This window comes from Miniopterus natalensis, chromosome 13 (genome assembly GCF_054644295.1).
Source record: "Miniopterus natalensis isolate mMinNat1 chromosome 13, mMinNat1.hap1, whole genome shotgun sequence".
Lineage (NCBI taxonomy): Eukaryota > Metazoa > Chordata > Mammalia > Chiroptera > Miniopteridae > Miniopterus > Miniopterus natalensis.
Genome location: NC_142093.1, coordinates 61,201,617 through 61,344,814, shown reverse-complemented (window position 1 = coordinate 61,344,814; position 143,198 = coordinate 61,201,617). Strand labels below are relative to the sequence as shown.

General features: G+C 50.0%; 1 protein-coding gene and 1 pseudogene across 1 annotated transcript; one reads left to right on the top strand and one right to left on the bottom strand.

Annotated features, from left to right (window-relative positions):
- The first annotated feature begins 28,149 nt into the window (after positions 1-28,149).
- LOC148091730 (protein Daple-like) lies at positions 28,150-88,909 on the top strand. Its single transcript, XM_087823789.1, is given in 33 exon segments — positions 28,150-28,209; positions 28,972-29,072; positions 31,316-31,424; positions 34,420-34,489; positions 39,235-39,293; positions 40,101-40,184; positions 41,418-41,558; positions 42,004-42,056; positions 42,355-42,436; positions 42,753-42,911; positions 50,355-50,501; positions 51,148-51,292; positions 54,359-54,537; positions 59,045-59,182; positions 64,340-64,989; positions 67,792-67,935; positions 69,787-69,961; positions 70,139-70,288; positions 71,063-71,202; positions 73,257-73,346; positions 74,996-75,180; positions 84,564-84,635; positions 85,297-85,368; positions 85,371-85,424; positions 85,427-85,518; positions 85,521-85,586; positions 87,968-88,091; positions 88,094-88,205; positions 88,207-88,340; positions 88,343-88,599; positions 88,602-88,636; positions 88,638-88,703; positions 88,705-88,909. Coding segments are annotated over 33 exon segments (4,350 nt in total).
- Positions 88,910-142,680: 53,771 nt separating this feature from the next.
- Positions 142,681-143,198, bottom strand: part of LOC107545094 (phosphofurin acidic cluster sorting protein 2-like) — a 3,136-nt pseudogene continuing 2,618 nt past the window's right edge.

The window sequence follows — 143,198 nt, the reverse complement described above, 5'->3', positions numbered from 1 at the left end:
GAGATGACTGCCCCTCCAAGGCATTGCCTTTGAGAAGTTTGTCACTAAACAGCACAATAAGTTAAGCAGTGCTTTGTTTGCCAATTTCTGTGGTGTAAATACTTCCACCTGGGCCAACCTCCAGCTGCCAGTGCTGGTCCCTGACTGTGGAGCTGGGAAGAGGGGCACATGGGCCCCCATGCACACACCACAGATGGGAAGACCTAAGGGCACAGACTGTCATAAAATGTCCTAAAATTATTAGGAAGAGGGCTGAGTATGTATTACCTATTTTTCACACAATTTATTTCATTGTAATTTCTCATTTAAATTTTAATAGTGGATGTGAAAAGGAGGCTGTACATTTTGCAGATTTTTTCTATTAGGTCCTTTTAATTACTGACATAAGAGTTCTTAATGTGTTAAAATTACTCTTCTGATCTGTCTGTGGCAATTTCCCCCCAGTTTGTGGCTTGCTTATAAAAGCTCTCTCTGCTTCAAGATGTCAAACTATTTTTCCAAGTTCTCAGATTTTATAGTTTCATATTTCATGATAAAATTCCTCCCCCATCTGGAATTTATTTTGGTGTAAGTGGTGAATTAAAGATTCAGCTAAAAAAAAAAAAGTCTAACCCTAACTCGTGAGGCTCAGTGGGGTGGGCATTGTCCCCTCAACCAAAAGGTTGCCTGTTTGATTCCCAGTCAGGGCACATGCCTCGGCTGTGGGCTGTATCCCCATTCGGGGGCATGCAGGAGGCAGCCGATCAATGACTCTCATCACTGATGTTTCCATCTCTCCCTCTCCCTTCCTCTCTGAAATTAAATATATATATAATCAGTTTTAAAAGATCTCTTAAAAAAAAATCTCACCTGTTGTCACAACACCAATTCTTGGGTCACCCATCCTTTCCCTAGTGGTGCAGATGCAGCTCTCACCTCGTGCCCTCAGCTTGGTTCCGCTGACCAGTACATAATGACACCCATCCTGTCATCCTCATCGTAGACGTGGTCCTTCCTTAGTCTTCTCTTGCAAAAGCATCCTGCTCATGTGCTCACAGTTAGTTTTCCATAAACATCTGAGAATTCATTTGACCATTTCCAAATTAGCACTTTGATGAAAATCACAGTTCAGGTACAGGTTGAAGGAGTGAGCAAACCTAGCTGGGATTTTAACATTGTCTAACTTCTTATGTTTGTTCCCAGGTATTTTGTTTTATTTCACTGTTCCAAACAGCCTCTCATCTTGCAGGTGACTTACCTCCTGCTGCTGGCGCAAGTGAAGGTTTCATGCCTCTGGCTCAGCATCTCCTTGTTGGCCCTGCTGCTACCTGGTGGGACCTCTGAAACCACGGCTCCCTTGTCTCCAGGCCTCCAGGCAGGTCAGCCTCCTGTGCTGGCCTGGGCCCCCGTGTAAGTCACGGCCGGGAAGAGGAGGCCCCTCCCTGCTGCTCCCTCTCCCCAGTCTCCTGACTTTCTGGTCCCCAGGATGCCGCCTGAATGGGCAGTGCTGTCTGTGTCCTGGAAGCCCTTCCCCCCACACTACTGTCTCTGCCTGTGCATGTGACACTATCAATATGCCCGTTAATAACACTGTCCCCTGCCTCCGGAGTATGGCATGCCGCACCTCGACTCACCCTCTCACCTTTCACGTCCCCGCCATCCCTCCCAGAGAAGGGTACGCCCTCTTCATTCCACACCCCATACCCTCACTCATTCTGCTTCCAGCCTGCTGACTCTTCCTCCAAAACTCATCCTACCTGCAGTCACATCCCTGCTTCCCAACCTCCACCTCTGCCCATGCCTCCTTTCTGCTTTGGAAGCAGACTGTCTCTCCCCACCCACCCCCCACACCCCATGGAAAAACCATAGCCTGTCCACTCGTCTCCCAGGTCCTCTTCCCCACTGGCCCTGCACCTGCACCTGCAGGGCCAGTTCTGGCTGGAGGACCCCCACACTTGCTGTTTACTCTGCTTACCTGCTCAGAATGCTCTGCCCTAAAGCTGCACAACTCAGAGGGTTTCTGGTGTCAAAGTGGCCTCCCCCATGGTCTGTTTTCTTTTGTTCCAGAACTAGGAGCACCTGTCTCCATGTTTTCAAAAAATATATATAGCTCTTTATTGATTTTATTTTATTTATTTCTTTTTAATATATCTTTATTGATTTCAGAGAGAGGAAAGGAAAGGAGAGAGAGAGAGAACATCAATGATGAGAGTCATTGATCAGCTTCCTCCCCCAGGGCCCCGACTGAGGATTGAGCCATAACCTGGGCATGTGCCCTGACTGGGAATCGAACCCTGATCACCTGGATCCTAGGTCGACACTCAACCACTGAGCCAAGCCTGGCCGGGCTCTTTATTGATTTTAGAGAGAGAGAGGGAGAGAGAGAAAAACATCAATGATGAGAGAGAAACATTGATCTGCTGCCTCCTGCACAACCCCCACTGGGGATTGAGCCTGCAACCCGGGCATGTGCCCTGACCAGGAATCGAACCATGACCTCCTGGTTCATAGGCTGACTGTCAACCACTAAGTCATTTGGGCTGGGCTGTCTCCACATTTTTGCACCTCTTGCATTCTCTGTTAGTGCTACAACCTGGTCAATTTCTGCAGACTTATCTTCCACTTCACTGATTCTGTCTTTAGCTGCACCTAATGTGCTTTTTTAAAAACCCATCCACTGAACTTTCCAAACTTTGATTTTTGTGTGTGTGCGTTTTTTGGTGTGTTTTTTTTGTGTTAATCCTCACCAGAGGATATTTTTTTCATTGATCTTTTAGAGAGAGTGGAAGGGGAAAGAGAGAGAGAGAGACACGTTGATTGGTTGGCTCCTGCATGAGCCCTGACCAAGGCTGGGATTGAACCTGAAACCCAGGTATGTACCCTTGACTGGGACTTGGACCCATGACCCTTTGGTCTGTGGGCTGATGCACTAACCATAGTGCCACATGGGCCAGGACCGAACTTTGATTTCTCAACTCACAGAAGTCCTCCTTGATTTTGTTTTTGAAATCTTGGTTTCTATGTTATCTCATTCCTCCTCACGTTGATGTTGAACCTGCCTGTGTTTTCCTTTGTTGAAACAACTCCAGGGCCTGATGTCTTTCGTGGCTGATGACTTTACCTCAAGCCCATGCTGGCTTGTTTCCTTTGGTGTTGATGTCCCCTGCCTCTCTCGCTTACTCCATGTGCATAGCCTGCTGTGCTGGAGGCATATGAAAATACTGTCGTGGTCCCCACACCCTGCAGCATCCCAGGGCCCGGAGGGGGACCCCTTGCCAACAGGGGCCATCTCAGCCTGGTGACACAGCACTGCCCTCTCCCCCACGCCTGGCTGTATCATCATATCTGAGACCAAGGAGTTGTCAGAGCCCCTGCCTGCAGCAGAGGGACTCCCAGTGACCACGTGGGACTGCAGGGAAGGGTCTTGAGCTTGGACCTCATACCCAGAAGTCTGGGCTTCAGCACAGCGGGGGTGCTATTGCACCACTGGGAAATCAGGCTTTAATTAATTTAAAAAATGTGGTGGGCAGGGGACACATGGCCAGGTTCTCAGCGGAGGTTTTCAGGGTGCCCTCCTGGGACCCCAGGGCTCTGAATAACACTCTGGCTTCCAGGCCAGCCACACCCAGACATCCTATTTGGCCAGAGAGTTTCCCCTCTAAGTTCCTGCTTTAAAGAACAAGTCACCAGGAAGACTCCACACATTTGGGGGGATGTCACCCCATGCCAGGCTCATGGGGGGGGCATCCTCCCCACCGTCATGGCATCCTCCTGGGACCCACTGTTCACTGGAGGAAGACGAACACAGTCATGTTCAAATGCAGAGGGTGACCAGTGACAATGCAAATAAGAGGTTCTGGCCAAAATGAAGTAACTTTGTTCAACAGAGCAATACCTGTGCACTGTGGAAAATTTGGAAAATAGAGAAGTCCCCAAGCTCATTGGCACTAACATTTTGCTTCCACGTGGTTCCACCTGAAAAACCAAGAAACACACAGAGTGAAGGCACAGTATGAACAGTGTGTCTTTGTGTCTGCGTCTGTGCCTCAAACAATAATTGAATCATTTTCACCATAGTGGTGACTTGGGCTGCCAGGGGTGGGGGGACATCGACACTCTCTGGGCCAGACTATGTGGGCCCCCAACCTGACTCCTCTCCTTAGCAATTGCATGACCTCCTGAGCCTCAGTTTCCTCAACTGTCAAATGGGGATGGAACCAGGCTGTCGTGGCCAGGAAGGGCTCACTAGGGTGTCTGGTGCAGAGGAGGGGGCAGCTGGAGTCAAGCCCCCATGTGCATGGCTTAGTCACTCTGCCTTTCCTCACTTGACCCCCAGTTGTGCCCCATGCCTGAGTGAGATGCTATTGCACACAGACGCAGTGTCAGGCCGCTCACTCATCTGACCACCCTGCGCTGTCCCACAGTGCCACATGCCAACGGCTGAGGTCAACGGGTGTCTGTCTCCTGCTGTCACCAAAGGCAGCCTGTCCTCCCTGGGGACTGCTACCCGCTCTCCGAACACCCTCATCTCACAGGTGTAAGACCCAGAGGTGCTAGTGGCAGGAGCAGCAGTGGAAGACAACACCCAGTCAGCTGGCCAGGCAGAACAGGCCCTTGTGCTGTCAGTTGCACCACCCAAAGGGGCAGGAACACGTGGGAAACACAGATTCTCTTGTTCTCAAAGGGCACCCCGGCTTGAAGCAGCCGCAGATACCCAGTTACAGCTGGAGGCCGGGTGGGTGGGGTTCCTGGCAGGAGAAAGAGCTCCCAGGGGCTCTGGGATGCAAAGCAGAAGGACAGTGGAAGTCAGTGGCTTTGGCTTATTTCAGTAAAGCCACTTGTAGACCACAGGACACACACAGAACCTGAGGGAAAAGCAACTGTGTGATACGGGGACACGAAGAAACAGAGAGGTGCCAGGAAAGCCTTCCCTAGACCTCTGCGTCTGGTGACTGACCAGAACCACCGCCAAGAGGATGGGCGAGGGGACTCCTTGGCCCCCAAACCTAGATGTCCTTTCCTAAGACCTTTCCCGGGTTAAGCATCCTGTGGGCTCAGTGGGCAGCTCTGCCCATCGGCTCCTTCCCACTAGCCTGGGTCCCCAAGTTCACTGGGGGGGGCAGGAGCCCACCCTGCACCCAGGCATTTGTGCTCCATTGTCTTGTGTAAAAAACGCAGACAGGGCATTGCTGGACATTAAGGAGTGTCCGGCAGAAAGACACCCCAGGGGGGATTTACCGAGGCTCAATTCCACACCTTGAGTTCGGGGGGCGCCCCAGGGCCCGGGCAATTGGAAACCCCATGGGTGGCAGAGGTGGGCACAGGCTGCGCACCTCCCGACCCCGGTCCCTGTATTGTACCCCATCTCGGGGCGCCCTCGAGGCCCTGCAGGGAACAGGCGGGGTGCGAGGGGCCCAGGGGGATGGGGAGATGACACGGGATGACAGGGACAGGAGGGCGCCAGGGGACCCAGGGAGGGCGCGGGGGACGGGGAGAAGCCGCGGTGGTGCATGGGGACCAGTGCTCCTCGGGGCTGCGCAACAGGAGGGCAGGGAAGCGCCAGGATGGGCGCAGCGCACAGGCGGCCCTATGTACCCCCTGGAGTCCGCTCTCAGGAGAACAGACGCGGCACGCGGGACGGGGCCTGTGCGCACGCGCGGGCCTGCGCGCGCTCTCGGGGCCGCGGGCGGGGCTGCCTGGCCTCGCGCCTGCTGACCTCACCCGTCAGGCGCTCCGCGGGCCGTGATTGGGCCTCAGGTAGTGAGTGCGTGCCCGCCCAGCCAATCGGCTGCGACGGCGGCTGCGTGGTCTGAGCGTGGGGGAGCGCGGGAAGGGCCGGCCGCAGCTTCCTCGCGGCCCGTAGACCAATCCGCCGCTCCTCGGCCTTTCCAGCCTCGCATCCTCCCGCTGTCCGCGCCGCCGCCTTCCGCGTGCCTGGCCTGCCCGCCGCCCACCTGCCGCCTCCACCACGGCCTCCACCGCCTCCGCGTGTCCGTGGCCCAGCCGCAGCCCCAGGCCGCCGAGGACCGGGAGTCCGACCTGCGCTGCCTGGACCTGGCCGGCGCTAACGCCGCGCTCAAAACGCCGGTGCCCGTGAACCTGTTCGCTACCTGGGACGTGGACAGCTCCAGGCCCAGCTGCGTGCCCAGGTAGGTCGCGCCCCCTGGCTGCTTTCTGCCCGCGCACTGCTGGCCGCCCGGCCCCACCCGGGCCCTCGCGCGGGTACCCCCACCCTGGGCCGCCCACCCGGTGTCGCCATCTGGGAACTGTGCCCTGACCGGCGGCCCAGGGCTCTGCTGGGACCTCAGGCGCGGGGCCGCGGCGTCTGTGCCCCTCCTTGGGCAGGCACACGCGGCCCCTGAGAGTAACCCCTGGGCATGGAGGGTTCCCCAGGCCCACGTCTCCTGGGCTGTCCAGGGCGCTCACCCGGGTGTCTGCCAGCGGGTATCCTTGCACCTGTCTGGTGATGTGCAGGCGGAGTTGACCTGGGTGTCTCCTCCCTCCCCTGGGTACCCCGGATTTCCTTTTGCACCCCGCCATGCTGTGAGGTCTGAGCGGCCTGGGGGTGACCCTCAGGGCACACTGTCTGGAGGACTAACGGACCTGGGACCTCGTTTGTATTCCGTCACCCCCGGGCCTCCTTCATCCCTGTCCTGGGGTCTGGGCCTTCCCGCCTGCCCAGGTTGGTGCCGGGGCCCTTTCCCCATGAGCACTGTGCTTGGTAACTTAGAGACATCTGCTTGCATAGAACCACTAGTCTGAGTCCTGCTGTTAATTTTGTCATCGCAAAAGACACTGCCCCCCAACTTGGGGAAGCCCCTTCACCCGGTGGTTAAAGCTGGACCAAGCTTATCCGCAGGCCAGCACTGTGGCCAGCCTGTCCACTCAGACTCCCAACTTCCCCATTTCTCCCATCGGCTCCTGGCTCTTCTGGTTTCTTCCCCATTCTGTTGTTCCTGCTGATGAAGCTTCAGGCTGAGGGGGAGGGACATGCTCTTGCACCAGGGCCTGGTTCTGAAATAGACAGCAGGCTGCAGGGGTGGGCTGCAGGAAGGAGCTCTCCCTGGGGAGACCTACTGGCCTGAACCTCAGGAGTGACACCCTGGCACAGAAAGTGGCTGGTGTGCAGTGTGGCGGCCACACATTCTACCAGTCTCCTTCAACCAGTGTCTTGGAGTGAAGTGTTGGGGATGCAGAGGGTTTGCATTCCCGGAGTGCAGGGCCTAGAGCTCAGGGTTGTGGTGGTGCTGAGGAGTTTGTCCCCCAGCCTGCCCTCTCCTTTTCCTGTTTTGGCAGCTCCTGGACACTCTGCCCTCCCCCCTCCCCGCCAGGCTTCTGTCTGTCTCTGCATTGTCATCAGAACACCAAGGCTGTGTTCCATCAGCACTCACCTCATCTGTGCTTGCCCCCACCTGGCCATGTGCACGTAGGCATGTTGTAAAGTGTAGTCTACCTGTGCTATGCCTCTCCAGCGCCTTCCTGGGCTCCACAAAAGACTGTGAAGGTTTAACTGGGAGAGGGGAAATGCAGGCGAGGCCAGGGCTGTGTGGGGGCTGCCCCCCATAGAGCCGCAATGGGAAGACCATTTGGTGTGCATGTGGGGATGTGGGGCTGCTCAGCACCGGGTGTCGGGGAGCTGCTGTTGGAGTGGTCAGGAACAGAGTTGATGGTCAACTGCACTGAACGCCGGCTCTGCTGAGTCCCCCTCACTGCTGCCAGGGGTGGTCCCTCCAGGATGGTCTTAGTTGTGCCCTGTGGGGACTTGTATGCAAGGGTCATGTTTTCTCTGTTCTCTGTTGTACCTTATCTCTGTCTGAGTGGTGTCGGTGCTGATGTCTGTCGCTGCTGCCTGGTGCCCCATCAGAAGGCAGCCTGCTTCTGTTGGGACCTGTGGCATGTTTCCAGATTTGGGCCAGTGACGATCTTGTTGCCCTCGGCATTCGGTCCCTGTCCCTCACATACAACCTCCTGTGGGTGGGTGGGCAGGCCTTTCGTGAACACCTGTCAGCAGTGGGGTTTGGGGGTGTGTGTGCCCAGCATTACTACTGGGCAGCTCCCCAGGGTGCTGTGCCAGCTCCGGCCCCCTCAGGCATTCTTGCCGGCATGGCCTGACTTTTAATTTTTGCCCATCTAGTAGGTGTGATATGTTGTGGTTTTCATTTGAATCTCTCTGATTGCTAATGTAGGCCACTTAGTCCACTTGTCTGTCCTCATCAGTGAAATTTTTTCCTTTCTTTTGCTAGGTTTGTCTCCTTTCTCTGTTGGTCTCAGCAGCTTGTTTGGGAGGTGGAAACCCTGTTTTGCCTGGATGTGTTGGGGCCCCTCTTCCGATGAGGTGGCCTTGGCTGCACAGCCTGTGATGCTCCCAAGGTCTGAGCCTCTTGAGACTCGTTGTCAACATCTACTTCTTCCTGCTCTTCCCTCTCAGGTGGCGGGGCGGTTCGGTTTTGTGTATTTTCCTGTGGTGACACAGGGCTCCTCCCTGCTGGCCCCGAACCTCCTGCACCAGGGTCCACCCTCCCCCGCCTTGTGTCCCCTGTCCCTGGGCTCCAGCAGGGTCTGGGACACTTATATAGTCCCTTGCACTTACCGCCGCTGAGGGTCACAAGTTAGTTGTTAGTTTATGAAGTCGGACATATGTTTGCATCGTACTGTCCCTGTACACATTTTAAATATATATACATTGGTGTTTTGAGAGAGAGAGTGAGGGAGAAAGAAACATCGATTGGACAGAGAAACACTCATCAGTTGCCTCCTACACGCACTCCCACTGGGATTGAAACCCACAACCTGGGCATATGCCCTGACCAGGAGTCGAACTGTCAACCTTTCGGTGCAGAGGACGACACTCAACCCACTGAGCCCCCCGGCCACAGGGCTGGTGGGTGGCTGTCAGCGTCATAAGCTGCTGCCCCATTTTTCAAAGTGGTGGCATCACCATCCACTGCCTCCAGCTGTGTTACCTTCCTTATCATCATCATTTTATTTTTATTATTTTTTTTTAATCCTCACACGAGGATATTCTTTCCACTGCTTTTCAGAGACAGTGGAAGGGAGAGAGAGAAACATTGATGACTGAGAGAGACATTGATTGGTTGCTCCTGTAGTTGCCCTGAGTGGGGCCGGGGATTGAGCCTGCACCGAGGTACATGCCATAGGCCGTAATCTAACCCAGGACTCTTCAATCTGCCCACCTATGCTGTAACCATTGAGCCAAACCTGTCAGGGCTCATCATCTTTGTAATTCTAGCTCTTCTGATGGCTGTGTGATGGTTGCCCCTTAGGGTTTTGTTCTGTGCTTACTGTGAGTGGACACTGAATGCCATCAGGCACTTACCAAATTGACCTCGTGTGATGCTCCTTTAGTTGCTGATCTGGTAATTACATAAATGGGTTTTCTGGTATTAAACTGGCCTTCTGTTCTTGGAAGCATAACTGCATCTTGTGCATTCATTGGTGGGCCTTAGGGTATAGATGTCTGTTCAGGCGTCTGTGTCTGGAGTTTGTGATCCCTGTCATCTGCCCATGTCGGATTCTGGTGCCGGGACAACTTGTGGAATAGGTTGATGACTGTGTCATCTCTCACTGAGCCACAGTGTCATTTGTGTAAAATCGTAATTGTGTGTCCCAGGAGTGTTTGGGAGAAGTCACCTATAACATAGCCTGAGCCGGGAGTTGCTTTGTGGGAGGTTTGCCCCTGGATTCGGTTGCTTTGGTTGTAGAGCATGTTCTCGGTCCCTGTGGGTTACTTTCGAAAATTTGTCTGGGAATTTGACCACTTTGTCTAGATTTTCAGGTTTATTGGCATAAAGCTGTTTTTGAATCCTCAGCTGAGGGCATGTTTATTGAATCGAGAGAGAGGGTAAGGGAAGAAGAGAGAGAAACATGGATGTGGGAGGGAAACATCGGTCAGCTGACTCCCGTATGTGGCCAGGTCGGGGATCGAAACGACAGCCTTTTTGACATATGGCTGATGCTCCAACCAACTCAACCACCCATTCTGTTGTTTTATTTCTGAGGTATTTGTGGGCCAGGATGTCCTCTTTAATCCCTACGTTGACTCTTTCTGCAGGTAGACACCCCAATCGATCGGTCCCACCACGGGCTCATCAGCTTTGGAAATGAAATTAGTCCTTTATTGCCTTCCATTTTTTTTCTCCTTAGGTTGACTTTGCTGTTCCTGCTCTAATTTCTTAGGATACACACACAGCTTATTGTCTTTCCCCTTTTCCTTGTGCAAATGCTTGTATAGCTGCAAAGTAACGCTTTAGGGTGTCCAAAATAAATATACACACATTTTGAATAATTATAAAGGCTGTGTTTATGAAAACACATTTCATTTTCAAAATTGAGCTACCAGCTGTAAAAGTATGTAAACTTTTTTGGAACGCCCCATATATGTAGGAAAAAGATAGAAGGAAACCTGCTAGGATGGTAGCTGGTAGCATGGTGATAATTATTATGTTTCTCTCCATTTTGATATTCTCATGATTTTCCAATACCAAATATATATTACTTAAAAAGTAAAAGAGTGGGTTATTTTCTGAAATTCCTATTTAACTTTGCTAATTTTACATTTAAAAAAATTGCCAAGTGTTGTTTCCACTAAATAAAATATTTTTATTATCACTGGCAGAGAAGCGATTTACTGAATGCTCATATTTTATCCAGTTTGGACTCTCATTTAAAAAGTACCAACGATTTGATGGATAAATATTTCTTAAGTGACTCTATTGGAATTATAGTGGTGCAACAAAAAGAAAATACTCTTCTGGTGGAAATAAAAATAAAACGTGACGAGTCACGGGCTTATGGGGAACTTTGGCTGTATATTGAATATGGTTCTGTATCTGATTGTAGTTTAGTGTGATGTTGGGAGAATAACAGAAATTGTTATTAAAACAACAAGCTGCTAATGACGATTGTCACCCTGGAGAAGAATTGGCTCAGGAGCCCGAGCCCTTAATGCCCTGCTTCTGGGAATGGCCTTGGATAGTGTGAGCTCATTCCTCTCTGTCCCTACAGAGGATGCCTAAAGGAAAACACGGAACAGATTTCCAACTTGGTGTCCAGGGGACAAGAGCCCAGCTCATTCATGACCCTGACAAGATGCAGAATAGCAAGAGCAGAGAAGCTAGAGAACTTTCCTCTTTCTTACACACTTTGACTTCACATCATTTATAGAAAAGAACACAACAGGTATGTGGCTGCTTTGTGAGGACATTGGCAGTGTTCCATGTAGTGTTTGGAAAATACTAAGTCAAGGTGTAAGATGTAAGAATGAGGATGGCCCTGGCTGGTTTGGTTCAGTGGTTAGGGCGTTGGCCTTCGGACTGTAGGGTCCTGGGTTTGATTCTGGCCAAGGGTACGTACCTTGGTTGCAGGCCCCATTCCGAGCCCTGGTTGGGACACATGCAGGAAGCTACCAATCAATGTTTCTCTCTCACGTCGATGTTTCTCTCTCTCCTTTCCACTCTCTCTGCAAAGCAATGGGAAAAATATCCTCGGGTGTGAATTACAAAGAAAGAGTGAGGACAAGCAAAGGTGTGCTGAGTTCATACAGTGCATACTACTCAGAAATAAGAAGGAATAAGTTAATGATACACACAACAAACAGTATGGAAGTATCTCAGAAACACTGTGAAAGGATTCCACAAAAGAGTCCATACTTCCTGTGAGTGTTCTGGGGTAAAGCTACTTTTCTATACGTTGATGGGATTTGGTTACACAGGTGCATACAAATGTATATGTAAGATTTGTCCCTTTCATTGTATGTAAATTTTACAGCAAATGTTGAACTCTAGTTAGTGATACCATGGTGCATTATTTACGGGGAAATGCATTGACAATTGCAGTTTACTTTGAAATAACAAAATAGGGCTGATGAACGGATGGATCAAATGAGTATAGTATAGTCAAATGTTAATGTAGAACCTGGCTGGTGGGTATATGGGTGTTCACTGTAAAATTCTTTCCACGTTATTCTATGTGTTCATCCAAAAATATTGGGGAAACGATTACAATTTTATTTCCTAAGATTACATGGTATTTAAGAATATGATATTTAAAACAGTCTCTGTTTATTGTAGGTTGATAGTTTGCTCTCAGGGAATCAATTGAAAGGAACTCTAGAAGCCAGTAAAAGGCGAGATATTTACCAAAGGTAAAGCATACGCGTTGCAATGAGCTGTGTTTACAGCATTGAAACTGTTTGAGGCATTATTTCTTTCCTTTTTTTTTCTTTTTTATTAGTACAGTTAAAAACACTAATAATGAGAAAAATATTGAGGTAACAGTGAAATTTTCAAAATATATTTTAAAAGATTTCTTGCACTTTTCTATATCTATGTGGTCTAAATTTTGGAATGATAAGATTAGATTAAGGATTACAAATGTAAAAAAGAGGCAACTTAATTTATTTTGTATTCTGTATGTAGCAAGTAGTGTGCTCTGCACTCTAAAACCTTTTGTTTTAATTTTATTTTTGTTTAAAATATTACAGATGTGCCTTTCTCTCCCTAATGACCCATTTCACTCCATCCCTTCCCCCTCCCCAGTCCCTCTCCCCACCATTGCCCATGTCCTTGGGTTGTGCATATATGTGTATAAATTCTTTGGTTACTTTCTTCCACTCCAGCCACCAACCCTCCTCCATCCCTCTGACATTCATTAGTCTGATGTATGCCTCCATGTCATTGAGTCTATTCTGTTCATCAGTTTATTAAGTTGTTTAGATTCCACATATAAGTGAGATTATGTGATGTTTGTCTTTCTCTACCTGGCTTATTTCACTTAGCATAATTTTCTCCAGGTCGATCCATACTGTCCCAAAGGGTACGAGATCCCTCTTCTTTACTGCTGCATAGTATTCCATGGTGTATACATCCTACATCTTTTTTATCCACTCATCTACTGATGGGCACTTGGGCTGTTTCCAGATCTTAGCTATTGTAAACTGTGCTGCTGTTAACATAGGGATGCATATATTCTCTCTGATTAGTGTTTCAGGATTCTTAGGAAACATTCCTAGGAGTGTAATCACTGGGTCAAAATGCAGCTCCATTTTTAATTTTTTGAGGAACCTCCATACTGTTTTCCATAGTGGTTGCACCAGTCTGCACTCCCACCAGGGTTCCCCTTTCTCCACATCCTCAGCAGCATGAGTCACTTGTTGATTTGTTGATGGAGCCATCCTGACAGGTGCTAAGTGATACCTCATTGTGGTTTTAATTTGCATCTCTGTGATGATTAGCAATGTTGAGCATTTTCTCATGTGTCTCTTGGCCATCTGTGTGTTCTCTTTGGAGAAATCTCTATTCAGGTCTTTTGCCCATTTCTTAATTGCGTTGTCTGTCTTCCTCTTGCTGAGTAGTATGAGATCTTTGTACACTTTGGAAATTAGCCCCTTCAGATACATCCTTGGTGAATGTTTTCTCAGACCGTCGGGTTCCTTTGTATTTTGAGGCTGTTTTCTTTTGCTGTGCAGAAGCTTTTTAGTTTGATGTAGTGCTGTATGTTTATTTTTTCTTCTATTTCTCTTGCCCTAGGAGATGTATCAGTGAAAATTCCACTGTGTGGGATGTCTGTGGCTTACTGCCTATGTTTTCTTCCAGGACTTTTATGGTTTCATGACATACATTTAAGTCTTTTGTACATTTTGAGTTTATTTTTGCATATGGTGAAATTTGGTGGTCTAGTTTCATTTTTTTGCATGTATCTATTCAATTTTCCCAGCATCACTTATTGAAGAGACTGCCTTTACTCCACTGGATGCTCTTGCCTCCTTTGTCAAATATTTACTGACCATAGTGGCGTGGGTCTATTTCTGGGGTCTCTGTTCTGTTCCATTGACCTATATGCCTGTTGTACCAATACCAGGCCGTTTTGATTACAATGGCTTTGCAATACAGTTTGAAGTTCGGTAATGTGATCCCTCCCACTATGTTCTTTTTCCTCAAGATGGCTGCAGCTATTTGGGATCTTTTTTGTTTCCATATAAATTTTCAAAATGTTTGTTCTAGATCTGTGAATTATGCTGTTGGTATTTTAATACGAGTTGCATTGAATTTATGAATTGCTTTGGGTAGTATGGGCATTTTAATGATATTTATTCTTCCAGTCCATGAGCATGGTTTCTTCTTCTACTTGTTTAAATCTTCCTCTATTTCTTTTTTCAGTTTCACATAGTTTTCTGAGTACAGGTCTTTTACATCCTTGGTTAAGTTTATTCCTCGGTATCTTATTTTTTTAGTTGCAATGGTAAATGGTATTGTTTTTCTCTCTGAAAGTTCATTGTTGGTGTATAAGAATGCCATTGATTTCTGGATGTTTATTTTATATCCAGCTACCTTGCCAAATTCATTTATCAAATCTAATAGTATTTTCATGGAGTCTTTAGGGTTTTCTATGTACAGTATCATGTCATCAGCAAATAATGGCAGTTTTACTTCCTCCTTTCCAATTTGGATACCTTTTATGTTTTCTTCCTGTCTAATGGCTGTGGCTAGGACTTCTAGTACTATGTTGAATAAGTGTGGTGAAAGTGGACTTCCCTGTGTTGTTCCTGTTTTTAATAGAAATGGTTTTAGTTTTTGCCCATTGAGTATGATGTTGGCTGTAGGTTTGTCATGCATGGCCTTTATTATGTTGAGGTGTGATCCCTCTATTCCCACTTTGCTGAGAGTGTTTATCAGATGTGAGTGCTGGATTTTATCAAATGCTTTGTCTCCATCTATTGATATAATCATATGATTTTTGTCCTTCATTTTGCTTATGTGATGTATCACATTTTTTGATTTGTGGATGTTGTACCAACCATGCGTCCCTGGAATAAATCCCACTTCGTTGTGGTGTATGATCTTTTTAATGTATTGCTGGATCCAGTTTGCTAGTATTTTAGTCAGGATTGTAACATCTATGTTCACCAAGGATATGGGCCTGTAATTTTCTTTCTTTGTAGTGTCTTATCTGATTTTGGAATAGGATGATGCTTGCCTCATAAAAAGAGTTTGGGAATTTTCCCTCCTCTTGAATTTTCAGCTCAAAATAGGGGACACTCCTATGTATAGGAGATGCTTGATCTGCTCTAAAATACTATTGCATGTGATCCTCATCATGGTTGTTTTTTTGCAGCATTGAGGCACTTAATGAAAGAGAGGAAGGTGATTTTTCTGAAGAAGATGAAGAGGACGATGACAAAGAAAGTGAAGAAAGTGGGTAAGAGGATGAGGAAACAGAAGAGGAAGATGAAGGGAAAGAGGAACATGACTCTCAGCAACAGGAAGTAAGTAACGAGTGCACTGCTGTTGGAGACTTGACTGCAGCAGGCTGGGGACATTATGTTTAAGACACGTAACAACAGTGCTGGAGCCTAACCTTGGGATCAATTTGCACACCTAACAGGATGTGGAGACTACCCATATACCTGCGTTACATATTCCTGATGCCAACCTGTTTAAGTACATTAGTCATATTAATGATTTAAGAGGCCGTAGTCATGTGAAATTCTTGTCAAGGTCACATGGTAGTAAAATGGTAAAAGAGTAATACTCTTCTACTTTTTATTTTATATATTTGTTATTTTTTAAGCCTTTATGTTTTGAAATGTATTTTTCAATTACAGTTTACATTCAATATTACTTGGTATTAGTTTCAGATGTACCACATAGTGGTTAGACAATCATGTAATTTCAAAGTGGCCACCGCAAAATTTCAGGTACCCACCTGGCACTGTACATTATTATCATATTATTGACTATATTCCCTATGCTGTACCTTACATCCCTGTAACTGTTTGTAACTATCACTTTGACTTCTTAATCCTATTTCACATATTTCACCCATCCCCCAAAACTCCTCCCTCTGGAAAGAATCAGTCTGATCTCTGTGTCTATGAGTCTGTTTCAATTTTGTTTGTTTATTTATTTTATTCTTTATATTCCACATGTAAGTGAAATCATAGGGTATTTGTCTTCCTCTGACTTATTTTGATTAGCACAATACTTTCTAGGTCTATCTATGCTGTCCCAATTGGTAAGATTTTCTTTTTTATGGCAAAGAAATATTCTGTTGTATATATATATATTACAGCTTTTTTATCCACTCATCTGTTGATGGGCACTTGGGTTGCTGCCATACCTTGGCTATTGTAATAAACATAAGGTGCATATATTCTTTTAAATTAGTGTTTTGGGTTTCTTCGGATATATACCCAGAAATGGAATTGCTGGATTATAAGACAGTTCTATTTTTAATTTTTTGAGGACCCTCCATACTGTTTTCCACAGTGGTTGCACCAATCTGCATTCAGACAACCAGTGCCCTAGGGTTCCCTTTTCTCCACATGTTCACCAACACCTGTTGTTTCTTGATTTCTTGAGGGTAGACATTCAGACAGGTGTGAGCTGATATCTCATTGTGATTTTAATTTGCATTTCTCTGATGATTAGTGACTTTGAGCACCCTTTCATATGTCCATTGTCCATCTGTATGTTCTTTTAGAAGTGTCTATTCAGGGCCTTTGCTCATTTCTTAAGTGGATGGTGTTTTGGTGTTGTGTCATAAGATCTTTATAAATTTTGGATATTAACCAATCAGATGTATTGTGAATATATTCTTCCATTAGTGGGTTGTCTTTTTATTTTGTTAATAGTTTCCTTTTCTGTGCAAAACCCTTTTAGTTTGATGTAGTCCCATTTATTTAATTCTTATGTTTCCCTTGCCCACAGAGATATATCAGAAAAATTATCGCTATGAGAAATGTCTGAGATTTTACTACCTGTTTTCTTCTAGGATTTTTATGGTTTCAGCTCTAACATATAACTCTTGAATGTATTTTGAGTTTATTCTTGTGTATTGTGTAAGAAGGTGTTGTAGTTTCTTTGTGTTTCATGTATCTGTCCAGTATTCCCATCACCATTTATTGAATAGACTATCTTTTCCTTATTGTATGTTCTTACCTCCTTTGTCATATCTTAATTGACCATGTAGTCATAGGTATGTTTCTGGGCTTTCTACTCTGTTCCACTGATCTATGTGTCTGTTTTTATGCCAATACCATACTGTTTTGATTAATATAGCCTTGTAGGATATATTCTTTTTTTAAAAAATATATTTTAATGATTTCAGAGAGAGGAAGGGGGAGGGAGAGAGAGAGATCGAAACATCAGTGATGAGAGTGTCATTGATTGGCATCCTCCTGCATGCCCCCAACTGGGGATCGAGCCTGCAACCCAGGCATGAGCAGTGACCAGGAATAAAACTGCAATCTGGATCATAAGTCAATATTCAACAGCCGAACCACACCAGCCGGGCTTCATTTGGAATTTATTTTTGTGTATGGTATAAGAAGGTGGTCTAGTTCCCTTTTTTGCATATATATGTCCAATTTTACCAACATCATTTATAGAGTAGGCTATCTTTAACCCATTGTATGTTTTTGCCTCCTTTGTCTAATATTAATTGACTATAAAGATGTGGGTTTATTTCTGGGCTCTCTATTCTGTTTCATTGATCTATATGTCTGTTTTTCTGCCAGTACCAGGCTGTTTTTATTGCTATGGCTTGCAGTGTAGCTTGATATTAGGTAGCATAATTACTGCAACTTTGTTCTTTTTTTCTCAAGATTGCTGTTGGCTCTTCTGAGTCTTTTGTGATTCCATATACATTTTGGAATATGTGCTCTAGTTCTGTGAAGTGCACCATTGTTGTCTTGGTAGGAATTCCATGGACCCTATAGATGGCTTTGGGCAGATGGACATGTATATGGTGCCAAGTCCTCCTCTATCATGTAATGAGAACCTTTGCTCTTAAATGAGCACTAGTGTGGTTATTGTTCCCCCTCTTTTTGTATATTTCTACACACCTTGTGTTCTACCTATAGGGGATTCTCAAGTGTCTGATTGTTTTGTTACTCCTACCTAACGTCCCCAGTTGAAGCTGCCATAATAAGCATCTTTCATTTCCTCTGAGAGCATCAACTATTTTATTATCACTTTCTAAGAAAACCAAGCCCAGGAGTGCATGTACTCTCAGAATGCTCAAGTGTTTATGTGGGTAAGGCTGGGTGAGAATGCAGGGTGAAGAACATCTCATCCACACAGCCAGGAGTTTAATCCACTCCCGATATGATATAACATTAAAGGTTTGAGACTTAAGACACTCAGTGCAGTTTCTCTGGCATGGCAGCTCTACTCCATTTTAAAGAGGCTACATTTATTATTATTTTTTTACAGACCTTAATTTGAAAGGAATCCACACGTAGTGTGTTGAAGGTTTCTGAGCTGGAGTAATTAGGAGCAGAGAGATGGGATGTGGGAAAATGAGAATATTCGTTAGTAACAGCAGTGGCCCAGAATGACTGGAGCAAGTTGTGAGTCAGGGAACAAGAGATGAGACAAGCCCTGGTGAGTGCTCAGTTGATTGGAGCATCATTCTATATCCCCAAAACGTTGCAGGTTCACTTTCTGGTCAGGGCAAATGTCTGGCTTGAGAGTTTGATCCTAGTTTGGGGCACATGCATGGGCAAATGTCTATGTTTCTCTCTCACACAGATGTTCCCCTATCTCTCTTCCTCTTGCTCTAAAAATCAATAAAAACATATCCGTAGGTGAGGATTTAAAGAATTTTAAAGAGGAGAAAGCGATGAGCTGAGAAAAGAATGATGAAAGCCAGGATTCTGACTAATGAATTTGAAAAGGCCTGGCAAAGAAGCATCTTTCTGAATTTAAATTTTAAGGTTCAAGATAACCAGTTTTTAAAATTTTATATTATTTTCAATGCCCATCCATATTATGCGTTTGGGTTCATGGCTGTGGGACACAAATACTCCAAACAATAAGTGCCCAAAGGCCTAGTCAGCCTCCTAACAGAGTTCTGAACTGCACTAATATGTGCCAGAGGCACGAAAACAACAGTGTTGGAAACAGCATGCCATCCACAGGCCATCTGGAAAACACCGTTCATGCTTTTATCTTTTTAGTTTATCTAACAGCGTCATCCACAGTAAGTTCCTTGAGGTATAAGTGCATTGAAAATCTTCGCCGAGTCACAGACAGCTCCAAGCCTGCAGGTGGTGTAATCATTTTGTGACTAGTGGTGACACCAGGAAAGATGTCAAGTCAGAGCTGGCAGAGCACACACCACACCTGCGACTGGGACACACAGGCCTCCTACTCCTCCCAAGACACTGGGATTCCCCTCCTCTTGGTTGGTGAATTGGACAGACAGGTCAGTTCCGCCCCCCCGCCCCACACACACGGGTGCTTCTGCTAAAGACATACAGGAAGGAAAGGAGAAAGCTTCAGGGAACAGGAAGTCCTCGTGTCACCTGCATGGCCATACTCTCAAAATAAGGGACGATCTCTGAGCTTCTGGAAAGGAATGTGCGCAGAAGTGGTGCAAACTTGGTCCTGTTAAACTCCCTCCAGACTTGGAGGTAGAGGAAGATTCCTGACAGTGTCTTGGTCAACTGAGGCTGCTCTAAGAAATTCCACAAAGTATGTGGCTTAAACAGTAGACCTTCCTTCCTCACAGTGTTGGATGCTGGGGGTCCAAGACCAAGGTGCTGGCAGTTGGCGTGTCTGATGAGAACCTGCTTCCTTGCTTGCAGATGGCCATCTCCTGGTGTTCCTCTGTGGCTAAGACCAGAGGGAGGGCTCTAGTTTTTCCTCTTCTTAAAGGGCCCTAATTCAATCCAGCGGTCACTTCATGACGTCATATATACCTCACCACCTTCCATATACCCACCTCCAAGCGCCACCGCATGGGGATTAAGGATTCAGCAAGTGAATGTTGGGGACACAGGCGTGCCATGTACAGAACAGAGGGACAAGGTGCTCAAGAGGGAGTAGCGGGAAGTGATTCTGTTACCTCCCTTCAGTATCTGCTTGGCAGTTACAGATCCAGCCTGGGTAAGGACAGCCTCCATCTCTGAGAAGTCACATTTCATCACCCTCATGGATGGTGCTGGGCAGGAAGCAGAGGTGCACAGAAAGGGGGGCAGCCTTGAGCTCCTTCTCCCAGTCATAGCAGGAAAAAATATCATTTTTCCATTTTCCCATACTTAAGCTTTCAATCAGGAAACTGCTTTTTAAATACATGAACATGAAGCTGAAAATCATGAGAGTAGTAGTTAGTGAGTATTGGCATCTTAAACAATTTACCAAATTCATAATCATGCTCTTAGGCTCATGGTTGCCAGAGGAGAGGAGGGTTGGGGGCTGAGTGAAAGAGGAAGGGACTGAGAGTACAGATTAGTAATTACAGAATAGCCAGTGGCTGTAACCTACAGCACAGGAATGCAGTCAGTTATACTGTCATTATTATGTACAGTGCCAGGTGGGTGCTGGAAGTATCGGGGGGACCACTTTGTAAAGTATACGATTATGTAACCACTGTGCTTTACACCTGAAACTAATACAAAATAACAAATGTAAACTGTAATTGATATGTAAAATTAAAAAACATCAATAACGCTGCTTCTCTAATCTGTGCCCGGTGTTCAGTAGCTTTCAAATTGATCACAGCTTTTTGTGGGCATCAGACTTACAGAGTAAATCATCATTTGTACTTTGCTGTTACTGTTCCTACTAAGCAAGGCTCTGTCTTATATGTCAGATAAGTCATGGGGCAAATTCATTTAACACGTACATGGACCTATAACATAATCCAGACTCTTCCAGAAGTGCACAGGTGTCTGTCTGGGAGTCCTTTACAAGTGACAGCCTAGGAGTTGACTGCAATGTCTGGAGAAGACACACGCAGTACTGGCACCTACCTCGGGTACACGAGAGGGAAAGGTCCCAGGTAGCAGTGCTCTGTCACAGGAGGTAATATTCAGAACATCAGCCCTACCCCACTCCTTTCTTAGGGGATCTTACAGAACTGCTTAGAGCATTGCCAGTTGGGTTTCTCATGGTGTCACCAGCTACCGGGATAAAATCAAGCTGTTTAGATTGTGCCATCAGCCAGGGACACTGTCAAACCCCAGCTCTCCATGGCTCCCTGCACAAGGCCCCTGCTTCCCCATCTTCCTTTGGAGCAGGTGAATCTTTTTCTGCTGTGTGATGAACCCTGCCTTTCTCCCCCATCAAGTGGCAGCTGGGTGACCCTGGCCTTCCCTTCACCCCTCATAGAACTTTCTGATGCTGGCAGACCAAGGCAGGGCTCTGGACTGTGGTTGTCCTGAGTGGGGGGGGGGGCACCCCGCCCAAAGCTGGGCACTACTTTCTCCAACTCAAACAAAAGTCTCTGCAGCCACTGTGGGAACAGTGTGTAAACACTTTGGACTGCCTTATGCAGCCATTTCACTTCTGGGAATACATCGAAGGAACCCAAAACACTAACTTGAAGTAATATGTGACCCCTATGGTCACTGCAGCGTTATTTACAATGGCTGAGATTTGGAAGCAGTCCCAGTGCCCATCAGTAGACAAGTGGATACCAGACTCTCTCGGTCCATGTGTACAATGGAACATGACTTGGCCATAAAGAGTAATGAAACCTTACCATTGGTGACAGCATGAATGGACCCAGAGGGTATTGTGCTAAGTGAAGTAAGCCAGAAAGAGACAAACGCCATGTGGTGTCACTTATATATGGAATCTAATGAACAAAATAAAATTTGGGGTAAAAGGGTCTCTGGCTCTAAGTGCCCTCCTTCCTAACATTCTTTCTTAGACCCTGCCCAGTACTTTGTCTTCTGAACTGGACTCAGGAGCCCTGAATATCTAGCCTGAGAAACAAGAGCAGTGACCAAGGTGACCAAAGGTTATTTCTCCTTTTGCATCCCTGGTGCCTCTCTCCTTCCTGTTTCCTCTCCAGTTCTCACGTGCTGCCTCTATGCATGTCCAGGTGTGGGCTCAGTGAAAAGTGAATGAGTTTATCACAGAGTGGTCAGTAATTGCCTAAACATCTGGAACACAGGCAGACAAGTTTTGTGGCAGAAGAGGTTTGGGAGGACAGGTATCCCAGGGAAGGGCAGGAGTGTGCACTCTTCCTGCTCTCCCAGGACTGCACCAAGGAGCTCTGAGCTCCTCACCCAGTCCCCAACGGGACCCTGGCCAAACTCTCAAGGGGCCGAACATTAAAGGACTCAGAACTTCAATCTGTGCTCCAGGGAAACTTAGCTCTCCCCAGATCATTTCCTCCTGCAGCCTGATGTCTTCCTTTGTGTTCATGTATTTACATTTCTGATTTATAATTTCCATTCATGTGGAAATAAAATACTTACACCCTTTAAGATTTAATCAGTTATCATTATCAAATTCACCTCTTCTTTTCAGAGTAATAGTTTGATTTAGATATATATTCATATACAGGAGTGGGCAAAAGTAGGTTTACAGCTGAACTAAACAGTACAAGGCTAAATAAACAAGAATACACTGTGTTTTGTGTACTCAGAACTGTAAACCTACTCATGGGCCCTGCATATGAATTTGCTATGCTAACATCTTGGTTATTTTCCTTTCATTCTTGTCTAGTTTCTCTTCCTTCATTTCCTGAATTAATGTTGAGCCTTCTCTTAGTCATTTGTATTTCAGAGTTTAGATAGTGATTTTGAATGCATGAGGCAATATTTGAAAAGACAAATGAACTTGCATCTAATTTTCAGACAGTTAGTCTATAGTAGCATTGCCATGAAACCATTTTCTTTATGCATTTGTTTAAGGAAAAGATTAAATGTCATTTGAGGACACAAACTTGGGATTGTAAATGGTATTATGCACTTTTAAATAGCTCTTACTATTTCCAAAATCCTAACTTATTATCACATTATAATTTGATCCCCTGAGAAACAGAGGGGACAGTTGGCATATCATTTCTTTGTGGACAGTAAGGTCCGCATGGGAAGGGAACTGCCGATCCCTAAGTCATATGGTTATATGATGGCAGAGCTGTACTTTCCAAAAACCACTTTGCCTTTGCCTCCCAGGGTCAGGGTTGTTTCACCTGAACCCTCGGGAACTAAAACTCAAGCCTATATGCTCACGAAGAATTCTCTGCCAGTGATGTCTGCCACTTGTGAATTTGCTACTAGATTTCAAATATATGTAAGGTTATGATTGATAAAAATGTGTATTTAAAAATATCAAATTCAGAGAAGACTTTTTAAAATCCTCACCCAAGGGTATGTTATTACATATTTTAGAGAGAGCGGAAAGGAGAGGGGGAGAGAGAGAGAGAGAGAGAATCATCGATGTGAGAGAGAAACATTGATTGGTTGCCTCCCATACACACCCCGACTGGGGATTGAACACGAAACCTAGGTATGTACCCTGACCAGGAATCAAACCCACAACCTTTCAGTCTGTGGAATGATGCTCCAGTCAACTGAGCCACACCAACCAGGGCACAGAACCAATTCTTATGAAAGAAAACCTTACATTACTCTAGAATTTCTGCATACCTGGGTCCAAAAGACAGCTGAGTCATTGGGAGTTCATGGAACAGCTTGACAACTTTGAGGTGACTGGATGAGATATAATGTATGCAGCATGCTCACCACTGTGCCTGACTTGCACTCACTCCTCTGTGGTTTCTGTCTGCCTGGCCCTCTTTTCCACAGCATTGTTATGTATTTTGTCTAACATAGCTCTAGGCTCATCAGTTTTGCATCATTTTTCTGAAATGTTGGCCCTAAAATTTGGAAGCAGGGAGTTTAAAATTTTAGCATCCAGTTAATATCTCACTGGAATGAGTTCATATATTCAACTGTTATTGAAATTTTGATTTGTGTAAGTATAAAAGAAATAATTTTCAATATATCAAGATTCTTTAAATGACATGTGAAAGGTTAATTCGGTGGTGCGGGCAGGGGAAACAATTCATGAACACCCCAATATGTGGTTTACAAACATCTTGATAACTACTGCCAGTTGACTTCCAGAGGGAACTGTTGCTATACGCCTGTCCAGTGTCACTGACAGGATACCTGTTACTCCTGAGAATTTCCTGTTTGAGCTCGGCTCTGAATCTTTGTAAGTTCTTTCTAGAGCAGACTGGAAGTTTTAGAATATTTGTCAAATGTATATAATAATTATTATTATCATCATTAATTCCTATTTGGCAAAGCTTCCCAGGTAATTTTCAAGCATATTAAATAGGCCTAATTGGTTTAAAAACATAGGAGAGAGGATGAATCCTTGAGATATTTCAGGGCCCATTGTAATAACTCAAAGTCATTTGTCTGTTTAAGAAAGTCTTTTGAAATTTAAACTTTGGGAAGACTGTTAAATATACTTAACCAAAAGTTCATAAATCTTTTGTAAATCAAGGTAAAACACAGGTATATATATTATGGTAATAACTTTAAAAGATATAATTAAACTTAAATCGGTTTTGATATTAAACATTTTGTATAGACCATAGGATCCTATTTAATTTATATAAGTATTTAATCTCTGTAGGCCAATAAAACATTATATCCTAGTGGTGCCATCCAGAGGCAGAAAACACACTACATATCACATACAGACAAATACACGAAGACCATATGCATGATTTAAATTATTAATTTTTGTAGAGAAGACATAAGATCTTTCCCTTGCCTTTGATAACATTTAAGGCGGCTAGAAAAGGGGAGAGAAGTTCCTAAATACCAAACGGGAAGACCTGTTGAGACTTTCAATGTAAAAGTCAAGGACTGTGAATGAGCAGTGGAAATAAAGAAAGTCTAGGCTTCAATCGAAGGCCTTAAGCAACAGGAGAGAGCCCGGGCAGGGCTGCTTTGGAAACTTACAAGTCAGAGCCCTAGTGACCTAAGATGTGACATGACAAGAGTGGGGCTGTTAGAAATACGAGGAGAGAAGGGGTCCCTTCGATATCAGGGGTGATCAGGTCCTGGCTCACTGGGCCCCGTCACCCAGGTGTCAGTCATGTGGGCTGGTGACTCTGTGTCCAGAGGGCAGATTTCTTTCACTTCCACATTGATGACGTGTGTCTCCATAAAGGACTTACTCCATAGCTGGTCAGGTAAGTTTTCCCCACACTGACAAGTGGGAGAGAATGTGCAATGAAAGCAACTCTAGGTCCACCAGAGAGAAATAAGGTGGAGGAGGGGACTGGGGCCTGACTGGGGTCTTCCGTCAGACTTCAAAATTTCATACACTTTTACAATCTTCACAACCTTTTACAAACATTTTACCCATTCAGAAATAACCATCATTAGAATAACTTAACTTCAATCCTTGTCCTGAAAATATGTGTTTTTATATTTTGTGCCTTCTAGTATTAAATTCATATAATGTTTCCCATTTAATTTGAATTCTTAATTTTTAGAAACCTTAATTTCCCAATGATAACCAAAAAGTAAACAACCAGCATTTCTCAGATTGACATGTATGAATACACTTACACATACTCTTATTTTCAACCACACCTTTAAAAAAGCACAAGACATTACATCAACAGTTCCAAATCCATTGAGATTTTGTGTGATAAAAGCTAAAAGCAGGTGAATTTAACTTTTGTAGCAATCAATGTTTCAGTATTTCATGTTATTTTAAAATATCTAGATGTTTCATAACTTTTATTATTTAACCCAGCAATGCTCCAAAGCTTTTAAGTTACCAAAGACTTTGGAAAATTAAGAAAAGGCAGGAGGAGGAGCAGACAGGCCTGGCAGGCAGCTTGTCCCGAGAGCTGCAGCTCCCAGGCCTCCTGCACTTTGGATTTAAAGCTGACACTTCTCTCCTTTACCAGGGGAGGGCGGCACTCCTCCCTCTTTGCAGCTTCTGCAGCTTGTGTAACTCCGATCTTCTGGGAGAGTTTGGAGCATTTCAGAGACTTATTTTTATAAGATTTTCTTTAATTATATTATCTGGAGGCTTAGAAAGACATGACTAAAAGTGAGATTCTTGAGGCTGCAGTTGGGGGGTTGAGTAGCCTTGAGGATCCCCATCCCCCAGGGACCACACAGGTTTTGGAAGAAAGGGGTCCTGGCGAGTGGGTGAGAGCAGAGCAAGCAGTCTAATAAAAGTGTAATGGGTTTACCTGTCACATCAAGGGTCACCTATGGCTCTGTCCCTTCATAGATGATGTTCTTAGTGGGGGGCCAACTGGATCGTTGGGTCCCGTCAGTTCAAGGCCATGTGTGGTTAGGTTCTCGTCCTGGGGACCCCCAGACCCCAAGACAGTCCACCTTCCAGTGGCCGAACTTGTGACAGTGGGGGAATGGCCCTTGAGGTGACATATGGCTTAAAGCTGAGCTGCCTGTTGCTATAGGATGGCTTTCTTGCTCTTTCTCTGCCCTGTTTCAGTTGTTAAAAACTGGAAGTTATTTCTACCAGTTGGTCAGCGGGAGCCTGGGGTCCTAAGGCTAGTTTATATAATTTTCTTTTGATATCTGGGGCTGTCTGCTGGATAAAATGCATCCCCAAAGTGCTCAGCTCTCATAAAAGATGCAAAGGACTCCTCTAACAGGCTTTCTACTTACTACACCCTTAGGGAGAACATGCTAAGGTTCGGGTGGTAATGAGTCAGTTTCTGATAGTAGCAGGACTGCTAAGTAAGTGTCTCACTCCAGGTGCCTGTGGTTTTGAAGTAAAGAAAGGGATAAACCCAGGCGGCAGCTCTGTGGAGGGGGGGTGGTGAGCTCAGAAGAAGGCAGATCAGGGATTTCTGGAGGTTCTAGGGGCCTGGATGTGGAGGCACAGAGGATGTGGCAGGAGGAGCGGAGTTCAGAATAGTGGTGGAGCTCCAGAAAAGGGCTGAACATAGGGAACCTCAGGCCATTTCCCTAGGCGGCATTATTAGCTGTGTCCTCAGTTCACAGCTAATGATTTAACTACATTTATAAATTTGTTTCCCATTTGGATCATATTTTGATGCACATTATTTTAAATCTCATCATGCTTCCTGCAAATGAAGACTGTTAGATTTATGGGATAGGTTTTACAAAAGGAATTGATTTAGGTGGTTATGAAAAAAGAACAACTTAAAGTGGGATTTTTTTCATTTTTGTTCTTTGACTTTAAGTAATTTTATAGTATTTATTGGAGCTGGATAATTAATAAAAATGTTAATCAGTACTTTTTTCACCTCTCTCATAAGTCCAAAGATTTCATTTACTTAATAATTCAAATTTATTTTAAATTAAAATTTAATTAAGCAAAGTAAAACCATTACTGGTTTAGAAAACGATTAAAACACTTTTATCTCATTGATTAATGGCCTAAATGTTTAAATTCTGTTCTGGGGTACCAGCACATTTGTTCTCTAAATGTCTTTCTTGCATGTGCTAATTTAATACTCCTTAAATGGAAAGCTATGTACAAAATCTTTTTGTTAAAACATTTTCCAGCCCTAGCCAGTTAGAGTGGTTAGTGTCAGCTCTCAGACTGGGGTGTCCCAGGTTCAATTGTGGCCAGGGGCATGTGCCCTGGTTGCAGGCTCAATCCCCTGCCCAGGTCTGGGTGCCTTGTGGGAGGCGAGCAATTGATGTGTCTCTCTCACATCAATGTTTCCCTCTCTCTTTCTATCTCTGTGTGTGTGTGTGTGTGTCTCCCTTCCACTCTCTGAAAAGCAATGGAAAAAATACATATTCCAAATATACAGGTTTATTTTTTTCATTTTTCTTTCCTATAAATTACATATTAGTTACTATTCTATCACATTGTTCTGCAGACAGTTGACTGGTGGAGTTTAGCTGTCCTGACGGATGAACTGCTAACCGGAGCATCCCCTTTCCCTGCCGATGGGGAGAATTCCCAAGCTGAGATACTGGGCAAGACTTAGCAAAATAAAGTGAGTGTATTGTTGCCTCAAAGGAACTGATCGCATTTCTGTAATTCGGCTGATGGAAAAAAATAATTTAAAAAAATGGGAATAGACAAAATTAGGTTTCTGTGGTTAATTTCCATTAATAATCATGTAGAAAGTAGATATGTAACCTTTATATTTTATGTGTCCAAATAGGCCTTAAGTTTCATAGGGAGAGTGTCATGATTTTTGCATGTTTCAAAGCACTTGGCATTGGGCCCAAACCGCTGTACATTTGCAATGTGGGGTGAAGGGCAGTTTAGAATGCGGGGCGAAGAGCAGTTTAGAATGTGGGGTGAAAAGCCGTTTAGAATTTGGGGCACGGAGCTCTTCAGAGTTCGAGGCACAGAGCCGGTGGGCACAGAGGTGTGCACAGAGCCGGTGGGCGCAGCGACTGGACGCAGCCTCGGGATGGATGTGACCGTCTCAGAGCTCATGGAGCTCTTCCTGCAGAGCCCGCTGGTGACCTGGGTGAGTGCCCCTGGCTCCCAGCCCCAGTGTTGGTGCCCGGGCTCCTCTCCCACCCCCCTCGGGTCACTGCAGACCTGACCCACCGGGGTGGGGGCTGCGGGTGGCAGGCAGTCCGGGGACTCAGGGGTCTTAGCAGGTGTTCCCAGCTGGGGTCCGGACAGTGGCCTGGGGTCCGGAGGTGTTTCCAACTCTGGAGCCGGTGCTCCCTGTGCAGGACCCCTCAGTGCCTCAGCCCTGGCCCGTGGGTACACCTGTCCCTACCGGGGTGCTGGGCTGCCAGTCCAGGAGTGGACAGGGTCGATGTGGTTGCCGTGGCCCCTGTGGATTGACCACTCAGGAATAGGACTCTGTCTTCCCAAATATCCTCGTGTAGTTAGTTTTTGAACCCAAGACCAGCCCTTGAATGGCCGTGATGGGTGGGATTGGGGGTCTCAGAGTGGGAATGTGTACAGTCTGGGGTGGGCACAGTGACTTCCAATAGATCAGAGACATGAGACATTTGTTGAAAAGTTCCCTTTACTTTTGTTTTTTCCCCTTCTGGGTGCTGGAGAAAAGTGGGAGGAAGGTGTTCCTCCTGCTGCCTCCTGTCTGTTGCCTGGAGAAGGAAGTGAGGGGGCCCTGGGGAAAGGGGGCCTTGCGCCTACTGGAGCATGGGTGGGCGTTGGGGGACCCCTTCAGCCCCCAGGCCTGTGGTTGTCTGCAGAGCTTTAGGATGTGCTCGGGGTGACTTGTGCTGCCTTTCTCCCCAACCCCTCCTCGCAGGTTCAGACTTTGGACCCATTCCGAAGCGGCAACTGCGACAACTTGAGTTTCTACATGAAACTGGTGGATGGCATCTTTCTGAACCAGGTCATGCTACAAATGTAAGTTGTCTACGAAAGTGTTGCCTTAAGGGTGTAGAAATGGGACCTGCGGTTGCTATGGGAGGGTCTTTCCCCTGGCCCAGGGGCGTCTCAGTCCGAGTGCCTTTGCTGCCACTCCTTGGGGCGAGAAGAGCTCCCGGACAGCGGGCTGGCAGCTTGTTTGGTGACGGGAATTTGGAATTGAAGGACTGTCAAGCACTTGGTGTAGGTGGTGCAATTAACTTCCAACTCGGGTACTGAATGTGGTTTAAGCAATGAAATTAAAACAAAAACGTTTTGGGGATCCAGGAAGAGTAACAGACAGTGTCTGGTTACAGAGGAGTCGGTGGGTCAGGAGCATCTGTGAGTGACTAAGGTCTCGCTCTCAGAAGCCTGTGATTAGATTCTAAATGACATATCTATTAGCTTTGGCAGCACTGCTCCAAAACCATTGGCGAAAATGAGTTTTCCTGAGGTTGTCCCCTGGATAGTCCAGTTCTGGCTACCCCCCCCCCCCCATTCTGTTAGACCCTGAAAATTACTGGATTCCATTGGTGCAGTGATGAGTGAAACTTCAACCTGCCCTTACCCAAGCCCAGGACTGTTTAATTAAGAACATTAGCAGTGTCCCCAGACTTTCCATCCAGCTTTTACACCCAGGCAGAGGCAGAACAAAGGCCAGGCACTGTTTCTTTCTTCCCTGATCTTTTTTTTTAAAATATATCTTTTATTGATTTCAGAGAGAGGAAAGGAGAAGGAGAGAGATAGATAGAAACATCAATGATGAGAGAGTCATTGATCGAGCCCACAACCCGGGCATGTGCCCTGACTGGGAATCGAAACTCGATCGCCTGGATCCCAGGTCGAAGCTCAACCACTTAGCCATGCCCAGCCCGGCACTTCCCTGACCTTTGGAATTCCTGAAGCTTTTACCACTTGCCTGTAAATCAGGAAAGCCTGCTGGCCGTTCCTTTGAAAAATGCCAGTTCATTGCCAGTTCACATTTGGCCTGAGGCTAAATTCAGTGAAGGGCCTCTCCCACAGTAAACGTTGGGGTTCTTTTGCAGTGTTGTTGCAGTTAGCTGCTGCCTTCAGAACTGATGGGGGAAGCAGAGGTGGTCAGAGCCAGGCCCTACCCTGGGTGCGTGTAGTGTCTTTTAGGTGCAGCCAGCATCCCGGTGTGTGCTGAGGCCCTTTGGCTCCTGGCACAGTTGGGGTGGTCCCATCTGACCTAAAGGAAAGCTGAGGTGAGAGTAACAACGAAATAGAAAAGCCCTGCATGTTCTCTAAGTTCTGCTATGGTAAGAAGCACATGTGTCACCTTATGAAATTTCTCAGCACCGTTATCACAGGGCTGGGAACAGATGGAACCCTGAACACAGCCCTCATTTGAATTAGATATCCTTGCCTGTGTCTTGGGACAGTCACGTGGGGGGATGGCTTTGTCATGAAAAGCAGGAGATGTGGCAGCTAAATGGTCCTATTGAGACCCTTCTCTTCAGATAGGAAACCTTCTTTTTACACAGAATTTTGAGAAATATCCTGCACATATACAGATGAGTGGAATTATAAGTCACTTGATTCAGATTTCTAGTCTCATCACGACCAGACTAGACTTTTGCCTGGGAGCGGAAAGTAAAAGACACTTTTGGGGCTTCCCACATCAACTACTGTTAGCATTTCTCGTAGGCTGCTCTGGGCACCATAGAGTGCCCAGTTCTGATGATGCCAGCTCTTCCAAGTGACTTATGTCCCTGGGATGTAAAATCACAGGCAGGACCTGCCTGAGACCCATGCTGGTGACAGAGGAGAGGACTCATGTGAAGTGGAACATGAATGATTTTTACTGATGTAAATCAGAAAATGTTCCTTTTTTCCCCCTTTTCTCTCTTGATAGTTAATACATTTTGGTATGTTCAGTTTTTAATCCTTTTAATCTTGAAATATATCTTGGGGTAGGTTATTGATTTTGACACGGTGTAACTTTTGGGGTCTGCACTGGTGGTGGTTTGTGGGTGCTGTTAACAGTGGGAATGGCAGTGACTGTGATTAAAGGCCTGAGGAGGTTGAGGGCCTTGTTGTGGGGCGGGAGTGATGGGGCTCATCCAAGTCCACGGCGCAGCAGTGGCAGAATTAGGTTTACTGGAGCCACACTCGTTACAGCCTCACACCCACCTAGACTTGGAGAGGACTATCTGCCACCGGGCAGGGAGGTGTGGCAAAGCTGGGAGATGCCATTTCCATTCTCCTGTTTCTTCCCCCAGTAATCCCAGGCCTGGAAAGAAGCCCATCCACCAGAACGTCAACAACAATGCGAACCTTCGGATTGAGAACTTGAGCATGCTGGTCAGAAATATCAAGACCTTCTACAAGGTGAGGGCAGCTCTCAGCTCCCCAGGAGTTCTGTGCCCCTGGCAGTGCTGTCACTCACATGATTTCCCCACAGGAAGCCGGGAGGACATTGTGTTCAAGGGCAGACCCCTACGTGCTGACACTTGTTTTGTTTTTTTCACTTGCATGTTGTTTTTTTGCATTGTGAGAAGGGTCGGGTGTTAGGTTGCTTTACTTTGTCCAGGGAATTCTCTTCAAGCGATGTGCAGAGCATTAGTGTCTGGTGCTGACAGAGTCCCAAAGATGAGCCTCAGGTACCACTGTGACCCCAAGCACCAATTGCACTGGGAGTGGTTGCGATGGGCTCTGGGATGGGCACCCTGATGTGGTTCTGGTCCACAGCTCAGTGAGTCTTTGTACAGCAGCAATTCAAGGGGTTGAAGGAGATATGGGAGCACAGAAGGGTTATGTTGGGTTTGGGACTGTAATTGATGAGCCCTGAGCTTGCACACAGGAGCTCTAGAGTTCACCGTGTGGAGTGTCCACTTGTCCAGTGCTCACCATACCTCATTAGCAGGTAGTCAGTGGGTAGGAGGGCCTGATGGGGAAGGGCCTTGGGAAGGTTGGGTGAAATCTTTGATGTTTATGGTGTTTATATGGCCAGCACTGAAGCAATATGGACCTAAACTGTCCCCCAGGACCCTGGTTTCCTTGGCACTGAAACTTTTTCACCCATATGAAGTTTTTTAAGATCTGAGGTGAAGTTCAATGATTTTGATTGATGTGGGGGTTGGGGGACCCTAGTGCCTTCTGCTCAGCCCTGTCCTCTCCCTCCAGGGCATCCCTGTGGGTTCCTGAGACCCCAGGAAACATGGTTCAAGAACCACTGAGTGCTCAATAACATGTCCCAGGTTCACCCTGGGGTTCCACTGAGATCTTGGGCCAGACTGTGCCTGGGACCTGTTCTTAGCGCTCAGCTGTGTTCATTCCATGGCCTGTTGGCAGCACAGCACCGTGATTCCCTGGGCAACCTCTAGGAGGCGTACAACCGGCCTCATCCTTTTAGTTAGAAATGCCAGCTGCACTGAGGAGGCCCTGGGGGTCGAGGTGGGTCCTGGGAGAGCTGGGACTGTGGGGCTGAAGTGGCTTCATTTCTTTGGCCAAGGGGAGCCACACTCAGGGCCGGGCATGTTATAGGCTGCTGGGTTTCAGCTAGTGCTGCCCTTGTGCTGGCCACGGGCGGGGGCAGCTGGGTGAAGGGGGTGGTGTTGCCACTGAACTTGGGCCTGGGCATGGAAGGCGCCTGATTCCTGGCTGCAGGCACCATTCATGGTGAGTGAGTGCTTTTGATGCTCTGTGCTAAGGGCCAGGAGACGCGAACTGTGCTGACAGGGCCAGAGACAAGACTCCTAACTCCAGCTGCATGGGGGCAGTCGGGGAAAGCAGCCGAGACCAGACGGGGCTCTGGGTGGTCAAGCATCGGTAACACGTGGGCCTTCTGGAAGCTGCGCTGAGTGCTTGAGTTGTGTATGAAGGCAAGAGGGGGGCAGAGCCTCCAGGACTCAGGGCTCATGTGGCAGGAGTCCTTCCTTGTGCTGACTGAGCAGCTGGAAAGTGGATTTTGCTGATTTTGCTCGTGGTGCGTGTTTTGCCCTGCATGGGACTGTGGAATACTTTCATGAGCCATTCACTTGAGAGACAGTTTTCTCATGTTGAATTTTCCCAAGGCCTGAAGGAGGACTGAGGCTGTTACACAGCTCAGACTTCTGTCCAAGCCAGGTATTCACCACTGAGACATTTTTAGAAAAACACCAGCCTCTCCGATGTGGCGACATGTGACCCCAGACAATAAAGTTAAACTACCTCCAACACCAAATGGAGAGGGGCCCATTGTGTTGGGGTGAGGTGCACCTCGTGGTAGCATCCCTCCCCCCAAGTTCTGGTACAGACAGGAGCCACAGAAAGACAGTAAGAGGGGGGATAGAGTCCATGCACATGCTGTTTGGAGGCTCTGGCATCCCCCGATCTGCGTGTCCCAGGCCGCCATTCTCATCGGATGATCCAGAGAGAGTTCTGGGCTGCTCCACGGGGCCAGCTGTGTAATCAGCCCTTTCTTCACCAGTGCTCGCTGGCAGGATGCTGAATGCAGAGATGCAGTGAGCTACAAAATAGGGGAACTACTGAGGAAAGTGGGAAATCTTTTTAAATGGCTTAAGAAGAGCTTTTTTTCATCAAGAATTTCTATGGTGACCACTTTTGTAAGGCCAAGAATACTCTGGAACCTCCCCCCTTACTCGTCTCCTATAAAATTAGATTTTTATCTTCTGCTTTGTAAAAACCAAGGCCCATCTGGACAGCAAAGACAAACTGCCCTGGAGGCGCTCTGAGAACGCAGTGGTGGGTCTGGGTGCGAGCCCGCACACTCCAAGGAGGGCTTGTCAGAGACGCCCAGGCATGGGCATGGCTGACGGCTGGTGCCTGGCCCCGCTGTCAAAGGCCCTTGGTGTGAGGGCCAGAAGGCAGCTTGTTTCCCACACCACCCTTCTGATGGGTGCAGATTAGCTGTGACCTATCCCTGTCCCAGGGAAGTCGCTGCTGTACAGGATGGAAGTATCCGCATCTGTAGCGTGTACCAGAGACCTGCTGGGCGCCAGCATCCTGGGTCATCAGGCTATGGAGACCCAGCAGCATCTCTCTCATTTTCACTCTGTATTTTCAGTTGCACAAGCAAACCAAACCATAAAAATAAAGACATCTTTTAAACAGATGCTCACCCCTGCCCCTGCCACCCTGACGTGTAAAGTGTCTTCTCTCCCCAAGGTCTCTGTGCAGAAGCAGACATGAGGCTTACCTGGTTTAGATCGAGGCAGACGTGAATTAGCTTTGACGTTTCACATTTGTTTGTATCCTAAGTAGACCTTCCTCTTCTATAGTGTGTTAAAGTCGCCTTGTAGTGGCTGCACGCTCATCCGGTCATCTTAGTCCTTTATTTTTGTTTCCTGTTCTCATTGGTACCTTTTCCTCTTTGTTTCTGTAGGATGTTCTCAGGCAGGTGATCCTCATGAGATTGCCCGATGTCGTGGTGATCGGCAAGGACCCGCTGTCTGGTGAGTGAACGGTGCCTCCGGGGTGCTTGGCAGTGCCATTGGCTCTGGGCAGCTGTTGGACACGGAGCTCCAGCTGCCAGCTTGGAGCCAGCACAGTGAAAACACGGCATCATTTCGATGCGATTTTAAAGGGTGGGTTTGTTACTCTGAGGCATGAAGCCAAGAGCACACTTCTTCCTTAAGACCAAGTCCAAGTGCAGAGGCAGGCAAGGCCATTGCTGCGGTGGGCTCTCCAGGGTCTCTCCTCCTTAGTATATGTGGAATCAATGTCACCGTCACGGGATGGGTGCCCTTTGGTAAGAAAGTAAGACTCTGTTGAGGGCCCTGCCAGTGTGGCTCAGTGGTTGGAGTGTCAGTCCTCACACCGAAGGGTCACGAGTTCAATTCCCAAATAAGGGCACCTACCTCGGTTGTGGGTTTGTCTCCTACCCCCAGTTGAGGTGCATGTGGGAGGCAACCAGCCAATGTGACTCTCACATTGATGTTTCTCTCTCTGTCCCCCCTCCCTTCCTTCCACTCTCTCTGAAAAAGCAATGGGAGAAATATCCTCAGGTGAGGATTACCAAAAAAACACGAATCTGTTGAGGGAGCTCACATCTCCCTTCCACGGTCCCTGTGATGCTCTTTCAGTCTGTGGTAGGTCTCACCAGGAATCCTGTCATGTCTCCCACTACGCCCTGAGGCCTGATAGGGCAAGGGTTCCAAGTTCTAGCCTCGCACACTCACTGTGACCTTGAAAGACTGAATGAAATGTGCTCCTGGGCATCTTCTAGAAAGTCGGAGCTTAATTCGTACTTGTCAGGTAGCTCCCTGGTGAGTTAAACAGAGTGGCAGATCTCCTCCCTGTCGCATTGTGAGCATCTGCCTGCACCACGGCTCCTGGACAAACACCACCTTCTCTTACCTCTGGGCCTTTGCACATACTGTTTCCTGTGCCTGGGGTGCTCTCGCTCGCCTGCATCCTAGATCTCTCCTCATCCTTTGGGTCTCAGCTCAGAGGTCATTCCTTTAAGAAACCCTGCCTGATTCTTACTGCAGACTAGATGTCCTCCTTCCAGGTTCCCTTAGCATTTTTCACCTTTTTTTTTTTTTTTTTTTTTTAATATATCTTCATTGATTTCAGAGAGAGGAAGGGAGAAGGAGAGAGAGAAAAACATCAGGATGAGAGAATCATTAATCAGCTGCCTCCTGCACGCCCCTGGGCATGTGCCCTGACCGGGAATCGAACTGCAACCTGGATCATAGGTCGATGCTCCACCACTGAGCCACGACGGCTGGGTTTCAGCTTTTTTAATTGTTGATTTCCTTGGTCTGAGCTGAGAGGACTGTTTTGATTATGACAAAGCTCCCAGCACCCAGACGACATGGGTGCTTGGAAAGGGAGTTATCAGTAGGTTTGTTTCTGCTCTTTGCCTGCTTAACTGTGTCACTGAGCCAATATCGCTGGCAGGAACCCAGTAGACAGTCTTTTCTATGTTTTGAAACTATTCAAAACCCACAGTCTGGTAGATTTATGAAAATAGCAGTTTTTCTTACTCCTAGAATCCTGGAGAGAAATTGGGCATCGGCCTCCCATGAGAAATGAGGGAACTTCAGCTTTTCTCTCTCTTTTTATAAGTTTCATAGGAACCTGTAGGGATAAAAATCACAGGATGCGTTTGTGATAAGCGCATGTTTTTACTCACGCAGCCTGGTGAGAACAAGCACAGGGCTGCCCCACCTGGAGGAGGCAGAGCGGAATCTCCTAGTGCCCTGCTTATGGCCCAAAAGTTTGTTTTGAATAATTTTTGTCCATGAAGATTTTCCTAAAATTAATTCTCTACCTTTAAGCCATTTCCCCCTCTGCTAACAAAACTCAGCAAACAGGAATTCCGTGCTTTTCTAACAGTGCTCTGGGTGGGATTTAGCTTCTCTTGATGCCTAATGGGTGTGAGTGAACGAATGAACTGAATGAATGAATGAATGAATGAATGAATGAATGCGTGGCTCAGGGTTGTCACTGCATGTGACTCAGGTACTAAGGGAGCAGAACCCTTTCCTCTTTGATTGAGCAGCCTCAGACTGTAATTTTGAGCTTGTGTGTCTGTGTGTGTGTCTGTGTGTCTGTGTTCCTGTGTTTGTGTGTGTGTGTAACTGTGTGTATGCCTGTGTGTGTGCGTCTGTGTACCTGTGTGTGTGTCTGTATGTACAGGTTTTCTAGTCTCCTTGCTTACACTCTTGCTACTAGCAGTGGGCCTACCGAACACTTGTTTCCACTTCTAATACGGTTTTCATCAGTTGTGGCTGGGAAAATGGGTCGTCAGGGCTGTTTAAGTTATTCTAAAGTATGGTATAATAGGTCCTTTGTGGCCTCTGCTTTGGACAGAATACATAAAGATTTTCTGTGTGAACTCTGCCTTCTTTTTTGGCTGATCCAAGCCCTCCAAACACTTTCTCCCTTATATCAGCTCTGCTGGTTACAGCGCCAAGTTCCTGGCCTGGGAAAGGTGAATCACTGTGGGAGAGGAGCTGGTGATGGCTGGAGGGGACTGTACCTCTAATATCCACCAAGGGCTTAGGGGAGGGGACTGGTAGTGCAGGAGGGACCATCACATGGGCATATGGGCTGGGCACTAGCACTGTAGCTGGGAAAGATGTTGGTGAGGCTGATTGGAGGCTTTGAACACTCATGTGTGCATTTCCTTTTTATCAAAACTGAAATTGTGACTGATCATCAGCTCAGCACCAATAGAGAAGTGAGTCAGTGTGATGATTATATTTATTAAGGACTATGGATTGGAGCCTCCTAGGCCCAATGAAAGCCTCACGGGAAAAGAATTCATAGGAGCCCTTGAGGCTTTTCCATTCCTAACACTGAGGAGGTTCTACACTTAGCAAGGCGAGGGTTTGACTGGAGGGGATGGATCTGCAGCACCCACCTGTATCCAGCATATCCCTAATATGCTAGAGTGGAACCTGGATGGTCCATAGAGACCCTGTGGTCCAGTTCCTGCTCCTCCCGCCCTCCCCAGGCTGGGAGACAGCAAGGAGGGTGCAGTTTAGGTCAGTGAATACCCAGTCCTCAGTTCTGAGACTCAGCCATAGTGTCTCCATCTCAGGAAGGTTGTTCTTAGCAATGTCTCATTTGGGAGGTATTGGGATGAGGCCGCCTGTCACTCCATCCACACCATACACCCAGGGACCCGAAATGACCCACAGCACTAATCCTCGGGGCACGAGTTTGTGTTTTTCATCCCGGGGTCCGTGGTAATACTTTGGGCCATTTTAGCACAGTGTGAGTGGGTGTGGGTAAGTCTTTCAAAAAGACAATGCCATTTCTGGCACTTTCCTTCTCCCCCAAATAGAGCAGGATATGATTAGAAAGTTAGAAAACTATACTTTTTTTTTTTTTTTTTTTTACCCCCAACCCCCTCTGCACATCACCCAGGCCAGCTGTCTCCATTTCAGAGATGTGGAAACTGAGGATGGGGGCCAGAGTACAGCTTCCTGGGGTCACACTGCTCCTGCTAACCAAGCCAAGTCTAGAGCCCTAGCATCTGACTCTGTTTATCAAGTGTTTGGTTCTCATAAGCACACGAAGATGCATAATCAGATAGACAGTGTAAAATGATGACAGAGGACATGTTTGAGCTATCTGCTTGGCAGAGCTGAGAAGGGGCGGCAAGACAGGGTTGGTCTGGGTCCGGGCAAATGGGACTTATCATAAGCTTGTTGCTTGTGAGACAGTAAAATGGTAAAGCGTTTCTGTGGGGCAATTTGGCAGTAGGAGAAGCTTAAAGGGTGAGTTTCTCCTAAAGAAGTAAATAAGAATCTGCATTAAAAACTTGCCTTTAAGCTCTGGTCAGTGTGGCTCAGTTGGATGGGTGTCATCTCATGCCCCCAAAAGTTGCTGTGTCGATTCCTGGTCAGGGCACATGCCCGGCTTTCCAGCTCTATCTCCAGCAGGGGGCGTACAGGAGGCAGCCGATTGATGTTCTGCTCTCACATCCATGCTCATCTTTTCTTTCTCTCCCTCCCTCTCGCTTTAAAATATATTTTTAAAACTAATTTTCTTCCCTCTTCTTAAAAATTAGCTAGCCGCTAAGGTGTTTAGCATCATTTAGATGAAAACATTGAAAAATTGAGCCTCTGGAAGGGGATTGGTTGAGTAAGTCTGTGGCCTTTGTACAAAATAAGTGTGAGGCCATCAAAAGTGATGTCTGTATGTTGTCTGGGGTTTTCTTTGGAACATTCCAGCCAAATATAGAAACGCAGAAGTGGGAGGAGGCCGTGGCAGGGTAGATGTGAGAGTGGGGAGGCCCGAGCAGGATGCCAGGCCTGGGGGGGGATGGTCTGTTTGAAGTGGGCACGGTGAAAGGCAGAGTTGTGCGCATCCCGGTTCTAGAGTCGGCTCAATGTTCCCTGCGGAGAGGCCTCTGCCACTGGGCGCTGCTTCCCACACTCACTAAAAAGAGATGCTGATGCTGAAGTTCCTGGGTTATCCTGGGACAATATTGATGACAGATTTGAGTGGAAAAGGACCACAGATAGCTATGTACAGAGTTGTCATCTGGCTTAAATAATATACAAACCAATACATGGAAAACAGACGGAATGTGTACACCCAAGTCGAAATCATGGGTAGAGAAATGATTTTTTTAAGTTTATCTGGTCCCCCGCCCCCCGCTCCCCAGCAGACTGGTGTCTCACCAGTGAGATTTTATGAACAAAGAAGCCTAATAAAATATGTTGCTCTTTGGATTTAGGCAGAAGCATGGAGGAAGTCAAGAACTTGTTGGTGTTGGTGCTGGGCTCTGCTGTCCAGGTAGGGCTTGGGCAGGGGTGGAGGGGGCCTGCCTTCAGACACCTCGTATTTGGGTTTGTGGGGACAAAGGTCCCCCTTAGTGAGGTAGGAATGAAGCTCCCTTCAGCCCAACACGACACATTCCTGGCTTCCTCAGAGAAGGGACCACTCAATAGGTGGCAGTCAATGCTAGTGCCAGGGCACCTTTGGCAACAAGCAGGTGGGGGTTCCTCAGCCCAGGGTGCCATTAGCAAATTCTCCCCAGTATAGAGACACCTAGAACAAAGGTCAGAATCTACACACAGCGGGGGGGCCCAAATGTGACCCACCCTGTTTTTGAAAATAAACTTTCCTGGGAACAGAGTCCCACTGGTTTCTTCATGTGTTACCTCTGGCTGCTCTCTCACCACAATGGTAGAGCTGACACCAAACGACCCCCAGACTCCAAGATACTTTGACCACCCAGCACTTTGAAATAGAAGGTTGCCGCTCCCAGGCTTAAACCCAGTGTTCTTGATCTTTACCAGTTTAAGAATCTCTTGGAGAGCTCGTTTCACATGCATATTTTAGTGTTTCACCCTATGTCTTCAACCTGATGCTTTGGTTTTTTTTAATAAACAAGCAACCCAGGTGATTCGGATGTAGGCGTTCAGAGCAAGTTCTAGAGAAATCCCAGTCTCAGGGGCGGTAGGAGGACACATTCTTGGAGGAATATAAAGGAGGAAGCCAGGGGCTGGGCAGGCAGTTGGTCTGGAAACTGTGTGCTGGGCTGGGTCCAGGTTGCCTCACTGGCAAAATGCTCCCATTGACACGGGTTACCCTCCACAGTGTGAGAGGAGAGAGGAGTATATAAACCGGATCCAGGAGCTGGACAGTGAGACCCAGGCCGGGATCATGGCCCATATTCAGGAGGTAGGTGTGTCGCTGGCTTCATGGGGCTCAGCTGTGGACCCCACTCCCATGAAGACAGGAGGTAGGCTCCCTCCACCAGGGAAAAGTTTAAAGACTATGTCACCCATTCGTGATTTTACTAGGGGAAAGACACCACAGAAATGTCCATCCTGTTGGGAAGGTTAGTCATCAGCACGCTAAAATAAAATGGGGGCAAAGATTAAAATATTCTTGAAAACCTCCTCAATCAAGTCTTCTGCCTCCTCTTCTTGCCTAATATGGAATCAGACTACTTTTAAGTACTGTCAAGTGGTTTGGGGTTTCGAATTTGATGTACAGTCCCTCAAAATATATTCTGGCAAATGTCACCCCGCTTCAGATGGTTGATCTTCATGGAGAAAGATGCTCTGTGTCAGTGACATGGCAGAGAAACAGGCTGCCACCACCTGGGAGGTTAGGAACCACCAGGTCCCAGAAGGGCTGTCACCATAGACTCTTCTCCTGGGCTGGGGTGAGAAGGGCTCTGCACTGAGGACGGCCCCTCTGCATTGACCTTGGCAGAGGTGGTAACATCAGAGAACTGGTTTCCCTGGAAACTGGTCCTGTGGGGCAAGCCCCTACCTGAAAATGGGTTTCCCTGACACTCCCACACCCTCCCTTCCAGAAGCAGCCTTGTATGTTTAAGTATCTTAGGAGATGAGGTTCAGCCTTCAGTCTGATTGGACAGGTGAGATAAAGGCATGAAAAAGACAGGAGCAGGAGCACATAGGAGCAGGTGTGTGACTGGCAGGGGCAGCTGAACACAGCTCCCTATGCCGGTGCCGGGGACAGGCTGGGCTGATGGATCCACAGCCGCCAGGCACCATGGGTGCTGGGTTCTGGGTTCTGAGTCAGCACTGGAGCAGGAGATGGATGCAGCTTGCTGTAGTCTAGGGGAAAGTCAGCATTGTGGTAAATACACTTAGCCATTCATGTGGGCAAGTGGCCACCTGTCACCCTAAGAACCATTCTGCCTTTTGATTTCCCTGGACACCACATGTTTTGAAAATGTATGTACCTGGGGACTAGGTCTGCCACTCATTGTCTTTTCTGCTCAGCCAGCAGGATATTTGTAATAAAAGGGGGTTGCAATGCTGCCCAAAGAGTCCTGAGGGATGATGAAATTCAGGGCTGCCCTTGGGAGGTAGGTCCTCTTGGGCCCTCGCAGCTGCTCCCTGCCCAGCCACTGCAGCACCGTCCCATGTGTGCCCTCAGGTGACCCAACACCAGAAGAACGTGCTGGACCTGAAGATGTTGGAAGTTCCAGACGTGTCCCGGGAGGAGCTGGAGGCCTCCTCGAAGAACATGCTGTCTCACGTGAAGAGGCTCGTAGATGAGCGAGACGAATACAGGGAGGTGTGTTTGCAGGGGGCCCAGCAGCCTGGTGGGACAGGTGGGGAGGGGCCTGGGCCTGGGGTCCTAGTTATAGGCCACTCTCCTCACCCTCACTCTCCCTCTCAATCCCGCACACCACCCGGACCCCTGACCGAGGTTCCACAGGGACAGGACGTGGGCACTCTCCCTGAAATGCACAGTTACCTCCGAATCACCTGCATCAGGGTAGAAGTTGAACTTGGAGTCGTGCTCCATTCACGCCTCTTTCTGTCTCACTAAATATGTCATCGCTTTTTAAAAAATTACATCATTGTTTTCATGTCTCCCTCTTGGCTTAGAGAGGCAGCCTGCTGTTTGCCTTCAGGCCCTGTGTGGGGCTCCAGTGGCCACACACTGGTATGTGTGTCCTTGGCTGGAGGGGGAAGTGTCTCGCCCCTTCTGGTGAGTCTGTTCCCCTTTCCTGCAGCTAGTGATGTCACCTGGCCCGTCGTCTTGGGGGCTGCCAGCCATTACCTCCCTGTCAGTAGGCCTCACTGCCTGCCTGGTGGTGGAGGGGCACAGTGGCTCCTGGGGGCTCCTGACCTGTCCTGCACCCTCAGAGGAAAACTCAGTGTCTGATGTGTGTAGCCCGAGAGCAGGCATTGAAAACCTAAAAGTGACATTTGAGTCGGGAGCTTTTTTGAGCCCCACATGCAAACTCTCTCCTCACCCCCACTAGCAAGGTCCCCTTTCCTTCCCCCTCTGGTCTCTCAAGATGGTGGGCTTTCTGGGTGCTTCTGAGGAAGCCCTCACCAAGCGTCCTCTGAATTGCCCTCAGGGAGCAGAAAACAGAGCAGCTGGTGGCCACCAGGCATGAGGTGGGTCAGCTGGTGCTGGAGCTGCAGCACGTCAGGCAGGAGGTGAGCGGGAGCCTGTTGTGTGTGGAGAGGGTGGGGGCTGGGACACCCCAGTGACCGTGTCCCAAGGTCCAGGAGTGTAACCTCGGGACCTGTTTCCTTCCTGCTCAATGCAACCCTGCCTGAGAGCCAGGTGTCCTGAGAGCTGCTGTGGGGGTGATGTGTTTTAGTGACAGCATGGGGGCCCCCATGCAGCGGCCTGCACCTGGAGCCTCTTGGCCACCGGGAACTGTCTTTTCTTGGGACTGCAGGGACTTGGCCCCTTTTCCCTCCCTGGCGGTGCCCTGATTGAGGACCCCTGCCTTTGCCCACCTTCCAGAACTTCCAGCTTGCGGCCAGCGCCCAGTCTGCTCGTGCCCACCTGGGTGAGCTGCACTCCCTGAGGGAGAGGGGGCGCCTCGTGGGGAGGCTGGAGAGACAGCTTGCATACCTCCAGGGGAAGCTGAAAGATGCGGACTTCTACCAGGCCCGCATGGAGGTGAGCCCCAGCCGCCTGGGATCCCTGTCTTGGACCAGGGAAGGGGAGCCAGCGCCTCTCCAGCTGACCCTTCCCTGCACTCAGCCTGTCTGTGGGACCCCCAAGGGCCTCCCCCTATTAGTGGGAGGAACGGGGTCGGGAGCATGGTTGAAGGGCCCTGGTTCTTTTAGGATTTTCCTTCTCCTGCTTCATGACCCAGGGACGATCTGTCTATTCACAAATTATTTTTCTAAGACTTCTTGCAATTTCTGTGGCTAAACCTTGGCAGGACTGTTTCCTCATCTATAAAAGAGAGATAATTGTACTACTTCATGAGGCTCTTACAGTGAAATACCTGGTGTTCGGCAAGCCCCATGTTAAGCTCTCAGTGGTTAGCCTACTCTGACAGCAAGGTCTGGGTCCCTTCAGAGGAGGGTTTCATGGCTGAGGGGGACAGAGACTGAGACCCAGGCTAGGTTACTTGACACTTTGACCACTCACCCCAACTGCATCATGTCAGCAGCTGGTTCTAGACCCTGGTTTCGAAAGATTGGGAGTTTTGCTCCCTTTTCAGATCCCAGGGTGTAGAGGCAGTGTGAGTGAGCTGGGTGAAGTCAGGGTGCCAGCTCACTGAGTGGGCCTGTTGGATCGGAAGAAATCATCACCATTGCCAGCCAGGAAGCTTTGGAGGGGCCTGAACACAGGTCCGGGGAGCACAGGCTGTCCTCCCTGCCTGGCTGCTGGAGGCCGAGACCTCAACATGCTCTCCTGCTGCACATAGGCCTTGGGGTCCCTGGGCCAGGTGACAGTGGGTTGCGGATGGCTGTGGTCTAGGCTTGTTTCTCCCACCTACTCAGAGTTGTGTCTGGTCTCCCAGGAATGTTAGTGACACACTCGCCCTTCCCCTGTGGAGAAGGCACCCTGGGTGCTGTGCCAAATCCGCCTTGCCCGAGCAGAGTGGGAGTGGGAGGCCAGCTCTCGGCTTTGTCTTGGAAATGGTCCCCTGGCCCTGCTGGTGACAAAAGCACAGATCTCAGCACAGAAAGGTTCTGGGACATGGCCCACATCATGTCCTGGAATCGCCACAGTTGAGAGAGTCACAGACAGCCATGCACAAGCTCCCCACAGCCCTGCAGATGTCAGCAGCCCTCCCTGCAGCCCTGCTTGGCCAGATGTCTTGTGTCAACCTGGAGTCCCTGAGGGCAGGGGCAAGGTCTCCAACTGTGTCCCTGGGGCCTGGTGCACAAGGCACGTGGTGGTCACCACACAAGTCAAGTAAAAACCCCTCTCTCAGCAATGAAAATCCTTGCAGCCTGGAGATCAGGAAAGGGAAAAGCTATGAGGTTTTGTCTTCTTGGGAATGGTGACAGTGTCCCTGTGACGGGCAGCAGAGCAGAGAGCGAGCATGATTGTCAGTCACGCTGGCTCACATCTGTGGACACCCGCCACGCAGGGGCCCTCCTCCAGGTCCCAGGGGAGCCACAGATGGCCCGGGGACCTGCTCAAGAGCCTGGCCAGGGTTGCCACTGAGAAACACATGAAAGGGATTGGGTGTCGATACCACGTGGGAGGAAAAGAACTTGGGACTCAGGGCCAGGGCAAGGTTAATTTTGGTTAGAAAAATGAGCTCAGATTCCCTTGTTTTGTTCTTAAACTTCAGGCAGCTTCTGTGTGGCTCCTAGTCTGGTTTACATAAGGTTAAAACAATAACCAGAGCAGCGAGCGACCCGGCCTGGGCGACCCTAGGCACAGTGGGAAGTGGGGTGCACAGGACGGTCCCTGACTTCCCTCTGCAAACAGCTGTCCCACCTCTGCTGCCAGGGCACAAGCTGGAGGACACAGGCAGAGAGAGATCGCCTGGGAGGGTCCCCTCGTCCCATGTTTTGTCATTGGCTGAAATTCCCGAGAGCAAAGGGCAGACGTGCAGGTGCCAGGTGCATCCTGAGCAGGGTGAGGGCCAGGGGGCCCTGTCTCAGCCCCCCGGAACAGTTACAGTTTCCTGGGCAGTGCTTGCTTCCAGAGGCGGTGACTTAGCCGGGCACAGTCCGAGCTGTCACCCCACTTGCTGGGTGTTGGACAAGCCTTGTCCCCATCTATGAAAGGAGTGGTGGTCTAGGTGTCTCTGAGCACCTCGCACCTGGTATCGTGTGGCTTAGGTGGGAGCTTAGGTGTCATTTCTAGTGAGTTTATCCTGGCAAATCCCTGTCCACAGAGACGGGCCCCTGGATTCGATCCGTGCAGGGCAGGGCTGGGCGGGTTGTTGGCAAGGCAGCTAGGAGCTGGGTTATTGATGGGGCCCGGGGTACAGTGGTCACACACACTTTTTTGTTGTTGTCAATCCACCCCTGAGCAGTGAGAATATTTTTTCCATTGATTTTTAGAGAGAGTGGAAGGGGGTGGGGTGGGCAGGAGAGAGAAACATCAATGTGAGAGAGACACATCAATTGGCTGCCTCCCCCATGTGCCCCGACTGGGGCTAGAACCTGCAACCCAGGTATGTGTCTTTGACTGGGAATTGAACCCAAGACCCTCTGGTGCACAGACCGAAGCTGCAACACTGAACTACACCGGCCAGCGCATGGTCACACACTCTTAAGAAATCCCCCCCAGTGCCCAGTGCCGGAGCCCGCCGGCAGAGTCGAACGGTCCTGAGGAAGGGGTGAGGATGGAGAAAAGACAGACAAAAACGATGGGATCGGGAGGACTGCAGCTCGTGACTGCTGCAGCCCCGAGTTTATTTTCCAAGCTCAATTTATACCCGCATTGTTTTTGCTGAATAGCACCCCGCCCCACGTTCCTTCCCCTTGCCCAATACAGAGTAATTCCTTTAAGGACATATGAATGTTCTTTCAGAGTAAACATCCTGCCTCCTGCAGGAGCTCAGACCTTGTTAACTACCTTTGTCTCGGCTTCTAATGGGAACTTTTTGGGGAGGATTGAGTCCTTGGCTTGGTATGTGGCTTGACTGTCCCTTAACCCTTCAGGCCGGGGCCAGCTTCCTCATAAGCCTTTCTAGAATTTATGGCCGCAAGCTAAATTAGTATCGCCTTGGTGCCTCAAGGTCTGGGTCAGGGAGCAGGAGAGCACATCTGTGGCTCACCCAGGCAGCACCTCCGTGCCTGGGGCCACAGCGGCTCCCCACAGCCCAGGTTTGGGAGGGAAGATGTTCTGTAGGCTTGGTCTTCCTGCCCATCTGGCCCTGGGAGATGGGGTCCCAGCTCCACTCATCCTCCAGTGAAGGCATAGTCACGCACTGCACCCAGGGGATCCAATAGCTAAACCCTTCTCTGTCATCTTCAATAGAAGGTGCTCAAGATATATTTGTTGATTTCAATCCCATCCTTAAGATTTCCAAGGCATCCCCACCCTTAATTAAAACAAAACCAAACCGTCCCCATTCTGCCCAGTCCCTCCCCAGCTAAATCAGCCCCCCTCTGAACCTGTTGGGGGAAGGGATACCACTGCTTCCTGCATTTCCCCGCCCTCTCTGGCTTTCCGCACCCCCCCACTCAACCACAGCCAGGCTTGAGGATCGGGGCTCACGCCCAGTGAGCGCTTCCAGCCTCCCTTGCCCACCCTCTGTGTGGCCTGGACCCCTCCCCCCAAGGTCAGCTGTCGAAATGCACGGTCACCCTCCCCCAAACCTGCCGAGCTGTTGCTAAGCTGCAGTCACCACCCACCCACCCAGGAACTTAATCCAGAGCCAGTGAACCTTGGTTCTTCTTTCTCCCTGTGCCACCCCATGGGTCCAGGTGCTCCCCAGCCTGCAGAGACCACCTCCCCATCTCCCAGCATGCCCCTGGCCCGAGGCAGGTGTTGGGAGAGTGAGTGTGGCTGCGGCGCTGGACTCAGGTCCTCTGCTCAGATTGGCCCAGTGCCTGCCCGGGAGCCTTAGTTTCGCTAGTGCAGGGGCCCAACAAATACCCGGACTGGCCACTCTGCCTCCGTCTCTTGTTCACTCCGGAGCAGCCTTGCTAAGCTCCTCAGGCATCTCTCCAGTGCTCTTAGGTAAACTCCACACTCTGCCCTTGTCTGGCACTCACCCTCCTCCGGTCCCCAGTGGTACTCTGCTCCAGCTACAGTGAGTTCCCGTCAGGTGTCCTGGTGCCCACTGAGGCCTCCTCCGCCCACCCCACCTCCCCCAGTGCAAGGCCAGCTCGGGCGTGTGGGCCAAACTCTGCAGGCTGCATCCCCCAGCCTCCTGCTTCAGGCTTCCTGTTCACCCCTTACCTTCAGGCATGGTCACCACGTGGCATTGTCATGATGTATCTTCCTGCCTGTCCTTACGCACACCAGGAGCTCCTTGAAGAGAGAGAGTGTATTCCTGGCCTTGAGTTTGAGTTCTCGGTGCCAGCACGTGTCTAGCTCAGGGATGGCTTAGCTGCACACTCAGTCCAGGGGTGAAACCCGGCCAGCACCAGATCTTATGAGTAAAGGCCTATTGGAACCCAGCCATGCCCATTTGTTCACATATTGCCTGGCCGCTTTTGCTACACCTGTAGGGTTGAGTAGTTGTAAAAGACTCACGACCTGAAAAGCCAGAAGGATTTACGCCCCGGTCCTTCACAGACCCACGTTTGCATGGCAGCAAACCCGGTGAGCAGGTGGAGCTTAGTGAGGGGCGATCTCCCTCCTCTGAGGACACCCCTGGGCTGGCTTTCGGTTGCCCTGAACACCTTGGACATCCCTGGGTGCTGCGGCCTAGGGGTTGGTGAGGAGACAGTTGTTTCTTTGACCTCCCCCTGGAAAACGAGGGTCTGTCTGTTGCTTGGTACATGGTTGCTCGGTGAGTGTCTTATAGGAACAGGAAGTGACGTTGATGGGCAACCCGCCTGTTTGCTGGGCCTCAGGCACCGAGCGCGGGGCATTTCACATGCATTGTCGCGTGATATCTTCACACATCAGCCCCGTTTTCATGTCCATAGTGGGAAGGAGGGATCCACAGTCCAGGGAACTGCACTTGCTTCTGGTCCCACAGCTAACCATGCACGTGGCAGGCCCAGGAGTCAGAGCCCATCAACCCACGTTCCTAGTCCTCACTCCCAGTCACCATGAGAGCTCTGGGCCACTCAGGAACCAACTGTCAGGCCTGGCCTGTGACTTCCTAAATGTAGTCCCTCAGCTGTTCGCTGGGCTGGGTCAAACCTAGCATCCGGTTCAGTTGGGGTCAGGCCCTTGGGAGGCAGTGGCTGTGGGCAGCTGCCAAGGTGTGGCTCCTCCCTCCTGCAGCTGAGCTCCTTGCTAGGTTTAGGACTCAGGCAGGCTTCTTGGGGGTCTAGTCTCAATTCTGAGGTGGTGGGGTTTGCAAAGCAAGTTTAGATGTTTCTGTTGCTCAATACATGGTGAAGATTGATGTCACCAGAAAACAGACATATTTGAATAGTAGCTATAAATTTTTTTAAAAAAATATATCTTTATTGATTTCAGAGAGAGGAAAGGAGAGGGAGAGAGAGAGAAACATCAATGATGAGAGAGTCATCGATCCAGCCCACAACCCCGGGCATGTGCCCTGACCGGGAATTGAACCCCGATCGCCTGGATTCCAGGTCGACGCTCAACCACTGAGCCACGCCCAGCTGGGCTATAAATCATTTTGTTCCATGTTGCATTCTGCTTCTAGACACTTGTCCATCCCTGCCTGTCTCCAGATTCTCCAGGGCCCAACTCACATGCCACCTCTGATTGCTCCTCATGGTGTGATTCAGCTGACAGTGTCATTGAATACTTCTGGGAGGCCCATGAGAACAGAAGTGGAATAGTCCTTCCCTGTGTGACTAGCCTGGGGGTGGTGGTCAGGCCCGCTCAGTGTTGCCTCATAGTGGGCACTCTGGGAGCCCAAGCATCTGACTCAGTGGGTGGGACAGAGTGGAGTCACAGAGGGAGCAACTCTGGCTGGGTTTTAAAGGCTGAGTAGGAGTTGGTTTTAAGGATAAAGGGGCAGGCTGTGCTATAGGAGCTCAGGGCTTGAGAGTATGGTGGTTGGTGTGAGTACTGGTGGGTAGACTGGCTGGAGCACAAGTTGAGAATGCTGGGGGCAGTGGCCAAAGTGGGAGAGCTGGGCCTTCTTCTTGCTTGGAGCCCCTCTATATGCTCCAGCTCACATCGCCGAGTAGTTGGGGCTTCTTACCCATGTGGGCTCCTTAAGGATGGGTTGCAGGCAGCTGAGGGCAGAGGAGAGAACACAAGTCTTCAGCTCCCCAGCCTGAGTTCAAGCCCCAGCATTACCCCTTGCTGGCTTTGTGACTTGGGGCTTATTCCTTAATTTACCCAAGTCAGCCTCTTCATGTGGTGGAAGTGACTGTCCCTGCCTCCCTCTGGGGCTGTTTTGAAGAGTGAATGAGGCAGGGACAGAGATCGCCTAGTGCAGGGCCAGAGACAGGCAGAGAGAGGGCACTGGTGAATCCAGAGTCCTAATGACCAAACCCTCCCTGCTGCTAGGCTCTGATTAGAACTGTGTCCACTGATGGTGAGGTGCACGGTTTCCCCTCTAACAGGAACCCTGGATTATGGCCCATGCAGGGAAAATGAACAGGTGGTGGGTAAGCAGGAGCTACCTGCCACTCCCAGTTGTTAGAACTCGTGAGTGGGGCAAGCCTCGGAAAACTGTCCACGGAGAGAAAGGGACAGGATCCCGTGTATGCATTTTTGCAGACTATGAAGGCGTTCAGTGGAGACTTAGTCCCCCTAAAATCCTGAGTGGTGAAGGCAGGGCTCCAGGGTTAGGGAGCAGAGATGCGGGAATGAGCTGAATGGCTCCCCCATGTGCTGGGCACCTGGGACAGGAGTGAGTCCAGCAGACACCTCCTGGGAGGGGCCTGCAAGGGACAAGCCTTTGTGTTCCACACCCAGCATGTGCCTGACACATAGTAGGCCCATAGTACTTATTTGTTTGTTGTGTCTTACAGACTCCTCATTTCCAGGAAACTGCGGAGAGCTGTTGGTTTCCCCAGGGCGTGTGAAAAATATTCAGATAGGAACTGTGTATTGAACGAAAGCCTGTCTGAATAGCCGTTTTTTTCCAGGACCCAGATCAGTGGAGTGAATGTTGAATAGAGAGGCCTAAACTCAGCCCTGAAACCCGGGAATGACTCTTAGCCCCAGCCCGTTTTTGTAAAGGAACCAGGTTCAACAAAGTCCCATACGTGTCAGGAGGTACACTCATCTAACCACAGAGGTTACACATGTCAGACACTGTCACACCCCGCCCGGCAAAAAGGGGACACTGAGGAAGTGTTTCCTTCCCAGATTTAAATAGCTTCTTGATTCGGGGATTTTTTCATAGAGAAAGTCCATTGGCTTGGCCTCTTGGAAAAGGTGCGGGGGCTCAAAAGTGGAGACAGACTTTTTCTGTGGTGGCAGTTTTATCCCTAGGTTGTTGGTTTGGGTCCAGATGCCTGGAAGTACACTGTCATCATGAAGCAGGGGCTTGAATCTGACGGTTTCGTGTATGTTTTTGCTGACCAGGAGCTGGTACAAGATAACTTCACGTTGATGGACACCAAGTCCATCATGAAGGAGCAGCTGGCTGTGGCTCGGGCCCAGCGTGACGAACTTTACCAGCTGGAGGAGAAGAACCTGCAGCTGACACGGAAGCTGTGGGACATGGAATTGGTATTACAAGCTGTTGTGACCCATGTAACACAGATTGGGGCAGTGTCAGGTTATGTGGTGCCCTGCTCTGATTTTCAGCTACTGGGTTGGTGCTGCTGCTGACAAGCTGACCCGCTGACTGAGAGAGACGCTTGCTAAGCTCAGCAGCTTGAGTGGGCACCACTTAGGGTCCCCCAACCAGATAGGGCTTGACCGCTGTGCTGCTCTTCTGTAAGGATGGATGTACATGGGTGTCTGTTGCAAAAAGGGTCTCTGCTGGTGTGCATGATGCAAGCTGAGCTGTGGTTTGTGAGTCCCATGGCCTTTCCGAGGTGTGTTAGGCCCGAGGCCTGCTCAGGGGCCTCAAAGCTGCCTTCATCACATTACTTGCTTTAAGGCCTGTGCTTTAGTTACTTTGTTCAGACACCACTCAGTTAGAGACCTCGGGTGTCTTCATCACCCAGGTCCCTGGCTCAACATCTCTTAGTGGTTGTAAGTCTCACAGCTGGGCTGGGCTGGAGTCATTTCTGTGCAGCTGTGTTTTGGGAAGTGAGCAGGTGCACGGAAGCCCTTCATCTGGGGGAATGAGGGTGGATGCACACGGACTGGGGCCTGTCCAGGGGCTGCCCCACGCTGCATCCTCACGCCTCCCCTCTTCCTGCATTAGGCCCAAGACGCACACAACAAGCGCACGGAGGAGCTGCTGGAGGAGATCACAGTCCTCAAGACTGCTCAGCGGGGGAGCTTGAGTGAGTCCGCCCACCTGGGCTGGGCACTGGAGCAGCTGCCCCAGGACGCACCCCTGTCGGAGGGTAGGCAGCAGCCTCGTGTGCCCAGGAGCCAGCCCAGCTGTGGTGCCTCCCTCATTCAGGGAGCTGAGCCCTTGGCTCTGAGTCTTATGTGTCAGCCCATCCTCACGTCAAGGACATAGGACTCTATTCAAGGGCCATTTAGAACTGTTTCCTCACAGCTCTCCCCAGGAGAACATGAAGGGTCTGGCATGTAATACAAAGTGTTGCCAGATTTCTCAGTTCCCATATGGACAGTGCCAGCAGCTTACAGACTACAGCAAGCTGACTGCAGAGAATGTCTCAGATCTACCCATGGGTGACTGAAAGCTCTGGAGGGCAGGAGACATCCCAGGGGTGACTAATCTTCACTATAAATGTCCCCTGGGCATTATTTCCTCTGTTCATTTGCATAATTGGGCAAGATGGATGCTGTCTGTTCTCTGTCTCCCTGGGTAGGGGCTGCTAAGTGGCTGCTTCTCATGAGACACAGGCCTCTTTCTCTCCCTCTTGTGTCTGCGCCAACACCCCCAACAGAGGAGGTGTTGAGTTGGCCAGGGGTAGGTGGCTGGGGGGTGCCAGTGCATCAGGAAGCCTCAGCGCCTGGCAAACAATAGCCAGTTCCTGGTTTCAAACATAGCAACATGCACCTGAGGGTGCAAGGAATGTTTTTTGAGAACTTTACAGAGCAGGAGGGCTCTTGGCTGGTTTGGGGAGGGGGCTGCTTTTTCAATTCTGATTAACAGTCCTAAGCATAATGGAAAGGTTGTTGAAAACAGCTGGATATTTCTTCTCCTGCAGGGGTCCCATCAGTTCCAAACCTAAAATCAGTTCATCGAACTATCTATTGATCTGTGTGAGATGTTAGTTCTTTCTGTGGTTTATGTGGCTGCAGTCCTGGGGCCGAGGAGTCCCTCGGGAAAACAGGGAGTCCCTCAGGGTCTGGGAGTTCAGGTTCATCCGGGAGGACCCCTGTCTCCTGGAGGAACACAGAGGTGGTGCCAGCTGGCAGGGACCATCTCAGACCCAATGTGTTTCTGTAAGAGACCAGGGTGGCTGGTGGGGCTGGAAAGCCTCACTGTCTCAGACTGGTCAGGGTAGTTTGTGATCCTCTCAGGTCAGTGGCGGTGATTTATTCTCCATGTTCCCAACTTCTACTGCTTCGCTGGAAGCTCGTGAACAAAGTGGAATGTACTTCTGCGTGGGTGGTATGGTGACTTTTTGAGGCAGAAAGGCCTGGCCTAGAGTCCTGGCTCCTCCACTTGTTAGCTAGGTGACCCCTTTTAAAGCTGTTTTCTTATCTGCAAAATAGGGGCAATGAAGCTGCCTTACAGGAATATCCTCTGAGAGGAGACAGCAAAGCACACGCTGTGCCTGGCCCACGGGCACCAACAAAAGAAGGCTGCTCTTATCGCCCTGTCTTAGTAGAAGATATCCCATTGCCCTGGTTCTTGGGGGCTCATGAGCGTAGCACCCAGTAAAGAACCATTGGTTGTCTTCTCACTAAACTGCTGTCATCATAATAGCCTGAGGAACTGGCTTTTATGGGAGAGGAAATGAGGCTTGCAGTGAATTCCATTGTTGTACCTGAAGAACCTTCACAATTATTTCCATGAGTGCAGAGCTTCGGGTGAGACAATGGAAAAGCTTGGGGTGGGCATTGGTGACGGTTGCCGGACAGTTGGAATGTATCTAATGCCCCAGGACTGCATGCTTGAAAGTGGTTAAAACAGTGAGCTCTGTGTTGAATATATTTCAGCACAGTTATAAGAAATGTTATTTTTAAAGTGAATGCTGTAAAGGTACTGTCTGAATGACGGCAGTGTGTGGATTACAGGTGTTTTAGTCGGTTAGCGTCATTTGTAGCCTTGTCAGGATGAAGCCCTTCACGTGTCTGCTTGTGTTGATGGCGCGTGTCTGTGTGTGGTCAGCGCTGGGATAGAGTCAGGACCATGATGCTCCTTTGCTGCACTGCTGAGCTGCCTGCTGCTGGGGTCTTTAGCATGCACTGCTCTCCTTGGTGGGAGATGAGAAAACAGGGCGGGATGCAGACACTTTTGTCCTTGTGATGGTCCAGAGTTGCTGGGCACACGCATTTTGTTTCCAGCTTGATGTGCCTGCTGTGAAAGCCGCCCCTGTGTTCTCCCAGCCCCTAGGGTGGTGAAGCAGCAGCAGGTGGAGGTGCCGCACTATTAGCAATACAGTGTGATAGGCTCCCAGGGCTGAGCACGTGGCATGGAGGGACAGGCAAGGGAATAACCCTGAGCCCTCCTTCGAGGGCTTTCATATACATTCATTTTTTCTTCCTGAAAAAGTCCTGGGACTTACCTAAATTTACGCACCTGGTGTGGCAGGAAGGGCCCAGAACCCCCATACTCCTTGGATCTGTGCTCCCTTTTCTATTCTGCATTTAAGCTGTTTAAAAGCAAAGTAAAGTTTTCTATCTTTAACTTACGTTTTTATCTCGCTTCAGATTTTTAAAGCAATTTAGATATACTATGTCATTCCTTTTCCAATGTAATTGTGAAATTACAAAATGAAATCTCTGTCCAAAGGCACTCATATGGGGTTGGCAAGTACTGGGCATATGTTCCCCATGCCCTCTACCACCCCTGGCGGACATAATGGTCAATTATTGTGCCCCCCCACCCCTCGCCCCAGCTGAGCTACCCAGACTCCCACCACTCGGAGCTGGCAGAGAAAACGACATCTGTTTGCCATCTCTGTTAGTCCCTGAAATCCTTGACTTGACAGTCAGGTTAGAACTTGGTAAAAGTGGTTCCAGCAGTTCCATGGCCTTGGAACTTTTGCATTGGCTTCTTCACTGTCACCTGCTTTCCTCCTCAGCTCTGGGTCGCACCCCTGGGAGATATCAGCTGAGCCAGCAGGGGGCCATAGTTGTCTGAGGAACCCTCAAGTGCTGATTGCAACAGCACATTGGGAAAAAGACAGGGTACCCAGATGACCTGTGGGAGACCATCCCAACCCCTCAAGCCTCGGGCTCGGGCTGATGGCTATCTTGAGGCCGGGGGCAGAGAGGGGAAATGGAGGCCCCTGGAATCTGGGTTCTGACTCGACTTTGAACTTCAGCCTCCAGGAAGTCTGAATTTGAGCTGAAGGAATGCACCTCCAGTAACATCCTGAAGCTGGAGGAGAGCCAGAGCCTCCAGAGCACCATCCAGGGGCTGCAGGACACGTCCCTGGCACTGCAGAAGAGCAGCCTCAAGTGCAAGGAGCTGGAGAGGGAGAACCAGCAGCTCAGCCAGAAGGTAACCATGGGTGGTGTCTGGAACCCACGGGCAAGCAGGTGGCCAGGTGGAGCCCCCAGGTGCTGGTGAGGCTGCGCAGCTGTGAGAAATGCAGAATCCAGGGCAGCCACAGGGGTAGCAGAGGGACAAGGGCAATTAATCACTGAGAAGAGTCAGGAGGCAGCGTGAGGTGTCCCTGCAGCAAGTGACCAGACAAGGTGGACCTCTGTGTGCCTTGTTGCCTTCATCTGTGAAATGGGGTTGACGATGGACCCACCTAATAGGTGGTGTGAGGGTCGTGTGAGTTAGTGTAGATGAAGGGTCCAGCACATGGTAAGCGGTTAATGGAAAGAGAGCAGCGCCTTGTTGGAGAGCCCCGGGTGGGCGTGGGAGAGGAGCACTGACGGGAGACGCGCACCTGAGTGTGGGATCGCTGATGGGCCATCTCGGGGCACTGCTGCGGGTAAACAAGGTCCATGCTCACTCCCCTTCCCGTTGGTGGGATGAGCGGGGAGGTGGCTGCATTGCATTTCTCTTCTGGACAGCCCCTGGGTCTCCCCAGCAGCACAGTGTACACGGACATCTGGGGGACAGGCAGGCTCACAAACCAGGCTTCGTCCTGCAGTCAGGAGCACCCCATTGCCACAGCAAGGAGGGCTGGGAGAGGCTAGTATGGCCTCCTGTGCTGGCCACTCTGGGTCAGGGGATCAGTTCCTACAGACACACCGGGGATGGCAGGGCGGCACTGTGGGCTGTGCTCACAGCTTGACCACATTCTGGATGAGGGAAGGGCAAGGGAACTCTTGCTGACCACCTTGTGGGACTGGTGCTTTCAGGTGTCTGGGCGTCTGTCCCAACCTACCCATGAGTCCCGCCACTGTCATTTGCTGCAGCTGCATCAGCAGCAGGAAGGACATGGGCTACAGGCAGGAGACCTGGGTCCAGCTCTGCTGGCACTTTATCTCTGGGCGAGGCTCAGGGCAGCCCCTCCTGTGGAGTGGTTTGCCCAGGCCTCCCGTGGGACATCCAAGGTTCCATTACTCAGTCTCCTTGTCCCCTTGAGGCACTGTGTGCCTTGCAGCACAGTAGGTGGCAAATAGTTTGTCCTGTCTCTGTGGGACAGTAGGAAGCCTGACTCATGCCATGTCCCTCGGTGCAGCCCGCACAGGGAAAGCCACTGGACAGTGTGGGGTTCTTAGGCTCACGTGGGCCTGGCGCAGGAAATGTCTCTAAATGGCAGACCAACCTCGGCTGAAATAATAAGAACTTTCCATTAGAAAGATGAGACCTCTGACTCGGCGGGTCCTCCCCGGTCTGCCGCAGAAGGCCTGCGATGTGACCTGTGGCCCAGCACCCGCAGGCCCAAGAGATGCCGCTGATGCTTCTCCTCCCTTGGGGTCCACTCCAGCCCCTCCTCTACACAAGCCGGGCTGGCGGTGGGTGCCATCACCCTGGCACAACTCCTTATCCCCCCATCTATCAGGTCCCACACATGCTTCCTCTCTGGATCAGTTCCCTGGTAGGACACCATATGGTCCTGCCACAGCCCTTGGGAGCCATGTCTTGGCTCAGAGTCCCTGGTAGAAGGGAGGGGCCGCAGTTCCCAGACCAGAGCTGCCCTGTGCCAGGTGCCAGGAGCCCTGGGAAGGTGGCCCTTCTGCTCTGTGGAGGGCTCCTCCTTCCATCCTGCGGGCTTCCCTTCTTGCTCGGCCCGCTTGGGACCCGGCTGCATCTGTCCTGACCCAGCAGGGCTGGCTGTGCTTTCTCCCCCGAGCCTGGCAGGTGACCAGTCCCCTTTTACATGGAGTGGATGGTGCCTCTCAGCCATCAGCTAAGTACCATAGGGCACATGGCCCCAACAGTGACCTTCCTGGGCGAGGGAAGGCACAGCCTCTGACAAATCTAGACAACATGGCCACTCTGGAAGGTGTCCAAGAAGGAGGGAAAAGGGTCAGCCAGGACCCTGTGCTCTGGAGTCTCCAGCCCCCTGGTGCCAGCTCTGGTCTCCCACCACTCAGAGTGTCACCCAGGTTGTAGGCTCACTTTGCTTCGAATGTCTCTAAACCCCAGTTCCCGAAGTTAACATCCTTCCCTATAACTCAGGACACTTCTTTGGATCTTAGAGGAGGTGCCTCTCCAGCATCTAACTGCATTGATATCCCAAGAGTTCATTTCTTCAACCAGGATCCCTGGTTGTCAGAGGAAGAGAGGCAGCCCCTTGGGGGCCTGTCATGGGAACAGCCAGGCAGCGCAGGGGCTGATAGGCTGGTCCCTGGCACCTTCGTGCTCTGGGGACCACAACCTCACCCCATGAGCCCAAGTCCGGTGCTTTGGGAGGGATGAGAAACCCTGTGGGAACAGCTCTCATCTCAGACCAGCGAGCTCTCCTAGGGGAATGGGACCCTTCAGGGACTGACAGGAACAAGGGCTCCAGTCCAGGGCAGAAAGGATCAGACAGAGAGAAAGGTGGGGTTGTCTAGCAGTGTGGGTGTGACGTGGAGCTGTCACATCTCAGACCAGAAGCAACAACAGATACACAAAGGCTGGAGTAACGTCGTTTCTCTGGGAGGGAAGGGGCGGCAGGGTGAAGTATCTACAGTAAGGGGGCTGAGCAAGGTGGCAGTTGGGGATACTCCACAGGCCCTGCCTGAAAGAGCAGGGCTGGGGTCGGCCACATCCTCACTGTGGGGCTTGGACAAGTCACTAGATTCCTCTGAGCCCGTACCCTTCCCTGAATGATGGCTGGTGACAATTGTCCAGGGCCTTCCTCCTCAGAGCCACTCTCAGGTATGGTCCCTGCCACTGAGGAGATGCCTGGTTCCCTGCTGAGCCCAGGCCTTGTGCTTGGAAGTGGGGCAGAGATGAGGAAGGACCAGAAAGACATTCTTACTTCTGAGAAAGACACAGGCACGTGGCGTGTTGTAGCGCATGTTGCTATTGGCTCTGGCTGGATGAGGCTCCCCCATTGGAGAGTCCCCAAGTTGCATCAGGGGGCTTGGTGTGCTGACAGGGGCATGTGAGGACATGAATGGGAGCCCCAATGTGCCTGGCCCTCCCCACTCATGGGGAAGAAGCGAGCCTGGCTGCTGTTTCCAGAGGAGTCTGGAGACAGAAACCAGACCTGTGAGATAAAGGCAGGGCAGCTCTCCCCCAGACAAGAGGGCAGAGTTAACATTAGAACAGCCATCCTTCTGGGAGCTTTGTAAAGCTACCTGTGCCATCCACACTCCAGACATGTGAAGAGAGCAGGCTCTTGTTCCTGGCTGCCCACTGGGTCACTGGGGGTCTTAGAGAGGTTTTAATTGGTGTCCTGAGGTCTAGGGTCTTTAAAGGCTTTGAGAACCATCTTTGACCTTGGAGATCCACTGTTTAGAGCAGTCACCCCAAACCAGCAGCATCAGGGTCACAAGTCAACCTGCAGATTCTTGGGCCCCAGCCCCAATCGACTATGTCAGAAGCTCTGGTGGGGGGGGGCAGGGCTCTCACAAGGGATCAACTGTTTCCTCCTACTTGCCACCTGCGAGCTGTGTGCTGAACACTTCACACTGACAGAGGCTCCTGATGATGCCTGTTGCTTGCTGGCCCTGTGTCAGTTATGGAAACCCACTTGTGGTCACATTGGTAGCAGGAAGCAACCCTTTTTCCCATCTCCCAAGTGGTGATGAGTTTGGTGTCAATGGGAAGGACAGCAGCATGGGCCTCACCTGGGAGCCGAACCTGAGGTCCCGCCCTAGCCTCCTGAGTCTGAGTCTCTGTCCATCACGTTGTTCAGGTGTCAGGCACACAGTGTGAGAAGTCCTGATCTTGGCAGTTCCTGTTCAGGGAGGTTGGGCACTGGTGTGTCCCAGCAGAAGAACTTAGTGTGGGGCTGGTGATTAGGCCATTGTACAGGCAAGATGGAAGGTGGTGTGGCCTGTGGCAGGCAGTGGGCTGTGGAAGGGGGAGCCACATGGGGAAAGAGGACAGGCCTTGGGGACACATTTACTTGGAGGGTGAGAGGAAGGACAGACATGGCAGAGGACTACTCCAAGAAGCTGGGTGAATAGGAATGTCCCCAACCAGGTGGAGTTCCTGCAGGATATCCAGTGGGTGTGGCTGCTGGCCCCAGGACATGTGACCTGGCTCCAAGGATAGTAGTAGACAAGGCCTAAGATGGAAGCAGAGAGAGGGAGAAGTGGTGAGCTGGGAGGGAGGCTGACCAATGGGGGCCAAGAACTTTTCCTCTACCATGAGCTGAAGGTGCAATCTGTGGGCTGAGAAGAAGTGGTCAAGGGTATGGGGAGGTCACTGCAGAACAAGGCCTGATGTGGGGAGGTGGCCCAGTGATGCCATCAGGAGCCAGCTTGTTTCTCCCTGCTCTGCTGGCCTTGGCAGTGGCTGTTGGACCTCCCCAAGGTCAGGAAGAAGGTCTTTCCTTGAGAAAAGGCCTGTTAAAGTATCTGTGGGGCTGACAGCTTTGGGGTTTCTACAAATTACAGTTCACTTCATAAAACTAACTTTTCAATGGGCTTGGTCTTTGGCTCTGCAGATTGAAGAGCTGAAGATGGAGCTGCAGAAAGAAAAGCAGAGCAGCCAGGATTTGGAGGCCCTCAGTGAGGAACTGATGGAAGACAGAGAACAACTGCATAGCCACATGGACACTCTGAAGGCGGACAAGGCCAGACAGGTAGGTCCTCTAGAGTGAAAAAGTCCCCTGGATCCCCTGCTTGCAAGAGGGTGAGTCCAGGATCATAGCCATGGCCTGGTAATTGATCAGTGACCCACAGGGCTCTGGTTTCCTCACTCAGCTGCAGCTCAGACAGCAATTCTCAGCCACAGCAGGGGGATGGGGGCAGATGTTGCCTCCCAGGGACACTGGCCATCATCCTTTTGATAGTCATGACTTGGAGGAGGGAGGAGGTGCTCCTGGCTATGGTGGGTAGAGGCCAGGGATGCTGCTAAGTGTCCTGCAGATTATGGGTCAGCCACACAGGATAAAGAATGAATTTTCTCCAAATGCCCAGTGTCACACTGATCACCCTGGCAAACCTCCAGGGCTGATTTGCCTCCGACCACAAGAAGTCCCAGGGTAGGCAGTCCAGTGCTGGGGCAGCATCTCAGTAAGGCCATCAGGAGCCAGGCTTCTCTCTCTGTGCTCTGCTGGTCTTGGCAGAGACTATTGTACCTCCCCAAGAAATGGGCAGGAAGAAGGGTTTTCCTTGAGAAAGGCCTGTTAAAGTGTCCGTTGGGGGAGATTCCAAGATGGTGGTAGATTGAGTGGAAGCTGCACTGACACTCTCCCAGGACCAAACTGGAATTACAACTAAAATATAGAAAAACCATCCTGAATAATTAACTGCAACTGAAGACTAGTTGGAGAGCACCCTCATAACCAGGGACAAAAAATGGAGACCACATAGAGACTGGTAGGAAGTGGGGAGGTGTGAGAGGGATGGCTGGGATCCCACAGGAAGCAGCTGAAGATCTGGAGGGATATTTCAGCTGTAGGGGTTTCCCACTGAGAACTCTGGGGTCTAAACCCTAGGATGGGCTTCCCAGCCTGGAGCACAACAACCTAAAAAGATGCTCACATATCATCTGGCTATGAAAACCAGCAGGGTTTCTGTCTGCCAGTGAGAAGCAGCTGGAAATGCAGGCACCTCTTAAAGAGGCAACACACAAAGTTTCCTGTGCAGCCAGTCACCTTGGGCTGTGGCAGAGGGAGGACAGAGTGAACTAGAGCTGTGTGAGGAGAATATAGGGGTACTGGCTTGGAGGATAGCGCTCAGAGGGCAGTCATCTGTATTCCTAGGTTGAATCATTCCCCCATACAGTGGAGGACATTTTTCTCAGGCAGACATTTGCCTTCCAAGCAGCTTTTGCCTGGAGGAGGGGGGAGAAGCAGCTGCCCCACTCTGTTGGGAATCCTCCCACCCCAAGCTGTGGAGTTTCTACAGCCTGAGGCTCATTAAGATACTTAACAGTCAGCATCTGGGTGCTTTGAGTATTTGCCAAATTTTCTTCCGGACCCAGGGCTTGGAAAAGCAGGCCTCGATGCACATCCTGGTCCTGTCCAAACACAGCCAGCCCCAGCAGCGGGAACAACAAGTTGTGGAGTGTGGAAAACTTCAATCATGGTACTCAAGGCCAGTCACAAACAGCATCTGACATTGGCCTGCACCAGAGACCCTCCAAAAAGACTGGGAGTCCTAACAGGTCTACCTAATATATATAGAAACAAATTCAAACAGTCAGCCAAAATGGGGAGACAAAAAAACAAGCCCCAAATGACAGAACAAAAGAATTCTCCAGAAGAAGAACTAAATGAAATGAAGATAAGCAATCTATCAGATATAGAGTTCAGAATACTGATCATAAGGATGCTCAACAGCATGAGAAATAAATGGATACTGAAGGAAATTAAGAATGATGTAGTAGATAGAAATTTTTTAAAATCATTGGAAGAAATAAACAGCAAATTAGGGGAAGCTGAGGATAGGCTTATTAGAAGACAGTGTAGGGAAAAATCACTCAGAGAACCAAAAAGAAAACAATCAAAACACAGGAAGACAGTTCTGCCAGCATATCTCGGCTGTTGAGCATTGATCTATGACCCAGGAGATCGGGGTTCAATTCCTGGTCAGCGCTCATGCCTGGGTTGTGGGTTCGATTCCCAGTGGGGGCATGTAAGGGGCAGCCGATCAATGACTCTCTGTCATTGATATTTCTATCTCTCTCTTCCTCTCCCTCTCCCTTTCCCTTCCTCTGTCTGAAATCAATAAAAATATATTTAAAAAAAAAACAACCAAAAATGGGGACAGGTTAAAGGAGCTGTGGGAAACCATGAAACCTAATAATATTTGAATCATAGGAATGCCAGAAGATGCAGAAAGTAAGCAGGGGTTAGCGAACCTGTTTGAAGAAATAATGGCAGATAACTTCTCGAACCTGGTGAAGGAAAATATTACAGAAATTCAGGAGGCACAAAGAGCCCCAAGCAAGAAGGTCCCAAAGAGGCCCACATCCAGACACACCATAATTAAAATGCCAAAAATTCAAGAAAAGGAATCTTAAAGGCAGCAAGAGAAAAGCAATCTGTCACCTACAAAGGAGCTCCCATAAGGCTGTCAGCTGACTTCTCATCAGAAACTCTACAGGCCAGAAGGGAATGGCATGAAGTATTCAAGGTAATGTAAAACAAGGATCTGAAACCAAGACTACTCTATCCAGCAAGGCTATTATTCAAAATAGATGGTGAAATAAAGAGCTTTCCAGATCAAAAAAAAGGCTGAAGGAGTTTATCACCCCCAAACCAGCATTGCAAGAAATGTTAAAGGGACTGCTTTAATGAGAAGTAGAAATAGAGAGAGAGAAACATAGGCATAAAGAATTAAAATGGCAATAGATAAGTACCTATTAATAATAACCTTAAATATACATGTATTAAATGTTCCAATCAAAGGACATAGGGTAGCTGAATGGACAAGAAAACAAGACCCAAACATATGCTATCTACAAGAGACCCACTTCAGAACAAAGGACTCATACAGGCTGAAGAAAAACAAAACCAAAACTTCTGGAAATTTTAAAGGAGAGATCAACAGCAATACAGTTATATAGGGGATTTTAACACCCCACTAACTATACTGGATAGATCTTCCAGACAAAAAATCAACAAGAAAACAGTGATTCTAAATGAGACACAAGATTAGGTGGATTTGACATTTACAAAACATTTCCCCCCAAAGATGCAGAATACGCATTCTCCTCAGGTGCACATGGGACATTCTCAAAGATAGACAACATGTTAGGACACAAAACAAGTTTTTACAAGTTCAAGAATATTGAAATCATATCAAGCAACTTCTTGGACATTTATACCATGGAATACTATGCAGCTGTAAAAAAGGAGGATCCCTTACCCTATGAGACAGCATGGTGAGACCTGGAGAGTATTGTGCTAAGTGAAATAAGCCAGTCAGGGAAATACAATTTCACATGGTCTTACTCATATGTGGATTCTAATGAACAGAATAAACCAATGAACAAAATAGATCCAGAGACATACAAACATGAAACAGGCTGCCGAATCTCAGAGGCAAGGCAGGGGTGGGTGGGGAGAGATTTATCTGAGAACTCAAATGCATATATGTATAACTCATGGACACAGACAATAGTGTGGTGAAGGCCTGGGGGGAGAGGTGCAGGGGGAAGGGGATCAATGGAGGAAAAAGGGGGAAATCTGTAATACTTGGCAACAATAAAGATAAATTTAAAAAATAATAAAAAAGTATTCTATAGGGTGACTGCTTTGGAGTTTGCTTTAAATCACAGTTCACTTCATGAAACTGACTTTTGCATGGGCTGGGGCTTTGGCTCTGCAGATTGAAGAGCTGCAGATGGAGCTGCAGAAAGAAAAGCAGAGCAGCCAGGATTTGGAGGCCCTCAGTGAGGAGCTGATGGAAGACAGAGAACAACTGCATAGCCACATGGAGACTCTGAAGGCCAGACAGGTAGGTCCTCTAGAGTGAACAACTCCCCTGGATCCCCTGCCTGCAAGAAGGAGAGTCCAGGATCATAGCCATGGCCTGGTAATTGATCAGTGACCCACAGGGCTCTGGTTTCCTCACTCAGCTGCAGCTCAGACAGCAATTCTCAGCCACAGCAGGGGGATGGGGGCAGATGTTGCTTCCCAGGGACACTGTCCATCTTTCTTTTGATAGTCATGACTTGGAGGAGGGAGGAGGTGCTCCTGGCTATGGTGGGTAGAGGCCAGGGATGCTGCTAAGTGTCCTGCAGCTTATGGGTCAGCCCCACAGGACAAAGAATGAACTTTCTCCAAATGCCCAGTGTCACACTGAGCACCCTGGCAAACCTCCAGGGCTGATTTGCCTCCGACCACAAGAAGTCCCAGGGTAGGCAGTCCAGTGCTGGGGCAGCATCTCAGTAAGGCCATCAGGAGCCAGGCTTCTCTCTCTGTGCTCTGCTGGTCTTGGCAGAGACTATTGTACCTCCCCCAAAAATGGGCAGGAAGAAGGTAGAGAGTGAAGGTGCAGAGGGACGTTCTCCCCAGGACCCTCTGTCAACATCTCATTGGCCAGACCCGACACATGACTAGCCCTGGCTGCAAGGGAGGCTCGGTATCAAGTACTTGAGTTTCAGCCTCTCTCATGGTGCTGAAGAGGGTGCTGACAAGGTGCTGTGTATCATGCAAGGGCAGGCACGGTCCTCACCCTGATCTGGCTTATGGTTTAGAAGTCAGAATGACAGGTGACAAGCCAGGTAACTTCAGACATGTGCTATTGCAGGAATGTGCGTGAGTCCTGGGAGAGCCTTGCTAGGTGCAGGACATTTAGAATAGTGTTGCAGGGCTTCTCTTAGGAGCTGACACACACTGAGCCCTGGAGGGTGAAGAGGAGCCCGTGATGCTGAAGGCCGGAGCTTGGAAGGCGGTGTGTGTTCAAGACAGAGAGGTCACGAGCAATGTCTGCGGGGAGAGTGGCTTAAGGAGAGGCCACAGTGGTGGGCCAGCTCCTCGGGCCCCTTTCGACCAGGATAGAAAGGACCAAGGGACATCACTTTCACTGTGTTAAGTAGGAGATGTAGTTTATGCTTCTAAACCATCCTGGCTCTTGTGCATGTGTTTGACTTGAACTGTTTCAGTGAGGATCTCCATGCCTTTCACCTTGTGTCCATATCAGTCCTCTGGGAAATGTTAGGACTTCTGTTGGGTCCACGGTGGGGTGGTCTTTCCAGGCCTACGCTTATTCCCCCAGTTTGGACCCAAACCCCTGAAATATGTTCACACAGCTGCCTGTGTCTTTTTCATTGTGTTTTCTTGCAGATCGATGATCTTGATCAAATAAGGGTTTGTCTCAACGAACTGGTCCAGTCTCTGCGGGAGGGGTCACAGTTCACCAGTGAGGCCTGCATGAAGGACATCAAGAAGGGGAGCAGAGAACTCCACCAGACGGTGGCAGAGACCAGCACCAGCCTCAACAAGCTGCAGTTGGTGAAACAGCAGCTGTACCGGGACTTGGAGCAGATGACTGAGCAGGTGGAGCAGGTGGCGGAGCTGGAGAAGGAGAAGGAGAAGCTGGCCAGGGAGGTCTCCTCTCTGAAGACAGCCACCGACGCCCTGGAGTGTGAGAACCAGGGCCTGATACTGGAGAACCAGAGGCTGCAGCAGATCCTGGAGAGCAGCAGCCAGAAGTCACAGGCCCAGGAGCAGGAGCTCAGAGAGCTGGAGGCGGAAAGCCAGGTCCTGGAGCAGGGCCCGGAGGCCCAGCAGCTCGCCACCAAGCAGCTGGGGAGGCCCGAGGAAGAGGCGCAACTGGCAGCAGCTTATGAGGCCCTGCTGCAGGAGCACACGTGCCTGGGCTCGCTCCACGAGCACCTGTCAAGGGAGTACGAGGCCCTTAAGGACAAGCATAGCCACCAGAAGACGCTGCTGCATCTCACCCTGGAGCTGGTGCACAAGTCTCAAAAGGATAGGTGCGTGCCGGCTGCTGGCGGGCAGACTGGCGGGCTCCCCTGGGCCCCTGTCCCCCCTTCGCTCTGGCCCCTCGAGTTTCCTCTGGACCTGCTGCTTCACAGTGAATAGAAGTACATTGAGCTTCACCTTCAGCGGTGTGGCTTTTGTGCAGCTGGAGACAGGAGCAGGAGGGTCCCCAGGGGGAAGGGTGTGCACACTACTCCCAGCTCAGGGAAACCACGTGTTAGCTTTGGGGGCCCTGCTACCCTGAGGATTCCTACTCTTCCTTTTGTCTCCAAACCAAGAATGTCGGGGGACGTTCACCGAGCTGCCTGTCTGCAGTGATGTGCTTCCCTAGCTTCCCAGGCCTGTTCTTCCATGTCAAAGTCTCAAAGTCTGGGCTTTTTTTTTTTTAACTTTTAATTTTGAAAACTTTTGAATAGATAGAAATACACAGAATAGTGCAGTGAAAGCGCTGTGTGCCATCACCAGCTTCAGTCCTTGTCAACACTGCCTTTCTTGCTTCATCGTGATCTCCTCTCTACATCCATGCACCTTTTCTTTGGGGTAAAACTGATGTATGTTGAAATGCATAAATCTTAACTTTGTGCTCCTGACAAATGGGGGCTTTGTGTGCATGCAGTCCGCCAACATGACCCGAGCTCCTGCCGGGCAGATCCTGATTGCGCCAGGCCCCCGGGCAGTTGCAGCAGGACCCAGAGCCTGGGGGAGGTGGATGTGCATGGGACTCAAAGGCGGGAGAGGGGGGGTCCTCTCAGAAACCTGGAGCAGCGCAGGAGGGAGCTGTCGTCCACACATTGTGCTTGTGAGACGACCCTGCTGACGGTGTTTCCCGTGACTCTGCCTCACAAGACTCGAAGCAGATGCTGGGTCTTTAGTGGGAGCAGCTGAAGGGCAGGAGTTTCCCTCGCAGGGATCCAGGGAGGCCGCTAAGCCAGCCAAGCCTGGTGAGGGCATCTGATGATGTCGTGAGCCTGGGGGTGATGACACTCATGTATTCACTTACCTAGCACTTCCTGTTGACTCTCTTTGGGGCCTTCCACCCCATTTTCCACCCAGGTCTCCATCCTTCGGGGGTGCTGGCAGGCCTGCTCCTATTAGGCCTGCTCCTTCCAGCCAAAATGAGCGTCATGAGCCTCTTGGCATCTCCATCTCTACCTCCTCCCGCACCCATACTGTGTTCACGTGATGCTTAGTGAACATCTACTGGATGTGGGTCCTGTGTCTAGATGTGGCGGGAATGCACCCAGCTGACTAATGATGGGAAACTGGTGTGGTGCCCACCCCTCACCAGGTGCTTACAGGCCTCATCCTTAAGGTCCTGTCATATTTATAACAGTGCCATGATGTACCTAATGTTATATTTGTAAGTGTCATGATGTGTTCCTAAGGTCTGTTCAGACCGGGAAGGTTTGTGCAGATGGAATCTGACTGGCTCTGAAGGAGGAGTTCATTGCTGTTTTTCCTGTAGCTTCTTGCTCCATAAAACATGCGGAGCTACTGTGCTACTCTGTAGGTTTTGCTGGTTGGAAAGATAGCTAGAGACCCCTTAGTATGTCTGCAGCAGGGCTACAGGTTTGTGGTGCAGGTGCCTGGAAGACAGGGATGATGGCTCTGCATTCATTCCATTTGACACAACACGGACACTCACTCGTTCCCCAGCACACGCTGACTGATGTCAGGCCCTGTACTAGGGATTCAATGGGAGCAAGACTCACTCCGTGTCTTCCCTACAGCAGGGCAATTACTAATGGTTGGAATATGCTTGACCAGTGTGCTTGTCCAAGACACAACTGGGAGGCAGGGGTCGGGACCCTAATGGTCCATGGCCCTCTTTATCAAATGTGGGTGAGTTTTTCCAGAATCGTTAGCCTGGATGAGAAAGATCACCACCCTGCAAGCCAGGCAGAGCCCACCCCCACTTTTCACTTCCCACTCGGGGCAGCCTCTGCCCGTGGCTAAAGGCCATACGCACATTTGTCTTGAAACAGCCGGTTTCAAGAGCAGGTTTCCGAGTTTGAGTCTCCACAAGTGTTGGCTCCAGGCAGATGGTACAAGGACAACTGATAGGGGGTGGGTGGAGGGCTGCAGACGACTCAGTCAGCACCTTGGAAGTGGGGAGCTCCCGAGCCATCCCTGGACTTGGAAGGTTCCAGCAGGCAGGAAGGTCAGCCTGGGGGAGAGCTTCCTGAGCCATCCCTGGACACAAGAGGTTCCCTGGACATGAGAGGTTCCAGCGGGCAGGAGGATCAGGCTGTCCCTGGACACTAGAGGATTGGCCAAGGGCTGGTCAGGGCCTCCCTCTTGTGCTCTACTGCCCTCCATAGACACTGTTCTGTAATGAAGATTGAGGCAGGAAGAAAATAAAAGCCCCAAACTGAGGGGGAAGTTTTGGGGAAGGTTAAGGGCTGGATTGGCAGTGCCTTGAGGAGCAGGATGTGTCTGTGTGTGTGCATGTGTATGTGCAACTCGCCCCTGGCAGCTGCTTGGGCCCCACCAGGCAAGCCTCCGGTCAGTCATGGTGTTCTCAGCAGACTAGCAGAGGGAGGCTGCTGTGACAGGGATTTGAAGGGACCACGGAGACATCTCAGGTGGGAGGAGGAGAGCTCAGCTCCGCAGCTGGAGGAGATCCCCCAGAGCTGGCCCCAGGCTGTCCCAACTGCCATTCTCCCGTTTCTCAGCTGCCCAGCCCCACTCCCTGCCTATCCGCATCCCCCTCAGCTCTGCAGAGAGAAGCTGCTTTTGGGAGGCTCTGCAGTCTTCTGGGGTGTCTGTTCCTAGTGGGTGTGTTCCCTCCACAGGCCTAAGGACATGGTGAGACACGGGGCGGCTCTGGGGCAGCTGGAGAAGCTGCTGAGCACTGAGCAGGAGGCTCTGCAGCTGGAGCAGAGGGTCAACGACAACGTCACAGACGAGAACCGGACGCTGCGGGAAGAGCTGGACAGGTAACCGCCCCGCCACACGCAGCGGCGTCTGCCAGGGTTTCATTCAGACCAACTCACTCAGCACCCGCTGAGCAAAGCTCCAGAAAGTCCTCTGGTAATGGTGTATTTTTACCAACCCTGTCAACTGCTGGATGGTAAGAAGGGAAAAGGGGACTCCACCTGGTGGCTGGGATGGAAGGACTAGGGACACCTGGGATGGTGCCCTGTCTGGGCTTGGACAGCCTCACCACCCACACTGGTGATGGTGATGATGGCATCGGGCCCGGGCACCTTCAGCCTCTAACTCCAGCGATCGGTCCCGTGAGGGAGGGAGGGAGAGCCAGTCCTCATTCACGAAATCCCTGTGTATGAATCACCTACTGGCTTAAATGTCCTTATAACCCCCAGACTGGCACCAGTGGCCTTTCATGGATGTGCCCAGAGTGCAGGACAGTGGTGTTGACTGATGCGCACATTTGCAGCTGAGGCCAACAATGCCTTTGACCCCTGCCTTGTGCCAGCGCTCACACTGCAAATGAGCGTCCTGCTCATGGCCCAGTTAGTGCCATGATTTTCTCATTTTGTGCTTTTGGGTGGCAATTTTGCTGTTTGAAATGCCCCCAAATGGAGTGCTGAGTGCTGCCTAGTGCTCCCATGTGCAGTGCTGCACCGGGCCTCACAGGGAGTACACGAGTGGTAGATAAGGCTCCTGCAGGCAGGAGTCACAGTACTGTTGCTGTAAGTATGTTACACAGGCATCTTTATGTCTTGTTCAGTTGACACAAGTGTGCCCTGAGACTTATAGGGACATGGGGAACAAGTTCAGTGGACACTGATTCTGTGTTCACAGTGATGATAGAACATTGTACTGGGAATCATGGGAATTGACTGAGCTCTTGAACAGGTGAAGAAACAGCTCAGTGAGATTAAGTCATATGTTCAAGGTCAGTAGTCCTAGTTGACACAGTAAGGTTTCAAGTCCAGGTCTTGTCTCAATCCAGAGTCATGACTGTACGAAGCCTTCCTCCCCACAGCCTTGTTTTAGCATGTCCTGAAGGGCTGCAAACTCAGGTGCTTCTGGTGGCCAGGCAGGTCCAGGACGTGGGGGAGAAGTGTCACCGACAGACCAGACCCTCGTGGAGAGCACACATCTGAAGGCATCAAATGGGAGGCTGGCCAAGGGCTTTTGTTTATGCTTTTTTGCCTCCAAGAAGCTAGACATCTGAATGTTGATGTGAAACTTAAAAACTTTAAAATCTTAATAAACCAATTAATTAAAAACAACAACTGTGTAGGCCAAACTGGACACATCTGTGTTCAAACTGAGTCCATGAGCCTCTGGTAATTGGAGTTTCTGGTATAAATCTTCCCCCAGGAAACCCAGTGGGGTAATTATGATGATGACCATAATTTCACTGGGTTTACATAGTACCCAGAATCTCATCTTTCATTTATCTCAGGAGTTGAAATTAGAAAGGGACTTGGAATTGGGGAGAAGAGCTGGGCATAGGCATAGAGTTTTAGAGCAAAATTGTTCTGGCTCAGTGTTTTTTAAAAGTGTTTTAATAGAAGAACCCTTTTTCCAGGTAGGCAGGGATGCCAACGCCTTAAGTATAAAGAATGCTAATAGTGACGCTGTGTTGAAGTGGTGTCCGAGCCTGCCTGTCCTGTCCCCCAAGCCAACAGTGGGACACCAGGGGCAGCCTTATAGAACCCCAACAGACAGTTTGATAACTGCTGATTTTGTTCAGCCTTCATTTACACATGAGAAAAACAGGCCCAGAGAGGTTGTGGTTTTAAGTAAGGTTGTACAGCTGGGACAGAGCCTGGGAGTGCTCCTCAGCCCTTGGCCCTGTGTCTCTCCATCCCCAGGGTCGATATCCGGCACCAGCAGCTGAAGAAGGAGCTTGAGGAGCTGCAAACCCACAACATGGAGCTGCAAACCTCACTGGAGACCTCCCAGCTGGAGTCGAAGCACTGGAAGGCCCACTACCAGGAGCTGAAGGAGAAACAGGAGGAGCTGTGCATCCATGACATGGAGCTGCAAGCCTCCCTGGACAGCTCCAAGCTGGAGGTGGACCGCTGGCAGGCTCAGTATGAAGAGCAGAGGAGGGAGCAGGAGGAGCTGAGCGCCCACAACAAGGACCTGCAAGCCTCCCTGGACAGCTCAGAGCTGGAGGTGGACCGCTGGCAGGCCCAGTATGAAGAGCAGAGGAGGGAGCAGGAGAAACTGCATGCCCACAGCACAGAGCTGCAAGCCTCCCTGGACAGCTCAGAGCTGGAGGTGGACCGCTGGCAGACCCAGTACCACGAGCTAAAGGAGCAGCACCAGGACATGGAAACATCGCTCACCAAGTCCCGCAAACAATGCGAGGTGAGGCCTGGGGCTGGTGGGCCTCGGGACGCCGGGCTGAGTTCCCTGGGCTGACAGCCTTGGTCTCGGCCAGGTGGGAATGGGCCCTCATTGGGGTCTGTGCTCAGAGACTGTGTGAATGTCACACAGAGGCCGAGGGGAAGCCAGGAGTATTTGAAGGGACGAACTCCATGACTGGCAGGGATGTGTTAGGAAACACCTTTCATCAGGCCTTGGCTCTTTGCAGGGTCGGGCAGTGCATGGAGACAGCCCAGTATTGTTTCATGTCTGTCTTCCAGCTGAGCACTTTGCTCAGTGCTGACCCAGGTCCTCTCACTCAGTTCTGCACACCCCCTATTGGGGATCCCGCCTGCAATGCAGGCGTGTGCCCTGACTTGGGAATCAAACTGAGACCTCTTGGCACGTGGGACAGTCCTCGACCAAGTGGACCACACCAGCCACCAGCATATTGATGAGATATGTAACATTATTTTTTTTAATTGTTAAGTCCTCAGAATCTGTTGTATATTTTGCCTAAGGGCACATCTCTGCTCAGACTGGCTGCATTTTCAGAGCTCGACCGCCATGGGTGGCCAGCGGCTGCCTGATTGGACGGTGCAGTGGCAGAAGGCTTGGCCGTCCCCAGATCATTGACTGTATTAGTCATTCTGACTGGCATAGAAAATACCGAAATGGCCATCTTTGTGCACGTGGCTCTCTTCCTCTTTGGAAGTAGATTCCCAGCACGCATCATGGGGCGCATGGCGTTTGAAACATTGTAGATCTGTGTTTTAGATGCTGTCTGGCCTCAAGGGGGACTTGGAGGAAGAAAATCACTACCTCTCGGAAAAGATCCAGATGATGGACCAGAACCTGAGGCTTCTGGAGCAGAAGTTGGATAATCAACTTCAGTACCATGAGGAACAGCAGTACATGTAAGGGGTGTGGGCGGGCTGGGACCTGTCCACAGAGGGGTCCTGGTTTCCAGCTCCAGCCTAGACCCTGACATTCAGGGAAGAGAACCCCTGGGGTGTATCACGTCCCAAGGGTGAGGGGACAGACCATCCTACCATGTCATCCTCCTCATTTTCCCTGGGATGGACCTAGGTTTCTGCAAGTGGGGTGATTGTTCTTTGCTTTTCAAAGACACTGCCCTCTGCCAGACACTTCGTGATCTGCTTTTGGAATGAAGTTCACTTTTAAAAAGAGGACAGCAGCAAAGAGAGGCCCCCAGGGAAGGAATTCAGGTCGAAGGCTGAGCCCTTCCTATGTCCGCTTTTTCTTCATGGGCTGGGGAATGGGTTGTGGTGAGCTGTGACTGTCCTCCCTCTGCCAATATCTACAGGGTCCTGGGTTTGCCAGAGGCCCTACAAGGTGCACAGGACCAATTACCTGGTCGCCAGGAACCAGAATGGGAGATGGGATGTGAGCAGAGCTACATACACACCTGACATGTGTTGAGGGGCTCCATGGGGGCGTAGAAGGAAGTGTGGTGGTGGGAGTTGGGTGCTGCTGCTGACATGGATGGGGGAAGGCTAGCCAGTGGGGGGGCACTCATGAGGGAACCTGGTACCCAAGGGGATGATCTGGTGACGGTTTTGCGTTAGAGGGTATCTGCACGAGGCCAGGGCTTCCTGAGCCCGCTCTGAGCAGACTGTTCCCCAGCCCTGGGAGGGCTGCGGTGTCTGCCCTCCATGAGTTTGTGCAGCTGGCAGGGGGGCAGGAGGCAGGCCGTCAAACCCAGACAGGAAAGCGCTCTAGCATAAGGCCAAGCAGCATGGCTGTGGGAGCAGAATAATACAGACGAGAATAGCAGATGTGGAGCCAAGGGCGCTGGGAGCTGAGCAGGGTCGATGGTCGGGGGCCCTGTGGCTTGTGAGCTACCACTTTTCAAGGGTGCTCACCCACAGTGAACTCCTGGGAATGCCTTTGGTTTAGGCAGGACTGTGGCAGCTTATGACCGGAGCAGCCTCAGCAGCTGCCTTGGTCCAGAGGACTCATTTTCAGGTGAGGAAACCAGGGGTCTGAGCTGCCAAGGCCACACCAGCTGCAAGAGGCAGGAATAGGACAGGAGCCAGCAGACCCCTAGGAAGCATTGTATGGATATCACCACGTGCTCCACTTGGGGACAGGGTAGAACAAAAGCAGGCCATCTGCCTCAGGAAGGCCAGGTGCCCTCTCCTCATGAGCAGGGTGCCCTCTCTTTTCCTTTCTGTGTTTTTGAAAATGTGAACTGATTTCCAGCATTTAGATATTAAGAGATTTTGCTTCACACCCTGGGTTTCTGGATCCTTTGGGAAAATGACCAGAAGTTCCACCTCCTCGGGAGCAGCGCTCCTTTGCAGGGGCTGAGTTCAGTCCCACGCAGCACCGAGCACTCAGCCAGGGCAGCCCAGCCACTCTGCCTGGTCCTTCCAGGCCCGCTTTGCTCCTCTCCTCCTCTGTCTGGCCCCAGAGAGGCTCTGAGTTTGCTTCCGTGGGAATGTTATCAGAAACCAACATTGGAATGGGTCGAGGTCAGAGGTCTGACTTTGCTAAGCTGACTTTTGTAACCTTTATGCCCATCTAACTGACTGAGGGCAGACCCCTCCTCACCATGGAAGGTCTTGTAAGTCTGCACCTGCAGGAGCCAGCTTAGCCCTGTATCTGCCCCTAAGTGCACAATTCCCTGAATTGACCTGGCCTGAGAGTCTTCGGGGTTTCCAAGCTTGAAGTTTCAGGGATCCGGCGTTTGCTCTCCTAAGATGACATACAGTCTGGTCCTAGGTGCTCCAGCAGGTCTCCTCCAGGTGTCAGGGTTCCTGGACCACGTCTGATGCTTCCATTCACACATCCCCACCTCTGCGACCGTGATGGTCATGCGCACCATGATGCCTGAACCCCAGAAAATTACGGGCTTTCTGGGCCAGGTCCCAGGCTGGGCTGATGGGTCAATTCATGTGTTTTATTTTAAAAGCCAGATTGTTTTTTCTTTGTCCTCTATTTACAGAGACAAAATAGATGCCTTAGAGAGACAAAAGGAAAACGTAGAAGATAAATTCATGGCTCAGCATCAGTTCTCTGATCCGGCTCCAAAGCAGTGAGTTGACTTAAGTTCCAGTGACTTAAACAGAAGAGAGGGCTTGCTCTCTCACGAGGAGGGGACGCTGTAGCCACCTGGAGCAGTGGCCAGTGGGTGGGCCCGTGTCTTCCACTGTATGACAGGTCACCTGTGTGCAGGTCCCTCCCAGCACAGACAGGATTTAGGGTTTCTTTCAGTCCCACCCTCCATACTCATGGCTATCCTACGGGGGATGGCAAATGCCAGCTGGCCATGAGCTTGTGTAAGGGGGCAAGGGGTCTCTGGTTTTAGAGCCATTAAAGCAGGAGTGTCAGGTTTTGTCTCAAGATTTCAGGACATAGAAAACCATGTTTCTGTTTTGGGAAGGAAGCTTGGGTCAGACACCTGAACCAGCACACATGATCTTCAGGCACAGGAACCTCCTGGCCTTGAACCTAAATTCCTCTGGATTCATGGGACCCCAGGGATTTCCACAAACACTTCCTTTCTCCAGAGAACAGTAGGCTGGTTGTGGGCTGGCTCGGTCCCTGTCCAGCAGGGCTTCCCCTGGTGCCGGGCCTGAGCCCCAGGAGCTGGTCCTTCAGAGGGTCCTGCCCTAGCCGAACCTTGAAGTCAGATCCCCATGAGTCCTGCAAGGCCTCTCTCTGGAAGTCACAGAACCACAGAATTTCAGAGCCTCCGCCTGACCCCTCTGTTGACAGGAATTGAGGCACCGATGAGGAAATACAGTGATTTGTGTGCACACAGTGCTGTTTCATGCAGAGCCAGGATTCAAACCCAGATGGGGTTGTTCTGTTAGGTCAGAGGACCTCCATTTCCAGTCAGCTCCAGTGTATTACCCTTAAATTCACTGTTTTTATTTATTTTATTTATTTTTAATCCTCACCCGAGGATTTTTTTTTCATTGATTTTTAGAGAGAGTGGAAGGGAGGGAAGGAGGGAGGCAGAGTGAGAAGGAGAGAGAGAGGGATAGAAATATCGATGTGAGAAAGACAGATCCATTGGTTGCTTCCCATGCACCCTGACTAGGGCCCGGTATTGAACCTGCAACCCAGGTACATGCCCTTGACTGGGAATTGAACCCACTACCCATTGGCGCACAGGCCGACGCTCTAAGCACTGAGCCACGCTGGATGGGCAAGGGGCACTGTTTTCAATTCAAACGGCCCAATCTGCCCTGCCTCTCCCCCCACCCAGATTCCTCAGTGCCGGGAATGGGCAGAGTATCCCAGCCTATTTCACTTATTATTAACCATGGCAGCAAACGAGAAGGTCCCTGGCTCTTCCTGAAAGTGGCATTTTGCTGGGGACTTGGAGCAAACATGGGTTAGATTAGCGCAGAACCAGGTCCTGTACTCGGCACAGGCAGCCAAGCGCTGGGGGCTGTGTTTGAGGTTCTGTCTCCCGAGAGGCTAGCGTGGGTTTCTGCCACGATGAACGCTTCTCCCCATCCTGGGTCTGTGCTCATTAACGGCAAATTAGGTTCTACCTCTGAGCCCCAGATACGATCATTGTGGTGATGGCAAAGAGGGCCCTCATTTTGAACCCCTAATTAACAGCCAACTTCCCAGGCGGGTGATGGAAATCCCAGCTCGCTGTAGGGCACCCAGTGACCATTGGAGGGGTGGCCAGGGTTGGCTGTGACCTAAAAATCTACTTCTAACTAGGAAAACCCGCTGGACAAAAGCCAAAGCTTTTGTCAAATTCATCAAGCCAAAGAAAAAGCGTTCCAGAGAAGGACCAAAGTCCCCCCCAGACAGTGCTGCGTGTCTGCAGGAGCCCCTCAAGGCCACCCCGTCGTGCTCACACTGGGCAGAAGAGCAAGACGCCCCCAGCGTGCCCGCGAGAAAAGGTAGGAGGGGCTGACCCGGCTGCAGGTGAAGTGAAGGGGGGATGCCAGGCCTCCCTCCTGGGCAGGGTAGAACCAACGGGACAGCGTGCTGGGGGTGCACACGTGTGCATAGGAGCCTGAAGGGGGTGTGCTCCATGCAGGCACATCTGGCTCCTTAGCTATGTTAACAACCAAGTAGGAAACACAAACCCATCGCAGTGTTGTGGCAGTTCGGTCCCAGAACAAGGTAGTCACTTTAGCATGAGAAGCCTCATGCACGGTGTGCACTGTGGTAGGGACGTGAGTACCCAGAGCTGGTGCCCACAAGTTACCGCAGGGACAGGCTCCATAGTGTGTGTTTTTGGTTTTCCTCGTGTCTGCCAGGCCTAGAATAAGCGTTTCTGAAGGGAGATCCAGGTGCATTTAACACGTAATGGACATAGCAAGGTCTTCAGCAAGGCCATGTGTGGCTCTGACCTTGTCATCACAGTGAAGAGCAGGTCGGGTTTTCTTCTCCCACCTGATCTGTCTTCTGGTCCTGACACCATGTGGTGCAGGCACCTTGTCATTGAGGGCTGTCATCTGGAGTCTGCCAGAGGTTCTGAAATGTGCTGTGCTTATTTCACCAAATCTAAGAGGCTGTCAGTTATAAGCTGTGCAATTGTGCACACATGAGAAGAAAATAAGTTGTTTGTGGCAGCAACCATTTTGTCAGAATTGCCACCTTGTAGACAGTGACTGCAGGACATGCTCGAAGCTAAGTCCTGATTTCAGAGAGGCTAAGGCTTGGGGAAACAATGTGCATCTTACCATCGATTAAACAAAGCCATTGCCTTAAACATGGTTTAATTTTGAAATTTACTTTTAAATATCATTTTATAGATAATTTACCTCTAAACCTGCCAAACGTTCACCCTGAGAAATTTAAATGTTATGAAGGACACTAGGACTTTCTGAAGACCAAGCCCATGCCTGACACTAGTGCGTTCTCAGGGGTTGACGTTGCAGCCCAAAGGCTGGTGACAAGCCGCCTCTTGAGTGTGACATGTGCACACGCCTTGCTAGGTGACATTCACCACTTCAAGTCCTGGTGTGTCACTCAAAATGCAGAAGTGAAGCATGCACACAAACACACAGTTTGGGGACTAATGCTTGCATTCCCGGTCTTTACAGGAGATGAACTGGTTAAAACACTCACTGCAGGTTGAAGCTTACTAGCATTAGTTCTTCTAGACTGGTTCTGTGGCCTCAGGTTTTCATGCTGGCTACTTAAATTTTTTTATGTTTATCGCCTCAACTTGTGTATTGTCTAAGGTGAGCTAGTGAACTAAAGCAGCCTAGTTGAGTTTACAAAACTTTCAGAGAAAAAAATGCTTGACTGAGCCAAACTGTTGTTTGGATCCATGAGTGAGCAGGTTAGTGGTAAACATTAGTAACGGCAGCCATGGAATGGGTGTTTTTTCTGGGCTCAGCACCCCTTTAGCTCGTTTATGCGCTGTATCTGTTATCCAGTCCTAACTGCCCTGTGAGGCAGGCACGCTTACTGTGCCCTTCTTGACAAGGTTAAGCACTTGCCCAGAGAATATGTGCTGGAGCCAGGGTCCGAACATGGGTCTGACAGATTACGGAGCCTGAACTCTTAACCACTGTGGGCAGTGCCTGCAGCTAAAGCTGCTTTGGTCCCTGAAGATGCTGAACAGACCTGGGCACCAGCATTGAAGTCTGTCCCTTATCCTGTGGTGTGAGCTGTGGCCACCAGGGGTGCTGTGGAGAAAGAAACAAGAGGTTCCACCATGGACTTTAATCCTAAATCAGAAATGGGATAAATCAGTTATCTGAATGTATAGGGCATGTTCAGAAAGTGAGACCAGGTTCAGGAAGTTAGACCAAGTGTCTGCTCTGATAAGACTGATTTAAAGGTCATAAAGTGTAGGTTTGGATTAGAGGATGCGTAGGGGTCTAAATGTTGAGGGTGTTTTGGTATCAGAAGGAGGTATTTTCATCATTTTCAAATTCGTCTTGCCATGAGAGGTTATTTTAAATGTACAAGAATTATTAGTGGCTCTGGCAGGTTTGGCTCAGTGGTTAGAGTGCGGGCCCTTGGACCAAAGGATCGTGGGTTCAATTCCCAGTCAAGGTCACATGCACCATTGCAGGTTTTCCGTCCCTGGGCAAGGTGCTTGCCGGAAGCACCCAATTGATGTGTCTCTCTCACATTGATGTTCCCCTCCCCTCCCCTCCCCTCCCCTCCCCTCCCCTCCCCTCCCCTCCCCTCCCCTCCCCTCCCCTCCCCTCCCCTCCCCTCCTTCCCTTCCACTCTCTCTAGAAATCGATAGAACAAAATTTCCTCAGGTAAGGATTAAAAAAAAAAAAAAAAGAATTCTTAGAGAAAGGTTCAGGTGGACTCTCTCATTGCAGCAGGCCAGGAACATATCACAAAGTGTTCCAAGGTCTGGACCAGGAGCAGGAGCCAGTTGTGTGTGAGCTGAATTGTCAGGGAGCCTGTCATTAAAACAAATGAGAAGGAAAATGAGGTCCTAAATTTATATGCGTTCTCATTCAGTAATTCAGCACATTGGGACTGGAAATAGCCTAACGGGTCAGCTCCGTGGGGAATGTGGAGTTCTCCTCGCTGCTCAGTGAAGCACAGGCTCCGGGACGCCGGTGAACTAACTAAACGGAGCCCGGACAGCAGTGGCCCCGGGCCCTGGCTCTGGCTCTGCCCTGGGTGGCGTTTCCTTCTCCCTTGGGCTGGACGGGATTCCGATTTCCCTGCACACTTAGCTAATGTAGTGGCATTTGCTGTTATTCATTTCATTTATTTGCCGTTTTGTGTGTTTTTTCCTTCCTCTCTTGGCTTATCCAGGGGATGGCAATGTAGGAACAAGGCGCAGAAAGAGTCCCTTTCTGAGAGGCAAACCCAAGGACAAAGACAAGCCTCCAGCGGCCCGCCCGGCTTTCTCTAGACGCCTGCGGTTCTGGTCGGCTTCTGTCCTACCAGCCTCCTCTAAATAGCCTCTCCCTTCCTCAGACACTGGAGATTTCCAATATTTCCCTCTACCAGTGTCTTCTCATGTCCCCTCCTTCATTTCTGAAATTCAAAAAAACCGACAAATCAGTACCTAAAGGCCAGATGACACAGAGTGGACCCCTCCTCCTGGCCCCAATTCCCAGCCAAGCTGAGAGCAGCCAGTGTGGACTCCGATTTCAAAGAAGATGAGCTGTCACCCTCTGGATCGTGCTCCAGCGCAGCACAATGCTAGGGGAGCCTCGGGACATCACCCACAGGTCCTCGGGCCGGGATGTCCATGCTCAGTCACTCCCCTGGCCTGGCGCTGACCCTCTCTCCCACCGGCAGGCTTGTATGTCCTGCCCGGCTGTGTGCAATGCAGAACTGATCAGCCCGGAGTGAGACTGTATGACCCTGTTGAGGTCCCCTGACATCTTGGATGCAGGTGTTAGAGCTGCAATGGACAGACAGAGCATCAGCACGTGGTCACCGTCAGGGCCGGGACACGGTCCACAGGGGCCACTAGCTCCTGCAGTGTTTCCTGTCGTCACCATCCTTGTGCCATCTCGCGATTTCTGGCATGTCTGTATCACCTCTGTGATTACTCACATATTTTCCCTCCAATCGATTCTTCGCTGCCACTTAAATTTATTTTATGACTTACACCATGTTGAAGTCAGTCGAGTGGCGCTGACTTGGCCTCACGCACCTGCTCTGACTCCTGGGCTCCTGCGTCCTGTCCTCCGTCCACCTGTCTGTCCGCCTGTCTCCCAGCAGCTGTGGGAAGTGCGCGGTTTCTCTGCCATCGCTGCCTCTGCCCATCTCCGCCTCTCCTCTGCTCCTCGTGTCACCTTCACCCAGTGGACGCCTGTCTGACTCACTCCACCAGACTTGCCTTGCTTCCCACCAAGGTTATCTTTCAAAATCCAAACTTTCCCCTGATTTCAAGTTGTGAGACGTGGGTGCTTGAGACTTCCCAGTGAGTCCAGACACTGAGTGGCTGAGGGGCGGGGACAGGTCCCTGGGGGAGGGTGGGGAGGGGCAGGAACCTGATCTTGGCGTGGCTCTGGGTCCACAGCCCATGGGCTGCGTGGAACAGGGCACTGTGCAGACAGCGCTGTCCTGATGCTCCCAGGAACTCCACCTGCAGAAACTTATGACTTGTACTTGGAGAGCCCGTCCCCTTTCCTGATATTCGGTACTGAAGATCTTTTTGTTTATCCCTCAATGTTTTTTTTTAAAATAGGGTTTTATTTAACTTTGAGGAGAGTATGTGTTCACAGTAGGAAATTCAGAGATGGCAGAAAAGCACAACTACAAGGTAAATGTCATTTTTGCAGGCGGTGTCACCATGCAGAGATGGAGACATCGGTGTCACCATGCACAGATGGAGACACCTCAGACAAGTTACTGGGTGGCAACAAACTCCTCTCTCAGATCGTAACGGATGCCTATTGGCAGGGTGCACATTCTGGGCCTTGAGGTCCTTGACCGTGGTCCTGAGCAGACACCTACCTGTCAAGGTCCTTTTAAACCAGGGATTCGAGTGACACACAGCAGGTGTGCCCAATGGTTAATGTGTTGGATTTTTCAATGTTTTGTTGAGCCTCTTGAGTTTGTTCTTTTATTTTCTCCCAGCTGCTTGGGGCTCACAGTGGGATCTATCCTTGGAGCCGAGGCCGGCCTCCCGGGGACCCCAGCACAGGCCTGCAGCCTGAGCCTCCTGTGCAGCCCACAGCCCACGAGGCGCAGCCCAGCTGTTCTCCCTGCGGTCCGTGTGCCCAGCTGCCTCTGCTTTCAGGACTCGGGGTGACAGCCCCGCCTTGGCATGGGATCTTGCGACCCCAGTTATCACTGTCTTTCTCTGCCCCAGGCCCCAGGGACCTAATACCGAAGCCAGTGGCCCTGCACAGAGGCAGCCTTCACCGCACGGAGGCCTTGGCTCCCCCACCATGAAGCCCCGGCCATCAGAGCTGGGCTCCCAGACCTGCTCATCCTCAGCCATGACTACTACCCCTTCCAGCTCCACCCCCATCTCCTGGGACCAGGCGACACCCCAGGTGAGTCACAGGTCCCTCCAGAACCAAGATGCATGAGCATCTGGGGCCCAAGGTCATTCCTGGAGACCCCAGCTCCCAGAGGCGGGAGGGGTCTCTCAGACTGAAGGGTGGTCAGCAGATGGGCTAAGCTGTGGACAGGTTTGGTGTCACACAGACACAGGTCCTGACCTCAGCTCTGCCTGCAGCTGTGTGACTTTGAACAGATAACATCACCATCTGGAGGCCCAGTCTTCAGCCCCTAGTGGGAAAGCCCAGAACCCACCTCCGCCGTGCAGGAATTGGTGGCACCAAGGAGCTCCAGAACGGAGGTGAGCCAGAGTTTGGGCTAAACTCAGGCAGCACTGGAGGTTTATTCTCCAGGGAAGAGACCTAGCAGCATCTCTGAACTGGAGGTCGGTTGATAGAGTGGAGGGCAGGTGTCCTAAACTGAAAAATGGGGGGACTCAGGGAAGGGTTTACAACTTGAACGTCTCCCAGGATGCCGTAGCCATGCGTGTTCACACCTGTAGGTGTGATAGTCAAATGCTCCTCAAGTCACCTGAGTAGATGGAGAAAGTCCCAGCAGAACAGTCTGGTCACATCTTGCCAGGTGAAGCCCATGAAGGTTCAGGGACCCCAGACACCTGAGGAGGACCTGCAACACCAGAGAGAAACCAGTGTGAGTGAGAGGTGACAGAGTCATGGTCAGAGACAAAAGCTTTAAGATGCCTGGAGCAGGACACTGTGCAGAGCAGCGCTGTCCTGATGCTCCCAGGAACTCCACCTGGATGTTATTAAATGGAACAGTCAGGGGGAAAAGCACTTAAAATATGCAAACAGAATGGGAAAAATAAAGCTTATAACTGAAAGAGACACTCTGCTTATAACTTAGAGATGAAAATATCTGAAGACAGCAGGAAGAGCTGAAAATGATTGCCCCTCGGGTGTTAGAAACTGATGAGAACATGAAGGGTTATTAGTTTTCATAATGCTATCACCCACTGGACTCTTGGAAGTATGGCCTGCAGAACCCTGGTTTGACAAGCCAAGCAAAGATAGGGCCCCTGCCCTCAAGGCAAGCCTAGGTTAGCTCCAGGACCTGGTCCCTGCTGTTTACAAATCAGAAGCACCCCTGGGAGAAGAGGAGTTGGGTGAGCACAGGCAACCAGGCAGTCCTCCTGCGCTCCTGACCAGACACTGAGAACGGCAGTCCCTTACTGTTGGGTGTCAAGGAAACTGCCATGTATGGCTGGGCAGCCATGCTGAGGTGTCCACTGTCAGTAGTCAGCAGTCAGCAGTCTGCCCCAGTCTCCCAGGCTCTGTGGTTCAGAAACCCTACCTGGCTGGAGCAGGAGCTGGGAGCACCACCTCCCCTCAGACTTGCAGCGGCTTGTGTGACTCCAGGCCTGGCCCTCCAGGCTCACCCAGGGGCTGTCTCCACCGGGATCCCACCCTGAGCCAGAGCCCACACTTGTTCACATGCCTGCAGAGCCTGTCCGAGGGCCTGTCACACTGCAAACAAAGTGCTGCCCACTGTGATTCCCTGGCAGCCTGGTTCTCATGCTCAGGTGGTCGCAGAACTGTCCGCAAAATGGGGGAAACCCCGGTGTCATTTACGAGGGAATCCAGGGCTGCTGTCAGCACAGGGCAGTGTAGTCCTTCCCAGGGAAAGAGCAGTGCCTGGTGGCCTATGGGTTCCGTCTGTTTCTGGTTAGGAGCTGCTGGTGCAGGGCTCCCTCTCTAGGGACCCAGCATCCTCCCTCAGGTGGTGGATTCTTTCCTTCTGCTTCCTCCAGCCACCTGAAAAGAACAAGGCCCCGGGAGAGCTTTGCTTTCACAGCCTCTGCTTTAGGCGCAGCCCCCCTCCCTGTTGGTGGGGCTCCCAGGGTACTAAGTATCAGCTCCTTCTGCTGCTTTATCCTCAGGCCAGACACTGCTTCCATTTGCTGTCCCAGTCATTGCACAGGCAGAGAGCCAGGCTGTCCCAGCAGGAGCAGTGGGGGAGGGAGAGTACAGACGAGAGTACAGGCAGGTCCTAAGGGTCCACACGTCTCCCTCTTCCAGGCGCTGGACACAGCCACCACTCAGGTGCTGGGCAGGAGTCAGAGGTGGCCTCTGACAAAGGACCCCAGTTTCCTCATGGGTGGTCCAAGTCCCCTGACTCAGCCTTATTTTCACCATAGGCTAGAATTCAGATGGCAGCTCTGTGAGTGGTCCCTGGAGCTCAAGTTCACCAGCCACAGGCAGCACAGTGAGTAGTTGGTGCATGTGCCCTTCAGCCTGGGTTCTCAGACCTGTTTTCATCGATAGGACTTGTCCTTCAAGCTGTTCTCTGTGGAAGTCCACACACAAAATAGGTGCAAGTGGAGTTGTTATGCTGAAGTGGAATAGGGGACCCACAGTTCCTCAACACTCCTTCCCTGCCCTCCTATGGGCCTAAGCATGCAGCTTCTGCTTACATACCTCCAGTGATGGGGAAGTCACTATCTACCAAGTGCCCTACTTCTTAAGGCTCTAGCTGCCCTTGATTGAAGAAAGGCCATGTGACCCCTGCAGAGAGCACTGATTGCATGGAGGTCTCGCTATCCTCACCTGGAGTTTAGTTGCCCAGAGTAGCTCCAAGTTGTAAATTTGATCTCAGAAATTGTTAGAAACACTTGCCATCTGATTTCGGCATGTTGTCAATTTCTGCAGAAGGGAAATGGTGAATTAGACCAGCCTTCTCAAAAATTAAGTTGCTTTGGGTTTTTGCAATTTCTGAAAAACAAACTCCTAGAAGGGTGGGAAGCTAAATTTTTAATTAAAACAAAGCCTCAGAGAGTTCACACTGGACTCAGCTTCTGGAGTGATCAACAGTAAGTATAGGAGCGAGCATCATCTCCTGCCCTCTCCATTGCCTGAAGCGGTGAATGGTGCTGGCACTGATCACTCAGACATAGACACTTACAGCTTCCGGCAAGGGCAGGCTCTGGTGAAACTGCTGGACACCACGGAGCCCTCCCTCCTGGCCCTGGGTGGAGGGTAACAGGACGGAGGAGTCGCCTCCCCTCTCGTGAGCTTCCCGAGCAGCCAGGTTCATGCTTCATCAGCTGAGGAAAGGAGAAGGCAGCAGAGGGCTTTGCAGCAAGGGCTCGGACAAACAGGCACTTTCGGATCCCGTTGATTTGTATCGCGGTTGCCTTTCAGTGTCAAGTCCTTTTCAAAGAGAAAGGTGGATTTTTTAGTTGAAACTTTCCCTTCTCAAAGAGGGGACTTGCTCTGCTTCTATGCGCTTCAGGAAAACCAAGTATTTGGGGCTCAGCCCCACGCGCCGTTGCTAACGGGTGTTTTCCAGAGGCCTGCTGTTTGCGGGGCCCGCCGGCACTTGGGACCTGGGTGCACTGTGGACACGGTCCATCCAGAGCAGACTGCTTGGTGGGCCGGGAAGCAGAGCATCTCCTGGTGAGTCCCCAGTTCTCAGTGCAGCTCAGCTCTGCACAAGATGTGAGCAGGGACGATGAAGCGTGTCCCTGTCCCCCAGCTGTCCGTGTGCAGCAGGACAGACACTGATGATACCTGGGGCAGGCCCCTGATTCTGCGTGTGCTGGAGAAGTGGGCCAGGAGGGGAGGTCTGCAGGCCTGGAAGGGACAGCCTGCCCCTGGCAGGGGCGGTGCCCCCTCCCTGCAGCTGGTGCTCACCCTCTGACCTGAGGGAGCAGAGGGTGAGCCTGGTTCCCCCAAATCGTCACTGTGAAGGTTGATTTCTTTCCCCTCTGGGACAGATGTAAACGTGGGACAGAGAGGAGCTGAAGAGCAGCGAACCAAGAAGAGTGCAGACTTCTTTCCTCCTGAGGGCCCCGTCCCCGACCCCATGGACCACGGAGGGGAAGTGGGCTGAGCACGGCACAGGCTACATTGTCCACACGTGGACGCATGACCTGCCATGTCCTGGCCCCTGCCCTCACCAGGCGGCACTGCCCTGGTCTAGGCAGGGTGTCTCCACCTGTGTTCCAGAAAGCTCCATGCGGTAATAATGGTGGGCTCCCCCCAACCCCCAACCCCAGCGCAGACCTTTTGTCTATACTGGAGTTTTGTGTGAGATTTTCTGTATTAACAAAACTGTTTGAGGCCACAGCCCTAGACCTCACACACATAGATAGAAGTTGTTGTTCCTGAGAGCCCACTGTGCATGGTACCCAGCACTCAGGTGAGGCTGGACTCCTCCTGGGAGAGTCGAGAGCAACTCGAAGTCTGTCCTTCCTGAGGCCATTTGCCAGAACTTGGGCAGGGTCATTAGTTGTTTTCAGATTGGATGGTTTAGTCTGGGCTGTACTTGGCATCAGCCCTGTAGGTTAAGTGTTGTCATTTCCTTTCAGTGCCCTGGCCAGGTAGCCTAGAGAGCAGCTGGAATTGGACCAGTGACAGTTCCCCTCCTAGCCTGAGGGTAAGTCCACCTTGCCTGCTGTGTGCTTTTCAGTGGATCTGGATCTTTGGTTCTGGGTGTATATTGTTTGTATGATTTAAAAAATACAATTAGTGAGGTTCTTCAAAGCACGTTGCGTTTGCATTCATAGGGCCACATCAGGCAACTTCAAGCTCAGGCTTGGGAGTTTGAGCAGATTTGGGTTCAAATCCCTTCTCCACTGACCAGCTCTGTGCACCTGGGAAAGCAACCCATTCTCTGAGTCTGAGTCACTTCAGCTTCGGGATGGGGACAGTGCCAGCAGTTCCAGTACATGGTGCGCAGAGGACACAGTGAGTGACTTTGATTCCCTTTTGATGTTTAAAGTTTGTTTATTGGTGCAGAAAGTGGTCTGCACTGTCCTAGGCTAATCAGCATGGTACTTAAGCTGTTGATAAATTAAACTTTAGAAGAAACTTTCCACTTTTATCCCAAGTTATTTTGTTTTTAAATGCCAGTGTAAATTCTAGAGAATTCCAGAATGCCCTGGACGCCCACAATGCCAGCATGGGAGAAGTGTGCTCTGGGTTCCTAGGCGGGCTCTCTCTGTGCTCAGGGAGCCAGAGGCAGCACAGAGCCCACTGGAGGCTGGCAAGTGAGATTAGGAGACTGAAGTGTGTTCCTCTGTGTCCCCTCCCCTGACCCAGTTTCCTCCGATGAGCTCCACTGCAGATCGAAGAGCTTCAGAAGTGAAGACCTAACTCCCAGCAGGGATACAGCCACCCTGCCTGGGATGCCAGCACCCCAGGACACACTGCCCTCAGCTGCCAGGAATACAGCCACCTTGGAACTTACCTCTCCTCCAGCAGGGCATCCAGAAGAGGGGTGCGGCCCTGCCCCAGGCCTGGGTGCAGCCCTGTACCTCCCTGAGCAGAGCAGTGAGATGCTCACCCTGGAGGAGTTCCTGGAGGACAGTGACCAGGGCTCCCCCACTGCTGTGAGAGGCCTGGGAGCACTCTCCTCCCTCACTCCCTCAGATGGACCAGGACCAGAGGTAGGCACCTTAACAACAAAGTCACAGAGAGGGATGGGACTGGGGGTGGTGCAGCCTGGCTCAGATGGGGAGCAGAACCACTAGCCAGGAAATCACAGCGTGCTGTCAGCCAGCCCAGACCAGGAGACTGTTTCCTCCCCTGTGAAGTGAGCGACAGAACTGTGTTGCCAACATGGGGGTGGGAGGGTGTGTGCCCACCCCTGGAGCTCCCCTGAAGATGTGGTCAGCACCCACTTGAGAGTTAGCATCTCCCACTAGGTGTGCGGCAGAGCGTGGACACCTACCTATTCTGAACCTTCACCAGCAGAGTTTGGCAGATTTTTTCTGTAAAGGGCCAGATAGTAAATATTTTAATCATTTAAAATGTAAAACTGTTCTTAGCTCACAGGCCATACAAAAACAAGGCGCAAGCCAGAGGTGGCCGCAGCTCGAGCGCCCTGAGGTCTGTGCTGCAGCTCTGCCCCCGGCCGTCAGCTGTGGGGACACCCTCCCGGCTCAGGGCAGCTTCCTGCAGCCGCAGGGGCACCTCACACAGCTCTGGGCAGGAGCTGCCGGGTCACCGCTTCTGGGTCACCCCATGGGTGAAATGCGTGCCTTACAGTCTCATCCCTTAAACACACACAGTGGGACTTTCTCTGGCCACACTGTGAGTTCTGTGGCCTGCGTTAGTAGAGCCCAGTGACACAGCGAATTCAAAGTATCTGTTCAGTCGGTATTTCTGGAGCGTGTCCTGTGTGTAAGCAGCACAGGGGATGCCTGCTCTCAAAACAACAGAGTAAACCGGCTCGTCAGCAAGTTTTATCACAGACTCGCCCTGTGCCTGGTCCTGTGTCAGCCTGAAAGGAAATATGTATCCTGGTCTCTGCTCTCCATTTGTTTCTGTCTACAAAGCACTCTGTGCCCGGAGCTGCAGAAAAACCAAAGCCCTGCCCTCAGGAAGGTCACGGTCTGAAGCCGTGGCCCCCACATGCAGGCCTGAGCCACACTCCCCTGGGCTGCCTGGACCCAGGCGGCCTGCAGTTTCTGAGTCAGGAGCGCAGAGGGGGGCTCCCTGAGAATCTGCATTCCTGCCAAGTGCCCAGATGATGGCTTGTCCTTTTCAGCCTAAATGAGACCAAAGCATCCTCCCTGCAGGAGCTGGTTGTGGAAACGTATGCTCCTCTCCTGAGAGCCGCCCCCACCTCCCTCCATCTCCCCACTGTGCTCACCCCACTAACCTGTCGCCCCCCCTTTCTGAACAGGCCTGAAGACGTGGAAGTCACAATGGTGCCCGTGCCAGGCCTCCACTCCGTGAGTGTTGATGCTGGGAGGGGTGTGAGGAGATGGGCCCTCTGGGTGGTCAGAGAGGGCAGACTCATGAAGCTGGGTGTCAAAGGTTTAAAATTTGCAGAGAGGGGCTGGGTGGTGGGAAGGTGGCTGCAGAGTCAGACAGCTGTGGGTTCCAGTCCTCAATCTGTCCCTTTCTCAATGTGGGACCTGCTTGACCTTTGTGACCTCCGTTGCCTTACCTATTACAGGTTGTCCTAGTGCAGCCTTGCAAGGGTGCTTTGAGAACTGAATGAGGTTTTGGGGGAGGGAGGGGGGATGGTTTTCTCTTACGATTACACCTGTGGTTTCTAGCATAGTGCCTGGCACATGGGAAGCAGCTGATACGTGCTACCTGTTGATAATGACCACAGGTCTCACTGTACAAAAACCCTGGATATGTGACTCCCAACCTGCATGCAAAACAGCAGACTGTGTCTCTGTCAAGTTGAGCGTCCAGATGTCTTCCTGGGCCAGGAGTTGCTGGTAGGTGCAGGTGGTTCTGTGCTGCTGAGCCGTCCCACAGACAGACGCTCCCTGACATGGGTCCAGCGGGCTGGAGTCTGACTCCATCCTTGGTGAACCCCAACTCCTCTTCTGCATGCACTCACTGCCTTTCCTCTTCTCATGGTGTCCATCTGCCTCAGGAGACACCTCCACGAGGCTCCTCCAGGCTCTGCTTGGTGGGAATGAGGAACAGATGAAAACCATTGCTGTGCTCAGGCCTCCAGCCCTGACCGTCCCATCCAGTGGAAGAGTCTGTGGAAAGTCCTCTCCCTCTCTGGGTCTGTTTTCTTGCTGGTGAAGTTAGGGGGCTGCCTGGCTTTTCTTCCTGATCCGTGTATGGCCCCAGCCCCACCATCCTGACCGTGGGCAGTGTGTGTGGAAAGGCCAAGCAGGAGCCAGAAACTTCAGTCCTGGCTACATGGCCTGCACAGGGGTGTCCTGGGTGAATGAGCCTCTACCAGGACTCTCCTGGCCTTTCTCCAGCCTCTCAGTTCTTCCTCTCTTCTCTGTAGGACACTCTCAGCTGCCGGGATGACCTTCTATGTTACCCCTTCAGAAAGGCCGATGTCCCAACCATCAGAGGCCAGCCCGGGCCACCTGCTAGGAGGGAAGGGGCTGGGATGCCCACCAGCTCTGTAGCCCCACCATCAAGATGGTTGTCAGCACCTCCGAGAGGAAGCTACTGGAACTGGAGCAGCGTGTGAAGCCCAACGTGAGACCTGCTGAGGCCGAGGCCCCACCCAGTGCCCCCTGAGGCAGTCCCAGCCTGCCAGAGCCTGTCTCTGGGCAGACCCCAGCAGGCCACAGTGCCCCCAACTTCCCACATGCATGCCAGCCAGAGTGTGTCGCTGAGCTGGGCCTTCAGTCAGGCCTCAGCCACCCTACTCAAGCCAGTGGGCCAGAGGCTTTCAAACTGGAGCCCCCTGAGAATCCAGGGATTCTGAGACCTCAGGGCACAAGGAAACATGCAGCCACACCCACAAAGGCCCACACCCCCAGCTCCCACAGCCTAGCCCAGGAGAGAACCCCACTTGTGGGAGAGACTGCTAGCTCCTGTCAGGGCCCAGGGCCCTGAAGCCGACCACTGAACACGAGGTGCTTCTTGTTGGCTCCCCCAAAGGAGGAGAGACTGGCTCCCCCACAGCATCCACCACAGCCCCAGCCATTGCCACTGGTGGTGGTGGCAGCAACTCCCAGCTCCAGGACTTTACCTACTACAGCTGGCATGATGGGGCCATGACAGGGCCATGGAGGGGCTCCCTGCCAAGAGCCCGGGCAGGCCTCCCCACTTGGCTCCCCATGCCAGCTGGGTCCGTGAGGACTTCAGTCATGGGAACAAGTCAAAGAGCACCAGGCCGGTGTCCCCAGTCCCGGGTGGGCCAGCATGCAGTGTGGGACTGTATGGAGTATGGCTTGTGCGACGCTCTCCTGGACCAGCAGCTCCTGAGCCTTAAAACCACCCATCCGCCTTCTGACGACGGCCTACTTTCCATTTGCCCGCGGCGTCCTGAAAGGACTCCCATCAGGAGCCTCACCTGTGAAGCTTTTTGGGGGGACACCCTATAGTTATGTTCCACTGAACTTTGCCACGGGGAGCCTCACCTGTTCCCGTGTGTATTTGGCCAGGTTCCTTACACACGGTTTCCTGTTTACTAAAGGTGCTCTTCTTGAACGTACTAAACCTGGTGGCTTTGGTTTTATAAAGATTTTTTCCTTTTGAGTTCATATGCTGGGAAAGAAATGGGGTCGATTTTAGGGGCGCTTTGGCGTTTGTATTAAATAGCTACTCATGGTGGACACAAGGGTGGGGTTGTAATAATATGAGAAAGAGTGGAACTGAGTCCTAGTTGTCCTCACTGCTCATCCATGGCATTGTTGATGGGTGTTGGTCTATCTGGGCTCTCGGGACTCCCTGCGTCAGCCCCCCGTCTCCTGGCCCCTGGAATCTACAGCTCCCTTTGCCACAAGGTCAGAGAATGTGAAAGTGAGGTTTTCCTGTTCACCATGCAGCGGATTTTTTCTGGACCTGTGTTTATTTTAAGTTCCTGTAAGTCGAATCCCATTTTGATATGGGATTTATATCACAACAGGAGCTCAGCTTTAAGTCATCCTTTGGATTTTTCCAAGGCTCCTCCGCCAGGGAGAGCTAGATCTAGAGTTTAGGCCTTGGAGGCCTCTCAGAATAGATGCTCAAAGGTGAGGGTGGGAGGAAGGCATGTAAATATCCTCACCGGGCCCAATCTTCTAATGGTTTTTTGTCCAGCTGCTGCCTCCATGTCCCTTCCTTCCTCACCAGACCTCTTCTGTACAAGTGTCCCCTCCTGCCTCCTTTCCCCTTTCCCGAGGTTCTGCAGTCTGTCCTAGCCGACCGCTCAGCAGGAGCTGCCACCGAGAATGCTTTGAGCCAAACTGAGCAGCGGCACCTGCAAGCTGTGTCCCATGCAGGCTTTTGCAGGACCTGACCGCTGGCCAGTCGCTCCTTGGAGCTCTCAGCCTCTCTCTCATGGTTCTCACCCCTCTGGAACAGCTCTCCAGAGCTCACACTTGCCAGTCCCTCAGTCATTCACTCCTTCCTCTCACAAACATTCATTGGAAGTCCTGTGAGCTCACTCCTGGGTTCCACCTTCCAGGCAGCTCCCTCCATGCCCCCTTCAGGGCTGACCCCACCCTACTCCCCCTCTGTCGGTTCCCACTCTGTCCCCGCCCTATTGAGTGTGAGTGTTGGGGGTGGGGATTAGGATGTAGAAGCCCTAAGGGAGTGATCAGGCTCATTGCTGAGGGGCTGGCGCTTAGTGCCTCTTTGTCCATAACTGGACACAGTGGGCAATTCCAGGGCAAGAGGAAACCCCTCTTCCACACATGCTCACTCATGGTTCTATTACACTTAAGTTCACACACACACACACACACACACATTTGTAATCCTCACCTGAGGACTTTTTTTGATGATTCTGAGAAAGGAGACATCCATGTGAGAGAGAAACATCCATCAGTTGCCTCCCATACACACCCTGACGGGATGGAACCCTCAACCTTTTGGTGTACAGGATGGGCCAATCAACAGCCACCTGGCCAGGGCAAGTTCACTTACATTTAAAAGGCAATTCTGTTCCACTCGCAGAGTGGAAAATCAGTACCCCCTGCCCCAAAAGGAAGGTACTTAAATGAAAACAACTACATAGAAAATCAAGGAGAGTTATTAAATTTTAATTAGCACCAATTGCCTGCAGAACAGCCTCTGGATTACAAGGGAAGATTAACAAGAATTAACGTGGCGCTTAGGACATACTAACCCCCAAATGAGACTTTCTCCTTAGTGTAAGAAGATGGATTAAGAAGGAATTGGACAGAGAATAGCAGACTGTATGGCTAAACTACCTGTCAGCACCTACTGAATGCAAAGTACCACCGGTGCCCAAAGTGATACAGAACAAACCCTCAGTTTATCTTGTATCAACTGAAGGGCCACTTCCTCCAGGAAGCCCATCCTGACATGCCTGACATGCCCCCTTAACAAGCTATACGTCTGCTGTAACACTTGTCAAGTTTTATTGCAATGGCATATTGGCCTCCACTGCAGAGTGTCAGCTCCATAAGAAAACCACCCATTCTGTCTTACTCCATTCACTGTGCAGGGGCTTCCCACAGGGACTGGAGCACAAGGGTGGACGTGATCCTGCTGGGCCCCTTCCAGCAATGCCTTTCTTCCCTCCTCCTCCCTGTCCAAACCCCACACCCTCCACCCTTTAAAGCCCTGCCGAGGGCCCGGCTTCTCCAGGAGGCCTCTTTTCAACCCATGGGCCCACCCTGAGCTCTCCTGCCCTGAATGTCCCAGCTCTGGCCATGCCTGTGCCCAGGGGACACTCAGTTCCGTGGTCTAGTGCGCTCCTACGTGTCCACAGGGCGAGCAGTATGGGTGACGTGACGGGCTCAATAACTGCTGTGGGGTGACTCACTGTGGTTCTTCCTGCAAGGATGCAGCTGTGTTGGGTCTTGGCAGCTTTATGAGTTCCCCATTGTGCTCGGGACAAATTACCACAGACTTAGTGGCTTAAAATAATCCAGTTTTATTATCTTACAACTCTGGAGCTTAGAAGTGGGTCTTGGGGTGTTGGTACAGCTGAGTTTTTATGGAGACTCTAGGAGAGAATCCATTTCATTGCCTTTCCAGCTTCTAGAAGCTGCCTGCCTTTCTTGGCTCATCTTCTGGAGTGGAGCTGATACGCCATTGCAATAAAACTTGACAACTCCCATCTTCCAAGCCAACAGTGGCTGGTTCAGTCTCAGATTCTCTCCCTTTCCTGCCTGATGCTGTTAGCTTTGTGATGACAGTGGGCCCACCTGGATAACCCAGAACAATCTGCCAATCTTGAGATCCGTAATCACACCTGCAATGGCCCTTTGCCATGTCAGGCAACATATTCACAGGCTCCAGGATTAGGACCTGAACATCTTTGTGAGGGCCACTATTCGGGCTACCACAACAGCTGTCCCCGTAGTCAGAGGGCACCGTCCCGGGCAGCATATGAACAACAGCCGACACTGACCGAGCCCGCCTCTGGGCGAGGAGCTGTTCTGCGGATGTCACGCGGCTCTACTTGGCAGGTGAGGTCCCGAGAGCTGAGTCAGGTTGGCAACGGCAGGGCTGGGACGAGAACCCAGGCAGTCTGGGTTCCGAGGCTACGCTGCTCTCCAGCACCATTCTCGCCCCAAGACAGCGGCTGACAGCCTTGCGCAGGCCAGGCGAGGTCTGAGGCCCAGCGCAGAGCGGGGATTCACCAAGACGTCCAGGTGAGGCCCCTGTCCAGGTCACAGAGCTTTGCCAGGCCTCCCCCATCTCAGTTCTTTCTCACCATCCTACCTCCACACCCCAGGAGAGGCCTCACGCTTATCCAGGGAAACTCCAGTGGCCTCCAGGGCTTCTCTGTAGGGGCTCCAGGTAGAGGTCCTGGATGCCGAGTACCACAAACTCACCCTCTCCTCCCCCAGCATCCACATGCCAAAGCAGTAGGGGCCCCTTAGGAGGCAACTCTTATAAGCACGTTGAAGAAAGTGAACCCCATTTCCAAATCTTGGCTTTTCCACTTATTAGAGCTATTAACTTGAGATAACCACCTACCCTCATTTGAAACCTCAGTGTCACCTTCTGGGAAATGGGCATAATGGCGGAGCCTGCTTCCTAGGGTGGTTATGAGATCATGCAGGTAAAAGTCTTGCCTTGAAAGCCGTGCAGTGCCCCCCAAATGTCAGCTGTGGGGTTCTTGATGTTTGATCCTGCTGCACCCTTCTGGGTACAGTGCACTCTCCAGGGAGAGAAGACTCAGCTAACAGGAAGCACAGACTGGAAAACAGGTTTCATCCTTCCTACCTGGCTGGTCTCAAACAAGGTGCCTTACCTCTGACTAGCCCATGGAAAAAAATGGAAATCATTGTACCCACCTGGCAAAGTTGCTATAAACATAAAATAAAATGACCTTATGAATGAATGCAGCACATGACAAGCCCTTAAGTGACTTTGGAGAAAAATAATACTTGTGCCCCAGTTACCTGTTGCCTCATAACAAGCCGCTTCCGAAGATGGTGGCTAAGCACTCATCTGTTCCGCTCATGAGCCTGGGATGTGGGCAGGGTTTGGTGGGGATGGCTTCTCTCTGCTCCTGCAGCATCAGCTGAGATGGTCCAGCTGGGCCTGTTGGTCGTCTTCCAGGGTCACACCACACCTGGCGAGGCCCTGATCCTGGCTTCAGCGGGGGCTGCTGGCCAGGGTCTCGGTTCCTCTTGGTGTGGCCTGTCTAAGAGGCCACTTGGGCTTCCTCCCAGCAGGGCGCCTAGTGTTAGGAGCAACATCCCAAGAGACAGGAGGTGGGAGCTGCCCATCTCTTCAGACCTGGACTTGAAGCTGGCACGGTGTGGCTTCCACTTTATTCTTCTGGTCAAGTAGTCACTGAGCCCCCTAGATTCAAGGGGAGGGGACTTAGAACAATCTCTCAGTGAGAAGAGCATCAGTTTCCAACCATCTTGAATCTACCAAAACTTGAAAGTCTTGCTTTTTGCTTTTTTCCTGGGTGCCATGGTAACAAACGAAGTCATCTTTGCTCAAAGACCAGCAGACATACAACTATCCCTGCCTAGGGCCTAATCACAGAGCCTGTTTGGGTGACCACCGCCATCCTTGCCATCACTCCGTCCTCACTAACATTGATCAGGAGCCTAGTAAGTGCCAGGAACTTGCTGGACCTCATTTCTCTGATTCCCACAGAAGTGCCCTGGCCCTCCAGGAACGCGATTTCTCAAGGTCACATAGCCTGTGGCAGCTCAGGGACATAGCCTCCTCAGTCTGGCCCAGAGCCTCTGCTTTTAACCTCTATCCTGTGACCACAGGGTTGCAGCCATGTGACCAGGCCTTGTGTGGTGCCACCAGCTCAGGGAAGACTCCAGAGTCTACCCAGTGATGTCACCCAGGCTGCCTGGACCTCTGGGGGCCTGTGGGTTCCCTAAGGCTTTGTGTCCTGGGGCTGTAACCCTCAAGTAGCCTCCAGAACAGTTCAGGAAAGTGCACCAGCCCCTCAGAGCTTAGGTCCTTGGAGCAAACGTTTACACTGGGTGCAGACAGGGACACCCAGGGCTCAGGCAGCCTTCAGGTCTGTCATCCCAGGGGGTCTGCAGTGCTTCATGACACTGTCACTGCTGCTGAGAGACAGGTGGGGAAATGAATTCCGGTGGTGGGCTTGGCCCAATTTCGGCCCTTAGGTCTTTGCAGGATGGAAGGAGCCACAGAAGTGGTCCTGGCAGCCCCGTGAGGTCCTTTCCCCTTCACTAAGTGCCCTTCTCTGCTCCGTGGGGGCCCCAAGTTTCTGGCACTTTAAGCTTAAGGAGAGAAGTTTGAATGGGGTGAGGGCCGGGGTCTTCTCTGGAGGCTATGTTTTGATTACAAAGTCACTGCTTTGACTTAGTTACAGGTTTTCTTGGAGAGGTTGGGTGGGGCGGGGCAGGGGTGGAGATTATTGGTCTTGAGCACCCCTCGGGCGACTGCTTGGTGCTTGGTGTTATCACCATTTCTCATCCTACCTTCCCATTTTAGATCACGGATGAAATCCTAGCACCAGAGTAGATCACAGGCTGTTCTTTCTCTCCCTGAGCACGCATTTCATGGGGGACATGGGCTCAGTGACTTGAGTCAACCTGAAGCCAGCTTCTGCAGTCCCAAAGGCCCAGCGAGGAGGGAAAGGGAGTCCCTGGCCCTGGACAGAGGAAGGCTCCCCATTCCAGACGAGGCAGTGCACACTGTTGGCAGCGGGGGCTGGGCGGCTTGGGCAGCTTGGGAGTCTTGAGGAGGGGACACAGTGTCATCAGTGCTTTATTCAGGCGTGGACACCTGTGTGAACACATCCTGTTAGGCTGGGCTGCCCTGCAGAGAAAGCCAGGGTGCTCTCTGGCCGGCGTGTCCTGGGGAAGGCAGGACTTCACTACTAAGTGGACTCGCTGTGTCAGCCTCAACCCTATGTTGTGTCTGTCGATCTTTCCTCTAAGGTGAGGACACCCTGGCCGTCGGCAAACAGCCTACGTGTTCTGGCCGCTTGATGGGGTGTGTGTCAGCCTGAAAATTTGAGTTTCAAATGTGTTGTGTTCTGACGCCTGACTCGCTCCCTAAGTGATTGTCCCCAAATGAGAGTCTGGGCACCCGAGTGCCACAAATGGAAAGGAAGGGGAACATCAACACTTTTCACAAAGGCTCTCTTTGGGCATGATGCAAAAGACCACATGTCTCAGAAAGTTTCTGGGTTTTAAAATGGTACGTTCAGGTGTTTCGCATGCCAGCTCTCAGTCCCCATGGCTTCCCAATAGTGAAGCATTAGCCCCTGAGGTCAATACTGCCCCGGGCGGCCTCCCCGCTGCTCTTCCTGTTATTAAAGAGCAAGAGCGGGGCCTGCCCTGGATGCCCAAGATCCCCCTGTGGGCCACCGAGGACCTGCTCTCTGCCGTCAACTTCACCATCAGGGCCACACTGAGCCCCTCTCCTGGGGCAGGAAGCACATGCATTCTCCCCTCATTTACTTTTTCTGTTACAATGGACAGAATTCTATTAAGCCGCCTTCGATGAGAGACTATTTATTTTTGATTTTTATGTCGCTTGTCGTTCTCTCTGCTGGCCAATTTATTTCAAGGCTGGAGGTGGACTAGAGTGTGATTCTAGGAGCCTTTCAATGCCCCCGTGGGCAGCTGCTGCCTGTCTCCCTGCTCGTATCTGCATGTCCGTGTTGTTCCTCTCAGCACTGCCTTGTCTCTCCCGAGGCTCCAGTGGGGGTTCTAGACTGGAGACCCCGAGCCTCCCTCTCAGCTAACGCAGCACCTCCCCTCTCATGCACTGGGCGTTGTGGCGCCCACTCCCGGGGCTGCTCCACCACTAAATGCTCTCATGTCAGCTGTGATTCTCAAGGGCACCTACATCCCAGAATCTGGTGCAGATTAAACATGGTGACTTATGCAAAGCACCTGCAGGAGGGAGGGCACATAGCAAGTGCTCAATGAAGATCAGCCATTCTTCCTTAGTCTTAAGTATGGGTCCCAAGCAAGCCTGGGACTGGTTACCTCAGGGTCAGGGGCCACTTGCCCGATGGCCGCCTGGAGCAAATACCCCAGTGCTGGTTCCCCAAGGAGGTCACTGTCTATGTTGTCTGCCAGACACTGTCCCTCGGGGCACTGCCCTTCTCTCTCCTTTGGTGACCCTGGTGGGCTGTCCAACACAGAACCCATTCCCCTTCACAGCTGGGGTGGGACTGTGGCCCATGCTAAGCCAATCAGATTTGGGATGAGAGAAAACCCTACATTTCCTTTTCAGCTTTAGTCTTCTTTCCCACGTACCAGTTCAGCACTGAGCTAACTCACCCTGCCACCCTCCCTCCCCCTTCCTGCCCTGGCCAAGCTGAGCTCTCATCGCTGTTCTCATGTGCAAAGCAGTGGAAGACGGGCCAGGGAAACAACAGGGAGGACTCCACTCTCCTAACCTGTGCTAACTCCCATATGGGGTGCTGCCCAGGGCCTGAACACATCTAGCAGCACAGTCAGAGGTTCCCCAACATGGTCACAGAGGGACTGAGTCATCCTGCTCCCTGAGCAGAGACTTGGGTGTTTTGCGTGCCCTGCTCGGGGGCAGCTCAGTCCATTCCCTTGGTCTTCACCACAGTTCCTGGTCTCCCAGGGTTTCACCCTCAGTGGGCTCCTCACCCACGGAGCCACAGATGGTGGGTGGTTTTTGCTACTACAGACCACCTGCACTGGCTTCACATCTCAGACAATGGTTGAGTCTCACTGTCCCTCCCATCTGGGCCCAACTCCAAGAAACTCACATTTGTCCCTCTGAGAGTCTACAGGAGGCAGCTTATCCACTAGCTCCAGTTTCTGCATTTGTTAGGATCCTGGCTAACTTCCTAGAAAGGACTGTCTATGGAGGGGACTGTGTCGCTTATGGATTAAGTTCAGGGAGACCAGGAACCAGGTTTCTCAGCTTCAGCAATCTATCCTCCTACGAAAACCTGCCCTTTGGGATTCAAACTCTAAGGACAGAACGTCTAAAAGGAGATGTAGAAATGTGCTCTTTACACACACACCCAAATCTGGGAAATGTTGTGGAAGTGGATCTTGAGAGTGCTCAGTCAATGAGTATGGAATATAATTTGCAATTGGGCTGAATATATGGCATGGCTGCATTTCCCAAAGAGGCTGTGTCCTGTCGACAGCGGGCACAGCTGGCTAGAGCTCTAGCACTTCACGGGATGGCCAGTCCAGAGCTGGACGGCAAGCTGGCCACGGGAAATGATTCCAAAAGGCCGTGCTTCCTCTCCCATAATGGGAGTGATGGAAATCAAACAGCGGGGAGACAAGAATACTTGTTTGCTCTGCCCACATCCCCCAGTCTTCTCTGCTCCCCACAGTCTCCTTCATCCAGGCCTTAAGGAAGAGATTGGTGCGGGAAGTGCCAGGGTATTTTATTTTATTTTTTGGTGGGCCAATCAGAGCCTATTCTCCAGAAATTTGGAATTCAGTCTTAGTCTGATTGACCTTTTTTTTTTTTTTTTCTTTTAAATTTCACCCAAGGACTTGATTAGAGAGAAGGGAAGAGCAAGGGAGGGAGCAGGAGAGAGAGACACAGAGAGAGAGGAACATCGATGTGAGAGAGAAACATCGATCGGTTGCCTTCATATGGGCCCTTACTGGGCATCAAACCCACAGCCCTGGGGTGCACAGGACTACAGGGCGATGCTCAACCAACGGAGCCCCTCCAGGCTGGCTTTTTTTTTTTTTTTTAAGTTTTTATTTTAATCCTTCCTAGAGGAACACAGATTTGAATGAAATACATTCACTCTATAAACACATTAGCAGCAAACTCTTCCCACCAGAGTCCTAGCTACCCCAGCCCAGAGGCTGTGCCTCAGCGAGGAGAGCGAGTTTTACCAGCCGTCCACTCAGGGATGTCTGCTTCATGCTGAAAGCAGGGTATGCATGGAGACCAGGTGAAAGACCAGATGGATGGAAGAACTAACAAAGCTGGGACCCTGAAAACACTCCCACGTGGTGACCTTAAGCCTTCTGCCTGCCAAATCCTTGGGTATACTCCATGCTTGACTGGTGAGGTCTCCACCAGACTCCTGGGTGGGCCTAACCTCACAAATGCCCCACTGTGTTTGGAGTCACTAGTCCTTCTAGATCCTTCCCAGAGCCTAAGCCAGATGTAAAGGATGATTCCCTCCTTCCTTCCCTAGATCGAGGTACCACTTTGCCCTGGAGCCCAGGTGAGCTTGTCAGGAGTTAATGCACAGCCATTATCTGGCTCTGCACCTCCAGGTCCCCTTTGTCTAGGGGCCAGAAGCTCCTGGAGACAGAGATATGTGTAAACCTACACAGTTCTCTAAGGAACAACCAGGTCCCCCACCCTGGCTTCCATCAAAGCTAGTTTCTTGGACAGTGGCCCAGACATCTCTCCTTTTCTTCCCTCCATCATGGCCTGTTGCCTGGCTGCTCATTTTTAATCTCCCCTCCAGACAGCTGCTGAAACTTTGGGAAGAAAGATCTACCCTATATCCCCAAGCACATTGAGGCAGGTGGTGCTTTAAACTTTCAAGCTGCAAAGGAGCTGACACTGCTGTACCCAGTGGGCTCCAGGGTGAGTAAGTCACAATGTCCACATAGCTAAAGCACTAGAACCACGCTCAGCAACTGGGGTGACTGTGAGGCAGGGACCGAGGTTAGAGCACTGCTTAGTCATGGGACTGGGAAGAAAAGGGAATCATGGAATAATTTAAAATAAGTCTGATTCGTTTGGGCAGAGGGCAGCTTTGACTCAGGCATAAATGAAACACAAATTATCATGTACATAAAGAACAGATCCCAAAAGTTGACTTTCCTCCCACACATCACTAAGGAATAGGACATGTGCTCTCTTTTCTCAGCCTGTTTTAGGGTTTCCATCAGGACACTCCCGTGAGTGCCTTTCCCATTCCCCTTCAGTCAGCCTCGATAGTCAGTGCCCAGTATTTTCAAGGATCTGAACTGGCTGTTCTCACTGGGCTGTATACTTGCGGGTGGGGGGTTCGGGGCAGGCAACTGAGGGGGTTTCAGATGGCAGGGAAGAGACGAGGCACTGGGGGTGGCATCAGTAACCACTGAGGGTGAGGAGGTGGAGGATTCTGACAGTGAGGGACATACGACTCCCTCCACGCCCCACCCAGACCTCAGGGGCCTGCACCAGCCCAGAGGCCCTGCCTCCACCACCACACTGGTCCCCCACACAGCAATCTCATGGCTTGGACCCTGAGAGCAGGGAACGGCAGGTCCCTTTAGAAGCTTTGGTTAGCTACCTGTGTGTTACAGGAGAAAAGATAACTACAACAGAAATAGAGGCGCATCCCAGTTCAGCTTCTAAAGCTCCAGAAGGCGAGGCCTACTGAAATATCTGCCAAAGCCAAAGCCAGAGGCTTCACTTGGATCACCGCCATGGAGCACACTCAGCACTTACCTGCCCTACGGGAGGGTCATGAACGAAATCGCTTTCTGGACGGCCCACAAAGCTCCCCTGGTCTGAGCTACAGAGCAAATTCTGCTGCTTGACCCTTTGGTATTAGGTGGAGGCTCTGTTACTTGAAATGTATGTTAAATTGGCTAAATACCTCATTTCAAGGCCTGTGGAAACTGAAACCGTCCCTCAGATTTCTGAGTGTTCAAGGCCAGTGTCCTCGCCTCGCCTCTGGTTCAGGGATTTCCCTCTGTGCTGTCACTTATTTCCGATGCTTTCAAATGGTTTCAAATGGTAAGACAGGCCATCCCCTTGCCTGTCTTACACCTAAAACCTTGAATGTTAAAACAGGGCAAAATCACCTTTGGACTGGGCCTAGGGCCACATTGTGTCCCAAAGAACTCTTTGCAAAGATAAGAAAGCAGGCATTGTGACTACTGGACTGATGACCACTGGACTGAAGATTAAAGACGTCGTTTAGAATTAGCATCACTGTGAATGTTAACCTGCACCGGGAGAGGCGTCTTCCTTCTACTGACGCCATTGCTCCCGCTCCCTTTCTCCTAAATACCCACTGCCTCTGTCTCCTAACTGGGATGCAGTGATTGCCTAAGAGCTATTCTTTTATTTTCTTCTTACTTTGAAAGGCCTTTATTTTTAGGCCAACAGTGACTATGACCGTCCTACTAGCAGCAAGGCCTGGCTTATCCATTATCTTCCTTCTCATTCCAGTTCCATTTTCTTGAAAGCATCTCAGCTGCCAAGACTTGTCGATCAGGTGGCATGACTGAAACCTTCATTCTCAAGGGTGTGAGAGCTCGATGGTCCCGGGGCTGGTCTTCATTATCAAGGGCGTGAGAGCCCAGTAGTCCCCCAGCTGGTCTTCATTCTCCAGTTTGTGGGAACCCAGTGGCCCCAGGGCTGGTCTTCATTCTCAAGTGTGTGAGTGCCTACTAGTTCCAGGGCTGGTCTTCAGTTTCAAGGGTGTGAGAGCCCAGTGGGCTCAGGGCTGATCTTCACCCACAAGGGCTGGACTTCATTCTCAAGGGTGTTACAACCCTGTGGTCCAAGCGCTGCTCTTCATTCTCAAGGGTGTGAGAGCCCAGTGGTCCCAGGGCTGGTCTTCATCCTCAAGGGTGCGAGCACTCACTGGGGTTGCTATAATTTTTTATTAGCTTTGGTCAGTGAACTTGCTGTACTGAGAGCCATACTGATGATCCTTGAGTTCCAGAAACACTCTGCCTGCACTGTGTCATTGCAAAAAAAATATCCTCCTTGGTAATCAAGATCAGCCACCATGGCCAGCATGGTCACCCTCTTTTTGGCCTGTTCAGTCAGTGATCTGTCGACAGACTACACCACTATGTGGCCCAGTCCATGTAAAGATCAGACCCTTGGTTTAAAAGTCAGGATTTTTAAGAGAGTGATAGCAGAACTTTAAGCCATGGTGTGTGTCTCTAGTTCCTGTGTGCACCACGCAGTGTCATCCTAAACCACGGGCTCCAAGCACCAGTGGAGAGCCTGAGATTGAGAAGAGCTAGGAGCCAGACGTCACTCTCACCCAAACATCACTGGGTCTCTGCAGGGGTCTGCAAATCTAAGTATATAATTTTTCCTGAATTAACTGCTTGGGGAATGTGCTGCGGTCTGCACATTGGTGCCCCCCAGATTCCTGTGTTGAAGTGCTGATGACCAAAGCAATGGCATTAGGAGGTGGGGCCTTTGGAAGGCCAGCAGGTCAAGACAGTGGAGCCTCATGAATGGGGTTAGTGCTCTTATAAAAATGACCCCAGGAAGGTCTGCGGCCTGGAAGTGGAGCCTCACCCGACCACACCTCTGCCTGACCTTGGACTTCTAACCACCAGAACCATGAGAAACACATTTCTGTTGTTCAAAAGCCACTCAACCTGTGGCATGTGTCACAACAGCCCGAACCAACCGAGACAGGATGGAAATTGGATCCTCTTTTGTAGGTGCTGAGCGAGGCCAGTGCTGTGCTTCCTGAGTCCCAGGGGCTTCTTGACCCTTTCAAAAGTGAAGACATCAGAGCCTAGGGGCTGAACTAATCCCTCTCGAAGGCCCTGAAGGCAGTTCAAGAAGCAGTCCAGGCAGCAGGTGCTGGGAGCCCCTTGGACCCAATTTCACAGCGTCACAGACCCGTGGCTGAGATGGAGCCAAATGAGAAATGAAGACGATGCCTTTTCACCCCGATGCCTTCAGACAGCTCACAGGGAAGAGGGTTTGAGTTTGAACTTTATAATGTGAATCTGCAGCAATTTCATTCCTTGTCTCTGGGAATGAACATATTTGAATTGCAAGCTTCTCTGCCTTTGGAATGTTAGTATTGGAATAGCTTTGAGCATGCATTATCGGAAAACCACTGTTGCTATTTAATCACATTCCAGAGATCTGACGTCATAATCTGGGGCAGGAAATAAAATCAAAAGTCAGTTTCTACTACTATATTTTATTATTTCATATCTAGTCCATAAATTTAATTATTTAACTCTGCCGACACTTCTAGAACATTCTGAGGAGTAAAATTGCAGGTCTAGGAGGGAAAAAAATGAGCAAGAGTTGGGGATCAGCGTCACGAGGATGGGGAGCTGCCCTGAAGAGCTCCTGAGCAGGGACAGTGGGGACGTTAGTGTCACCTCTCGCTATGTTGGAGCAGTGGCACTCAGAGCGCAGCCCAGGCCAGAGGGAGCACATCCCCAGAAACCTGTTAGACATGCAGACCCCCAGACCCCAGCCCAGGCCAATTTATTCAGATCCTCTGAGTGGGCCAGCCCGGCGGTGTTTTCAGGAGCTCCCAGGGGATGAGGGTGCAGCTAAGGCTCCAGAAGCCTAAAGTTAGAAGAGGAAATGCAGGGGAAGCTAGGACAGGCACGCTCTCCCCCATCTCTGATGCCCCCTGCACAGGGAGGGAGCTCTGCACCCATGGTGACAGACTTGTCCCCATTTGTCCTGGACTGTCTGGGTTTTAGAACTCAAAGTCTGTTGCCTGAGGAACCCCCCCTTCCCAGACGAACTGGGGCACTGCCAAGCCCAGCCACGTGGGAGAGAGACCAGGCCTCCCTTCACACTCCAGTCGCTCCCTTGGGGATGGGCCTGGCTGGGGGCTTGAAAAGAGACACGTCCTGTGCAGCCGAACCTCCGGGCTCCTGCCTCCCTGGGCTTTTGGCCCCGGGCTCTCTGGTCCTCCTGCAGGTGGCTCAGAGAAGGCCCCCATGGGAGGCTGGTGCCGGGTTGCAGGCGTGCGATCAGGTGGGTGTTTGGGATCCCTTTGTTCAAGCACAGTCTCCAACACCGGCTTGTCTGTAGTGAACTCTAATGACCACCACAAAGTCTTGGCTGACTTTCTGGGGGACGCAGATGCTGTTTGTTGGGTCCCACCTAATTCTGTCAAGCCTCAGAAAAATCTAAGCAAGCATCAGATATAAAATTTCAAAACAGAAACTGTGGGAGTGTAAAATCAAGAACACAACTTAGACAAGAATAACAAGTAGCATGAGAGGGAGTGTTGGAGTTAAAATGTTAAAAGCCCACGCTGAAGTTGGACTATATTGTCCCAATGTGATTTATTTGTCTTGCTGGGGCCATAGGGTAAAACCATATTCCAGTGGAGTTTTCCTGACGAAGTGCGTAGTCCCACAGTCAAGCATCCCAGTGAGACAAATGCGATTCAGAAAATAATGATATAAAAATATACTTTAGACTAAGGCAGGAGTGGGGGATGGAGGGGGAAAGGATGAGGGGGTGGAGGGGAGGAGGCACTATAGACTGAATGTGCTCCCCCAAACTCATCTGCTGAAATCTAACCCCCAAGGTGATGGTATTTGGAGGCAGGGCCTTGGGAGGTGGTCAGGTCATGACAGTGGAGCCTCCTGAATGGGATTAACGCTCATATAAAAGAGACCCCAGAGAGACCCCTCAGCCCTTCCACCCTGTGAGGACACAGGGAGAAGATACCGGCTGTGGACCAGGGAGAGGGCCCTCACCTGACCATGCTGGCGCCTGAACCTGGCCTTCCAGCCTCCAGAACTCGGAGAAATAAATCTTGGTTGGTTATAAGCCACGGAGTCTGTGGTATTAAGTTATAGCAGCCCAAATGGACCAAGATGGATGGATAAATGAAGGGTGAAATAATCAACTTAATCTTCTCAATTTTTCTACAAATAATGTTGGCTTGGTATTATAACAAACGTCTTGGTATTTTTCTAAAGAATCCACATGGTTAACATGCTGCAAGTTCTCAATAAACATGAGTTGATTACGGGATGAAAGCCCTTTGTCCTTGCTCAGAACCTATTACCCTTGTTTCCCCTTTTTATTGAATGTTTTGGGGTGACACTGGTTAACAAAACTGTACAGGTTTCAGGTGCACAATTCCACAAAGCACATGTACACCATGGTCTACTCACCACCCCAAGTCAAGTCTCCGTCCATCACCATTTATCCCTCCCCCCACCCCCCGCAACCACCACACTGTTGACCGTGTCCATGAAGTTTTTCTCTTTTTTTCTCTTTTTTTGTTCAGTCTTTCCACCTCCTGAGCCTCCAACCCCCACACCCCGTCCTCAACAGCTGCCAGCCTGTCTCTATCTCTGAGTCTGTCTCTATTTCCTTGTTAGTTCATTTTGTCCACTAGATCCGCATATAAGTGAAATCATATGGTCTTTGTCTTTGTCTGCCGGGCTTATCTCACTCAGCATAATACTCTCCAGCTCCCTCCATGCTGTCCCAAAGGGTACGAGCCCCTTCTTCTTTACAGCTGCATAGTATTCCATGGTGTGAATGTCCCACAGATTTCTTATCCACTCACCTACTGATGGGCGCTTGGGCTGCTCCCAGATCTTAGCTATTGTAAATAATGCTGCAGTGAACATAGGGGTGCATAGATTCTTTCTGATTGGTGTTTTGGGTTTCTTTGGATATATTCCTAGGAGTGGGATTGCAGATCCATTTTTAATTTTAAATCCAAAGCAGCAGTTCATTTTTAATTTTTTGAGGACCCTCCACACTGTTTTCCATAGTGACTGCCCTAGTCTGCTGCACTAGTCGGCAATACCACCTGTTGTTTTCTAAGTTTTTAGATGTGGGTGAGTTTGTTTCTGGAGCCTGTTATGTGCCACTGACCCATGTTTCTATCTCTAAGCTGACTCCACACCCTTCTCCTTATCACTTTAGTACATCTTGGTATTTGGCAAGCTCTCTCACTTTGTTCTTAGAGTCTCTTGGTCTGAGAAAAGAAGTGGCATATTTTGCTACTTTATTGTAACTGCTAGATTTAACCTGGCAGCTCCATGGGGAACCCCGTGTGTCAGAGATTTCAACATTGACTGTCCTGACAAAATGATTCTCATTTGAAGGGGCCAAGGTTGGCACTGAGAGCACTAAGTCGTATTGACATCATGGGCTCTTGATAGGCGTGTTCTCTGTGATCTGTCATCCTCTAGTATTGCCCTGTTCCAAACATTCTCGACCTGCATCCTGAAGGATCTTTTGAAAATGTAAATATGATCATGCCTTTTATTGAAAACTTACAATGATATCCGATGGCCTTTAGAAATAAGACCAAAATCCTTAGCATGTCCCTCCTGGCCCTCCATGATCTGACCTTAGCTTATTTTTCCAGCCTTGTCTCTCCCTCACCCCTTTCCTCTGGTCACACTTGGGGACTCTCATTGGCATCATCCTCCCCTTCAGCTTAGGGCTGTGACATGCCTTGTGACCCAAAGCTGCCCTGTGGAATAGCTGGAAGACTGCCGACCTTCTTTCAAGCATCTCCCATTTTCCTCTGTGCTCTCTGCTCCCACACTTCAACATTTCCTGAAATACTATGAAATGACGCAACCTTGCCCACCTGTTATTGAAGAAATGCATGGTAGCCTTTCTCCATTGCTAGTGGGAGTGGGGTTCTTTGGGTGCCATTGGAATAATCATTTCCAGAGGCCCCTACTGGAGGATGAGAGTGGTAGAAAGCTTTATTTGCCGTGGGATTACATCCTTGGCTTTCCAAAGTCCCATTTCCCTTAATCCAGTCCTAGGAGATGTGTAGCTGGGCATTTGGTAGAGCTAGAAGCAGAATCAGAGGCCAGAGTTTCCAATCCATGGTGGACTGAGTCCGGTGTAACACCAGGCTGGTTGCAGTCCATCAGTGCATCGTGTGGGGCCCATGTGGGCAAATCCAGGGGAGCCAGGAGAGTGAATCCCCTGCAACAAGGGTCTTAAGAGTCCCACAGGAACCAAGAGAGCTGACTCCTTTGTTTAGGAGATTAAGTACCTCAAATCTTCCCCTGCTAGCAGGGCCACACCCACTCTAGCCAGGGACCTGTTCCCAGGTGTGACTGACGGGCAAGTGCTTCTCTGTGTCATCCGGACTTTACCGGGCACGCGCCTCTTCTTCCCCTGTCCAGTCCCTTCCCCAGACCAGTGGCTCCCTGGGCCGTGGTAAGTTGCAGCTTCCCGGCCAAGCTGCGCAAATGAATGCCTATGTTATTGGGCCTTCCTTTGGCTCCTTTCCTTCATTCATAACTGGGCTATTACTAGGGTATCACACCCTCAGGAGTTCTAAGGATCTCACTCAGTGTGAAGCTGAGGATTGCAAGCAACACAATACTGACTAAAGGGGCTTTAACAATAGGGATTTGTTTTTCTCCCAAAAGAACAGATCCACAGGTAGGTGGATCCAGGGTCGATCAGCTGCTCAGTGATGTCAGGGTCGGCTTCTCTCTTTTCACTCTTCCCTCAAGGTCACAAGATGGCTGCGAGCAACAAGAGGTGGCAACAGCTCCCAGCATCAAAAAGAGAAGAACCCGGCCAGTGAGGCTCAGCGGTTGAACGTTGACCTATGAACCAAGTGGTCGATGTTCGGTTCCCGGCCAGGGCACATGCCCGGGCTGCGGGCTCGATCCCCGGTCAGGGGCGTGCAGGAGGCAGCCGGTCAATGACTCTCATCACTGATTTTCTCTCTCTCTCCCTTCCTCTCTCTGAAATCAACACAAACTCGTGTGGTTTTTTTTTAAAAGGAAAAATGTCTTCACTATTGTGCTTTTCATCAGGAAGGAAAATATTACCTCAGAAATCATCTATGAGACTCTTTCATGAGCCGGTGGCCAGAACTGTCCCAACTGCGAGGGACATGGGCAGTTTGGCATCAAATCGCCCTGCAGGCGGCTGCTCGGCCCACGAGGGGCGGTGAGGGGAGTGGCCGTCGGGACGCTGACCGTGACCTTCCCGTGCCTGCTGTGAGCACTGATGGCCCTGCCGTTTCTCCCGTATGGACTTGTGGAGGGAAGGTTCCTGGAATTCAGGGATGACTGTTCCAAATCTCTTTGCTAGTGCCTTGAGTCACTCTGTCCACTATGGTCACCGTTATCCACATATAGCTTTAAAATTAAATTTACTTTAAGTAAAATTTAAAGGTCACTTAGAGCTTTAGGTTTCTTTCTCTGGATACCTGGGGAGTGTTGGCTTGGTATAGACCAGCTGGTTTTCATTCTACACAAATGTGCCATGAAGGGAAGGAAGTGTCTCCCCCCAGAGCCAGAGTGTAACAGGAGAGTGGCCCCTCTGGGTGACTCGGCCACACCTTTGCAAGATCCCTCTCAAGCAGCCTTCTTTGGAAGTACTCACCTGCAGGTCGCATTCCAATATATATATTTCTGCTTCAAATTTTTTGACATGCTGGCTTTCATTTTAATTATAGATGGCTCCAGTTGTGCCAGTGAATGAGGGCCCTTCCCGTAGGACTGGGAATGTGACCTCGTTTCCACCCCACCCTGGGCCAGTGGAACCATCATCTGTTCCTGAGCTGAGTTAAACCATCTGTTAAAATCGGGCTCACTGAGGAAGGAAAAGGGTGAATAACTGTTTAGTGGAGGGAGTCTTTGGAATTATTTTAGTTGCAACCAAAGCAATGCTCTTTCTATCTCTGGTAACTTTAAATATTGTTCAGAGCTACTCCAGTGGTTATCGCTGCTCAAATAACAAACTAAACATTGAGGGAAGCAGAATGTAGCCCATCAAGTAATTTTTGCTTTTAGTGAGACCATTTCAAGACATAAAATGGTGCTTGGGAAAGTTTAGAAAGACATTAATAATGGCGAGAATATTGAACTTGAAAGACTCAAAGTGTAATATATAAAAGTATTTAGTTTTTAGAATGTCTTGTGATGAATATATGATCGTTCTACAAAACCCAGAACCTAGACTAAGTAAAAAGAGAAGCAGCCGTCCCTTCTAGGAGGCCCACTGCTGGAGTTTGCTAACACTAACATGCTGGCGTACCCATTTCCAAATTTTATTTCTCCATTTTATCACTTTATATTTAATTACCAGAAATGTTAAATGTTTTAGAAGTTATTTTAAAATGTATTGTATAGTGAGCATCCTTCCACATCTACCGTATATAGGTATTAAATTATATTTTGTATTTGTACATGAGTAAGTATTGTCTACATATATTTTTATTATAATTTTTTTAAATCCTTACCTGAGGATATTTTTCCATTGCTTTTCAGAGAGAGTGGAGAGAGACAGAGAGAGAGAGAGGGAGAGAGAGAGAAACATCAATGTGAGAGAGACAAACCTATTGGTTGCCTCCAGCAAGCACCCCAACCGGGGCCAAGCCTGCAACCGAGGTACATGCCCTTGGCCAGAATTGAGCTTGGGACCCATCAGTCTTCAGGCTGACACTCTCACCACTGAGACAAACTGGCTAGGGCTACACATATTTTTAATGCACAACTTTATTTCTATTTGTTCCAGAGTACTTAATGAATTATAGTTTATATAAACAGAGATTATCATACTTTGCTATTATAAATATATTGCTGGGGTGTATTCCTCTTATTTATTTAGGGTAATTGCCTAGAACTCTTAGGACAGCAAGAGAGGAGGCTTGGAGGGCAGAATGCAGCCACCTCCAGAGTGGCATCAGGCAGTGCTTCAGGCAAGGCCAGGCCAGGGCGAGGCCTCTCGCTGGCACACAAGCAGGTCTTTCTTCTGGCTCTAGAGTGCCCTGGAGCTCTGCAGGTGGATCTGGAGCAGGAGAAAGAGACAGATTGAACCACATGCCTCCCTTTGCTGTGCCTTCCCAGAGACAGGAGAGATGCCACTGCCTTTAAGGGAACTCCAGCCCATGAGCCTCCTCTCCCAGGTTATTATCCCAGACTGGGGTCCCCTCACCTTGTGGCACTGCCTCAGTGGGCTCTAGACGCTCCAGCTCTACCCAAAGGAGGTGAGTGTGGCCCACCTCTTGTGAGGCAGAGAGGCGGACCTGCACCAGGGCCTGCTTCAGCTCCAACCAGGGACAGCTGAGGGCCTGGCCGAAGCCCTGCACCTGGTCTGGGCAGGTTCCCATCATAGAAGTGATGGCCCTGGGGAGAGTCAGGTGGGCAGTAGAGTTAGAGTCCTGGTCTTTCCTTGCTCACTGCCTTCCCATGGCACCCTTTTTTGTGACTGAGTCAATGTGCATGTCCTTGCCCATCCAGGGGCCAGCCCATGACACCCCCGACCCCTGTGTGGCTATCCTGGGAGTAGCAGGCGTGATGATCCAGCAGGTTTAACACGGAGTTTGTGTGAGTCTCTCCCTCCCACTGACATCTCTGCTGAAGGCCCTGTACACTGCCCAGACCAGCCCTCTGTGCCCCTGGGCATCTGGCTGAGGACTGAGACCGGCATGTGAGCAGCCTGCGCACCACAGTCCTGTTCTGAGCCTGGCCATGGCCGTCAGGAGGGATGCATGTGGAGCGGGCAAGCAGAGCGGGACGGGACTGTGTTGGGTTTGGGACCTTGTCCCTCCCCAATTTGGGGACAGTGTACAGGGTTGACACAGTTTATGTAAACCACTGACTTTCAAAATGACACTTATGTTTCTTCCTTTTACATGAAAGGGTATTGTGAAACCCTCACTATGGAGACCCCAGATTCCACAAAGGGGCAAATGCCTGGAGACCCCGGACTGGAGAAAGGCGATCACCAGGCAGGAAACTGAGCAGATGACTTGGAACAGAGCCAATCCATGTGGCCTGTGGAAAGCTGCCAGGTGAGTCAAAGTCCCCAGGAGGCAATTGCCAATGAGGGAACTCTGTGATTGCCTTTGGACAGCTTGACCTCGGATTGGTATAAATGTAAATGAGTGAGATATCCCTCGGCCAGGCTGGGAGCAAGCACAGCTTTTGTTTTGACCCTGGTGATGGTGGTCAGGAGAGATGACTGTGGAGCGGGGCAGGAACAGCACAGTGGGAGTGCAGTGGGGTTGGGATTCTAGCGGACAAGTCAGCCCAGCCTCCCCTTTGGTTTTGCGAGGGCAGGGACCCCATCCACAGTCCTCTTTGATTCCTCTCCTCCTGCAGAGAAGCCACCAGAGCTCAGGCCTCTCTTGGGAATTAGCATATGTGTAAGATCAAGGCTCTGCCAGGCTCTCCCAACCCACAGTGCCCACTCTGCTGACACAGGAGGCTCTCTCTCTGGATGCAAAGGCCACTCACTTTTTGATTTGGTTCTGCGGTGTGTTCTCCTGGTCGTTATAAGGAGGCATGCCTCCAGATGTGGAGAAGACCTGGATGGCATCAGACCTGATGGATGGTGGACAGGACCTGCGAATGATATGCAATGTGACTGTCTGACTCTCTGAGTAGAACTGAGGCCCAGGGATTGTAAATGAACTCCAACCAGAACCATCCCAGATACCTAAGTGGGCTTGGGCCCCCCTGCTATCTGTCCCCAGAGGTCCCTAATCTGGTTACACCAAGGACCAGGACTGGGACCAGCTAGGTGAAATCTCAAACTGCTTGACAGGCTGTTTTCCCTGTGCTTTTCCAAACTCAGATGCCACAGGCTGCTGATGGGTGAGTCAGGGGACTATTCATGGGACAGAGAGAAATAATTGACACAAACAATTGCAGCATGTCCAGCAGCCCTTTCTGCAGAGCCAGACAGCAGGTAAGACCAGCCATGGCTTGTCCTCACGGTAGTCCCTACAAGAACCCTATGAGATTTCTCCTCTACCACCCCACTTGTCAGAGGAACAAACTGAGGCTCAGACAGATGTGGTGATATTTTCAGGATACACAGCTAACAGTGGAGAAAGGCTATCACCAGGCAGGAATCTGAGAAGATGACTCGGGAAGGAGCCAACCCATGTGGCCGGTGAAAAGCTGCCAGGGGATTCAAAGTCCTCCTGAAACAATTGACAATCAAGTAACGCTGTGATTGTGTTGGACAGCACTCAAGTGGTCTTTGAGTCACCAGTGTGCAGAAGAGGGGGCTTGTGCTCACCTAGTAAACAGCTCATCCAGGACCTGCTGGGCTCTGGAGAAGGCCGGGTGCATGGGCATGAAGCGGCAGATGTGGGGGATGTTTCCACCGGGGAAAGCTGGTACCATGGACACCGCCACCTTCTCCAGGCAGCCTTCCTGGAGGGCCCGCATCCTGCAGGCCTCACGTAGGTTAAAAGTTAACTCAGCCGCATACTGGGTGGGACAAGGAGGGACATTCAGTCAGTGGCACCACCGTGAATCCCAGGAGGATTCTGGAGCCCACCCAGGAAGTCCCTGCCCCTCAGGGGTGTGTGCAAGGGGAGGGACAGCAGTGCCCAGGCTGAATGGGGTTCTAGGTTTTCAAAGTACCATTTAAAGCCCTGGCCTGGCAGCTCAGTTGGTTAGAGCATTGTCCCAATATGCCAAGGTTGCAGGTTCAATCTCCAGTCAGGGCACATACAAGAATCAACCAACAAATGCATAAATAAGTGGAACAACAAATCAGTTTTTCTCTCTCTCTCAAATCAAAAAATAAAAATTTTTGGAAAAAAAATAAAATTATCATTTAAGTTTGGTGGGTGGAGGGGGGATGTTCATACAATTGTTAACATTCTGGGCATGTTTTCTTTTTTTAGCTGAGGAACATCAGACTTCCTTGTATTAATAGTCCATATGAAGAGAGCATTGTCCCCGTGAGTCCTCAAGAAACATCCCCATTGTAGAGATGAGAACACAGAGGCTTAGGGATGTCAAATGTCTGCTCAAGGTCATGCAGGTGAGAACTGAGAACTGTCCAGAGCTAGGGCTGCATGACTTTCCCTCTCAGCTACCTGGCACTTCCCTGCTCCTGACATGGATGGAAAGGGTCTGGGAACCTTGTCCCTCCCCAGTTTTGGACAGTGTACAGGGTAGACATAGCCTATGAAAAGCACTGACCTCAAAAAAGACACTTATGTTTGTTCCTTTTACACTAAAGGGCGTTGTGAAACCCTCACTATGGAGCCCCCAGATTCTGCAAAGGGGCAAATGCCTGGAGACCCCAGACTGGAGGAAGCGGATCACCAGGCAGGAATCTGAGCGGGTGACTCAGGACAGAGCAAACCCAGGTGGCCTGCGCAAAGCTGCCAGGTGAGCCAAAGTCCCCGGGAGGCAACTGCCAATGGGGAACACTGCGATGGGCTTGGACAACCTGACATCGGATAGGTAAAACCTTCCGTGAGTGAGAAAACCCCCAGGCTAGGCCGGGAGCAAGGCGGCAGCCACCATCAGAGACTGCCCTTGTCAATCTCACGGCTACAGCCTTTTTCATTTGGAATCTGGCTGCAGATCTTAACATTTTACATGTGAGCCCTGGCTGGTGCGCTCAGTGGTTGGAGCTCCAGCCAAAGGGTTGTGGGTTCAAATCCCAATAAAGGGCACGTATCTAGGTTACAAGTTCGATCCCTGGCCCTGGTCAGGGCATGTGTGGGAGGCAACCAATCGATGTGTCTCTCTCACATTGATGTTTCTCCCTCTCTCTCTCGCTCCCTCCCTTCCACTCTAAAAATCAATGAAATAAATATATTCGGTGACGATTAACAAAAAAAATTTATATGTCCATGTCCTTCCACCAGCAGGGGGGTCTGTCTCCAGTGGGAGATACTACACATTGTGGCCTGAATTGTGTCCCCCAAATTCCATGACTTTGGAACCCTTGGAACTTCAGAATGTGCCTGTATGTGAGCACATAGTTAAGGTTAAGTGGGTTCAGTGGTGTGGGTCTTAATCCAATATGACCAGTGTCCTTAGAAGAGGAGGGGGGGACACATGGAAGCACAGAGGGGAGTCCATGTGACAGAGAGAGAAGACGGCCAGTTACAAGCTGGGGAGAGACCCCTCAGGAGAAACAGCCCTGCTGATGTCCTCAGCCCTAACTTCTAGCCTCTACAATTGTGAGAAAATGAATGTCTGTTCACACCACCCAGTGTGGTCCTGTGTCCTGGCAGCCCGAGCACCTAGCACAGTCCACAGGGACACACTGAAGTGTTCCCGGCAGCACTGCCGACCTGGCAGCTGAACTGCACTAGGGCGATGTCCACAGCACTGAAAGGCTGCATCCCTGTGACAAATGACCTCCGTGACTGGACAAGGTCAGCAAGGACAGTGGAGCTGACTGTTCCAAGGAATATTGGGGCGGGTAGTTTATACAACACAGTCAGCAAAATGCAAATGCGCTCGTGGTCTACTGTGAAGTGAAACAATATACTTTTTTCTCTAATATTCCTACAAATGCATGAGGAGTGTCTTTTTAGCCTCCCGCGTAGCTGGAGGGAGGCGTGGAGGTCCAGATTCCTTTGCATGGGACTGTGGACACTCTAGGGAGAGCCCTTGGAGGCCCTGGGGAGCCCCCAGATTTGAGTCTGGGTTCTGGGCACTGCCAGGTCATCTCGGGGTTGTGGGGGCCGAGACCCTGGAGGCCAGCTCTCACTTCAGTCCGGCACTGGATGGTGTCTGTGGCCAGATGCACCTTCCCCTGGTCTAGGGAGGTGGAGTAGTTGAACCCACCGACCAGCTCTTGGACAATGTCCTTGTTGGAGCCCTACAGAGACAGAGCCCAGCACCGGGGCCAGGAGGCATCAGGAACCCTCCACCCCCTCTGTGGGTCTATCTCACAGCAGCCCTGGCAAACTGATACAGTCCATTAGGACACAGTGAGGATGCTCCCCTCAGCCCTGCTGAACTAGCAGCACCGTTGAACCATGTCACAGTCAACAGCCCTGAAAGGCTGGGTCACTGAGGAAAACTACGTCCTTTATGGGGTGATGGGGAGATGAGCGAGGCCATGCTCCAGACCAGCTGGCCTACAAAGCTTTGCTGAGCTCTGGGAGATGACAAGTTGCAGAGAAAGGTATCCAATACTTTGATCCTCCCATCTTTTTGACAAACCACCCAGTCAAGTGTGATGATGTGTGAGGCTCAGAGAAGGTCTCCAAGGACAGTGGAGCTGACTGCTCCCCAGGATACCCAAGCAGAGAGTTCAAACAAGAAAACAGCAAATGTAAATGTGCTCGTGGCCTCCTGGCAAGTGAAACGACAGATTTTCTCTCTCTAACATTTCTACAAGCATGTGAGGAGTGATTTTTTACTCTCCTGGGTAGCTGGTGGGATTCCTTTGTCATGGGACTGTGGACACTAGAGTGGGAAAGCCCTGGGAGAGACCTGGGGGAGTCCCTAGATATGAGTCTGGGTTCTTGGCCCTCCCCAGTCATTTTGGGGTCCTGGGTGAGGAGACCACCCTGGGCCAGCTCTCACCTCAGACCAGCGCTGGATGGGGTTTTCGGCCAGGTGCACCTGCATCCTGACCCGGTAGGTGGCGTAGTGGGGCCCTTGGACCAGCACCTCAATGATGTCCTCCTGGGAGTTCTGCAAAGACCAAGCAGGGTACTGAGCCAGGAGGCATCAGGAACCCCCCACCCCGCCTGCGGTTCTATCTTATGAGGGGCCTAGCAAACTAGCATGCTGTCAATTAGCACACAGTGAGGATGTCCCCAGCAGCCCTGCTGAGCTAGCAGTACAACTGAACCATGTCACAGTCCAACCACAATGAAATGCTGGGTCACTGAATAAAACTTGCTCCTTTATGGGAATAGAGGGCGGTGAGTGAGGCCACAGCTCCTGACCTGACTCCTACACTGGTTGGCCATGCTCTCTGAGAGGACAAGTGGCAAAGAAATGTATCCAGTACCTTCATCCCTTCCCATTTATTTAAAACCACCCAGTCAAGTGTGATGATGGGTGAGTCTCGGAGAAGGTCTCCAAGGACAGTCGAGCTGACTGCTCCTCAGGATCCCTGGGGCAGAGAGTTAAACAATGAAAGGAGCAAAATGCAAGGACAGCAAGAATATTTTCTACACTATTCCAGCAGATACATCAAGACTGGATTTCTACCCTACCAGGGACCTGGTCGGGAGGGCTGGAGGTACAGATGTCTTTGGGAGTGGGCCTTTGAAAATACTGAGGCCCCTGATTTGAGCCTGGGTTCTGGTCCCACCTCAGTCACCTGGGGGCCCTGGGTGTGGGCCACCTCTCACCTCAGACCGGCACTGGCACTGGAACTGGACGCTTTTCCTGGCCTGGTGCCCTTGCACCTGGTACCGGTTGATGGCATAAGTGAACCCGTCAGCCAGCTCCTCTGTGACACCCTCCTTGGAGCTCTGCAAAGACAGGGCCCAGTCCTGGGCCAGGAGCGTCAGAGGCCTCCCTGGGCACTGTCAGTGGGGGAGATGGACCACAAATGCTACTCCCCAGATCAGGCACAGAGGGGCATCTGCAGAGACCTCCAGGCAGGGAGGGAACAGGATGGCCCCTGGAGGACTCCTGAGTAAAAAGTAGGTAAAGGAGCTTGATCCCCAGCCCTCAGCTTCTCTTCCTGTCAGCCATGACCTGGGACATGAACATGACAGTCCCTCGAGGCTTCTGACACCTAACAACCTGCTCCTGCCCAGGATGAGCACCACTTACCACCCCCGACACACACACACATACCCAGGATGAGGGGTAAGATGTGTGGGGCCCCCCAGGTGGGATCCCAGTTGGGACCTGGCCTGGATGGGCCTGCCCTGGGCTGCCCCTGGCTACCTGAGGGTGCCTCGGGCCAGAGGGCGAGGAGTTTCTGCTGTGGCCCTTGCACCGATTTCTACAGAAAGAAAAACATCTCTCACTCTGGGCTTTTTCGTGCCCAGAGCCTCGGAAGCAAGCGTAGCAACAGAGAGACATCCTAGTCTCCTGACCGACTCCAGTCAAGTGAGCAGGAAAGGCGGTTTTCTCTAGAATGTGGGTACCCGGTTACCGGAGTTCTAATTTCTATTGGGGATCTGTCACCAAGGAAGTGAGGTCACCCCTCAAGGTTCCGTGACCTGGGCCCCTTCCTCCAATCAGAGCCACCCAGAGCCCCTCTGGGCTTCTGCCAGCTCACCCTCCTTGCCAGGTCCTGTCCACACCTGCACCCCAGCCCTCCCACAGCTCCCTGGGGATGGGCCAGGGCCCTGCTGGGAGGGGAAAGCTGAGCTCACAGCTCCTTTCCCCCCAGTTCCGTGTCCTGGGGAAGCCTCTGTGCTCTCAGGGCCTCCCCAGTCTCCCAACCCATGCAATGAGGATGACGCTAAACACCATTTCCCAAGGACACCATCAGGTGTGGATGACACAATGTCCCTAACACCTGGCCTCCCATGAACCTGCTGCACAGTGTAGAGGTGGAAGAGGGACAAGAATGTGGGGGACGTGGCAGGGAACCTCCTGCAAATCAGGCCTGGGTCCAGCGTGTGGTCTTGGGGAAGTCAGTGCCCACTTTGGCCTCACTTTCAAGTTTGCACCTTTAAGAGGCTGAAATGACAGGAAATTCAGGTACTGTCATTCACTGGCCTAAAACCTTCCAGATCTCTCTCTCTCTTGCTAACACTCACCTGAGGATATTTTTTCAATTGATTTTCTAGAGCGAAGCGAGGGACGGGAGACAGAGACAGAGAGACAGATATGTGAAAGAGACACATAGATCAGTTGCCTCCCACAAGGACCAAACTGGGGCCTGGAGTTGCTGGGGACAAAGCTGCAACCCAGGTACGTGCCCTTGACTGGGAATCAAACCCGAAGGATCCTTTGGTGAGAGGCCCCACACTCTAACCATTGAGCAACACTGGCCAGGGCTAGATCTTTAGATTTTCAGCTCATTTAATTTCAGAAATATATGCAGAGAGAAATTAAAATAGATTCACTCCAAGAGAGGAATGCTTTAACTATGAATTTTGTACAAGAGACCTTTAACAGTGTTTCCCTCCCTACAAGTGAATTTCTATTGCAATTAAAATAAAATAAATTTTAAAGCATCCATTCTCATAGACTTAATGTATTAGTAGCCAGAAGTGAATGACAAAAGTAAAATTCTCCGAACATTATAAATAGAAGTTAGCAGGAAATACAAAGAACAGATTACATCTGGGGCGGGTGAAGCAGAGCCTGAGGGGCAAATATGGCCCCAGCCTGGTTCTGATGGCCTGTGGGTCAAGAATGGCTTTTAAAATATTTTTAAATGGTTAAACAAATTTTGAAGAAGAGTGATATTTTGTGACATAAAACTGTATTCTAGTTCCATGCCCATAAGTAACGTTTATTGGAGCACAGCCTTGCTCACTCACAGCAGAGCAGAGGACGGCCTGCGGGCTGAACACACCTGCTACCTGTGTCTTTCCAGAAAACAGCCGCTGGCCCGGGATGAAACGACAGGTGGTGCCTGTAGTGGCTCATATGCAGCCTTGAAAAATCATGAAAAACTTTATTTGATTTCCCCCCATAACTGATATACTTCTCGATAATATTAGTTGGGATAATGACCCGGGGAAAAGCAAATTCTGTCTATTCAAGTTCATTTCCTTTTCAAGGAGTACTTGGTGGGGTGGGGCAGGCCCATGAATGCATACCTATTTATAAATGTCCTTTTCTGTTTATTCTGTGAGCAATTAAATTTAAGAAGCCTGTCTTGGTTTGTTTTGAATAATTATCTTGCTGATGTGATGTTTTTCATTCATAAAAGTACAGACCGTCATGTGCAAAGCCGTCTGTGCCAGCAGAGAGCGCTATAAAACTCACTGTCTGCTCTGTTCCCCCAAAAGCCCCGAGCGAGGCTCCCCTGTGGCTGCCTTCATTCAATCCCTTCTTGCCTGTGGAGCAGCTGGGCAGATTCAGACTGCTGTCCAAGTTCAAGCAAGGGGCACTCAGACCCATGTGAGTGGCCTGTGCATTCCTGAAGGAAAGGAGAGCAGCATTTCAAAATATAAGCACATGCTTTCTTAACTGTTTTCTTTCTGCTGTTTGCCTGCTGTTTGCTATTCCCCGATTTTCTCTGCCTCACTTCCTCATGCCCCCTCCAGGCCTCTTCCTCGTGCCCCTCTGTGTCACCGCATCCCGCATTGATGCTGCTGCAGGCCACTCGCTCCTCTGGTGTGTCCTGCTCCCCTGGGCTCCTGGTCAGGATCAGCGATGCACCTGAGCGTGGCAGGTGTTGGCCTATATGATGCAACAAAGCAGTTTCTGCTCCTTTCTTCTGTCTCCCTGGTTTCCCACCCTCTATTCTTAGGAATCAGGGTCTCCTTTCAACACAGGGACAGATGGCACCCCAACACGAGAGCACTGGGTTCCTGAGGCTGCACGCAGGAAAAGGGAAAGTAGGGCCAACCAAAGAACAGGCCTCCCCCACTTCCCAGTTTGCCTGCAGAGCATCCTGTTCCTGGCTTCTGTGCATTTCTCTTTTTAATCCTCAGTCAAGGATACTTTTCCCATTGCTTTTCAGAGAGAGTGGAAGGGAGAGACAGAGAGAGAGAAACATCGATGTGAGAGACACACATCGACTGGTTGCCTTCCCACATGTGCCCCAACCAGGACCAGGAATCAAGCCTGCAACTGAGCTACGTGCCCTTGCCCGGAACCAAACCGAGACCCTTCAGTCTGCAGTCCTATGCTCTAACCACTGAGTAACACCAGCCAGGGCCTTGCATTTCTTTAAGACTGTATCCTCTTGATTTTTTATGTACAAGAAAACCAGCATTTGGGGGCATCTGTGGCATTGCGGGCACAGGGGTTAGTGCTGTGCAGCTCACAGCTCAGTTATTGTTACAGTTCTTTATGTGGCGGATGCCTTTGTCCCCATTTTACAGATGAACAAACTGCTCCTCAGTCTGTTAGTAACTTACCCACAGCCACAAGCAGAGACTGGGGAGCGGGTCCCAAGGCCAGGGGCAGCTGTCTGGTGGCAGCTGAAAAGGCCCCAGCACACAGTTTCGGCCTTCAGGTCTGCATCCCAGAAAGGAGCTGGTGGGCCATGGACCCTAGGGGGCTGGGGAGGCTGTTACAGGGACATCCTGATTGTACAGGGAAAGCTGCTTGCAGAAGTCAGTCAGATGAGGAGAGGTTACTAAGACGTGGTTTTCGGTGGACATCTTTAACTTCTCTGTTTGACAGAGAGGTCAACAGGCCAGAGGTGATGGGAAAAGACCTATTGAACCAGGTGAATATATATATATATTCCCCACCAATTACTGAAGTCTGCTATAATATGAATAATGAAATAATCCAACCTGGAGGGATGATTCGAATAACCAAATAGATGTTCACGTAATCGCTTAGAAATTACTTCTTTAAATCTCTTCAAATTGTGGTGGTTTTTCTGGTTCACAAACTATTTCATGCTATGAGTTAGAGAATGGTTTGTAGGCTTCCAAGAATTTCCTTCCTAAAACTCTGCGATTGTGAGTCTTTAAGGACTTCCTCCCTTATTTTCATATTATCTTCCTATGACCCAGATAATTTCCACGTGCTGCTTTCACTCTAAAATGTATGACACGCCTTCAGGATGACCCGCTGCTGCCTTGCAAGTAAGAGGTGTCCTCACTGAGCCCTGCCGGTGGCCCGCTTGTGCGCAGTTACTCCCCATGTGGCCCATGTGCTGGTGCAGCCGTATTTCCCTCCTCTCTTGCTGCTGTGGGCCCCTCCCTAACGTGCTCTCTGCATTAAAGCCACACCTCGGCCCCACCACCAGTTAGGGCATAGGTGCCTTTCTCCACTTCTGCACCCCCTGGCAGGCTCCCAGGCCTTCTCCGTGAGCTGGATGCCCGCCTCTCCCGCAATAAATCCCTCCAGATGCAGCCTCCTCCCCGTGTTCTCGGCAGATTGCCTCCTGCTCTGTCCCACAGCACCTGGTGCCTTGGGTTACCGTAGGTCCTAAACACGTCTGTGCTTTGCCTTGACTGGAAACTCTTTGAGATTGGAGATCATGTGATTTCACATCCCCCATATAGTAGTTACCCGTGTTCTTTCAATGAATAGATTTGGTTGTCTCTGAAGGAGCAGCCATCAGAAAAATTAAACATATTCAATACCCAAATGAAAGAACCTGAAGTTAAATATGTTAGATCAGTTACAGACTCTTCTCAGTACCAGAGGTGGCAGCAGTCATCCGAAAGCTGGCAGGTGATCTGGGCACCTTGGCAAGACCCTGTGTCTCTTTGAACCTCTATCTCCACTTAAATAAGAAAAGGGTTGGCAGTGTCTGCCTGTCTAGCCCTTCAGGTTCTTATGAGGATGACAGGAGATAATACACCAGAAAATGTGCTGGGAATCGCAATATTGCTCCAAATATAAAATTGCATTGTCTTATTTAAGAAAACTATTGGAACTTAGACGCAAATTGGACTGTATATTGTGTACCTACAGCAATCTATTTCTGACTTAAATTTAAATTTGTACCTGAATGTACTTTGTGAATAGCTTCAAAGGGATCATCAGACTTTTCCATCATAATATGGAAAGCCTGTCTATAGGCTATTATACCGACCTGGGAGATTCTGAAATAGGACCATTGGTTCTGTCACAGAGAACCAAGTTGTCTTCTCCTGAATTCCTGCTTCCATATCTCTGGATCTATTTTGCTGCTTGAGAGAGTTTTAAGACAGCTAAGTTACCTCAAGTAACAAAATCTACCCCATTTATCCCATTAGTCATTGACAGTGAGTAGTCATTAACCAACCAACCTTAGATTTTAACGGGGAAACTGCATAACACTGACGATGTTTATAGCTTGTTCTGATTTCCAAAGGCATCAGGTTCCATGCTGTAGTTCTGTTTGGTCATATGGATTTTCCTTGTGTTGAGGGAGACCTGGGAAGTTCAGTGTGGAATTCTTGGATTTAGTGTAAAGGAAACTTTACAAAGAAGTCATCACATCTTGCTGCTTCCCTCCAGAACAGGGTAGTGGAGTCAGGCCAGTTCAGAAGGATGGGCCATGCCCTTTTCTCTTTTGAGATTTCTCACTCAGATGCCTCAGGGGTCCTTCGAGTTTGTCAAGAATCAGGCCTCAGGAAACCATTAGGCTAAACTGTTGTGTAAAGTGTGCAAAGGCCTGGCCTTCCAGAGGCACATCCTGTGTTTCCCATCAAGAGACGCAGAGCCATCAAATGTGGTTCTATGGGTGGGGGGCTGCCCCAGAGAGGTCCAGGGCCCACGTGGAGGCCTTCCATCCCAATCCCAATCCCAATGCAGCGGGGAGGGCAAGGCAGGGAAAGGGCAGGCATGGCTGTTCTTTAGGTGTGGAGGCCTGATCACAAGCCAGTGCCTGTAAGTCAGAATGGCTGTTACGGTCACACATGACAGAGCCTTCCTTGGTAGGTTACATACGCGGGCTCACCCTTAAATCCACACCTGCAAGGTAAGGGGACCTGCCCAGTGGTTTGCCTACCTACTGCTGAAGGATAAGCTATTTCTTTCACTGAACTGGTTGAGTAGTGGGTTGAATTAGAAAACTGGCATGAAAATTATCAATTGTCTCCTAGTCAGGTACCCCCAAAGTACAGAGGTGGATGTGTTTTATGGAAGATTTTTTGACTCACTCACCTAGTCTTATCTCTAGGAGAGGTGCAAGGAACTCATGGAATACAGAAAGGTATAAAAACTATGGACCGTGCCCTGGCTGCTGTGGCTCAGAGGTTGGGCATCATCTCATCCACAGAAAGGTCTCCAGTTCAATTCCTCCTGGTCAGGGCACACGTCCTGGTTGCAGGGTCAATCCCTGGTGGGGGGCAAGCAGGAGGCAGCGATTGATGCTTTGCTCTCACATCTATGTTTCTCTCTCTCTCCCTCTCCCTTCCTCTCTCTCTCAAAATCCATTAAAAAAAATAAATTATAAAAATTAAATAAAAAATTCTCCTTCATATTGGAGATAATTAAAAAAAAAAAAAATGTGGACCATACTGTATACAGTGAAACTGATGAGTTACTAGAAGGGTGGAGATGAACAGAGAGAATTAACATTAAAAATTTAGTCTGGAGGGTGAGTGAAATCCCAAGTAATGGTAAATTAAATATTGAGCTAGAAGAGTTGAAGGGTAGAAAACCTACCATTAAATGTCTCAAAGCAAAGAAAAATTGATAATATATGATTGCAGTCAAACTCTTTGTGCTATTGCCAAGGGCGATAGTTTGGAATTAAGTGGAGAAATGACAGTCAAAAAAATAAAGGTGAGATTTTCATTGGATTTTTGTGCTTTCCCTTATAATGAATGTTATAGGAAAACATTTAAAATTTCTCTTATTAGGCAAAGATTGTTTAGGTTTCAGTTACCTGAGAAGTCCTGCTATTTCCGCAGTAGTTCATAATAAAATGACTTACATGGCAATTTCCAACATCATTTCTAGAACATGTTAATACAACCATCAAGTATTCGAACACATTTTTGTAAGAAGACTTAAAAGTTTCTTCAACGTACCATAACTGGGCTTGGTTAGGGAGAGCTGGCTCTGTGGGAAGAGGCCAAGGATGTACCCTGATGGCCTAGTCACTACACACTTGCTGTGAGGTGGGGTTTATCTTCAGGAAGCCAGTGGGTACACAGTGACCACTTGGCCCTTTATTTTACTTTTGCAAGTAGCAGAATAGATTTAAAATTCTTCATCCTGAAATGATTATTCTTGGCATTTCACATCAGAAAAAAAGTGACCTAAAAGCTATTTTCTGGAAAAGAAATATTTTGATAAAGGACTCTGAACTGTTTGAATCTTTGCATCATAGTTTCACTGCATTATTGAACATTTTAAGTCTGAAATCTCGAGTGCATGTCCCCATTGTAGTCGCTTTACTTCCTTTGGGATGCTGGGCCAGGGAATCCAGTAGAATGACTCACCTCTTATAGAACTAGTAATTTCTTCCACATTTGAATGGCACTGGGTTTAGAAATTCCTATCATACTCGTGCTAATTGCACTTTCTTTTGCAACTTGCAAACACATTTTAAGGTGAATTGGAGTGAAGGCATGTGACTGCTGTGCTGAGCATGCTCGGTACCCTTTTTTGGCTTAAGAGAAATGGGCAGCCACATGGAAAGCAAAGTGGGCCCAGAGGTTAGGCAACTGGTGACCTGAGAGGAAGGTCAACACGCCTCTCTGGATTTCTAAAATGCAGAGCAGCCAAAGGTGTTCTAGGGAGCTTTGCATGCTAGTCCCTGACTCCCTCCCCCGCCTGTCCCCACCCATCTCTCTTTCATCTCCCTTCCTCTCCTGCCGGCCTTTAGGGTGCCTGACCGCCCAGTGCTTCAGCTTCAGCTCTGTGGGCTCCTGGGCAGCCTGTTCTAGAAGGAGGTCATTTACTGAGTGGGTAGTTAATACGAAAGTCTGATAAGAAGGAAAGTCCTTCTACATAACAGGAGGCTTGGGTCTGGGTTCAAAAAGCAACTGGTCATTTTGGTAAGAAAGTGCTGAGCAAGGCTCAGGCATCAATTTCTCCAGAAAGATGTCAGAAGCAGTGTGCCTTGGGCATTCACGAAGTTACTGTTGTGGCCGTTTATTTTTTTGTCATGAAATTGTGGTTTGATATGATTTTCAATGACAAAAGTAACTTAACTTATGCAAGGCGGAATTAGAGCCGTCTCCTCCTCTGTCTGATCAGTTCTCTGGAAGCTGACTTGGGCATTCTTAGGCTTGGTTTCCTTCAGTGGGTTCTCCTCATGATTTAAACTTAATCTAACACTAAGGCATTATTTACACTCACATCTCCCTGTGTTCAGGAGGGTTTGGCTACAGGCACCAAGAGGGTAGATGAAATTCCCTGTTTCTAATATACTCCTGCTCATTTCTATGGGGGGATACTTTTTGCAGTAGGGGAAGTGTTTGTGTGTGTTTGAATGTGCCCAGGTGGGTGTGTGTGTGAATGTGCACTTGTGTTGTGTGCACATGTGTGTGCATTTCAGGTGCATTTCTGCAGCACTGGAGCAAGAGTTAAGGGAAAGTTTTCATAAGTCCCCCAAAACAGGACACTTCACATCTCAGTGGCATCGGCACCTTTGAACCTCACAGCACTGTAGTAGGGGACAAAGACGTAGCTAAATGATTGTTGAGGTAGCTAAACAAACACATCTCATCTCGTGTTTTTGGCTTCATTCAGAAAAATGCTCAGAAATAGAACACTGATGACTCCCGTGTCCTCTCTCGTTATCCGAGGACACTGACAGATGCCTCAGGTGATGCCTGGACTCATCACACCGCAGTGAACTGAGACTTTCTTCCCCGTGGACATTCGGGCCCCTTTCTTGCCTTGTCTTTGTAAAAGTAAAACATTACAAATGTTATTAATCTCTTTTTGTCTGGATTTGCTCTGTAGACTAACTGAAGATCAGTTATGTGATGGTCTGTGAGGGAAACACAATTTATACAGCTTGTGAATTCTCAGGTACACAAGTCATACACAGTTTCTAATTAGGTGTTTTAAGGTATGTTAAGAATGCAGGAAACAGCACCTAGAATATTTCATAGTTCTTAAAAACATAGTACACAAATTAAAAATAGCTCTCATAATAAATGCTACCGTGAGCATGTTTCATTTTGTGAAATTCACTTTATGGACTTCTTTTTAAGAACAAATGGATAAAATGGTGTAATTTGGGGCCTCCCTCACCAACGCCCTGCAGGTGCCTCTCAGGTGCATCATCTCCAAGCAGCTTTATCAGGTCAGCTCAAAAAGACACTTGATTTCTGATGGAGGCAACGAACAAAACAAAAAGCCCAAAAAGAGATCTAATCCTCCATTGTTGAAGATGACCAGGGAGCGATTTTCAAAGCCAGTCTCTCCAAATGTCCTCACACATGTTGACTACAGGTTATCAGGGAAAACTCAGTTCTTCAAAGCACAGGATGGTGGTGGGGCTGGTGAGGCCGGAGTTGCGGCCTCAAGGATAAGATAAGTGCATTCTGGGGGGACGGAGAGTGTGACAGAGGCTCCAAGGTGAAATGCTCGGCCACAGCCCAGGACACCCGCCAGGGTGGTGAGAAAAGTGGTGCCTAGTCTTGGCCTGTAAGCAGCCCAGAGCCTTGGGAAGCGTGAGGAGAGAGGTGACATGATGTGGGCCTGTTTCTATAGTGGTACACGGCTGGAGTGCTCCGCAGCTTCTTACACTGTCACATATAAAACTGGTAACATTTCCTGGGACTCGGGGGGTAAGGCTGGAGGTGGTGACCTCAGGCTCCCTGGAGGCCCCGGGACTGGGAGTCGCTGTCTGGCAGTGGGTGACAGCCTCGGTAGAGACTGGGGTAAGAAGGAAATATGTGAAGATGCCTCTATTCTAGTCCAGGCAAGAGAAGGTGGGAGCCTGCACACAGGGCCAAGGAGTGAGAAGTAAGAGAGGGGAAAACAGGTGGCAAAGTGTAACTCAGCCCGCAAGAGGCCTCGCATCTGATGTCATCCCTTACTTTCACTCTCTAAGAAAATCTTAAATAAAACGATTCAAGTTGCAGCTCTTTTTCTCATTTATCTTTCATCCCATGAACCTTCGGCCTATGCTTTTAATGATCACACGCAGACATGGAACGGGGCCAATAGTTTCACAACATTCTTCCATCAGTTCAATCCTAAGCAGTTCAGACCACAGAGAAGTCTCCTTGTTGGGAATGGAAGTTACAGAACTGATTGCCCTTGAAAAAAATCAAAGCAGCTGTTACTTATAAACTGAACTAACTGAGGCGTGGCTTCACCGTATATGTGTAAACACAGACGGGATGGGCATTTTTATCTGCACATCTAGAAATCTGCCGTCACTGCCCACCTTAGGTGCAGATGCCTGGTGCCTTCGATTAAACAGATCACGGCCACCTAGGTGAAGGGTGTGGACTTTCATTAAGCTGGACTCAGCCAGCGGCGGTTTAACACTCACTCAGCACCAGGACAGGCAGGGAACCGAGCTCAGCACGCTGCATGCCAGCCCTGCCCTCTCAAAGCATCATCCACGAGCCCCACGGAAGGCCAGCTTCACTGGCCGCTGGGACACAGTCATGGATATGACAGAAAAAGTGTTGGCTGGAATTTTCTATTCGGAAAACAGTCAAATGACAGGTCATGTAAATAGAAAGTCTGACCTCCCCCCACCCCGTCAACATATTAGCTGAGGTGGCATTCGCTGGCCTGAAGTTTTTCTGTGCTGAGTTTAGAGTGACAGAGTGATGAAGAAAACCTCAATTGCTGGTAAATGTAAAAGCCACTGATTATAGTGCTTCAATTTCTCTGCCTCTAAGCTGGTGACAATCACCATCCTTTTGTGTTAAAACATAATGTGAGGCCAGATAATGCTGCAACTCCTCCTGGCAGTGCCAGTGCTGAGCAGTGGCTCCTGAGCTCTCCTGCACCCCGGGGCCACCTTCCCTGACCAGCAGGCCCCACTCTCCTGCCAGGTTCCCTAGGGTCACCCCAGAAAACAACTGTTTGCACCTTGTCTCTAAATTTGCTCCCAGGAAACCCAGACAAGAGTATAGTGTCTTACCTCCCAGGGACTTCCTGCAGGGACACAGGTGCAACCCCAGCCACCCTGGGACTCTCCTCCAGGCTGAGCAACAGCCAAAGAAGATTCCTCTACTTCCCCCACCCCCAGTCAGTCAGGGACCACGTCCAATGGCTCCTTTCCTCAGAGAAAGGCAGGCAAGGCAGTCAGCATGGGCAATCCACTGCCCACGTGCACCCACAGGGGCACAGCTGTGCTGTCCCCAAAGGAGGAAGGGCAGACAAATTAGCATCAATGTTATGCCATTTAACCCTCAGAAAGGCTCCAAAAGCCTGTAAGATGAAGAACCTGAGACTCACCCAGGCTACATAAGTTGGCAAGTTCACAGCTAAAAGCTGGGAATCAGACCCGGGCTTTCCGACTTCACAGGTTCATTTCCCTGCTCAAGTGGGTCTCACCCCCAGCCTGGCCCACGGGCCAGCAGCAGCAGCACAGCCCAATAAATGGTCAGAAACACATTCTCAGGGCCCGAGACCTGCTGACTCAGAAACACTGTGGGTGGGGCCAGCCACCCCGGGGAACCTGATGGCCACTCGAGGGTGACGCCCAGGCCCTGCACCATGCTTTCTCCCACTAGGAGGGTCATTTTTCTTTTTTAAAGGCCTAAAAGAAGGAGATTCTACACTTTGATGAATATTAAGATCTCCACGTCATAGTTTGATTTACCTCCATTTGCCTGAACTTTATTGAAAGAAAAACAGGCACCCACCAGGCAGAAATGCTGTCGGGTTGGGGCCTTGCCTAGGAGTCCCTGGCATGGCTAAGATAACAAACTTGTCATGAAAGGAAATTTACCTACTCTGTGTCCCCACTTACACAAGGGGTGGGGAACAGCAGCAAGCAGGTCTTCTTACAAGGTTGCTGTGAGGTGTGCAGGGCTCAGGAGTCACCTGCTGCACAAATACACTCATCTTACTGCTCAGAGGCCAGTGTCTTGCAAGTGAGTTTCTCAGTCCCTCCATGTGTCACGTGAGAGATTTAAGCTGACAGACGCAAAAATGCTTTGAACGGCAAGTAACATGGACACATTGTTCTGCCAGGTGACTTGGAGCAGCAGGATAAGAGCAGCATGGTGGTTCAGTGAGGGCTAAGAGCTGAGGTTGCCTGTGATCCACCCCAGCACAGCAGGGACTTAACCTCTGGCTGTTTCCTCATCTGAAAATGAGAGCATAGTAACTACTGTGAGCTATCAACTGAGTGATACCTACTGTTTGAATATCACTGAGAAATTTTTCCTGGCTCCCTTGGGCAGAATTAGGGCCTGTCCCTTGAACTCCAACAACGGTCTAGTCATGTGACCATTACAGTGGGTGCCACTGGAATACAGAATAAAGTAGAAGATATCCAGTTAAATTTGAATTTCACATACACTAGAAAAAAAATTAATATAAATATGCATGGGGCTTATACTATATTATAAATATTCTAAAATAAATTTCCAAGTTCAAATTTAACTGGGCACTTTTTTAATTCCTAAAATTTTAACCCTAATTTATCACCCTAATTTGGGGGGGAAAGAACCATGTCTTACTTAACTTTACATTCTCAGAACCCATCAGAGTTCCTGGCACACAGTAGGTGCTCATTAAATCTTTGATAAATGGATGAAGAGGAGCTACTTCCCGGAAAGGCAGTACCTCCCTCAGTGAGCAGCAACAATTATTTCGTTGTTGTTCTAACGAAGCTACGTGGCTTGGTTGCAAGACAGGCAAAATTTTTTCTACAGAATCCTGTTACCTGAGTGAACAGCTTTTGCTCTGTAATTAACACCTGGAAATTATCAGGAGTCTATGTCTGCCCAAATTCCACACTGCTCATGCATTTACTTTCAGTATAACAAGGGCCACCATATTAGAAAACAGAGCCAGAAATCTTTTAAGTTTGTTGTCATTAATTTTTGAGAGAGAGGGAGAGAGAGAGGGAAACATCAGTGGAAGAAAATCAACATCAGTTGGCTGCCTCCTGCACGCCCCCTACTGAGGTTCAAGCCTGAAACCCAGGCACGTGCCCTGACCAGGGATCGAAGCAGTGACCTCTCAGTGCAGGGGTCAGTGCTCAATCACTGACACATACCAGCCAGGCTATTTTGGCATTTTTTAAGAGCTTCCCAGGTACCATATATTGGACTAACCAGCAACACAAAAACAGAGAAAACACAGTTCATGTCCTTCAACAGCAGGTGGTATCATCTAAACATTAAAGTTCAAAAAGGAAATAAACAGGAAAAGCGTTGGCATTGAACTAAGGGGACTGGTCCTAAAGGGGGTCACATGTTAGTACAAAGGAGAACATTTTTCTCTAAAAGGCAGAGAAAATTCCCTTTCTCTGCAACAGCTTCGCGTTTGCGTCCTTTCAAAACACAGCAACTTGGTTCAGGTCTGTGGAGCTCATCTCCCTCCGGAGATCTCGAAACTCAGCTACTTCACCGAACAGACTTGAGTCAACCCTGGGAATCAACGACATTCTTTGTACTGAACTTTTCTTATTTTAAGGCGGTGACAAACCAGTCTCTGGAAACTAGATTCTTTCCTGGCTCCATCAAGTCAGGAGCCCTTTGCTTCATAACTCCTTACACTGCTTCAAAAATGTTTAGACCTTGGGTCCTAAAGGCCATGGGAAGGAGGGCAGAGCCTAGCAAAGCCATCCAAGAAGGAAGGGGGGAGGGGCCATGAGAACACAGAGAGCTTTGCTTTGCCATCAAGACTAATGAGCAGCCTCATCCATGGTGTCCTAATTGTGCTAATCCTCATGGCCTAGCAGGATCTTGCTTTCCTACATTAATTATATCTTCCCTTCTTGCTCCCCAGTCCTCCTGCCAAAGAAAGATCCCCAGTGTTTCCTATGGGATCCTTTCCCTTTCCAGAGCCCCTGCTTTTGCAAGTACCTAAGGGTGATCCAGCCCAAAGTGTATGAGGAAAACAGGTACTTGTGCTTTGAAATTCAAGTCAGGTGGTTCCTGCTATGCAAGGCCTAGCCTTCAGTGTTCTGCCTTGGAAGCAGAGATGTGCTGGTAAAAACCAAAACCAAAAAAAAAAAAAAAAATCTGATTTGTAGCAATTGCTCAGTTCCATGGGATAACTGTTAGAACAAGGGTCTGCTCGGTCCGGGCAGCACTTACTAAATGCTGTTCTTGCTAAATGTTAAAATGTAGCAGTATTTTGCAGACTGAGCTGTAAACAGGATAAGCTTGAGGGAACTCAAGCGTAAATTAAGCTAAATGCAAAAAAGAAATCAACATGCAATTAACCAAATATAAACAATGGCTAAGTCTCCCTTAAAGACAGAGATTTGGGTATGAATTCCTCTCCTTTTCTTGCTGGAAGTAAATAAAATTACCTGGTGACAACCATGTCTCCTTGAATGGAACACCCCAAGCTACAAACTCCTTGAGTTGGGTGACGTAAATACTCCCACTGAGTTGCTAACATTCAGCTCGGGTGAGCCTGTACCAGCTGACCCCGAGGGCACACTCCCTGGCAGCAATGTCTCTCTTGTGAAATTCCTTAGCCATCCACCTGAGCCTGTCCCACAGCGCTCACCACTCTTTACCATGAATTATAATTATTTCTGCACATGCCTTCAGGAACAGCATTCTCATATAGGAATAAGGCACGGGTTCAAAAGGCAGCCCAGCACTCTCAGAATTGTGGACACTGAATCCTCAGAGCCTCAATGTCCTCATCTGTTAAAGACAGCAGCAACCCCACATCACAGGGCTGGTACAGAATTAAATAAGATCACATGGGAAAGCAACTCACATAAACAGAAGTTTAATAAATGCTAGTTTTCTACCCTTCTTAGGCTTTTTACAAGCTGGGAGAGAAGCCATATTATGATTCATTTTTAATTACCCCAGGTATCAAGAACAGTGCCGTGGAAACATAAGTTGCTGTAAAATATTTTTGTTCACATATCCATGGGGAGAATAAAGTAGATAGCAAGGTGAGGGTGGGGCGGATGAGAGCCCAGAACCTGATGAGAGGTGGGGTGGGCTGGGCTGGCTGGAAGAAGAGAGAAGAGAGGAGCACCGAGTGTGGACTTGCCTCAGCCCCAGGTTTCCCTGATGAGCCCGCAGGTCGTCCTTGGCACCACCTTTCCCTCGGGGGTTCACACGGCCACGGGGTACATGCTTACTATTGCTTACTCCGTAATTCTGGCTTTGGTTGAACTGGAAATCAGGGTCTTGGGTCACCGACAGTTTTCTGGGTGCTAATGACGACAGCAGCAGCATTTCCACCTGCAGCTGCTGATGGTATTTCGTATCCTTAACCCAGTGGGGCAGGAGAAGTTGGCCACAGAGTGCGGTGGCAGGAAGAGGGCTCCACTAGGAACCTGGGCTTTAGGGGGTTTTTTACCAAAATAGCATGCATTTCACAATTTCTGGCCTTGAATTGATAGGTACCTTTCAACTAACTCCCACCGACAACTTAATAGGCTTGGAATCTGCTTACAGCTTCACTGTGACATTTTTAATGAAGGTGACGAAGGGCAGCAGGTTGAGTTTAGCAAACGGCCTGGTGCTCAGAGGTCTGCACACAGCTGCCTGCTGCGCTTTCTCCCTGTGGGGAAGGTCAGCCTGGCTCATCAGCAGCTCCCCAATGCCCCCTGGGGTCTCTCCAGACAACCTAGAGATCTGTGGGGACCCTCTCTGCCCTCCTGGGGACCAGTGTCTGTGGATGGGGTGATGGTGTCTGTGGGCCCCTGACACAGCTCCGAGTGAAGCAGGCGTTCAATAAATGCTAATTGAAGAAATAGATCCAGGTGCCCTCCCTGCAGTCACTGCGCCTCCATGACTCGCCCCCTCACTGTTAAAACACAGCCACTCGGCAAATTGGGCTGAACCCACACGCAGCCCCGTCAGTGATCTCCGTGAGCCAGGGGCAGCGTGAGGCACCCTTTCCCTTACCCGGTTCGTCCTAATTCCACCACTAGCATTACTTTCCTGTAATAACAGTAAATCCTTTGTTTTTAAAAGACATCGCAGCCGATACAGAGCAGTGCACGGGGTTTGCCGTGAGCAGTGTTTCGGGGATTAATGATTTTCTCCGCTGCTCCTGTAACTAAAGCCAACAAAGCAGCCCAGGGAGCTGGTCCCTCCGAGGGGAGCCTTCAAAGCCCTCACAGGCGCGGCCTAACTTGGCACAAACGCTCCTTTTCACGGCCTCATTTGAGTGCCCACCGCCGCCACCAGGTGGGTTGGGTTCGGAAACCTGGCGACCAGGGCCCCGCCCTCAGCCTGGAGACGCCCCTTCCTGCGCCTGCGCCAGGCGCTGCTCTGGGGAAACACGCCGCAGGCGCATGCGCAGAGCCCGCCCCACCCCTGCAGCTACATTCTTAGGAAACCGAGGGGAGAGCCGCCCCAGTGCGCCCCAGGACAGAGGTCGCGGAGGAGGTTGGAAGAGCGAGGGAGGCGGGGCTGGGGCGGAGTCGCGCCTGCGCAGTGGTTCCGCCGGCAGGAAACCCGGGGAGGAGGCGGGGCCTCGCGGACGGCCAGGGGCGGGGCTCTCTCCTGCCGCCGCCGCCTCGCGCTTTGTGCCGCAGGCGGCGGAGGCGGGGCAGGGCCCTGGGCCGCGCGCTCCTGGGGATGGTGAGCAAGGCGCTGCTGCGGCTCGGGTCTGCCATCAACCGCGGGAGGATGAAGCTGCTGCTGGGCATCGCGCTGCTCGCCGAGTCGCCTGTGAGGGAGCCCCGGGGGCCAGGGGGAGCCCCATTCATTCCCGGGCACCGGGAGGCGGTGCGGGGCTGGGAGGGCCGTGTGCGGCCGAGGGCGGCCGTGCTGCCGGGTCGCCCTCCCTGCTGGGATGTGTGCTTCCCGCTCCCACCCTTTTCGGGGGTCTTCGGGTTCTCGCCCTTTCCGCTTTCGGGGCAAAGCCGCCGTCCAACTTGGGCAAAGACCGTCAACCGGTTAGGCCCGGAGCGGACGCCCGGCTGCCCCGCGGGGGGCCCTGCCCGGAGCTCAGTGACCGCGGGCGGGCGGCTGAGTCGCCACAGCCCTTAGGCAGCCCAACCAGGGCTCATTTGCAAGACCGCTAATCAGTTCTCTTACATAACCACTGTCTTTATTTCATGAATGCGGTACCCTGCTGTATACCATTACACTTATCTTGAAAACCTGTTCTTGGGCTTTATTAGGTCTCTTTCCTTGGAAGTAAGTTCTTCCTTTTTGATGATGTTGATTGTCACACTTTCCTGGATTTTGTGCTTCTGACATGGCTGGTAGCTCTCAATGTCTGTACTGTGTTTGTAGCAGATATTCCCAATTTAATTGTCCTTTGTCTCTTTGCATATCTCCTGCTTAGTGAGGGTGGAAGTTAAAATGGAGTCTCACATTCCGCCTTGTTTTCCTTAGGAGTTGGGGCTAGATAAGAATTTTAGCCAGGATAAGGGATCTCAGCAGCTGGCCTTCCGGGCATGAGTGTCTCCTGTTTTCTCCAGATTTCACTAAATACTGGTGATACCATAGACAGTTGGAGCTCAGGCAGCCTGCAGCGCAATGGGCGTGAGTGGCTGTCCACTACTGAGGGAAGGCTGGCAGGGACCCAGGGTGCCCTGTAACCCACAGCTGGTTTCCCTCGCGGTGTGGGCACTGTGTCCACTGTGGAGAGGCAACATGAGGGTTGCAGCATCTCCAGGATTCCTGATGGCAGGCTCTGCAGTACACTCCCCCACATACACAGTGACCCTGGTGCCTAGTCAGGAGCAGTGGGGAGTCTCCACATGGGGCAGGGGAAGGTTCTGACATTCAGTGTGCCAAAGGCTAAAGATGAATGGATAGGGACTGAGCACTCCAAAAGCCAGGAATATAATTGGATATAAACAAACAAACAAAAACACCTTCCCCTCCCTATCCCTGTAAGAACTGTGGTTGAGCACGAAGGGGAGACGCTCTTTGCGATGGGAGTCCTCCCAGGTCCCAGCACCTGAATCAACCTCCTTTTTTCTGCACCACCAGCTGTCTCACCAGTTTGGCTTTGGTCTTGTGGCAGGCAGCCAAACCGAACTTTCAGTTACACTCAGGACACTTGTCTGTCTCCAGCCCAACCTTCTATACTCCCTCCTACCTGCAGGAAATTAACCCCATCACTCATATTACACCTAAGGGAGTTATATTCTTGCTACTGCGACTGCAGAACTACAATGAATCACTCGGGAAGTTCTGAGTCTTTTCCTGCTCTCAAGTTCATTAATTTTAGATGAAAACACATTTCATACTGTACCCAGCAAGTATAGTAAGCAGTAATCTGCAAACACTGGTAGGTGAGAGAGCACAGAGAAGCAAACCAAAGCCAGGGCCAGCTAAAGAAAAGCCAGGAGGTCCACACACCAGCTGCAGCCAAGGGTTTTCCCTAATTCCACAGGTTTCTCACTGTGTTCAGTGGTCCCAAGCATTTATTAGATGCAAAATCCAGCCCTTCTACCCTTCTTAGTGTTCCTCAAGTTCAGAATAAAGGATGACCCTATCTCCCCACCCCACCCACCGAGGAGAAAGCTGGTCTCAGGCCCTCATACTCTTTCTTAAAATTAAGTAATTCTTTCCCACGGCCACCAGGGGCCCTCTCTCAGGACCCAGGCTCTGTCCTGTGTGACGGCATTTGATACTAGGATCTAAAGGAAATACTTGCAGGCTAAGTCCAGGCTTACATAAACAGAAAAGTGCACAATGACAATGGTGCATCAGATCCTTAGACAAGCAAAGGCATTTGGAAACATTTAACATCAATTACTGAGTTTAAAAGCAACAATGAATATACAAATATGCATTGTTCATGGACAGAGGCAGTGTTGTTAAGGGGGCTCACTTTAGGCTTAGGGTTTGGGGGGCAGGGGATGGGTGGAGGTAGGCAAGAGGGGGATTGGGGGACATCTGTAATAGTGTCAATAATCAAAATCAATCAATCAAAACAAAAATAAAATTCTCAGTAAACTAGGGATATAAAGAATCTTGAACTTAATGAAGACTCAGAAAACCACAAGCTCACACTGTAAGAAATACCAGAAGTCTTCCTATTAAAGCCAAGATGAATCAAATACCCCTGATTTCACGGATTTCATTTGATGTTCTGGAGAATCTGAGCTATAAGAACTTCATGGGGTGGAGCATTTACAATGAAAAGGAAAAAAAAAAAAGTCAATTTCCACAGGAAATGATTTATACTTGAAAACCAAGAAAAATTAACTGAAAACTAGAGAATTCAGTAAGGTATCTGGAAGAAAGACATATTTGAAGAATGTGTTGTGTGTTGTTTTACCCAAAGAGAGAAAGAGAGAAAAGAAAAGAAGACTTCAGCTATCTTCTATGTAAGAATTAAGCGATGTTGTGCAGGAAACGAAGATTTCAGTCCTGGAAGAGGGGCGGTAAAAATGTGCTCTGTGCAGGTAGCTGTCATTGTGCATTTGGAAATACTAATAGTCCATTGAAAGTTATAGGCCAATATCCCTGATGCAGATAGTTTCAAACATGCTCAGCCAAATATGAGCAAATCAGATCCAGCAGCACATTATAAAGCTCATCCACCATGACCAAGTGGGACTTATCCTGGGGATGATAGGTCGGTATAAGTTTTGCAAATCGATAAACTTGATACATCACACACAGAATGAAGGATAGAGTCACTTGCTCGTGTCTTTGGGTGCGGAAAAGGCCTTTGATAACATCAACAGCCATTTATAATAAAATCTCTCAGCAAAGTGAGAGTAGAGGGATAATGCCTCAATGTAATAAATGCTGTATAAGACAAACCTACCATCAGCATCACACTCAGTGGAGAAACACTGAAAGCATCAGGAACAAGACAGGGATGTCCACTTTCACCACACTTACTCCACATAATTCTGGAAGTCTGAGCCAAATTCATCAGAACAAAAGAAGATATAAAAGGCATCGTAATAGGAAAGGTGAAAGTAAAACTGTCATTATTTGCAGATGACATGATACTGTATATAGAGAACCCTAAAGAGTCCACCAAAAAACTACTGGAGCTGATAACTGAATTCAGTAAAGTAGCAGAATACAAAAGAAACATCCAGAAATTGGTTGTATTTTTATACACCAATAATGAACTAACAGGAAGGCAAATGAAAAACATTCCCTTTCACAATTGCATCAAAAAAATAATAAAATACCTACAAATAAATTTAACCAGAGAAGTAAATGATCTGTACTCAGAAAATCATAAGACACTGAAGAGGGAAATTGAAGAGACAAAAAATAAAATGGAAGCAGGCACCATGTTCTTGGACAAGAAGGATTTACAATGTTAAATGGCCATACTACCCAAAGCAATCTATAGATTAATGCAATTCTCATCACAATACCAAGGGTGTATTTCAGGGAACTAGAACAAATGATACAACATTTTATATGTATCAACCAAAGACCCCAAATAGTCACAGCAACATGGAAAAAGAACAGCTGGAGGAAACACAGTAGCTGATATGAACCAATACAACAAGGCCATAGCAATCACAACAACAGGGGACTGGCATAAAAATAGAATATAGATCCATGGGACAGAAGAAAGTCCAGAAACAACCCACTTAGATGGTCAATTAATAAGGGATGGAGGAAGCAGGAGCATCCCAATGGGCTAAAGACTGTTACATTAGTGATCCTGGGAAATCAGACAGATACCTACAAATGAGTAAAAGCAGACCACCTTCCTACCCCACATAGGAGAACAAACTCGAAATGGACTAAACAATTGAATGTAAGACTTGATACCATAAAAATACCAGGAGAAAACACAGGCAATAAATTCTTGGGCAGTTCTCTTAGTAATATTTTTTTCTGATATATCTTCCCCAGCAAGGGAAACAGAGGAAAAAAATAAGCAAATGGGACTACATCTAACTAAACAGTTTTTGCACAGCAAAGGAAAGCACCAACAAAATGAAAGAGAACCCACTGAATGGGAGGACATGTTCCCCAATGATACTCACATCTGATGAGTGGTTAACATCCCAAATAGATAAGAACTCCGGCAACTCAACAGTAAAAACAAAACAAAAAACAATCCCATTTAAAAATGGGCAAAGGACCTAAAAGGGCACTTCTCTAAGAGGACATCCTGATGGCCAATAGACCTAGGAAAAGATGCTCAATGTCACTAATTGCAAAGAGACGCAAATTAAATTGCCCCCTATCACTTTTCTGCAGAAAGCATCTCAAGAACTTCCTATTACAATTAGGAAAAAAATGAACACCAGCCTATGAGGCCTACTGTCTCGCTCCTACATAAATGTACAGCTTCAACCAGCATTATTCTGTGTTTTCTGTCCCCAGAACTTCAGCCAGACTGGCTTTCTTTCAGCTTGTTGAAATCACAAGCTCTTTCATCTCAAAGCCTCCCAACCCCAACTCCTAGAACGCTTGTCTCTTTCTCAGCCTTCACGCCTCTCCCTAACTATAGGAATTGGAACAACTGTTTTGGAGAGACTTTGGCAATATTAGTCATCTTGAGTCAGATTCCCTGGAAGCAGAGTGACTTGTGGGAACTGGAAAAGTGCTTACTGAAGCAATGACCTCAGAAGACGATGGAGATGAGCAGAGATGTGTACTCAGCTCATTCAGTTCAGCCTGGTCTTGAGAGGAGATCTGGAACCCAAATTGTACCCAGCGAATCATTCCCACTTGGAGTTAAGGAGCCAGTCTTGTCCACCCAGTGCCAGTCAGTTATTTCCCGCTGGCTTTGCCCCTACATCCCAGGGAAGGAGGGGGAGCACCTAAGCCCTCTGGCCAGGGAAAGGGCAGTTATGAGCCCTGAGCATACAACATTCAGAGCAGCTGGGAGGTGGGGATGGCTGAAGCAGCACCTACGAGTGAAGTTAGGTGTGCAGGGCCTTCCTCCCAGAAAGTCACTCTTAGCAGTACACTCTAGAGAACTGTCATCCATGTGCCCAAAAGGAAGAGTAAAAGAAAGTCCACTTGAGTATTGCTGATAATGGTGAAAACTAGAACTCTCCTAAATGTTCTTCAACAGCAGAATCAACCAATTATAGGATAGATCTATGAGAGCTGTAGCACTAACAGACTTGAGTATGTATGTGTAGAGACATGGACAAATCTCACAGCATGATGTGAGTGAAAAAGCCAGTTTCAGAATACATCCTGGGTGATGCTATGGAAATAAACATTTAAAATATGCAAGACAATGCTAATTATTTCTGTGTGCGCACAAGTTTTGTGTAAAATCATAAAAACATATATAGTAGATGATAGTAATTACCTAGGGGAGGGAAAAATGGGATGGAATCAGCAGTGCAAGGGTCTCAAATGTCACTCTAATGTTGTAATTAACACACACCCATGCAATGGCCACACTTTAAGATTTAGTATAAACACAAGTGATTATATTTTATTCTATATACTAGTCTGTGTAGTTGTAACATGCACTTTTTAGAAATGACCAGAAATATTCATGTGGCTATATGTACACCTAGAGTGGTACTTCCATTTTTGTTTTTCTTGTATTACTGTTTTACTGACAAATGACAACAGAAGACAGTAAACACAGAACTATTTTCTTGTTTTAGGCTCTACCAAGCACTCTTGCCACATTTCATCTTGTCACATGAATTTACTAGCTATTCTGGTAATATATGATACAACTAACATCACATGGGAATGTTCTTGTCAGTGGAAAAATACTCATAAAAAGGGTAATATCTTTGAGATGGAATTGACATCAAGCCTTGTAACCCACTTTTTCCGGGTTATTTCTTTAGTATCTATTCTAGCAAATATTTCCAGTGGCCCATTTTCATCCAGTGATGCTGACCTGAAGAGCTGGGTTCATGCTCTTCAACACTTAGGGTACAAAGTTGACATTCAAGTTTTCTGAAAAGTGTTCCTTGGTCAGAGCCCTGGGGTTTGTTGAGGCTGCCAGCACTAGAGTGGATGCCTCTGGGCTTGAGATATGATGAAGTGTGGGGGTGAACATTTAGATAAGTCCTTTGTATACCCTTGTGTATACAGAGCTAAGACATGGTTATCACTGCCTGTCACAGCCCCAAACACAAACCTCCGCTGTTGCACCCTGGAGGTGGGCCTCTCAGTGATAACCATGGAGCAGCTTAGCCATGAGCTTGAAAAGTCAAAGAGTCTGTGATGGTCACTGAGAATGGATGTGCTATGTCCACCTGTGGGGACACCAATCACAGAGGAGCACAGCCCTGATACCCTCTCCCCCACACTCACACCCAATACACACTGCAGCCCTGAGACGGAAAGGTGAAAACATGGAAACTGCTTCATGGCAAGCATTTCTTGGTAGAAGGAGTGACCGTGTCTTCTCTTGGTTTATATTTTATACACACACACACACACACACACACACACATACATATATATGCATACATATATATGTATATATATGTATATATATATATAATGTATGTATATATATATTGATTTCAGAGAGAGTAAGGGAGAGACAGAGATAGAAACATCAATGATGAGAGTCATCACTGATTGGCTGTCTCCATGCAGGACTGACTGGGGACAACGCCCTCAACCCAGACTTGTACCACCACCGGGAATCGAACTGCGATCTCCTGGATCCTGTGATGTTCTCAACAGCTGAGCCATGTCCAGCCGGGCTGGCCTATATTTAATTCTTATTTAACTAATGAACAATTTTTCTAAAACCTTAAAAGCTAAATATTTTATTACAAACTTCTGACTTTACAACTTTTATACTGTGTACAGTAGGAGAGTTTCAAGTCTGCCTGTCCAGGAAAAGAAAGATTTTAAAGGTGCCTCAGAGGCCCAGGCATTTCCGTACCATTTCCAACTCCCACGTCATAATTCTCAGAGTGGTCCATCCCCCAAATTAATGCAAATATTTAATATTGGGGTTTCTTTGCCACACATAATATGTGCTTCTTTGGGATTTTCCCTCCTAATGAAAACTTTTTATGGAACCACATCACCACCAGTCTTCTCATCTCATCCATTTCATAGTCAGACACCAAAGGCGACACATGCTAGGATTCCACTCCCATGAAAATTTGTAATAGGTAAGTCCCTGGCACCACATGAAAACCAGGGACTGTCAGGGATTTAGCAGGGAAGGTGGGCAGTGATGGAAGACCAGGCCTGGGGTTCTCTGGATGAAAATGCTCTGGGGCCAAAGAGTGCTTCTGATGAGATGTGACGGCTGGCAAAATTGTGAATGTACTTAATGATGTTGGAATTTAGAGTTTGAAAGATCATGGCATTAAATCTTGTTTGATTTAAATTAAATTTATTTCTTATAGTACCTTATTAAATATTACTTAAAAGACGTTTTGTTTTACTCAATATTATAAGAGAAAATACAATAAAATTCTAAGTGTATGTAAGATAAACACAAAAATTTTACAAAGTACAATTAGTGGGGAGGGGAAGCCCTTTCTGCCATGGCTGCTGACACATGCTCTTGCCCAGGACCAGGGACCACAGGCCTCACACAAGGTGAAGTAAGTGGCTCATATAGTACAGGTGTTTCTACATCTTTTTTTTTTCCTTTTTTTTTTTTTTTTTAAACAAAGGTGTCTTTTTATATATATATATATTTCTTTACTGATTAGAGAGAGAGGAAAGGAGAGGGAGAGACAGAGATAGAAACATCAATGATGAGAGAGTCATTGATTGAGCCCACCACCCGGGCATGTGCCCTGACCGGGAATCGAACCCCGATCGCCTGGATCCTAGGTCGACGCTCAACCGCTGAGCCACTCCCGGCTGGGCTGGTTCTACATCGTGAAGTTCAATGAAAGCTGATCCTGGAGCCTGCTCTGTCTCTGGAGAAGGACCTCAATTTGGCATTTCCTCTTTAGGTGTTCCTTCATCTTGCTCTGGAGCTGGTTCTATAGACCCAAGAAGAGAACATGTTATCACAATGAGTGCCTTTTATTTGCCTTCCACAGGAAGGAGACCTCTCATCTCCATCACTGAAGTCTCAGTTCAAGACCGCATCCCAGGAAGTCCTCCAGACTGCAGGCCATGGGACAGTGATGTGAGTGACTCTTGGATCCTGCCTAACCCCAGTTTCTGGAAGCTCTTCTCTGTGTGACCCAGCCCCATGCACTCCCCACTCACCCACACCACCCACCCTGGGTCCTCCCCATCCCTTGTCTCTGCCTCAGTGGGCTCAAGTTGCTCCAGGTGTGAATGGAGAAGCTGGGCTTGGTTTTCCATGTCTGAGCCTGGAAAGTGCAGCTCTAGGTAAGCCAGGAGCATCATCAGGCAGGGAAATTCTTGGGTCTGATGAAAATCCAGATGCCCAGGATGGAGGAGATGACCCTGGGGAGAGACAGGAGGGCAGCCAAGTCTGAAGACCAGCCTTTCCTTCCATACTTCCCATTCCCCTCACCCCTAAGAGCACCACTCAGAGATCCTGGGGTCCTGTGCCTCCTGCTCCTCCCCATCCAGGAACCAAAACTACTCTTTGTCCATATTCAATCTGGCAAACCTGGCAGAGATCACCTAGTCACCCAGGAGAGGATGGCAGGAAGCCTTTGTGACTGAGATCCCTTGACCAATGAGGTGACCACCTGTCCCCTCTTTAGGGGAGCCAGGCATGCTCCCTCAGTGTCCCTGCCCCATCCCACTACCCATTCCACTCAAATGTCAATTCCATGAGAGCAGGGAGAGCTGGCATTGGCTCTGTTCATTGCACTCATTGGCACACAGTAGGTGCTCCAGGAAGATCTGACCAATGAGCAAACAAACCAACTCTGTCGCCAGCCTTGGCTTCCCAGGACCTTCCTAACACCTCAAACATTGGCTACTGCACCTATGATGCTGCCTAATTTACCAGCTTTCCTGTGTGGTTCTTCTCTTCCAACTGACACTCAACACCCACAGGGTGGGTAGCACCAGCCAAGCTGCCACTATGGAGGTTGTACCAGATAAGCAAGCAGGGTGCTCCTCACACCCCCTGTATGGGCCCCTGGATAGGGGTGGAGGCAGGATTGGGATTACGCTGGGATGGGGTGGATTTTCTGAGGGGCTGGCTGTGCCAATTGACCTCTCCCATGCTCTCCCACACCCCAAAATCAACACCCACAGCTCTCTCTGACTCCTTTCCTTTTTTCTAGGACAACTCCTCAGACCTCAACCTTCTTGCAGAAACCCCATGATGTGTGGCATCCAGGGTTTTGCTAGCACCTTTAATTCACAGTCCCCATCCTGCCATCACAGCTCTGATTCAAAGCCCACTCACTGTTTCTGCTGGTCCTGAGGTTCACCGTCCTCTTGACAACATGGAAAGATGCAGCCATTGGTAGAGGAGGCCAGAAGGACATCACATGGACGATCCTGTGGACATTACCTGCCTGTGCAGCTAGTGTGGCTGAATCACTCCTGGTGAGCAGGAAGCTCTGGGGTGCAGGGTTGGGGTTTGCTCTGTGCACTGGATTATGGTCAGTGCCTAGAGATTTGTTTGTACTGGCCTGGCTTCTAATATATTTTCTGAATGAAGGAGTTCAAACCAGCCCCATCAGAGACAACTGAGTGAGCCTGCAGCCCCACTGCTCACTCCTGGGGTTTCTGTTCTGGCTTCACCCAGGACAGGGACCCTAATGGAATCTCCAATCTCTTTGTCAAATGAGAAGAGAGATTATGCCAAGGCCCAAGGAGAATCACAAATGAGGCAGAAGATTTGACATGAGGAAGTGAAAATGAGGAATTAGCACAACCACAGCCCCTCCAGCAGACCTCCCCACTGTCCAGGACCCAAGAGGGCACCCCCAGGGAGAACCACCCAGTGTGTACAATAACCCTGTGAGGTTGGTCCTTGGTTTACTCAGTGTTCAGAGGAACAAACACTCAGAGAGATGCAGTGGCCTGAAGACTCACAGCAAGCAGGTGACCGAATGGCCACTGTGCTGTGGAGGGGCAGGGTGCTCACCTGGTAAATAGTTGGTCCAACACCTGTAGGGTGGTAGCAAATGTTCTGTGATAACACAGAGAGGTGGGGATGAAGGTAGGGTCCCGGGTCAGGAATGTGGGCACCAGGTATTCAACCAGTTTGTCCAGCTCCCGTCCCTGGGTAGGCTGTACTATACAGATCCTTTCCCTTCTCCAGTGAGGTTGGAGTTTATTGGGAACCATGAGTGGGTGCTGCTGGGGCTACTTGGCTGGTTGGACACTGGGGCCCAGGGCTGGGGTGATCCACCTCTCCGTTCTGCTCAGGATGCCCTCAATGGGAGGCCAGACCTTGGCCTCTGGTCACTCAGTTCTGAGTCTGGGCACACACCAGAGCTGGCTCCCCCAGGAAGCAGAGCCCTGGCTTCTAGAAAGGGCAGGTCCCAAAGGCAATAACCCTTTTCACTGGGGTGTCAGGGTCCTGAGTCCAAAACGCACCTTCCATGATTCCCTAGCTCAACACTGCCTGCTTGATATCCCACCCACCAGAGAGGTCTGGTTAATAAGCAGAGCACTTGGGGGCTCCTAGTGGAGGCCACCCTGTTAATTTCCGGATTATGAGCAGATTCTCACTGAAGACTGTTTCTCTTTGTGCTTCCAGAGTCTGTCTCTGTAGTGAACTGAAATGTTAACAGAAAAGCAGCTGGTCCCTCCAGTGCCCGGCTAGAGCAGGTGGAGGGGCAAGGACAAGGGCAGGGTTAGAAGGTGGACTTGGAGAGTCCAAAGATGCAGATGAGGAAGTGCTTGAGGTGGGAGCACCACTGAGCTGCCAGCCACAAGGACTTCACACCATCCCACTCCACACCCTCACTGAGAAGGGACAGCACGTTCTGCGGGAGCTTGGCCATGCAGGCCAGGGGGCTGATGCCTTCCATGCCCTGGCTTTTGGACTGCACGGCCTTGTCCTTGGTTTTCTTGGGAAAAAACATCACTTTATTCTTCCCCTTGGTGACCACTGTCATGGAAATGGTGGGCGTGGCTGTGGCCTTGCTGCTGCTCCGCAGCCTGCTGACCTGCAGAGCCTGGAAGGTGCACTTGAGCATGCTTTTGCTGGTGGGCAGGTCTTACTTATCAGAGTCTCTATTCATGTCTGTGAGCTGGGCTTCCATCTAGTAATCCACCTGCAACCCCTTCAGCTTGGAGGGAAAGCCCTGCCTGGGGGAGAACAGGCCCTGACTCACTTACCAAGAGGAGGGTATGTGGATGAGGCTCCCTT